The 137,500-nt window shown below is 40.4% G+C and overlaps 5 protein-coding genes across 5 annotated transcripts in view; 1 reads left to right on the top strand and 4 right to left on the bottom strand.

Annotated features, from left to right (window-relative positions):
- Positions 1–6,743, bottom strand: part of LOC120429670 (cilia- and flagella-associated protein 36) — a 12,550-nt gene extending 5,807 nt beyond the window's left edge. Inside the window, exons 1-3 of the mRNA XM_039594698.2 lie at positions 6,411–6,743; positions 5,901–6,318; positions 306–495 (exon numbers count right to left, since the gene is read on the bottom strand). Of these exons, the coding sequence (XP_039450632.1) occupies positions 306–495; positions 5,901–6,318; positions 6,411–6,513 (711 nt within the window). The 5' untranslated portion in view covers positions 6,514–6,743. The remainder of the gene's footprint in view (positions 1–305; positions 496–5,900; positions 6,319–6,410) is intronic.
- Positions 6,744–16,364: 9,621 nt separating this feature from the next.
- LOC120429672 (uncharacterized) lies at positions 16,365–18,450 on the top strand. Its single transcript, XM_039594701.2, has 2 exons — positions 16,365–17,253; positions 17,317–18,450. Exons 1-2 carry the CDS (start codon positions 16,504–16,506, stop codon positions 18,394–18,396), a joined length of 1,830 nt encoding a protein of 609 aa, XP_039450635.2. The 5' UTR covers positions 16,365–16,503; the 3' UTR covers positions 18,397–18,450.
- Positions 18,451–18,934: 484 nt separating this feature from the next.
- Positions 18,935–41,474, bottom strand: LOC120429673 (serine/threonine-protein phosphatase 4 regulatory subunit 3). The gene is made up of 8 exons (XM_039594702.2): positions 41,341–41,474; positions 36,217–37,346; positions 35,962–36,154; positions 35,636–35,891; positions 35,287–35,562; positions 35,076–35,227; positions 29,021–29,994; positions 18,935–20,296 (listed from the first exon to the last, which is right to left on the bottom strand). Exons 1-8 carry the CDS (start codon positions 41,450–41,452, stop codon positions 20,204–20,206), a joined length of 3,186 nt encoding a protein of 1,061 aa, XP_039450636.1. The 5' UTR covers positions 41,453–41,474; the 3' UTR covers positions 18,935–20,203.
- A 29,597-nt stretch (positions 41,475–71,071) lies between these two features.
- LOC120429669 (mucin-12) lies at positions 71,072–122,514 on the bottom strand. The gene is made up of 9 exons (XM_039594697.2): positions 122,509–122,514; positions 118,037–118,185; positions 117,303–117,655; positions 109,372–109,832; positions 109,113–109,157; positions 82,917–83,384; positions 80,080–82,824; positions 79,839–80,023; positions 71,072–78,214 (listed from the first exon to the last, which is right to left on the bottom strand). Exons 1-9 carry the CDS (start codon positions 122,512–122,514, stop codon positions 78,046–78,048), a joined length of 4,581 nt encoding a protein of 1,526 aa, XP_039450631.2. The 3' UTR covers positions 71,072–78,045.
- Positions 104,881–105,521, bottom strand: LOC128092604 (uncharacterized). The gene has a single exon (XM_052706808.1). It carries the CDS (start codon positions 105,507–105,509, stop codon positions 104,886–104,888), a length of 624 nt encoding a protein of 207 aa, XP_052562768.1. The 5' UTR covers positions 105,510–105,521; the 3' UTR covers positions 104,881–104,885.
- Positions 122,515–137,500: the final 14,986 nt, after the last annotated feature.

The raw sequence follows: 137,500 nt of genomic DNA, 5'->3' as shown, positions 1-137,500 counted from the left end.
GAGACTGAGACTGAGACTGAGACTGAGACTGAGACTGAGACTGAGACTGAGACTGAGACTGAGACTGAGACTGAGACTGAGACTGAGACTGAGACTGAGACTGAGACTGAGACTGAGACTGAGACTGAGACTGAGACTGAGACTGAGACTGAGACTGAGACTGAGACTGAGACTGAGACTGAGACTGAGACTGAGACTAAGACTGAGACTGAGACTGAGACTGAGACTGAGACTGAGACTGAGACTGAGACTGAGACTGAGACTCCCCTACTGAGGCTGAAACTACGACCGAAACAAAAACTCACCTTATCCTGATCAAAGAACAAGTTAAGCCGCTGAAACTTGTCGCTCGTTTCCGCCACCTCGCCCAGCGTTGTTCCGTCCTCCCCGACGGGTCCATTGGGCACCAGTGACCCGGCGGCCATCGGGTTTTCTTTCACCTCGTCGTCCACCGACTTGATGATGTGCTGCTCAATTTCCACCTCGGTGTCTGCGCTACTTGAATTAAATTTTGAGCAGCTAAGTTGGTTAATTGCTCAACAAGCCAACAGATTGCGCTAGTATTCTTTAGAGAAATTTGTTCTAAGCTTGAAGCACAGACAAACAGATGTAAAACATTGAACAACTTTTTCAAATGTGCATCACAACTGTCAAACGCGAGTGGTGAATTCAGGATTGTCATGATGAGTTTTCAATCATTCAAATTGACCGTTAAATTGCTGATCGGATCTTTTAAAAAGGGTTTTACGACTGTTTGTCTGAGCTTCATGTACACTCAAAGTAAAAAGTATCCTTTTTTCAAGTTCACCCGTCGTTACCCTTCAAAAGGGTATCGAAAATGTACTGAATTTGACATCAAAAGTAAAATCAGTTTGTTTGTTTATTTCTCAACAGGCACTTATTGCCCAAATGAACTTAAAAACTAAGACTAAAACTAAAACTAGAACATTCGTCTTAACACTGATAAAAACTTGGACTTTAACACATCGCGGGACAAACTGACGTCAAAAACAGAGGACACTTTATTGAAGGCTCGCTTCAGTCCGACGATGGCTCCGTTGGCGCTGTAATTGGTACGGCGGAAAGGGATCTGCATGATTGGCGTGTGGCGTAGCTGGCGGGCAGGTGCAGTCAGGGTGATCTTATCTCGAAGAGAGGGGCAATCGATCCTGTCGGTCAGAACGTCCGAAACTGTCAACGCACGGGCCAGGTCACGACGCAGCTGGAGAGTGTCGAGATGCATGAGCTGGCAGCGGTCTTCGTATGGCGGCAGCTGCTGGGGATTTCTCCAGGGCAGCAGTCTCAGGGCGTATCGGACAAACCTGCGTTGAATTCTCTCTAGCTGATAAACGGCGTTGTTGTAGTGCGGAGTCCAAACCGACGAGCAATATTCGAGCGAGGACCGGACCAACGAGCAGAACAGCGTTTTCAAGCAGTGGATGTCGGTGAAGTGGCGTGTCATACGGATCACCAGACCGAGCTGACGGGATGCTTTGGCAGTTATGAAGGACACGTGTTGCTTGAAGGTCAGTTTAACGTCCAGTATGACACCGAGATCCTTAACGTGATCAACTCTTTCCACTAGTGTGTCGCCAAGATGGTAGTTGAAGAGTATCGGACAGTGCTTCCGACTAAACGTTATCACCTGGCATTTACCGGGATTTAGGACCGCGTTGCAGGGCTTCGGCATCTTCGAGACAGTCGATCTTGGCGAACAGTTTGAGGTCGTCTGCGTAGGAAAGATGAGGTCCTCTCAGGGTGAAGTTGGCGTCGTTGAAATAGAACAAGAACACCAACGGACCGAGGTGGCTGCCTTGACCGATTCCAGAGGTAGCGTCGAAACTTTCGGAGAGTGCGTCCTCGATTTTCACCCGCAGCGTGCGTCCCGACAGATACGACCTGAACCATGTCAACAGGCTGCCACAGAATCCGAGCTTCTCGAGTTTGGCGATAGCGATACTGTGGTTAATCTTGTCGAAAGCTGCCGACAAATCTGTATAAACGGCGTCAGTTTGAGAGCGATTGTCGAAGCTATCGAAAACGAACTCGATGAAGCACAGCAGATTCGTGGCAGTGGACCGTTTTGGAAAGAATCCATGCTGATCGCTGGATAATTCCTGGCGGCAATGGGCAAATATTGGACCAATCACCACCAACTCGAACAGTTTCGAGGCAGCGCAGAGGGCCGAGATACCTCTGTAGTTCTCGATGTTCCTTCGATCGCCTTTTTTATGCACGGGGAACATGAAGGCCTGCTTCCATGCACACGGGAACTTTCCGGAGGCGAGGGATAGCCGGAACAGGTGCAAGAGGGGCGATACCAGCGCGGACGAACATCGCTTCAGCAGTGTCGAGGGAATTCCGTCCGGTCCAGGGGAGCTGGAATGTTTCAGTTTAGTTATCGCAGCTGATATGGCGTCGTCATCTATGTCAATCATGGGGAGAAATCGATCGCGACGGGGAACGCTGTTGGCAGCAATTTGGATCTCGTCGTCGGTGATATGTTCGTTTGTAAAAACACTCGAAAACTTTTTGGCGAACAGCCTGCAGATTTCCGCAGTGCTCTCAGCTTCCTCGTTGGCCAATCGCATGGACCAAGGCAGCCCAGATTCTTTGCGGTTCTCGTCGACGAATTTCCAAAACTTCTTCGGGTTGGCCTTCAGCTCACGCTGCTTCTTGCGCTGGTAGCTTGCCATACAACTGCGACTCAGACGCTGGTATTTGCTGTTCATTCTCAAGTAGTACTCGCGAAGGGAAAGTGTTCCACACCTGGAGAAGATCTTGAAAGCGGCTCGCTTCTGGGTTTTGAGGTTGCAAAGCTCCGGCGTTTGCCACGGTAGGTGAGTGGAATTACGCTTCCTGACCTTAGGCACGAAATGTTCGATGTGATCTCGCAGGATTGATGAGAATGTATCGACCGCGGCATCGACGTCGACAGAGTCCAAGACACTATCCCAGTCGATGTTGCGCAGTGCCAGAGACATTTCATCGTAATCAGCTCCTCGGAAGTTGTAGCATACGGTGTCCGGTCGGTCTCGAGCAACAGAGCTGTGACAGCCGTCGATGGTGACAACGAGCGTGGGATGGCGATGGACGATCTTAGCAAGCGGGGCCGGGGCAACGATTAGCGTTGGGGCGAAATCTTGTGCGCTCACAAAGCAAAGATCGAGACGGCGACCGTCTTCGTTCTCAATATGGTTGATCTGCTGGAGAGTGGCCAGGTTATATCCGGCCAGAAGATCGCGCGCACAGGGATGGAATTGTGAGCGATCAGGATCCGGGTACAAGAAACCGTTACGGGAAGGTGTCCAGGTCAGTTTCGGCAAGTTGAAGTCCCCTACGACAACGATGTCATCGATCGGGCGCGTGCGTTCTGCAATAGATGCTACCGAATCGAGATGGATCTTATACAGGTCCTTATCGTAAATGCGATCCGGGGGGAAGTATACCACGCAAAGGAAAAGGACACGATCAGACAGCTTCAGAGACACCCAGACCTGCTCGACTGCCTTCCAAGCGTCTTGGACAATCCGGCGTGGCTTGAAACAGCGGCGTGCCGCGACGAGGACTCCTCCTCCTTCCGCTTTCCTGCTGTTGTTTGGTCCACGATTGCAGCGAATAACTTCGTAATCCGGTCCGAAGACCTGCGACGAAAGCGTGTTCTCTTTCAGCCAAGTTTCCGTCAGGGCGATGAAGTCGAAGCATTCTCCTGAGCTGGCGTGAAGGTAGTCATCAAGGTTACCGTTCATGCCACCAGCATTTTGGTAATAAAGATGACATTGCTGAATCCTCGAGGAAACCCTAGCTGACGAGCGAGGGTGGGTGAGCGGTGCGTCGGAGGATTGCTGAGAGCTGGAAGGTTGTGAAGCATCAGGGAGCGTCGACTGAACGGAAAAACGTGAATACATGCCTGGGAGCGCATTTTGGAAGACCCGTTCTCTAAAGCCGTACACAGGGCCGGGACGACTTAGATGTCCGGAACTAGATACGTCGCAGCAGAGCGGTGGCGCGACTGTGACGGAAGAGTCGGGGTCTTCCATGATGCGGAGGTTCGTGCGTCCCGGGTCAGCAGTGTCCGTCGGCCACCTACTTGGTGACGGGTTGCGGTAGCTGCAGCTCGGTAGATCGCGATGTACGGGCGTCATCCGATTGTCGCTAGAATGCAGGCGGGCATCAGGGTCGAAGAAGTCACGTTCGTGAAAAGCGGGATTGTACTTGCCTGCGTTTGGCATTTGGAAGACCCTTTCTCTGGAACCGTACACAGGGCCGGGACGACTTTGATGTCCGGAACTAGATACGTCGCAGCAGAGCGGTGGCGCGACTGTGACGGGAGAGTCGGGGTCTTCCATCATGCGGGGGTTCGTGCGTCCCGGGTCAGCAGTGTCCGACGGCCACCTACTTGGTGACGGGTTGCGGTAGCTGCAGCTCGGTAGATCGCGAAGTACGGGCGTCGTCCGATCGTCGCTAGAAAGCAAACGGGCATCAGGGTCGAAGACGTCACGTTTGTGAAAAGCGGGATTGTACTTGCCTGCGTTTGGCGTTTGGAAGACCCTTTCTCTGGAACCGTACACAGGGCCGGGACGACTTTGATGTCCGGAACGAGATACGTCGCAGCAGAGCGGTGGCGCGACTGTGACGGGAGAGTCAGGGTCTTCTATGATGCGTATGTTCGGGCGTCCCGGGTCAGCAAATATGGCGTATTGATCGTCAAGAAGAGGGCAGCAGTCGAAAAACCTTGTCAAGATGCGGGGCGATACGTCGATCGAAAAGACGGACGTTAATCCGTTCGACGTTTCGCGAACCCCGAGGTGGTAACGCTTGGTCGCCTGGTGAAGTCAATAAACTCGCGGAAGGCCAATCCTGCAGGCCAGTTGTCCGCGTCCAGAGATGAATCTCGGTAGTCCCGGCTTACCCCAACCTTGAACGTGATAGAAGAGAGTTCGGCGACGTCGACTCCTTTTTTCACAAGCATCTTAACCACGACGGGATCATCTTCGTCGACGGAGAGGCACTCTTTCACCATCGTGCAGATGTCGTCTTCCGTTACAGTTGGTGGGAAACTGGACAGCCAAATGTACCACAAATCGTCGGGCTCAGCGTCCGCGATGATGGGAACAGACGTCATAGCCTTTTTTCCACGGGATGCGGCCGGAATGTTTGCCTTTCCAGGTGGGTCCGCGCTCGAGTCCCGCTGTCGCTTTTGGCCAAGGGTAGGCCAGTCAGACGAAGAAGTTGATTGCGCTTCGACTTTTTCGTTGAGCGCGGCAACCGTCGATGCAAGTTTAGCGATATCGCTCTGCACCGTTTTCATTGACTCGACTAACGCTTTGGGACGCTTTTGACGAGGTGACGAAAATGACTGCTCAAGAACAGCTTACTGCACTCGTCGCACATCCAGAAGAAATTATTGGGGTGCGTCCCCATAACGTCGAGTGCCGGGACGTCCACTTTGACGCAAATCATGTGGAAGGTCGACTCGCAAAAACCGCGACACACGATGCGGTCCGAATCAGAAACCTTCTTGTTACACTGTTTGCAGCCCATATTGCGGATATGTCGTTCCCCTCGGAAGCCCTCTCGAAATGGGTAAAGCGCGTAAGCAGAATTGGGTACACCGTCTGTGTTCTTACAATGGGTGATACTACCGAAGCGTGGATTGTTATTGTTATTCCAGCCGGTAAGTATGGAGGTACCGAAAGTGACGCTAGGTTTCACCAGCAGCGGCAGCAAATTTGCTGATTTATTGCACGAGACTCGCGAAAAAACGGGTTGTTTTCGCGAAACGAACCCTTTTAAAAGGGTGACGCCGGGTGAACTTTAAAAAAGGATAGAAAGTACCCTTTTGAGGGATACTTCTGACTTTGAGTGTAAGAATTTCTGTAAAAATACCCGAAACTCACCCCCTTTCCTCCCTCCCCTCTCCCTCCTCCGGTCCTCCCTCCCCACCGTCCTGCGAAACCTGCGAGGCCTGTCTCCTCTCGATCAGGTCCAGCGCCTGCAGCTGAATCTCCACGTTCCGCTGCGTCATCATTCGGATGAAAATCCGAATGTCATTCGCGGCCCAAATCTGCTGAAACAGCCCCTGGTGAAAGGAGAACGTGTTGGCATCCCCTCCACCTCCTTCAGCCCGACTCGGAGACGCCCCGGACATGGCCGCCGAGTTCCGACCCTCCAGGCAGGCAAACTCAAACTGTTCCGGCGTAATGTGCATCTCGTCCATGAACGTGCCGAGCATGTAGTCCACCAGGTTCTTGTACTCGTCGTGAACCCGCCGGAACTCCGGATTTTGCTCGTCCGGTTTGAGGTTAGGGTCGAAAACTGCAAGCACCGTCGGAGCAGGGCAAGAAAAAATAGGGGAAATCAATTATTCAACTGCAAGATATGTTATCAGACGGAAAACCGCCGCCTACTTATCGATTTGTCCTCGATGAAGGTCTGCAGCGGAGCGTTCCAGACCGGGCCGTGCAGGAAGCAAACCAGCGAGTCGAACACCCACGAGTTGTCGTCGGCCATTGTGGACACTTCCAAAACTTTATCACCGAAAAAAAGAAGAAAGGAAAAACTCGTTTCGAGTTCGAGTTTTTTTCTTGCTGCTCAAACAGAATCAAATTGCTGACTAAGCCTGCGGAACTGACCATGGGATGTGCCGTAGCAGGCTGGGAGCTTCATGTGTTTGTTACACGTGGTCGCCATGGCAATCAACTCAACGAAGGGGTTTCATTCATCGTTGGTCAAGGGTGGAAAGGATCAAATGAATGGGCACTTAAAATGCCACTTTGAGGAGTTTTTGTTTGTTGTTTGGGAGTAAAAGTGCAGTAAACGACGTTTTGTATTTTTTTGTTATACTTTGTTTAATTTTACTTTGCTCAAGTTGTAGTATGCAATGTTTGACGACGACCCGTTTCTTAGACATGTAAAACTTTTATTTCTATTTTTTTTTAAATAAGATTCTTCATAATTTTTGATAATTTTACTTTCCTACAAAAGAAAGGTTTACAAATTGCCTTTCAAAAAATATTGTCTTACTTCTAACATCTAACTCATACCGCAACGTCAGCCAATGACCGCTACCCTAAATGGTAACGTGTCATCCTGAAGTCTGCGATAATAAAATGGGTATACCGCAATAGATCAAAGTCATGGTCGCAGTGTTCTCAACCCAACAAAAAAAAAACATCTAACTCGAATTCAGCGACCTAAGACTTTATGGTTGATTACCTATAACCTTACCAAAAGCATTTTTTATCACCGCAATATTGGCCGACATCTTGGATTACAAATTCCTACACACAAAAAAAAATATTACGGTAATGACAAAAGTATCTTACTTTTGAATTAAAAAGTGGTCTAAATTTGCTGCAAACGTCAATCAAAACAGAACACGTCCGCAGCCAGGACTTGGACGCGGATACCTTCGAAGGAGGATGGTGCGGAACAAGGTTAGGGGATTAGGGGAAAGTCGGTTTTCAAAAGGATGAGGCCAGCTTCCTGCCGGATCTGCAGCTGTTTCACGACAGAAATGGGTAAGAAGGAAGCTTGGGTGTTTGGTGGCGTTTGTGTTTGATTTTGTTTGTTTTTGTAGGACGCCGTTTATGCGGATGTGAATTTGCACCGGTTGTATTCGATAAAGTTAATTTTAACGGTGAGGAGAAGGATCCGACGGAAGAGCGAAACGACGAGAAGCGATCGGAGGTTGTCAGCGCGGATGTTGCACTCGGTGCCGGCGGTTTACGACCATCAGCAGCATTATGTGCCAGAAGTGTGGGATGTCCTGAGGGTCCGCAGTCCATTTCTCGGTGCGGGACATGTATTGCCTGTTTGTTTGTTTATTTCTCATGTTTGACGAGTATTGCATAAACATCCGGAAGAACAGTTTGCACCAGTTCTGGAAGAACCGTCTGTACGAAAGCCGCAGGTCCTGAAGCTGTCGTACTCGGATTACTTCCAGAGGTTGGAGCGATATCCGATGAACCTGATAAAGAAAATCTACCTGGAATACCGAAGAAGTCACCGGTGAGTATTGAGAATGTGTTTCCCAGTCGGAAAACGTCGACTTACCTTCCCGAATTAACACCCAATGGCCAACTCCTCCAAGCCTGTCCTGATGATGGCCGGCAACGAGACCACCCTGTTCTCTACATCGCTGTCGCGCTCCAAAATGTAGGCCGCGATGTTAAGCAGCATAAGCAGCAGTTTTAATATTGAAATAAAAATAAAAATAGAAATAAAATCCATCACATTTTTCGAAAATCATCCCTGTAATGTTAAATGTTATTTATTGTTGCCATAAAAAGTTTCTTCTTATAATAAAAGTAAAAAACTTTTACCGATACAACGATTTTGTTCCAGAAGTGCATGGTAGTATCAAAAACTTTCCAACTTTTAAATTAAAAAGTTTGAACTTTCTACGAATATTCACCAACGCGAACTTTTAATCCAACGAACGATCTTTTTAAATTTAGAGTATTTTTTCTTTGTGTGTATGTTGTGCTTTATAGTGTTTTATGTGGAATGAAAAAGATGTTGTGTTAAAGTGATACATTAAAACTGGTAAATAAAAAAATGTCAAAAGAGCAACCACTTTTATTTTTTGATAAGTAATCACAAAACGCAAAGAAAAATACGAGTAACAAATCCTAGAACAAATCACAAGACACTCGAATTAAAAACGCATGAAAATCCAGTGAATACATTCTGCTGCGCACGTTAAAATCCAATGAAAAGCACAGGACAATGTTGTGAAAGCTACATGAAAGTCCGGTGAAATTCATCTGAGGCGCATGCAAACTTGCTTTCAATGTGTGTGTCAGCTGGTTTTCGGTATGCATGAATTTCATGACACAACCGCATGGGAATAGGTTTGGAAAAAAATTTACATACCTTTTCATGCAGCATTGTGGTGAACAGTTTTTTGAGTGTAGACATGTGTACCAAATCAATGTCACTGGAATATCTCGTCACAGGCTTAACCGATTTTGGCCGGAATGGTTTTAATCGATCCGTCTTAACGTCCCCTAAGTTGCTATTTAAATTCGTGCAGTTTTATCATGTATTTAAAAAGTTATGTTAAAAAAAACTGTTTCATATTAAATCAAAATTATGGTAAAAAGGGTGGTTTTTTCATGAAACCCTCACATGTAATATATTTTTAGAAAGCATATGAGAAGACCTTTTAGGTGGAGTAAGAATTTTCAAGATCTGACTTACCTATCTTAAATTACAAGCAGTTAAAAAAAATGGTCTGAATTCACATAACCTCAACTGGTCGGGTCTGATCGCCACGAAAAAGCCGTGTAGAGGGATGCCATTTTCCTCAAAGGCCGTATCTGTATAAACTTGACAAAAAGTCTGTAGGTAGTCTGTTTTTTTACTCATCACTTTTTTTTATAAGAACCTCTTAGGTGCTGCGAACGTTAGGGGAGATCCATAAACATGTGGACACTTTAGGGGGGTTGGAATCACTATAAACGAGAGGAAGGCACCAACCACCTAAAGGTGGATTAAGTAACGTTTTTTAATAAGCTCATGTCAATGTTATGGTCAATGGTCATTCGAAAACAAATTTCATCAATATAAATTGGCAACAGTTTTTCGATTTGATCATCGAAAGAAAATTCAACCTAAAGTTAGGTGCTTTGAGGTAATCTCAGAAATAAATTTAATATTTACTGCACTTTACCCTTGTCCAGCAATGTGTGTCGGCCAGTTAAACGGTTGTAATCATAAATATAGGCTGTTTGTCTGCATTATTGGAATGGGTTTTGTGATGCAACTCAACCAAAACAAAAGACGCAAGTCGCAATCGTGTGACATAGGTCAAAGGTCCATGTCTGACGCTGTCCAAACCGCATTCAATCACGGTCATGGGTATATCTTTTAATATGTTTGGTTTGGGGAACGACAAAACACTTTATTTTGATGTAATTCTTCAAAAATTTGGCCAAATGAAATTTTCACACCATTTTGACATTAAAGACGTTAACTTATTGGTTCAGTTGACTAACTAACATTTAAACTAAGGTATTTTTACATAATAAATAAAAATAAATTATATGAAGATGAGATAATAAATAACAGATATTAAACATAATTGCAAAAACACTTCAATAATTTACATGCACATATATGCAACAACACATAATTTTATTAACTGAAATGTCTTAAATTTTAAAATTTTAAGATTTGTTATTTTTTTGTATTTTTAGACTTTGGAGGGTTTAAGAATTGGAAAAATAATGAGAATCGGGGCCGCAATTACAAAGCGGATTCAGTGACTATTTCTTAACTTAATGTTAACATTCCATAGGTGATTATAAGCTCCAGCTAGTGTCGATGTGTTGGTCCGAGCCGGGATTTGAACACATAAGAAGAACACATATTTCCGAATTTTGGGATTTCACAACGTTTGGATTTTGAACTTTTTTATATTCTTTTTATTTTTTTGAATGTGAGCAATTCTCTACCAAAACCGGAAATGGATTTTACTTGCATTTTTTTATTTGGCTCAAACTTTGTGGTGGCCTTCCCTATGACCAAAGAAGCTATTTTGTGTCATTGGTTCACCCATACAAGTCTCCATACAATTTTGGCTGCTGTCCATACAAAAAATGGTACACGCAGAAAAATGTTTTGTAGAATCAGCCTGTACGAGGTTTGAATCAACATTTTTTTTTTTGTTAAATATAATCAACGCCGATTTTGCGTTGAAACAAACCTTGATTTTCTCAATTCCACAAAAGTTTTTTGTTGTTTTGAAAAATCTGCTTTGACGTTTAGCGTTGATTCAACAAAAATCATGATTTTCAAATCAACACGTTTTGTTGATTCAAATATGCCTTATTTTCCTGCGTGTATGTAAATATTCAAACAGCTGTATCTTTTGAGTAAATTTTGAGTGGCTAAGTGGTAGGTATTGTCATAGAATAGAGATAGGTAGAATTGCCACTTGCCGATTCCCCCTTGTAAACGTCAAGCGACACTGCCGACAGCGCCACCACTGCTCGAAACGGGGAACTTCAGTCGAAATGCGCACTGTGCACTTTGATGGAACTGCCCTGTGCATTCTGGAGGGTGCGTTTTGTTTGACAGTGACAGATGGAAAAAGGCTTGTTGACGTTCAGTTGGCAATCAAAAATGTGAAATGGTGCTTGGAAGCCGGATGAAAAGACGAGACTAGTGAAGGCGGTAGAACGTTAGGATTAGGCGCATATTGCGGTTTAAGTTGGAGTGCGGAGTCTTTGCTGGAACACCACGACCACTTTTCTTCACTCCGAACGGCAAAATAGTCATTTCCTCTTCCGATTCTTCACTTGGTTTGACAGCGACAGCGAAATGTCAACATGACAAAACAGATGTCTTGGAGAAGTGAAAACGGGTGTCAACTTATTTGGCATAATCTTGAAATTTAGAAAAAAAAAAAAGATGCTGATGCGAAATAAAAATCATTTAATCTTATTTAAAACAAAATATCCTAGTTAAGGGATGCACTTATCTTGAATTTTCATAATTGTTTTGATTTGTTTTCCATGTTTTTTAAAAATCATTTTACATTTTTAATAAATAATATATATGTGCCAACCAGTTCTCCACATTCTTGACAGTATTATGCGCAGGGTGTTGTAGTTCCCCGTTTCGCCGCTGGCATCAGTTAGGCAGCACAGTTTTGTCCCCCGTTCGGTAAATGAGTGGCAATTCTATCTTTCTCTATTCTATGGTATTGTTGAGGACTATTGAGAAAAAAATAGGTACACGGAAAAAAAAAATTGCAGATTTTTTAATCAACTTTTTTTTTACAAAAACTCAATTTCCCAAAATATGAGCGAGTTGTGGCGCTATAACCACGGCAAATAGTGTCCAGGGCATTCGTGGAAATACAATGTCCCATCCCAGAGGGTCCAGGAGTACCAAACCTTCTTAGCATGGTGCTCCCAACGAAGACAACCAAAATTTCGGAGCGTATGGTGATGTTTACCCACGCTTCTCCTCCCCTGTCGCTTCAGAATTGTGTTGTTGTTCAAACACTCAGTGCTCAAACTCAACCCAATAACGAGTCATCTCTGCGATACGGCTTTACGCATTAGGCCTGGCCGCTTTAACGCTTGTGATGTTTCAATGCATTTCAATGCAATGGCGCACTACAAATGTTAATAAATGACAAGAAGAGTGCTAGGCGTCATCTAACCTAAGGCACTCTCCAGGATCCCTTCGAAAGATTGGCTGCGCTAGGGTCTGATTAGATTAGATTAGACAAAAACTCAATTTCCCAAAATTCGTATTTTTTGATTTTCGAGATTTTTTGATATGTTTTAGGGGACAAAAATCCGCAACTTTTGAGCCAAAGAGAAACATGGTCAAAAAATCTGCCGCCGAGTTATGAATTTTTGAAAAAATAGTGATTTTTGGAAAAAAAACGAAATTTCAGGCTAAAACAAAGTTGACGTTATTTTTTTATGCAAAATTGAATTTGCAATCGAAAAGTACTTTACAGATTTTTTGCTAAAGAGCTCCATTTTCAAGATATAGCCACCGAAAGCTTGATTTTAGCAAAATATTTGCAGTTTTTCGATTTTTAAAAATAGTGACCATGAGTGACCATTTCTGAAAATATTTGTTTGAACAGTTCAGAAAATTTGCTATAAAATTGTCAATTTTCAATGTTAAAATATGAAACATTCGTGAAATTTTCCGATCTTTTCGAAAAAAATATTTTGGGCGTAATATTCAATGTTTGGCCATTTTGAATTGTTAGTCTTTATTTAAAAAAATTTAAAATATTTTTTTTAAAAAGGTCGGAAAATTTCACAAATGTTTCAAATTTCAACATTGAAAATCGGACCATTAGTTGCTGAGATATCGTCATTAGAAAATGGTGAGTTGTTTGGGTGAAACTTAGAAAACTTCAATTTTCGTGTTTCTTTTTCTTAAAGCGGCTGTATCTTAGCAACTCGAGGTCCAATCTTCAATGTCTCTAAGACAATTTTATAGCAAATTTTCTGAACTGTTCAAAAAAATATTTTCGGAAATGGTCACTCATGGTCACTATTTTTAAAAATCGAAAAACTGCAAATATTTTTCTAAAATCAAGCTTTCGGTGGCTATATCTTGAAAATGGAGCTCTTTATCAAAAAATCTGTAAAGTACTTTTCGATTGCAAATTCAATTTTGTATTAAAAAATAATGTCAAATTTGTTTTTGCATGAAACTTCGATTTTTTCCTAAAATCACTATTTTTTCAAAAATTCATAACAACTAAAAACCATTTCTGATCACTTTTATTCATTTTCATGCAAAAAATATATTGACAAGACAACATTGTTTCGATGGATCAACTATGGTCCCCTTGGAACGAGCTGTCAAGTACCCAGTCACGACGTTCTAGCAGGATTCTAGCAGAGTTCATACAGAGCTGGATATTCTTACAGCATTCTAGCAGAAAGGTTCCACCTTTCTAGCAGGATTCTGACAGAACCAGCTCTGCTAGACTATTTCGTGACTGGGTAGAACCTTTTCTGTCAAGAAGGGCAGCGTTGTTATTTTTTTTATTGATTTAAAAATCCATTTTAAGTGCTCTGCGGTCGTACAAAGGGTCATTATACTCAAAAAAATGAGCTTTATCGTTGTGAACAATAATATCACAAATAATAATTTAAGGACTCAATAATAACAAAATAAAACGTGTTTGTTATGGTTTACATTGCGTGCTCTTATTTTTGTGTATCAAAGCCAAACATTAAAACGCGTTTTTCTCGGAACATTGAAATGGCGGGTGCGACAAGATAGCACGACAGCGTCGACATGCTCATGAGTTCTCTAGCAAATTGTTAGTACTCGTGAATTGAACTTTTAATTTTGTCCTAGTAATGTAGGGGAAATATACCCATTTTAAGCCTAATAAGCGGACGTGTTTGATTGATGCTGGATAATCTGGAGTGTTCCTTGAAATTTACTAAAACCAAGTACACCAACGAGTAGAGCAACTTGTTGCGAACATTTCTGTTTATTTTTACTTTTACTTAAAGTCTTCTATTCCTTTCACAAGCATTTAAAAAAAATCCCAAATGTATTCTAATCAGACGAGAATGCATTGGGCCACGCCCATTTTTCTATTTTCAGCAAAGTTCTTTTTTCTTCCAGCGCTCTTTTGGGTCTGCTAAGTTCTGCCAATTGTGATGAAATTTTAAGCGAAAACTCACGAAAAGTAGCATTCCTGACGCATTTATTTTCCTTATCGGCGCCAACCTAGCTATTGCGAGCTGTATGCTCGGCTAGAGTACGGTCAACTAAGCTAAGCTAACTCACGAAAAGTAGCATTTATAGAGAAAGTTTCCTGGCATCACTGGATCACTCCAACAGGCGTTGCTAGTGGTGCCACCTTTTGTTCTTTTTTTGCCTTCGCTTCTCGCTCGGTTTTCTTCAGCCTTCGATTGGAATTGGTCGTCAAAAGCCAAACTTAAAAAGACTTGGCGCGCTTGCTAATTATTTACATGTTTCGGGATTATTTTTCAAGTGAGTGACTAACTAATGTTCAAAAGAACATGTTGCCGGTAGTTGGAAGCAATTTCATATCTTAAGCGCTTTGAAAACGTTAGCGCAAGTGAAAAGATATTGATGGTGACTTTCGTTAAGGGACCATCCATAAACCACGTGGACACTTTAGGGGGGGGGGGGGGGTATGGCGATTGTCCACGATCCATACAAAAAAGTTTTTTTTTGTATGGACAATTGTCCACGAGGGGGGGGGGGGGGGTAACAGATTCCCAAAAAAGTGTCCACGTGGTTTATGGATGGTCCCTAAGCAGTTAAGCTCTCATCTTGCGTGTGGATGTGTGTGCCAACAAAATGATGAGAAATGGTCTCGCAACATATAAATTATGTTCAAAAGTTCATTAAATTTGATCTTTTTGGCCAGTAAATGGCATACATTTGCGTGCTTACTCGAGACGGTGCTGTTGCTGGTAATTTTATAGTCTAAATAGTATTTTTGGAGCTTTAATCGAGCATCAATTCTCCATATGACGAAGATAGGTGTTTGATTAGAAAGGTTATATTTCCCCTATGTAGAGGAAATCTACCAATTCCGACGCACTAAGCTTTTCGAGGAATTCTGATTACTTTTGCAGTTTTCCGTATTCAAATACCATTTTCAGATATATCAAAAGAGAGTTCCATTGAAAAATGACCCTGATTTTTATCATCATTTTTGGACTGATTGATAACAATACTTGCATTGTCTGGCGAATAGAAAAATGGTTCCGCATTGACATTTGAAAACGATGCCGCTTTTCGACCCACTTTTCACCACCGAACTACCGAAACGACAATGTTATCGAAAATTAAGAAAATTCCAGGCCAAACGTGCCCTTCCCTATCACGGACGTGAACTTCAAGTACTTAGAACCTCCAGTTGAGTAAATATCAATACTCTTTCAGTACTCTGTAAATGTCGTCGTTTACTAAACTAAAACCTTAATAGTGTTTACAACTCCACTTTTTCGAACAACTTTATTATTGTCTCATATATCTCCAGAATAAACACTATGAATAAGGCAAGTTTTCCCGTTTCCTTGCTGTCCGATACCTTCCGTTACGAGGGATATCTCTCGTTCACGCCGTCGACTGGGAAATTCGCAGCCGGTATACCACTTCTCGATACCCACGCCATGCTTTCGTTGTCAACAGCGGTCATCTGTGTCCTTCTAATCGGTCAAGGTGGCGATTTTCAGATTTCAGAAAGAGCGATGGTGACGGTGTTTTCGACACCAGTACTTGTCGCTGGTCGACGGGGATCGACCTTGTCTACGAGTTTTTTTGTTGGCCATCTGTCAGGCTATTGAACTCATTTTTCTCCACCGCCGTTCTTATTCACAACAATCTGGATCGTATAATTTGAGTTTTGAAAATAGATAACTTAGGCCTTTGGGAGAAATCGAATCAGGAAAAATTGAGGTTTCCTAGTGGCAACATGATAGCGTCCAATATTCAAATGATGATGATATCTGAAGTCGATTTTCAGTTTCAATACAGTCAAACAACTTAAAGTTCACGTCCGCGTTGGGGAAAATTGATTTTTGTCTACAAATTAGCCAACCTGTAAAGAAAGTTTATTTCACCTACAATGACATGGGATGAATTGTGTTGGAGCCAACTGCAACAGTGGAAGGTCGCACCTTTTCCACACGCCACTGGACTCGCGGTTGACAGCCAAGCCTGTCAAGCCACGACTGTCGTGACAGTGCATTAGGCATGACTTACAGTTGTCACCAAGAGTTAATAAAATCATTACAGTTTAGATAGAGAACAAACAACACGCGTTTTTATTACTTGGACAAGTCTCGTCCTTTTAATTGTTAATTTAATTATCTTTGTGCCCGCGTACCACCTCGGCCACCGTGGATACGTTTGGGGCTACAAAAGTGGCGACTCGGTGATTGTTTTGACCGAGTTTTCTCGGTCGAAATTTCGCCCACGCGGAAAAGTTTTCTCCGGGGAAGATCCGGACGCGAGATGGACGGTGCGTCCTCCATGGACCAGCAGCCGGCGGGTCAGCAGCAGCAGATGCCGGGCGGCGTTGCGCCAGTGGAGCAGCAGCCGGTGCCGGACGGGCAAGTCGCGGCGGGGCAACAGCAGCAGGCGTTCATCCGTTCTCCTCTCCATCCTACACCAGAACTTCAACGCTTGCTGGAACAACAGCGAGGTTATGTGGACGAGATGTTTCGGCAGCAACACGAGGTGGTCAAACTTCAGCTGGCACGGATTAAGCAGCAGCAGCTGGAATTTATGCAGCGCCAAGGCCACATTCTGCGAAACATCGTCGCGGCGGTGAACGAGCAGGTTTCGTCGCACTCGGAGGCTCAGAAGTGCGCAAAAATGAGCCACACGGTGGGCAACTGCAGCAGCGAGGAGGTTAGGTTCGAGCAGCCGGAAAGCAACAGCGCCAGTTCGATCGATGAGGGTGTCAACACGGGTAGTGATGGAGATCGCCGTAAGTTTGTGCCGATTGTAAACAACAAGTCGGCTCGTGTAAATCTTGACACGGGATCTGCCACCAAAGCATCGACCGGAACGTGGCCGAAAGTCGGCTGTCAGCCGATGTCAACATCCGTAGCGGAAGCGGTTGCTGCCCAGATGCTGGAGGTTGACGGGAAGTTTTACTACGAGATGACCGTCGGCGGGTGGACATTCGTTGGTCTGGCCCGGGCGACGCGAAAGCAGTTGTTTGGTTGCGACACGACTGACGGTTTCGGACCGTCGCAGGTGCCGAACGTAAACATCTCGCAACAGGGTGGCAACTCATCTCCAATCGGTGGTATTTTCAAGGCGGTGATGAAGGTGGACTCCGGCTGTTTGAGCAGTTTCGTCGACAGAGAGCTGGCAGCGGACGTGGTACCTGGGTTCCGGAGTGCGGAACGCCGAACAACCGCAAAGTATCGACCCCTGGATGAAGTGCTGAGCCAGCTCAAGCAAGATCTGTTCTTCTCACCCGTGGCCAGTCCGGAGCGTTCTCTGATTGTGCGGGAGGAAGGTGAGCGGCTCCAAGGCAAGTACAAATCTCGTCGCCAGTACAAACATCAACAACCAGGCACGACGGCAGTGTTGGAAGCGTCGCAGCAGCTGACTGAACCGAAGCTGGCTGGACCGTGGAGAATTTCTGGTCTCCTTGATGACCTCGAGGAACCGCTAGCAGTGCACAAGAACGAGGCGGGGAGGAGCATCACCACAATCCAAATGCAAGTGCTGGTAGTCTGTCCGAAGGCGTACGGTAGCATACCGAACCGACAGGGTGTCGGCTGTGCTTCGCCTTCTGAAGCGATTTTGGAGCGCATTCGAACAAAATTGGAATTTGAACCGCCACCATCAACAACGTCATCAGCTCTTGCAAGCGAGCGAACGAAGCGAACTCGAATGTTTGCGCGACATGATTCGGTGTATTCGAAGTACACTGACAGCAAGAGGCAGTGGTCAACAGGTGTGGACTACGATCGAAGCAACATGGTGAGGGACGACCGACGACAGATTGAACCACATGCTGCCCAGCCACGCAGTCCTGCCGATTGGGATCCAGGACCAGGAACTGTGAAGATAGCGGTCGCAGCGGCCGGGGAAACTGGAACGTTTCTTGGGCTCGGGCTCTGGCTGTCTCAACAACCTCTTACCAACATCACGATCACCCCAGCAGTCCGTGTCGTCAAGGAACGGACCTGCGCCATCGGTACCGGTGCCATGCTGTTCTTCAAGGTTGAAGGAATCTGCAGTGGTTCGACCCGTACCAGTTCAATTAAAGCGGGGGGATGTTGGAGCCAACTGCAACAGTGGAAGGTCGCACCTTTTCCACACGCCACTGGACTCGCGGTTGACAGCCAAGCCTGTCAAGCCACGACTGTCGTGACAGTGCATTAGGCATGACTTACAGTTGTCACCAAGAGTTAATAAAATTATAACAAGTTAGATAGAGAACAAACAACACGCGTTTTTATTACTTGGACAAGTCTCGTCCTTTTAATTGTTAATTTAATTATCTTTGTGCCCGCGTACCACCTCGGCCACCGTGGATACGTTTGGGGCTACAAAAAATTGTAAAGGGGGAAAAGGGATTTCGGACACCTTTTGGGGGGAAATAATCAAGAAGAGACAGAAATTTTTTTTTGTTTAAAGATTTTTTTGTATATTATTTTCCATTTCGCGTCCACTTTTTCGTCCATCTTACAGAGTTTTTTTTTTCTTTTGTTTTGTCCATCATGTAAAAAGTTGCCCATTATTTGTGTGTGTTGTTTTTTCTGTTTAATGTTTTATATTCTTCATTTGTTCGCCTCATTTCAGCACTCTTGCTCGTGGTGTCGCGGATTCTGTGACGGAAAGGTCAACCTTTAGAGATTTCCACTCGGAAGAAATGATTGTTTCGACAAAGTACAGGGACGAACGACGCTCGATTTGGGTGTTTTTTCTTTTAATTTGTTGATTTCCTTTTATTTCATACGAGAATTTGGCTTACCCGCTAATTACAGTTACCAGTAACTACTATTTACAGCACACAAAAAAAAGATGATCAAATTATTTGACCGACAAGCCGGTCTGGGAGCGAAAGTTTCGGCTTGCAATGCGGGATTTTTGACTCCGAAAGCGGCTTACCCAACAAGAAAGGTGGAATTTCAGGGGGGGGGGGGAGGGGAAACGACAAATAAAAGGCAGATCACGTTTCGTTTGTCGTTTTCCCGGAGGATTTAAATAGTTGTTTTCCGATTCAAAGCAGCTCGCAAGACCTTTCCGGCAGAGAATCACACCTCTGAAATTTCAAACCGGAACACGAGGACAGTTAAATGTTTTGTTTTTTGTTCAGCACACTTTACATGTTCAATGGTCAACAGTTTTTTTTTGTTTGATTTGTTTTGTCTTGTTTACAATTGTTCAAAAGGTGCAAAATGTTTGCCGTTTGGCGCGAGCCAATTTTGCTTCGCGTCGATTCGTTTTTCTTTTATCCATTAAATAGTATGTAGCTTTTTATTTTACTTAATTCTTTTCCCTAAACAACGTTCAAAACACACTTTTGAAAAGCTTGTTTTGTGTTTTTTTATTATTATTTTTATCTCCATCCTGTTTTTCGGCGTAGATTTTCTTTTTTTCAAACAATAATATTGTTTTACAAATTTTACTTTTTGCTGCAGCTGCTTTTTCAACTAAGCCGCGCGCGCATCTTTCTTCTTCTTCACGTGTTTAAGTGTGTAGTAAAAGTTGGGTGTGTAGTAGCGTGTGGTTGATTTTTTTAATACGATCTTTTGCGTTTTTGTTGTTGTTTGTTTGCTTACCTTCTTTAATAGTTTAATAATTATATTAGACTTATTCGTATTCAGTTTCTCTGCGTGGATGTGTTTTTCTTCCATTTTTCCCCCTCCAACAACATTTTGCTGCGCATCTTCATTTCCCTCTTTAAATTACAGCTTCAATTATTAGCCAATGTAATAATTAAAAATTCGCCCCCGTTCTCACGCATGTGTGTGTGTGTGTTAAATTAGCAATTATTTTAACCTCTAGCGTACACATGTATTTATATGAATTATGTATAATTTGTTGTTGCTGTTGTTTCGGTACTAGAGACGGCGGCGTCAACGGAATTTTCCTCCGACGACGGCTGGGAGTTGTGGTTGTGGTGGTGGTTCGGGTGATGATGGTGATTATGCTGCTGCTGATGGTGATGACGCATTTGCTGCTGCTATGCTATTCTTGGCTTCTTTTGTGCGGGGCAGTCGCTGTCGTCGTCGTCATCCTCATCCTCGTCCGAGTTGTCCTCGTAGTCCACCAGACCCTGGAGAAAGGAAAAAAAGAGAGAAAGGAAAAGTGTTAACAATTTCAACATTTGTTGTGGTTTGTAGTCAACTGCCAACCTGAACAACACTATCAAGTACTTCTATCAACAATAAATAAAAATAATACAGTGTAATCCAACAATACGCCCAGCAGCACAAGTCGAGCGTAAAGTGTGCAAATTACCAAAGGAAACCAGGTCACCAATTTCCGCGGATGCACCACATGACAGAATTATAAATGATGGGTCATCCCACCTCAATCGTGCACAAAAATGTGCGAAATCGAAATCAACATTTTCTGATCAAGCTCAAGTTTGGTGGAGCTGTTGATATCACCAAAACAAGCAAGAAAAAAAACCTCCCTTCTTCTTGACACTAGCCCAAAGTTTCGCTTTTTTTGTGAAAATGATGGAAAACCTAAATTTTTAAACTGCGGTATCTCTGGAACCGCATGCCGTATTAAGTCGAGCCAATAGCCATCAAATTGGACGTAGAATCAATTGTGTTGAGTGCACCTTGCGCAAATGAAAACTTGTTGCTCAATTTTCAATTTTTATACTGAGTACATATTTTCATTTAAGTTTTGATTTCACCATCGTGTTGCTGGGATAATTTCACACAGGTTTTCCAATTTTAATTCTTTTTTAACTCATGGTTCTCGAGATATTTAATTTTGAGTTTAGAGCTCAATTTAAAAATTGACCAAACTCGGCAAACCAAACCAGAATCAAAAACCATGAATTTTGATACCCATTTTGCCCAACATCGTATGGTTCGGGAAATGTCCTCCCGGGACAAGCTCCCTGGGGGCACCGGCCGCTCCAGGTTGTGGCCAATATTGTCAAAATGGCCATTTTCAATACCAGTATCAAAAATCATGAAGTTTGATACCCATATTGCCCAGTCTCGTCTGGCCTTCCATCGGGACACCCCTGAGGGTTCTGGCCACTTCGGATCATGTGGCCGGAATATTCTGGTGGTTCTCATTCATACCGGCTGGCCTGCCTCCACTTTTGCTGCTCCTTGCTCCAGGCCATCAGCTTCCAGGTCCAGGTTGATGTTTACACCTCCAGGGTTGTAACGGAGAAGTCGAAAAAAAATCCGCGCCGTCCCAAAACCCAATCCGCGCGTAATCCGCGCCATTTTAAGAAAATAATTTCGTGACATACATACAAGATAATTTCACTTTTTTATTGAAAAAAAAAAGAAAGTATTTGAGAACAAATATTAAACTCGTTTTATGGTAAAGGACTCCGTCGGCAGGAACACAAAAATCACAAACGTTTAAATAATGTTATATTCAATAAATCCAGAATAGCTTCGTGAGGCTAAGTAAGTAAACCAGAGGGTAAAAAATATAGTTGGCAGAAAAATTAATCCTAAAATAGAAATTAAAACCAAATTAAAACATTTAAAAATTTTAATATAAAAACTAACAAAAATCAAATTCTAAAGTTATAACTATTTTTTAATCATAAATCATAAATTAAAAAAAATAAAATTAATAAATTAAGAATTTTGAAAATTTAAATACAGTTCGTATTCAATGATCCTCGCCATAGTGTCACTAAGAAAAATCGAAACAATAAATTTGTATTATTTTCTTCTCAAAATTTCTCTAACCTAAAATATGACTCTAAAAATGTTCCAAAGTTATCAGATTTTCTGTAATCTAAGATGGTGTTAAAAATGGTAGCATTCAAAAATTAAGGAATAAGCAGTTTTTTTTAATGATAAAGTATTTACAAATTTAAGAATTTAAGAATTTAGGAATTTAAGAATTTAGGAATTTAAGAATTTAAGAATTTCAGAATTTCAGAATTTCAGAATTTCAGAATTTCAGAATTTAAGAATTTAAAAATTTAAGAATTTAAGAATTTAAGAATTTAAGAATTTAAGAATTTAAGAATTTAAGAATTTAAGAATTTAAGAATTTAAGAATTTAAGAATTTAAGAATTTAAGAATTTAAGAATTTAAGAATTTAAGAATTTAAGAATTTAAGAATTTAAGAATTTAAGAATTTAAGAATTTAAGAATTTAAGAATTTAAGAATTTAAGAATTTAAGAATTTAAGAATTTAAGAATTTAAGAATTTAAGAATTTAAGAATTTAAGAATTTAAGAATTTAAGAATTTAAGAATTTAAGAGTTTAAGAATTTAAGAATTTATTCAATTCAATTCGGGTTTATTTGTGAATAATCAAGTTACAATGAGTTCATTTCGGTACATAGCAGGGTTTTGGAGTTTCTTTCAGCTGTGTGTTACATCGTAGTTCGATCGAAGGCATTATTACTTATAACTATTGAATAGACAAGAGTAAGAAAAATTTTAGAATTTAAGAATAGTTTTTAAATATCATTTTTTTTATAGAATAGATTTATTAGAATAAATTCTCGGATTTTGGGAGCTTAGAATTTTAGATTATTCAAATTTCGGATTTTTTAATTTTTTTTCGCATTTAAAAATCTGAATTTTATTTTTTTTTAATTAAACAACTATATAAATCACAAAAGTTTTGAATTTAAGAACTTCTAAAACATTAAGTTTTGTATGTTGGAGCATTCATGTTTAATTTTTTTAATCTTTTTATTTTTTCCCAAAAAAAAATAAATTTAGAAAAAATCTATATAGGGAACTATACCCTTTTTCAGCCTATTTCTATTATAGGCCTATCAGCACTTTGATCATGAATTACAGCTTTCATAAAGTGTTTTTGACTGATCCAAAGTAATAAATAGCTCAAATAAAAGTGAGTAAGCAACTCTCCATTGTTGATACATCTGAAAATGTTGATTTAATAGCGGAAAACAGCAAAAGTGATGAGAATTGGTCGAACGGCTTAGAGTGATTAAAATGGGTATATTTCCCCTAGATGTCTTTCTACGGGTTAAATACCATCTAAAATCATAGGCGGAAAGCCAGCTTCTGTTACGTCCAATCAAGCTCATATCCGGGATTTGACCATAGTTCGCCACCGGAACACCCCCCAATAATCAGTTTTTCATCCGAATGTCGATATCTTCGAAAAAAAGGTTGACATATGGCGCAGGGTTGCGAATAAGCGAGCGCTCACGGAAAGCGTGCTCGCTCCAGCTCCCAGTCAAATCAATCCGAATCCTGACTGGAATCTAATTAGAATCGTATACAAATTCCGTTTCAAACGCAACAACCGGTTCCGTGTTCGAATTCGGATTGATTTGACTGGGCTGGAGCGGGAGTTTTTATCAGGTAGCTCGTGCTCGCTCACGCTCACCGGAGCGTTTTGCGCTCACGTGAGCTGGTGAGCCAAAGTAGGTAGTTGTTTTTCCTGTTGAAGCATCTGCCTGTTTGAAACGAAGTTTCTAGAACTATCTCAGCACAGGCAGCAAAACCAACAACAAAGTGGTCAAACAAACAAAAGTATGCAATAAAATGGATTTAGTCAGCGAACAGAAACATACGTTCTATTTTAAATCTAAACATTTTTCGAACAAGTAACAAAAAACTAAATGTTTAAAAATATCCTGTCGTTGGCGCGAATACCGTAAATGTTTGTTTTGAGTATATTGCTTCTCATGAAGGAAATTTACAGAAAGGATTGAAACAAATACATTTAAAATTTTAAATTTTACTGTTACTGCTCTCGTTGGGAGTAGATATTAATCAAACCCAGGAGCATTCGCTTACAGAGCGAACACGTATCCATTTAGCCTTGAGGCCTTGTCTTGTCCAACAAAACTTGTCAGATATGGACAAATTCATTCTTGAAGAAGCAATTTTGGGGCTTATTAAAAAAAAAGAGAACTGTTACAACAATGTTACCCCATTTTCTAGAATATTTAGCCAAAAAAGACTAACTTGATAGAAATTATCAGTAATTATCGTTTCTAATCAATAAATCACTGGACGTTTTATTAAATGGAATAACTTATTTTTTTAATAGTAACTCATTCAGACCCGCACTCTGGAAAGGTAGTCAAAACAGTTTAATGTTATATTTTAATAAACCAAGTACATAACATTGAATCGAACCTACCAAGGCATATATCTTCTTGAATCAATTCATTGATTTGTAAGTTTTTCTAAGGTTTACAGGCCCTTTTATTTAAGCGCCCATACACATCCAACCCCGCTCCCTCTCCTGTCTCTACTTATACATACCATACCAATCAGCATAGCGCACCAGGTACGCGTGCTGTAGCAAGAAGACGCTTCCATCTTTCTCGGTCTTGGGCTGCTACTCTCCAATTTCCCAGGTTACAGATTTTCCGGATATCACCATTCACTTGATCTCCCCACCGTGCGCGCGGTTTCCCTGCTCTTCTGCCTGTTCCGCCAGCTGGTTCAGCGCGGTCAAAAAGCAGTCTGACGGGCTGGCCCTCGTCCATTCGGGCGACATGGCCGGCCCACCTGAGCCTCCCGATCTTCGCCTGGGTGGCGATGGTCGGTTCTTCAAGAAACGCGTGCAGTTCGTGGTTCATGCGTCTTCGCCACACTCCGTCAGACACCTGCACTCCACCGTAGATCGTTCGTAGCACCTTCCGTTCGAAAACTCCAAGGGCACGTTCGTCCTCCTGCCGCATCGTCCAGGTCTCGTGGCCATAGAGGACTACCGGTCTAATCAGTGTTTTGTACATCGTCAGCTTCGTGCGGCGTTGCACCCGATCCGAAGTGAGGGTCTTCCGTAATCCGAAGTAGGCACGATTCCCAGCAAAAATACGAGTCCGGATCTCTTTGCTGGTGTCGTTGTCGGCGGTTACCAGCGATCCCAAGTACACGAACTCGCTCACCTCTTCCAACTCATCACCATCCACAGTAAGAGGGGTGAGACTTGGGGGGCCGACGTCCTTCGAACCTCTTCCTCTCATGTACTTCGTCTTCGTCGCATTCATGCCAAGTCCTATACGCCTTGCTTGTACCTTCAGTCGGGTGTAGACATCCTTCACCGTCTCCAGGTTTCTTGCTACAATGTCGATGTCATCGGCAAAAGCAAGCAGCTGGTAGGACTTGTTCATAATCGTGCCACTCGTTTCGATGCCCGCCCTTCGAATAATGCCCTCAAGGACGATGTTGAACAGCGCACAGGATAAGCCATCACCTTGCCGCAGCCCTCGGCGTGATCCAAAGGGTTCCGCTAAGTCCCCCGAAACACGCACGTGACACATCACACCGTCCAAAGTAGCCTTGATCAGCCGAGTCAGTTTATCCGGAAACCCGTTCTCGTGCATAATCTGCCATAGCTGCTCGCGGTCGACTGTATCATAGGCCGCCTTGAAGTCGATAAAGATGTGATGTGTGGGCACGTTGTACTCACGACATTTCTCGAGGATTTGTCGGAGACAAAATATTTGGTCCGTGGTGGCGCGCGCGCCAGTGAAGCCCGCTTGGTAGGGCCCCACGAACCTCCTTGCATGGGGTGACAGCTGGCGGCAGAGGATCTGGGAGAGGATTTTGTAGGCCGCGTTGATAAGCGTAATGCCGCGGTAGTTGCTGCAGTCCAGCTTATCGCCCTTTTTGTAGATGGGGCACACGACACCATCCATCCATTCCTCCGGTAGCTTCTCCTCCTCCCAGATCTTGGAGATCACGCAGTGAAGCGCCCTCGCCAGTTTCTCTCCTCCATATTTGAAGAGCTCACCGGGTAACCGATCCTTGCCGGCAGCTCTGTTGTTCTTCAGTTTCCTGATCTCCCTCTTCACCGTCTCTAGATCAGGCACTGGGAACTGTTCATCAGCTGCGGGCGCTCCAAGGTTGACTCCTACGCCGTCTCCGTCCGCTTCATCGCCGTTGAGGTGCTCGTTGAAGTACTGCTTCCACCTGTCCAACACCTCGCTCTTGCTTACGATCAGGTTCCCCTCGTTGTCCCTGCACACGTCGGCTCGCGGCACGAAGCCTTTGCGGGACCGGTTCACCTTCTCGTAAAACTTCCGCGTTTCGTTAGCTCGGAATAGCTGCTCCATTTCCGCGCAATCTCGGTCTTCTTGCTGGCGCTTCTTAAGCTTGAAGACCGCGACCTGCCGATTCCGAGCCTGCCGGTATCGTTCCACGTTCCCTCTCGTCGCCTTGTGCAGCTTCCTGTCGTAAGCTGCTTTCTTCTCAGCGGTAATTCGTTGGCACTCGTCGTCGTACCAATCATTCCGACTGACTCGGATCGCACTACCCAGTGTGGCTTCCGCTGCACTGCCGATGGCTGAGCGAATACGGCTCCAACCATCTTCGAGCGAGGCTGCGCCAAGTTCCTCCTCACCTGGCAGATTCGCTTCCAGCTGCTGCGCGTAACTGTGGGCCACATCTCCGCTCTGCAGACATGCGGTGTTGAACGGAGGGGCCCGCCGGCTTCGGCGTTGGTTGAACACCGTCGACAGCTTTGTGGTCCGAGTCAATATTCGCACCGCGAAAGGTGCGCACGTGCGTTACGTCCGAGAAGAATCGGCCGTCGATCAGGACGTGGTCGATTTGCGTTTTCGTCCGTTGGTCAGGTGATGTCCAGGTGGCTTTGTGGATGTCCTTTCGAGGAAAATTGGTGCTCCTGACCACTATTCCACGGGAGGCTGCAAAGTCGATGCAGCGTTGGCCGTTGTCGTTCGTGACCGCATGTAGACTTTCTGGGCCTATTGTCGGTCGAAACATTTCCTCCCTTCCGAACCGAGCGTTCATGTCCCCAATGATGATCTTTACATCCTGCCGCGGACAGCCGTCGTACACCTCCTCCAGCGTCGCGTAGAATGCTTCCTTCTCATCATCGGTCTTTTCTTCGTGGGGGCAGTGCACGTTGATAATGCTATAGTTAAAGAACCGGCCTCGTATTCTTAACTTGCACATCCGCTCGCTGATCGCCGTGAAGCCGAACACGCGATCCTGCATCTTACCCCGCACGATAAAGCCGGTACCCAGCTTCTTGTCCTTGCCGCCGCTCAGAAAAAAAACGGGAATTGGTCTGCCGACCTGGCCAGTCGAGCACCTGCTCCTCCTCCAAGCACACCTCCTGCAGTGCCACAACATCGAAGTTACGAGGTTGCAACTCATTCGCCAAAGCGAGTTCGAAACCCAGAAAGTTTAGGGACCTGCAGTTCCAAGAACCGAGTCGCCAATCGGTGATCTGCTTTTCAATGGGCTTCTGCCGTTTGTTCCGGATATCCAATCTTCTTGCCATTCGCGATCTTCGTTTTCGGTAGGCAGCCTTATCAGGGCTGCGCTACCTAGTCTCGGGGTGGAGAACCACCTAAGGGCTATCGAGACCTAGCCCCGGTTTTCTCACGCTACCGTAACGGGGCTTTTATCTCGAAGCCTAACGGTCTTCATATCCGGAAGAGGACGTCCTGCGTTTGTGCGTGTATGCGGTTCACTTTACAGCACAGAATTTTTCACAACAGTACAATAAAATAATTTTTATTTTATTTTAGGAAAAAAAAAAGTTAAAAAACTTTTCTCGTTTTCTTTTTTTCAAAACGCACTCTCAGCACACCGCGCGCGGTTTCGTTTAGTGTGTGTATACGCAATGGACACAACAGCACTGCCACAGGCCTTGTTGCTACACCACACTTCTTGCTTTGTTCTGCCTGTTTATCCCGCGACGACGACGATGGATGGCAAAAATAATTTCTCTTTTGTTGCCCGGCCGTCGATTGCAGGTCAATTATAACGCACTGTGCCGGTCCGCGACGCACTCCGGCGCTAATTGATAACACTCACGGTCGCGGCGGAACGGTAATTCGGCGGTTCTAAGGGCACTTTCACGGAGCCGTACCAAGGTGCAAACTTCAACGCGCGACGCACACACACACAAAAGGCCTATTAATTCGAAAATATTTATGCATTCAACTCTGACTGTATGATTTGACCCTTGCGAATCAAACTTATTGCAAAAACATTGTTAATGAAAATAAGCTATTCCAATTCATATATCATATTTTTTTACTACGTGAAGCCCTGCTGCACCTTAAGCAAAAAATCTAACTAGAAAACTGAGAAAAACGCTAAACGATTAGCGATACGTCCAAAATGAGCGCTCCGTGAGCGAAAAATGAGCGCGAGCGCGAGCATGGAGCAAACGTGAGCTGAAAAAATCGGAGCAAACGTGAGCGCGGGCAAACGTGAGCTAGCTCGCGCAGCGCTCCTCCTCACGAATGAGCGAAAAGTGACTGCTCACGAGCGCGTGAGGAACGCAACACTGCATATATGCATATATGGTTCACAAATAAACAATAAATAAGGTTTATAACACAGCCCATAAAACTCAATAGAAATTAAATATTCAGAGCCTGTAGGAGATGTTTATAAATGAGTTGAGTGTGAGAATAAATTTATTAAAATAATCTTCAACAATAATAATCTCTTCTTGAAGATTATTTCGACGTATGTTATTTAGAAATTACAAACAAACATTTTCGGAAGCAAATTAAATTTTGTTTCAGTAACATCTTCTTAGAAATCGAAGTTTTTGCACTAAAAAAGATAAATTATCGTAATTCCTGATAATATTTTTTATTTATCAAAATTGCCATCCGCGCGAAATCCGCGCCTGAGTAAATTTAGCCAGCAAATTCGCGCGAAACGCGCCATCCGCGCGATCCGCGCCGTCCGTAACAACCCTGAATGTGGTTTTTGCGCAAATCGTCGAGAATTACCATTTTTGGAACACCCTAACCCGGCGTGGTCAAACAAACAAAAATACAAATCTTATAATTTCGGCCAAGGACCCTGTTGTGGTCCCTAAATACTGGATACATTTTCTTCCACTTACCTTCTTCAAACTGTTCACCGCCGCTGGTGCCGCCGCCTCATCTACCTTCTCCTCCGTCACACCATCCATCTCCCCAGTCACTTCCGCCGCTGCCGCCGTCGCCGTTGGCTCTGCCACATCCGGCGCGGCATCGAGAGCCACTCCCGCCGCACTCGTTGGAACACTGCTGATATCACCGTTGGAACTGTTGCTGTTGCTGTCGGCAGTACAGTTTTGCCTCACCTCTTCTTCTGCTTCTTCCTCTTCCGGACTGGCCTCCGACGTCGACGTCGACGTGATGGCCGGTTCCGCCGTGCCCGCATCCAGGCCTAACCTTTTAGACGTCTCCAGCACGTCGTCGGCGACGGCCTCCAGAGATTCAACCGCGGGACTACAGCTGCCGCCGTCCTTGGCTGGGGTGACTTCGTAGTCGTCCGTGGCGGGTGTTTCTTCGTCGTGTGAGTTGACCGGCGGCGGTGACTGGGAACGGTCCCTCGTCGTCGCCGTCGTTGACGCCGAAATGAGTGAGGTCGTTTCCGTTGTCGTCAGCTCGTCCGACGGAGTGACGCTCGAGGAGGGGGAGGAGGAGGACGTAAGATTTAGATTGGCCTCGGAAGCTTCGAGCAGTTCTTGCTGCTGCTGGAGGGCCTCGTGGATGGACGTAACGGCCACCTCGCCAACGGACGACGAAGCGGACGACGTGCTGCTGCTGCTGCTGGAGGTCGCGGTGTTGGTGCTAGTACTGTTGTTGCTGTTAAGGTCCGTGCTGATACTGTCCGCCGAGTTGTTGTTGTTGTTCAGCTGGGAGAGATGGTGCGGCGGCGACGACGACGGCGAGGTGGTCGTATTGCTGCTGGCATTGTTGTTGTTGGTACTACTGCTAGTGCTGCTGCTGCTGGTGCTACTACTACTGTACTTGGGGCCGTTCACTGAGGTGGCTGCGGCGGAAGGCGGCGGGGAGGACGAGTCCGACGATTTCTTGTCGAAGATTTTACCTGGGAGGAGAGAAAGTTTAGGTTATTTTGAAGAAAGCAAATGAATTTCAATATTTTTGGTCAGACGAATTTACTTACTTAATTAATTTACTTAATTCTTACAATGTTCTAGAAAAACGTTTATTATTATTAACCTGAATAGCTCTATTAATTTAATCAAATCAGAAAAATGTAATTTTAAATTTGTTCCAAAATATCTCATGTGGTGTATTTGCTATCTTAATTTGTCCAATTTTTTTTCAGAATTCTTCGATCATTATTTCTTTCGCTCATATTAATAAGAACGTCGGTAAAGGTTCAGAAACATGGATGCTGCCATATATTTATGCAAAAGTTATGCGCTGTTTGACATAGGCTATGCCGGAGTTGTGCGAAAAGCGGGTATCAACACGCGAGGCACGATTTGCAACAGGTAGGTTCAATTACTTGCTTATGCCGACGGCATTATGATCATAATAGGTTTATGCCTTTTATGCAGAATTTTGCAACCAGCAAAAGTAACTTTTTCGCAGAGAGCAAAAAAGGAGGCTATTTAAATAAGAAACAAACCAGCAGAAGAGAGATGAGACTACTTGCAGAAAAGTACGGAAGCCGATTTTGTGCAGAATTGCATAAATCTGCAGGTACGGGAATAGTCTTATTATTATCGATAAGCAGTACTGTAGATTGTCGGGATGACAGATCTTGGCAAGAAGCCGAAATTCGACAAGAAAGTGAATTACATATTCGGGAAGGTAGATCGAAGCGCTCATTACTCCCGGCTGAATCGGCGGGAACATCCCGAACTAGCCGCTGGCGTCCAAGTGCATCATCCGGCCCATGTTGAAACAACTGCAAATCGCACCGAAAACGTCTCCAGGGAAGCATAACAATGACACCCGAACCGAAAATATCCTCAACTGACTCGTACTGAAAAGATCATCATTTTGCAACTTGCTACATAACTACCTGCTATTTTGCAATACCAAAATAGTGTTTTGATTAGGATTTTTCAGTTAAACCCCGTCAGTGAAACTTTGGCGTCCGTGTGTTTGGGCAAAAACAAAACAGTGTCGAAAAGTGTTACTTTTTGATAAAAGTGAAGCAAAGTTGATTTTCTCAGCACTCATCTGAGTGCTTTAACAATCTACCATCGACAAACTGCGGCTGACAATCGAGAAAATCTCGAATGTGCTTTAAAAATTCAAAATTGATTTTATATTTTTTTTTAATTTGAAGGCTTTTGAAATTTTATTTTTTTTACTTTTTTTTACTTACAACTTATAAATTTTTTGACTATTTTTATTTTGTCATTTCTTCATTTAAAAAAATGTTTTTTGAACTAAGAAATTTTAACATTTCGTTTAAAAAAATATTCAAAAAATGCTGCTGCATCAAACATTTAGGAGTTCAAGAATTCGAATAAACAAATATTCAATCTAAAAAAATGAAAATATATAAATTTTAAAATTCATAAAATAGAAAAACAGAGTATCAAAAAAAAAATTTAAAAATAAAAAAAATTAAACGAAAAAAAAACTATAATTTGAAATACAATGTCCCATCCCAGAGGGTCCCGGAGTACCAAACCTTCTAAGCATGGTGCTTCCAACGAATACAACCAAATCTCGGAGCGTATGGTGGTGTGTCCCCACGCTTCTTCCTCCCCTGTCGATTCCGAATTGTGTTGTTGTTCGAACACTCAGTGCTCAAACTCAACCCACTTCAAACGAATCATGTCTCTGCGATACGGTTTTACGCACTAGGCCTGGCCGCTTTAACGCTTGTGATGTTTCAATGAATTCTAATGCAATGGTGCACTACAAATGTTAATAAATGACAAGAAGAGTGCTAGGCGTCATCTAACCTAAGGCACTCTCCAGGATCCCTTCGAAAGATTGGCTGCGCTAGGGTCTGATTAGATTAGATAAAACGAAAAAAAAAAAAAAAAAAAAAAACCTCCCTGGGCCTTCTAAAGTCAAGGGGCATGATTTGATCCTAGTGCATTAGTTAAAATTTGGGTATACATTCTTTTTTATAAGCACTATGGACACCACTTCATGCTACGAGAACTCGCTTTGTCGCAGCCCCAGGGCTTAAGCGTTGACCGATAAGCTGTCTTCGTGAACTAGGTAGTTCTCCGATAGTGAAAATATCACAATTGCACAAGACACCGCTGCTTCTGTGACTTTTTCACTATCACAATGTGGGATTTAGGTGGGACTTTAGGATAGTACAATTGATTTGTTGCTTAGCATTAGCATTTAAAATAAATCTGTATGCTTTCCAAATCTATTTGATGATAAATTTAGTTGCAATTGTTAAGTTAGAATACTAGGCATTCGTTTATGTCAAATTGTTCATAGAGTCTCGATCAATCAATAATGTAATGATATCGGACAAAATTCGTTGATCTGTTGAACTAACGGTTTTCGGATTATGGTTGTATCGACCATTGTTGCGAATCGAGGAACTACGGATCTTTTGACGTAAATGGTCATTTCTTTTTCAAATCGCGATTTCTATCCTATTTGTATATCAGTTCACATTTTTTATTGTTTTTTGATAGAAGTAGTATTACAACAGTTAAAGGAACGTTTAGTTTTGAACATTAAGTTTAGAGGATTTTAGATTAAAATTTATATTTTCAATCCAAAGTAGTTAGCAAATGACAATTTGGACTTAAATGAATAATTGAATAAGTTGGACTTATGAATAACAAACAACTGTACATTTATTCTAGAGTCAGATCCATACAGCGTCAGTGTTTATTTGGTCGAAGTGTACTAATTCATTGGCAGATTTGATTCTAGTTGTAATGTACGACAAGACTACTGACGGACGTGACAGGACGAGGGCCCAGTTTAGAGGTTTCAACATCAACGATGTTCGGCTGGACCACCCTCCCAAAAAAAAAAAAAAAAAAAAATTAAACGAAAAAAAAAAAAAATTAAACGAAAAAAAAACCTATAATTCAAAAATTAATAAATTGAAAAAGCAATGAAAAACAGTTAGAATTCGGATATTCAAAGTCCGTGCCGATCGAAATCGAAAACGATTTTTTTTTCTCAAAATTCCAAATTGTTTTGTTTTTATTTTTAGTTTTTATAAAGGAAATTAAGAAAGAAAAAAAAAACAAAAAATAAGTTCAAAATTACTAATATAAAAGCGATAAAATTTGAATTTCAATATAAAAAAAACTCGGATATATGAAGTCCGCGCGGAATTATTTTTTAAGGAAAAAATGAATCACGAATAAGTTGATTTTCTCTAAAAAATGTGACTCCAAAAATGCCCCAAAGTTGATGGCATGATTTAGGAATTCAAGATGTTAAGAATTTCAGAATTATAGAATTTATAAAATTCAAGAATTTCAAAATTTAAGAGTTTTTTTTAAATCAATTTAAAAATAGAAGATCAAAAATTAAAAAAAAAAAGTTAAAATAACCAAAATTACAAAAATAAAAACAGAAAAAATCAAAATTCAGAATTTAAAAAAAAACATTAATGCAGTTTGAAGTTGTATATTTGCTTCAAAACTGTCTAAATTTCTGTAATGTTGGATGGGAGCATTAGGAATCTAAGAATTAAAGGTTTTAAGAATTTCAAAATCATAGAATTTAAAAAAATCAGAATTTTAGAGTTTTTTAAGCTTTTATAAGCTATGCGGTTCCTTTGTTTATGGGACCATTTCAAATAAAGTAAAAATTAGATTTATTTTGTTATGATTTTGAAATGTTTGAATTTCTGACTTTAAAATTTTACAAATATTTGAATATTTAATTTTTTGATTTTGACATCTTAGAATTTTTTAATTATTGAATTTTAAAATGTCAGAATTATTTTTTTTTGCATGTTTGAAGTTTTAAATCTGAAATGTTATTACTTTTAAATGATTTTATCATTTTATTTTTTCTCAACCGCTCTTTTCTTGTGGGGGATCAGGAAAAGAAAAAAAAATGACCGAGTTCCTTGCGAGCTGCGTGCTTAAGCTTATAGAATGACAGGAAAGGTAAATATTTTCAAAATGGAATTAAAAATATGGTGCTCATAAAATAAGTTGCAAAATGATGATTTTTCAGTACGAGTCATAAATTTATTTTTTAAAAATGCAAAAGGGCATTAAAAAAAATATTTTTCTAATTTTAGAGATGAAAAAAATTCGAGCAAATTCTCGACTTTTTTTGATTAGGTCCTATTAACATATAAAAGACAATAGCTTATAGGACCTTTTCAAAAAAAAAAAAAAAAAGCTCTGGAAATATTCTTAAACCAATGAACATCATCGATGTGAAACTGTTTTAAAATGCAAAAAACTATGTACTTCAAAATGTGTTAAAATCTCCATTCTTGAGAGTCATTTGTGGTCAGTTCTAATGGACCAGGAATTTGATCGAAAAATGCATCAGTTTTTGAAGTATTTTATCGAGAAAATGAGCAACACTATCTAGAAGGAAAGTGTTCACACAAATCATAACTAAAAATTTCGTCAGCTTGAACTGCAACACTGGACATAAAACAGTTCTCAACGAAGTAAATCTTAACCAATCCTCTGTGATGACAAAAAAGATCCAATAGGTTCGCAAAACAATTGAGAAAAATCTTAAATTATAACTTACGGGTTTACCAATTCGAAGTCCAACGGCGATGCCTTCAAGTCTTCAACTTCCAACCAGTCTTCTCTTAAGCCTTTCGGGAGTCAAAACGCAACGCGAATCACACAAGTAATCTCAAGAATTCAGTTTATTGAAGTCAGCAGCCTTGATCTCTATGAAAAGTTATCCACCATGAAATACACACGCACATATAAATTATCTGAACTGAATCGCCGTTCGGTCATGGATAGCTCCTCCACCTCGCTCTCCCCCTTAACAAAAGGTTGATTAAAATAGCGCCCTAACCGCGCTAACTTCTACCCCACCACTCCTATTTCTATCACTCCCCACAGTCCATTCCACCCATTCCACCGCCGTCGTCCTTCCCCGACGCAAGCGAGGACGAGGACGCAATCCGGCGCAGCCCGGGCATCGAGTCCCGCTTGCGCTTCTTGCCACCACCGCAAACACCACCAGCAACTAACTTGCTGTGATGATTTCGCTCACCTAGGCTAGTGTCCAGTTCCGGCGAGCCGGCCTTGTTGTTGCTGTTGCTGTCGGCAAAGTCTTCCTCCTCGTTGAACCAGATTTCCTCCTCCTCGTCGAGCTGGCGCTGGTCCCGCCGGTACCGGCTGCTGTTGCGCAGGATCGAGGGAACGCTGCAAAGGGGACGGGGTGAGATTTTGTTTGAAGATTCAAAGGTTCAGAGACTGCTTACCTGTCCAGACCGCCGCCGCCGCCCTTCTCCTTCTCCTTGAGCCGGTCCTGCTGCTGGTCGTACTTGTTCTTGAGCGTCTTGAACGTCTGCACGTACTGGACGTCGTCGAAGAACTTGCCAAAGTTCTCCACAAAGTACGTGTACAGCGACTTGATGTCCTCGATCTTGATGAACTCGAACAGTTCGAGGATGGCGGACTCGAGCAGGTTGTAGCGGCCGTTGTTCCGGATGAACGCATCCACGACCGGCGCGAACAGGTTGCCCTTGACGATGTGCCTGCAGGTGAGAACGAGAATGAGATGTTAGTATGAAGATCTAGCAGCGAGTTGGTGGAGAGAGAGAGACTCGCCTGTTGTAAAAGTCGTCCTTGAGCGCGATGATCTTCCGGAGAAACCGGAGCGCGCCCAGAACCAGGAACGTGTGGGTGCTCTTCATCAGGACCAGTATCCGCCGCAGCAGGTCCTTGTTGATGATGCAGTTCTTGATGTGGTAGGTGTGGTGCTCGACGCAGAACGACAGCAGCTCCAGCACCAGCCCGAGCAGCTGCACCGTGTGGTAGTCCTCGTTGGCGGGCTTGTCCGTGAGGGTGTTCAGCAGCAGGGGGGCTATCGAAAGTACCGAGAAATTGGAGAGTTTAAGGTGCGGCCTCGGTCAAGCCATAGCGACACTACTTACCAGTTAGGGTTTGTATGCTGTGCTTGTAGAAGAAGTTGAGAAAGTCCGATTTCTCCGACTTGTTGACCGAGCTGAGCATGTTCTCCGGGTCGAGCAGTATCCGCAGCACGCCCATCAGCTGCACCGCCCCGCCCAGCTCCGGCTCCGAGTCCGACAGCATCTGCTCGATCGCGATGTTGATCAGCGTTTGATCCTGTTCAAAATCATAAAAAGTTAGTTCAGACAGACCTTCAACCGACCCGCATCCCAGCTTACCTCATCCGTGTCCGAGTTGTTGTACTGCTGCAGCGTGTAGTCGCGCACGATCGACGGCGAGTACTCGACGATCGTCGTCAGGATGTCGATCGAGGCCGCCTTCGTCTTCTTGTCGTTGATGGCGAGCGTAATCTCCAGCGCCGGCAGGATCCCGAGGCTGATAAGCGTCTTGTAGAACGTTTCCTTGCTTTGCGGCTGCAGATACTGGGCAAAGTTGCAAAACTCCTTCAGAAAGAGGATGATGTCGCGCCGCTTGGCGTCCGACGTGGTCGGATCGGTCAGCAGCGTAAACAGGTCGTCCAGGAACTTTTCGTCCTCCTGGATGAGCGTGACTATTTCGACCTTGTTGAAGAAGATAAACGAGGACAGCGTGTTCAGCATGTTATCCTCGAAGACCGACGGCGTCGGCAGCACAATGTCCTGGATGTACTGCACTCGGTACGTCTGGTGGATCTTCGCCAGCAGGTCACCGTTCCGAATCGGAATCGCCTCCCGAAACTTGGCCAGCTGCTTCAAATACTGCCGGTGCTGCTTGGGCGGATTCCCCGTCGGGTCGTACTCCAAACATCCCACCACGTCGAAGATCGTGTCCTCGGCGAACATAATCTCAAACAGCGCGTTCTTGTTCAACAGGAAGATGTTCTTGAAGATCTCGTACAGATAGTGCAGCCCCTCGTGGTTCTCCAGATCCTCACAAATGTGAAACAAGCTCAGCAGCTTCTTGATGTAGTTCTCACTCTCGATCGCCTGCGCCAGCTTGTCCTTGCGGATCTGCGACGTCAGCCCGTTCGCGATCGCCTCCGAGATGTCCTCTAGCCGAGACAGTTCGCACGGTGGCAGCTCGATGGGCGGCGCCGAGTCCGACATGTCCTCGAACCGCTCGTCCTCGGACTCCTCCACCACGTCCTGCGTAATCTCCACCGACGGATCCTTGCCCTGGACCTGGCAAATCTTCTCCCATATTTCGTCGCAGCCGGCCTTCTCCTGGAAGCTGAGCGCCAGGTCGAAGTTGTCGCCCTCGCTCCACACGATCAGCGTGTCCTGTTGTTTGTGGTAGATCGTGTCCGGATGGATCTTGCTCTCCAGCAGCATCGAGCCGTCGTTCTCGGCGTGCACCAGCAGGGAGACACCTGGAGGAGACACGAAAAGAAATCAGTTGAAGTAATTTGTGACGAACACGCTTAAAAAAAGTTTAAAATTCAATCAAAATTTCAAGAAATACGACGCGACCAATAATTCCTGTCCGAATCTTTTTACTGGTGTCGTAATGAACGGGTATCAGCGATCCTAAATACATTATCAGCCACAATTAAGCTTGAAAATTTCCAACCGAATTTTTCACTATCAACTAGAGACGGATGAAAAAGATCCTAAACAATTATTTGTACTGTGCACATGTCGCGTTGAGAATGAACCAGTTGCAACTCCCAGATCATGACTAACAATCGGGGTAAACGATCGCCTACTTGTCCGTGTCCAGCCTGATGAGTTCCACTTCGTTGCCATCCTTCCTAGCTGTATTGTTGTTCTTGAGGTTTTAGAAGGCGTCCTTGAATTTTCTCATAATTAGCGAAAATGTCTTATTCAATTCCTCATCTTGAACGCAATGCGCCATCTCCGTTATCTCTTCTTGCTTTTTACTGCTGGACACTCATCATCCTGGCCTTTAGATAGCAGCCACAACTTTTTCAACGAATGCAGCAGACTCTTCGGGACTATTCCAGTCGTTGAATTGACAACAGAAACAATCCGAGGACCAAATCCGTAATAACTTTTCAATAGATGTAAACAAACAGTCTATATACCACTTGCTCTAGTGACAGTTCACGTTGAAAAAGAAAGTGATAGGCTGCTTGTTTACATCTACGGATTTGCCCTATTGAAAAGTTAATACGGAAATAATCGGGCAATCTTAGCTTAGTTTCCAGATTACGTCAATGATGGTGGATACATTGATCAGAACAGTACAGCTTGAAGCGGTCATTTTCAAAAACAGGCGCCTGCAGATAACGGTAGTTTGTCACAATCTCCTTCAGTTTAGAACGTATACTTTCCGTTCGAAATCTCCAAAATTACGTTCGTCGTTTTCTATCTTCATTGTCCGATTCTCGTAGCCATCGCGGACATAATTGTCTTGTAGATGTAGTCAGCTTCTTACAGCGTTGCACTCGATTAGATGATTGGAATTTCCGTAATCCAAAGAAGGTCTCCTTCCATCCTCGCGAAGGTCAGTTCTCTAAGCAAAGCGTGCCGTTCATGGCACTCATTCTGAGCTGTAGGTAATGCTCCGTCGATTTTTCGTAGCACCTTCCGTTCGAATACTCCAAGGGCTCGTTGGTCCTCTTGCCGCAGAGTCTAGGTTTCGTGAACATAGAGGACAACCGGTCTAATCAGTGTCTTGTATAATGTCAGCTTCGAGACTCTGTGCTCTTGGTTACATGTGCTTTTGGGTGATGGTGAGTCTTGAAGGACCGACGTTTTTGCAGCCCCGGCAATCCGTCTTGCTTGCGTCTCCAAGTCTGTTTGTAAGCCCTTTTCACCGCCTTTAGATCTCTCGCAACTATGTCAGTGTCATCTGCTTATGTAGTTGAACTGAACAGCGCGTTAGCGACTAACAGGGATCCGCTAAGTCTCCTGCCACTCGCACCAACATCACCGGATTGATTTTCTGATTCTGTTGGCGCGCATCCAGCCCGTTCCGCATTATTGCGACGTTTCCGGCAAACCGGATTCGGCCAGCCTTGGCAGCCATCGCCCGGTTCGGTGGTGTAGTGGTTAGCGTGGTAGCCTCTCGCCCAGTAAGGCCTGGGTTCAATCCCAGACGGACCCGGTGGCATTTTTCGAGACGAGATTTCCTGATCACGCATTCTATCGGATGGGGAAGTAAAACGTCAGTCCATTTGCGTAAAAGAGGTTTTGGGTGACTCACCACATAACCTTCGGACGCCTATAAATGAGCAGAGACTTGCAACAGGGACCACAAAAAGACCCGGGAGTCGTTAAAGCGGATTGCTTTGCTTTTTTGGCAACTCAACTCGTGATTCATACTTCTACGCCACACATTGCTCTTACGTATGCCGCCAAAGATCGTCCTAAGCACTCGCCGTTCGAAAACTTCAAGCGCTTGTAGGTCCTCCTCGAGCATCGTCCACGTCTCGTGCCCGTAGAGAACGACCGACCTTATCAGCGATTCGTACATGGTGCAACTTGTACGCCGGGAAACCGATTACCGGTGATAATAAGCCTCCGAATTTCTCTGCTACAGTTGTTGTCCGACGTCACCAACGACCCGAAGTACACAAAATCTTCCACAACTTCGAAGTCGTATCAGTCGAGCCTCACGCTTGGTCCTATGCGAGCCCTAAGGGACTTGGTGCCTCCTGACTTCAATCTAACCTTCTCCGCTTCCCGCTTCAATTCGGTGTACTTCATAGCCACCTCCTCGAACGTTCCGCCGACAGTATTGAAGCCTTCGAAGCCAATGTTAATACAGAGGCCAGAGATACCGTCGCCCTGTCGCAGTCCCTTGCGCGATTCGATCGGTCCGGACATCGCACTCGCGATCTTTACGCTGCACCGTTCCCCGTCCATCGTTGATTTCACCATTCTAATCAGCTTCCCGGGAAAGTCGTTCCCGTACATGAACTTCCATAGCTCTTCGCGATCGATCGAGTCGTACGCGTCGTAGTGACGCGTTGAGAATAGTGATGGCACGGTAGTTCCACATTCCTCCTTCTTGTAGATCGGGCATATAACTTCCCCTTTCCACTCTTCCGGTAGCTGTTCTGTGTCCCAGAACTTGACAATCAGCTTGGGCAGACAGGTCCGGGCCCATCTTGATGAGTTTTGCACTGATACCATCCTTACCAGCTGCTTTGTTGTTCTTCAGCTTCTTGATGGCATCCTTAACTTCCCTCATCGTGGGTGCTGGCTCGGCCCGCCGTCCACCATTCTGCTGACTTCGTTTCTTGCGACCGTCAAGATTCCTCCGTCCTTATCCCGGCACATGTCGGCTGGCGGCATGAAACCGCTCCGGGATTGACTAAGTGTCTTGTAGAACTTGCGAGTTTTGTTGGAGCGATAGGGTAGCTCCATGTCGTGGCACTCCAACTCTTCCAGGCGGCGCCTCTTATCCCGGTAGAGATGGGTTTGCTGTCTTTGCAGCTTTCCCGCGATGCTGTATTCTCGTCCCAAATTGTCTGACATTCCTCGTCGAACCTGCCGTTCCGTCAAACTCGGTCCACGTACCCGATGGCGCTGCGTTGATGGCTTCTCTCATATAACATCAGCAGGCCTTCAGAGGACGAGCTAACCCACGTCTGGCAACGCAGCTTAGAGTTCCTGCGCGTTCTGGGTAGCGACCTCATGGTACTTGAGGCGCTACAGATTATACCGTTGCGGGTGATGGTACTGGATCTTGTTGACTTCGGATAGACGTTGGCGCAGCTTTGCCACCACCAGGTAGTGGTCCGAGTCGATGTCCGCGCCACGGTAGGTTCTGACGTCGATTATGTCCGAGAAGTGCCGACCATCGATCGGAACATGGTCGATTTGCATCTCCGTGTCGTTTCGGGATCTCCAGGTGTACTTGTAGAGGAGGCTGTGCTGGAAGATGGCCATGTTGCGGGAGGTAGCAAAATCGATTGATCGTAGGCCGTTCTCGTTAGTACGCTGGTGAGCGCTGAACCTCCCAATAACCGGTCTGAACTCCTCCTCCTGACCAACTTGAGCGTTGAAGTCGCCGATGACAATAATTTTGGACACTTGCTGTACTCGCGGTCATGGAGGTCGTAAAAGCTCGAGACCGAGAACTTCGTTGAGTCGAGGTTGAGAGACTTGGATCCCCGAAAGTCGGGTCGGCGATTGGATCGGCTCACATCTGGAGCATTCTGCACTTGAGTTTTACGGCGGGTTCGTGTAGCCATCACCAACTCCGGGAAGACGGGAGGACCGTCCTGCCAGAACTGTTAACGAGTCTCAAGCTGTCTGCCGGATTCTCGGATGATTCCTCATGTGGACAATGTACGTAGTGTGTGTGATAGTTGGAGAAACATTCTGGAATCCTGGTACCTAGCAAAATAAAACCAAATCAAAGTTATCAACCTAACCCACCCCCACACTCACCTTTAACCCGATCGACGTAGCTGGACGTGACGTGGCCGGTGCCCCGGTCGTCCCACTGCCGGTCTGCGTTCAGTGCGTATAGCTTGACGCGTCGCCTCGTGTCGGTTGTCATTGTGGCGGGACTGTGGTTGACGTTGCTGCTGCCGGTACTGTCTTGCTGAACCTGGTCCTGCTGCTGAGGTCGGCCGTTTCCGGCGCCGCAGCCACTGGTCGACGGTTGCTGCTGTTGCAGCTCGCTGTCACTTCCAGCACTGTCGGAACCGCTGCCGCTCGAGCTGCTGCCAGAGGAAGTGGTGTCCGCCGCCGTCGACGTCGTCGCTGCCGGATGGTAACGGTGGTGATGGTGCCGGTGGTGGTGCTGATGCTGGTGGTTGTGGTGATGATGATGGTGGCCAGAGGAACTCTTCTTCTTTCTCTTTTTTAGAATTTTGTAGCGCACCGGGTCTACGTGCTGCTCAATTTTTACACAATTACGGAATCACTGCACCAGGAAACGGGAGTCGGAGTTTTTCTTTTCTCTTTTCTTAACGGGGGGATGACACTCGCGACGAGATCGGAAGGGCTACTCGGTGAGGATGAGGGGGGAACTACGGTGTGTAGATACACTATTATTTACACTTGAGATCGGTTCGCCAAACGGAGTTGATCGAGAATCTGCAAAGAGAGAAGAAAATAAAAGAATTAGTTTTGACGACATTTCATTATGTCCTGATTACCTAAACCAAAACAATTCCTCAGTTCGAGGCAAACCACCTAATCTATCAACGCTGACCGCATCCATCTTGCTTGCGAATCTGATACAGACACAGCAAGACGGATAATCAACTACCCCACCACCCTATCCCTACTTGACTTAATCCAACTTGAAGAAAAGAAAAGAAAAATAAACAAAAAAAAAAAGAAAGTTGAATTCGCGAAATTTACGACGAAGAGTAGACTCCGTACTACTCCGCGCGACCTTCTTCCGTAGTCGTCGTGTGAGTCTCTTGCGCGAAAATCTGGAACCCACACACCAGCAGGGCCTGTGAACCTCTGTAGTAGTAGTGGTAGTGTGCAAAACGGGTAAGACAGGTTCTCCCCGCGGTGCTACTTGCCTGTCAAGTCAAGCGCCATAAAGCATTCTGCACCGAGCGGTGGAATCCGAAGACGTTGTCAGACGGATAGGCGTGGAAGTGGCGCTTTGGAAGCATAGTCTTTCTCTTCCAAGTGAAGATTTTTGGCAAGAAGGAGGCTATCGAAGATGACAGGGGGTCGAGCAAGTAAAATTTGTCGCTCTACAGCCTACAGCATTGCCTTGGCGTTCTCGATCGCGAAACTCCTACTCAAACTAGGTGTCCAAACAAACCACTTTTTACACCTAAGCTTCCGGCCACCCCGGGATTCGAACTGACGACCTTTGAATTCTAAGTCCAACTGCCTACAAGCGACTCTACTGAGACAGGAACCAGGGAGACAACCTGCACAGTAAAAAAAACATGGTAAAATTACATCTAAAAAGGGGTACATCTTTTATGTCAGAAAAAAGCTTTAATTTTACCTCTTATAATGTGTAAATTTACATCTGGCAGACGCTAGGAAAAAATATCTGTAATCCTAAAAAAATATCAAACCGGCGATAGTTATATCTGGCTTACTAAGTCCGCGCCCCAACCCGCACGGCCAACTCGCCGCTGTGAAAACTTGATGATCAAAGCCGATGTACCTTTATGTACCGTATATGCAGTAAATACAGTATACACAGAAAAAAAAATCATGGTAATATTACATCTGGGAAGGGGTACATCTTTTATGTCAGAAAAAAGGTGTAATTTTACCTCTGGAAATGAGTAATTTTACCACTTTTCTGGTGTAATGTCACTTTTTCAGTCTAAATTGAGGTAAAATTACATCATAAAAGAGGTAATATTCAACCTTCCAAAATTACAGCTTCCAAATTTACATTATTTTTTTCTGTATACAATGTACGGAACACATAGAGGTACATTGGCTTTAATCGTCTAGTTTTCACAGCGGCGAGTTGGCCGTGCGGGTTGGGGCGCGGACTTAGTAAGCTAGATATAACTATCGCCGGTTTGATATTTTTTCAGGATTACAGATATTTTTTCCTAGCGTCTGCCAGATGTAAATTTACATTATTAGAGGTAAAATTAAAGCTTTTTCTGACATAAAAGATGTACTCCTTTTAAGATGTAATATTACCATGTTTTTTTACTGTGTGGACTGAGCTAAGTTAGACCAGGGCCAACATTAACTTCCCCGTCCGACGTAAGGCGTGATCAGACAAATTTCGTCTCGAAAAATGCCACCGGGACAGTCTGAGATCGAACTCAGTCCAACTGGGGTGAGAGGCAACCACGCTTACCACTACACCACCGGCTCCGGCCTAATAGCTTGTACCTAAATTAAGTTTGAACAAATAAGTTGTTTACAGAAATTTTTATTACCCAATTTCACCTCCCAGACCAATTTTCACACGAAAAACCACGTGGACATTTATTCAAAATTTAACATAATATAGATTATAGACATGATTTTATCTGGGTCATATGGGTTATATCATAACAGAGTTGCCAGATCATTACAAAAAAAATACTGCACGGGAATGTAAAAGTTCTGAAGAAAAGCGGATTCATGATGCCTGAAACGTCCAACCGGTCTTGGCGATCTCTATTGCAAGATTTCTACTCAGATCTAGCATATGCTTAAGCAGTTGCTACTCCGTTATTGAACAGGACCTCTAAAAGATACATCCACGAGCCGCGGAAGATGATCGGGAGCTATCTTTCCTCGTTTCGCAACTTCTTAGAGTCTCCTATCATGCTGATCAATACCGGCGCCGGCTACGTTCAGAGGTAGAGTCACTGGGAAGTGGATGGGAAAGTTATTCCGATGCTTGAGTGATAGAGACCGCCCAATCGACTGCATCTACGACAAAGTATTACATGAGTTTTAAGGGGGTCAGTAGACGGGTAAGAGGTCAGTATTCACGAGTGGCAGTGATGGGACCATGAGCAATTTGTTTATCGGTTGAAATGTTTTAATATTAGGCAGCTAGGGGAAATATACCCATTTTAAGCCTAATAAGCGGTCGTGTTTGATTGATGCTGGATAATCTGGAGTGTTCCTTGAAATTCGCAATTCGCAATTCGCAATTTTCAGTGTAAGAACGGGCCTTGACCGATCTTATGCACCAGGTTCCCGACGAACACGCACTGCCCTTACACCTACATCTCACCCTTGCTCTGAGTCAGTACGAGCAGCACGCTAGAACACGCTTTGAGTGTTCGTGCCAGGCATGCACACCTTCTTTTCCGGTTACGCATTTTAACTCGGCCGGGGGTGGTACATTACGTAGGGTTTGATGTAAGTATAAGCGCCTAACCATTTATAGTGTGCCTATCAACTTTCATTTAAGCAAAAACTGTTTTATTTTTAGTTTGAATTCAAAAACTAATTGTTATTTACTGTGTATTGTTTTCTCCTGAAATCTGCCCTAATGTTGAATCGTGTTTATCTGTTGCTATTTCTTTTGTCGCGGTGTTTTGTTACAATATTTTGGTCCTAAGCATGTTATAAAAGTTCACCAAAAATACAATAGTAATATTTGTGTTAATCCTTTAACCATTCCATAAATTGAGTAAGGGCTCAAACCTCACTTGTTTGAAAAAAAAGGGTGAAGATTGAAAACAATAGACAATAAAAGAGAATTTATTTTATAAAAATCAAGAATCAATAGTAAGAGAATGATGAGCGTATTTTAAAGAATAAAAATGAGAAGCTAGATGTATTAGATGTAAAATCAGACAATAGTTAATAAAAAGAGATACAAAACAAGCTAGGATTATAGTAATGATAATTTATAGGACAGATAAAGAATTATTCAAATAAAAAAGTTCGCAATAAAATCAAAAAAAGATTAGGCGAATGATAAATAGACTTCATATTACTAGTACATTAAGGAAAAGTATATTTTTAAGGAAAAACCAAAGTTTGTTACAGCAGTATCAATTGGTAAAAAAGAGTGGAAAAGCTTTGAGAGATAAGAGAATCAAAAGTTAGTAAAATCAAAATCAAATGATTAATATAGAAGAATGAATGAAGAAGTGAGAATCAGTAGAGCAAAATAAAAATAGGAGATAGGTGGTAGCTGAGAATGAAAAGAAGAGAAACCCCGTTGTGCGATGCTTCAGGTACATCCACAGCAGTTGACTCAACATACTGCGAATCGAAACAATACCGTCTACAATCACAAATTACTTCCCTTTCCCACATTGTCGCGCCCCTTTCTTTTAGCCGTCTCGACTCTGACCCGCGGTGGTCAAAGGTTTACGATCCGTTTCCACAGGCCACCAGCTAGGTCATCATGAAAACCAAGCCAACGTGGAGGTAAGAAAATAGGACACTCGCAAGGAACCAGAGCTATACTGTTCTGATCAAGATAATTCGGATGATCTAACAGAACTACGGATGTAGTTAGTTACGCTCCTTCCAGGATGTTCCTTACGTGGACGTCAACCGAAGAGCACGCAACAAGGTCAGTGCCATTGCATGTTCCTTGAAATTTACTAAAACCAAGTACACCAACGAGTAGAGCAACTTTTTGTGAACATTTCTGTTTATTTTCACATTTATTAAAAGTTATGCTATTCTTTTTACAGGCATTTAAAAAAAATATTTCCCAAATGCATTCTAATCAGTCGAGTGCATTGGGCCACCCCCATTTTTCTATTTTCAGCTTAGTTCTTTTTTTCTTCCAGCACAAATGTGATGAAATTTTAAGCGAACACTCACGAAAAGTAGCATTTATAGAGAAAATTTCCTGGCAGCACTGGCTCACTCCAACAGGCGCTGCTGGTGGTGTTGGTGGCCACCCTTTGTTCTTTATTTGCCTTCGCTTCTCGCTCGGTTTTCTTCAGCATTCGATTGGAATGGGTCGTCAAAATTCAAACGTCAAAAGACTTGGCGCGTTTGTTTTTTTTTTTGATGGCGCTTGCTAATTACTTACATGTTTCGGGATTATTTTTCAAGTGAGTGCAACTAACTAATGTGCAAAAGAACATGTTGCCGGTAGTTGGAAGCAATTTTATATCATAAGCGCTTTGAAATCGTTAGCGCAAGTGAAAAGATATTGATGGCTACTTTCGTTAACCAGTTAACCTCTGATCTTGCGTGTGGATGTGTGTGCCACAAAAATGATGAGAAATGGTCTCGAAAAATAAAAAATATGATCAAAAGTGTAAATTTGATCTTTTTGGCCAGTAAATGGCATAAATTTGCGTGCTTACTTGAGGCGTTGCTGTAGCTGGTAAGTTTATAGTCTAAATAGTACTTTTGGAGCTTTAATCGAGCATCAAACTCTCCATATGACGAAGATAGGTGTTTGATTAGAAAGGGTATATTTCCCCTAGCTGCGGAAAGATAGCTTTATAAAGATTTAATTATATAATTAATTCGATCGCGATTTTCCTGAAATTTTTCGTCGGCGTGCCTTCCGATCAGCAATGATGCAGGATGGACTTCATTTATTGAACGCAATATCGTTAATCTTTAAATATAGTCACGCTGATCGCAGATCTAGGCGAAATTCTTGTATATTTGGAAGGTTAAGGACTCGGTCCTACCTCCGTATATATATATATATTTTTTTTTTACTATTAAAACAATTGCCGCCTAGTGAATCTACCGAAGTAGGCTTGGTCCGGCACTTTTTTTAGTCTGAACCAACTTCAGAGAGGGGACTTCTCCACCTGGAATGACATAATGACCCAGACTACCCGGCCTTAAAATTTGATATTTTTTTTTTGTCCTGCAATTCGTCACAGGGTGCAAAGCGATCGATCATGTGTCCCGCCAATTCTTCCGCTGATCAAAACAAATCGCCATTGTTTAGAAAATAACTTCACCTAACAGCGACCAATCCACACGTCACAAAACCCAAAAATAAGTCCCCATTCAAAAATACTTTTGCCACACGCCAAAACTCACGCCGACCATTCATCACCTCGTACAGCACCTGAGTAAGAGTGAGACAGAGCGAGATAAATCACTGAACTGTGCACACACACACACACACACCCACACACAATCCCGCGTAACACACGTTACTCTCGTAGTACGTACGAGGTAACCCCCCGAACCCCCCCAAAAAAAGTCAAGTGTAAAGTTGCAATTCTTGAATGAATCACAAAAATAAACACTCGATATCAAACGCAAACAACGCGTATTAAACAAGCTCGCACTCTCTCTCTCTCTCTTCCTCTCTCGCTCCCACTCACTCTAGTAACACGATCGAAACGTGACGTAATGCAGGCGCGTAAAAGAAACAAAACGAAGAAGAGCAGTTCTGTTTGGCAAAGCGAAAAAAAGAAAAGAAAAACAACACAAACAAACAGCGCAAAACAAATGTTTGCCAAGTGTTTTCCTACGCTATCTCCAAGGGCGACCTTCTCAAAGTGTGACAGCAGTATGATTGATTCGTCACACGAGAAGTTGTCCAACTTTCACCCCTGTTCTGTTAGCGATATGTAAGTGTTTTTTTTTTCTTGTCCAAACTGTCAAAATCCATGACGTCGAAGGTAACCTCTCACGAGGGGGGGACAATCAGTGACAGTTTTATCATCATTATTTTCCAATTCCTCGAAAAATACTAACACACACCCACACACCGGTGTACAACAATAGAGTTGAACACACTTTTGGGTAGTAGTAACGCGCGTGAATCATTCAGCGAGACAAGAAAACGAGTTCAAACCTGTTCAGAATAGGGTTTTGTTGTTGTTTTTGTTGGAGGCATAGCAGTGGTGTTCACCAATACCATCGAGCAACTTAAACACACAGATACACGAAAAGCCGACAACCATGAGTTGAGGGTGGAGCTGTGTTGGTGCGCTTTCGATCTGTGTTGAAAACTCTGGGCACGAAAATAAGTTCGAATTCGACTCGTCAAACTTAATTGAAACCGAACATTTCATTAGGGCACAATCATAATAACCAATTAAAAAGGCGAAAACGAACAGATTTATCTGTTGCAAAGAAGAATCTTTAGTCTACAATTCTCAAAGCAGCGCAGTACGCTCACGGTTTCGTCAAAAAACCCCTCAATCGAGACCCATTTACTCTTAACATATCTTAGAACAGAGCCCTGAGTGTACCAAACTTCAAGTCAGTCAACCGATGAAGGTGCGTCGCGACCATCATCAGCTACTCGACGGAAACTCACGCCACCTGGTCTCGGGGCATCCTTGGGAAAGATCTTCGCCGTCGATGGTGGCGTTGTTGTTGTGCGGATTGCTTTTGCACGCCAACACAGAGCCACACAGCCGAGAGAAAAAGCAAAACTATTTTCAATTTCACGGCCAAGTTCTCGACGAAGGTTGTGATTTGGGGTACAACAAAACGAGCGCCGCGCGCGTAGCGTAGCGTCAATGCGAGCAGCGTTTGTTATGGGGCGTGGGGTTATGCAACAGAAAGTGTTTTGAGATGTTTCAACACTGCATCAATTCATAGAACTCGAATGACTGTTGAGTTAGGTAAGTGGTTCTTAACGAAAATAAAAAAAAATAATAAAAAATGTATTCACTGGGAGAGAAATTCCAAAGAAACTTTGCTTTGAACTTCAAGGTTTTCGGTATACCTATAAGAAGTTAAGAGCGAGTCCACGAACAGGGCATACCCCTTTGTATGGGACGTCGTTTGGACTTCACCAATCCGCCTGAAATTTTCAGGAGTTGTTTGTACATATTAAACTAGCATCTGACCAAAATATCTCGGGTTAGTTTTCAAAACGTCGTAAGAGCCAAACCCCTCAAGTGGGGAAAACCGATGAACAAGTTTTCGACCATTATTTTAATTCTTATTTATATGTAAGTGGGTTTCAAGGGCATCTTTTTAGTCAAAATCATTGGTTTGACTATAAGCTATGGTTGTCATATCAAGTGAAATAAAATTTTTAACAATTAGTGTGTGTTTTAGCCTTGTTTTACCACACCAGGTTGATTCGACCTTTTACATGAGCAAATTGTTTCATACGTCCCTGTACTTGGGACTTTTTTTGAAGAAGAATGACAATACGACCATTGGCAAAATTTATTCATTTTATGACTAAACCACATTTAAATCAAACATTATTATTTTGAACATCGTTTCAACACCCCCCGCAAAGAGGGCAGTCGATGTTTTGTGTTTTTGGAGGAGATTGGGAGAAAACATCGCAGGGGAGAAAGGTCCAACTGACAGATTTTATTCTCCCTCTCTCGCGTTGGCTCATACGCTAGCTGAGAGCACGAACAAAATGACGAATTACCACTGATTTGTTTATCTTTTCATCAGTGGTCTATACACACAAAAAAATATTACCGTAATGACAAAAGTAATTTATTTTTGATTTAAGAAGTTGCTAAAATTTGCTTGAGGGAAAGTTTTTTTCTTGTTTAAAATATGAAAACTTTTACTGGTAAAGTTTTTGAAAATCTCCTTACTAACTGATTTAAAAGTCTTAACTTTTAATACGACTGTAGAATTTCTTTCATTTTGACGTTCTCGTGTAACCGTGTACGACTGAGTTCCAAATGTAAACAACCACTTTGGTGGGTCCGGTGGTGCTGGTGATTCTAGGCAGCAGCCAGGAATCGGACGCGGAAACCTTCGTGAGCTAAACAGCAGCAGCGGAACGCCTTCGAAGGAGGGTGGTGCGGGTGCGGGACGAGGTGAAGTGCTCAAAAAGGACAAGGCGAGCTTCCTTCAGGAACTGCAGATGTTCCACGACCGGAATGGGTAAGAAGATAGCTTGGGTGTTTTGTGGGGCTTGTGATTGATTTTGTTTGTTTTTTTTAGGATGGGAGGTAGGAATGTGGATTCGCACCGGTTGTATTCGGTGGTGGTGGCCCGGGATTGGTGATTGAAGGTCAATTCCCGCGAGGACTGTAACGAGATCATCGAGGAGATGACGCTGCCGAAGAGTTGCGTGAACAACGAGATTGTGTTGAACAAGATAAACATCCGGTTTTTGGACAAGTACGAGACAGGTGATTTTCACGGTGAGGAGAAGGAGCCGACCAAGAGGAGGACGTCGGAAGCGGGATAATCGGAGGTAGCCAGAGCGGATGTTGCACTCGGTGCCGGCGGTTTACAACACCTGTGAGTAATGAAAATGTGTACAGTGGCTTGCCAACTTCACTTTCTTTCATCTCTTTTAGCAAATAACCGTCCACAAATGCTCATCCCGCGACGGCGCAGCTCCAGCCGAATGAACCCTGGACAGCGTGCCGAAAAAATCACTTCACTTTCCAGACAGGAAACGTCGATCACCCTTGCCGAATCTACAGCCAACTTCTCCAAACCTGTCCTGATGAAGGCCGGCAACGTGACCATCCTGTTCTCTACTTCGCGCGTCGAAACGTCCGTCTGGAACCGTCCAGCTTGGGGTCTTCGGAAGTGACCGGTGGCGTACCCTAAGAATCGGTACAGCTTGGACTCAGATTTAGGCCATAAGCGTTAAATACAATAACAAAATGTATTATTTAACATACTGTTTAAAACTTTTAAAAATAAATATAAAATCAAGCCTAGAATCAAGCATATTTTTCTGAAATTAACACTGTAGTATTAAATGTTGTTTCTTCTTGCTATAAAAGGTTTCTTTTCCAATTAAAAGTAAAACACTTTTACCGATACAACGATTTTGTTCCAGAAATGCATGGTAGTATCAACAACTTTCCAACTTTTAAATTGAATAGTTTGAACTTTCTACGAATATTCACCAACGCGAACTTTTAATCCAACGAGCGATCTTTTTAAATTCAGAGTACTTTTTCTTTGTGTGTAGGACCTTGAAGAACTCGGGGTTCCTGGAGTTTTGAGAGGACGTTTATGCGTGATAAGATGGATGCGGTCATTATCGCTTGTTCCTGAACAGATTATGCAACTTGATTTTGTGTTGGTTTAGGCTGCCACACTAAATGATGATTTTGGGGGAAACTAGCCTCTTCCGGATTTAATGACTGAAACTGGATTTTGCTGGCTGGCAAATTGGAAAATATTCTTCACGCATCCTTTAAGTCATATAATCAGCGCAATGTTTTTAACAGGATAACAAATATTCATCTTTTTTCGTAAAAACCCATGTGCGCATAATCATAAAGCAATTAAAACTGAACTTACGTCCTTTTTCTATGAGCGTAAGAACATTTTTGAAATTATCAGTACTTACGACCTTGCGTCACCAAGGACGTATGTGACTTCTCCGTATGAAAAGCTCATTCGACCTTTTATATGCAGGCGATATTTTTGTTTAAATTTATTTTTTTGGAAATTCTGCTCAAGTAGATCATTAGTAGTGCGTTAGAAGAGTGCAACCGTGCCAAAAACTCAATTTTGGACAACTAGCGCTTACGACCTTTTGAAAACTAACCCGAGATATGAGCACTCTAGGTCAACGGGAAGTGGGGCAAATCGGGACACAAAGTTTGAAGATTCAAAAACGTCAAAAATCTTAAAAAGGCTATAACTTAGGCAAAATTTAATTTCAGAATTCAAAATGCATCTTAAAGGGCTTGAAAAAAGCAACAAAATGCAGGATAGAGCATCCCAATTGGTTGAATCTAAAGGGAGTTATTGGCATTTTGATGAAAAAAATAGCCCAATTTTCAAACTCAAATAAAAAAGTGTTCCATTCAGATATCAACTCGGTTCGACCTGCAGCTTGTAGGGGAAATCTGGGACTGCCATCTGAGACTGAGAACGCTTTGGTAGTTTAACATATTAAATAGACACTTTTACTTTAAGTGAATTTTTTGGTTGTAAATTTTTGCTCAGGGGACCCCTTAGATCAAATTTTCCGGTGATAATTTCATCATCATTCGTGTTCCTGAGACAATTTCACAATAGAAACATGCATAAAAATGTTTATTTTCATCCATTTTAACCATTTAAAAAATAAAGTCAAAAAAAAATAAGAAGTTATTTTTTTCTGGTGACATCTTGTATCCTTGGAAACGAACTTGATTTTCAATAAATTTGATTCGAAGATTTTCTTTATCTTTCATTATTTTCAAAAAGTTTTTCTTTAAATTTTATTTGATACTTATTTTTCTTCCGATGGACAAAATTATGCTCAACATAAAAAAATACTAATTCATAAACATTTTTTTGCGGGATTTAATAATTTTGAAAACAAACTTGCTGTGACTCAATCAATTAATTATATTAACTACAAGCCTTACCCGACAAACTTCGTACTGCCTTTTTTCGTTTGTTGACGTTTTTAACTTTTTAGCTTATTCAGCCTCCTGTGACCCAAATTTGATTTTATGTAACTTTTCCCATACAATCTGCAGATTTTCGGAATAGGTATAAAAACTTTGCTAATCTCAATTTTGAATCATTTTTCAAAAAATTAAGTAGTAATCAAAAGGTACAGAATAATAACTTTACACTGGTCATACCCGTTGAAATAGCTCTTTTTTCAATTTGAGATTTTTTAAATAGTTTTGTTGTTGTTTGAAGTTTAATAAACCAAGATAAAAGCATTTTTTTTTCATTTATTCAAAATGACATGAAAATCTGCGTCAAATAATACATTCCATCATAATCATCCAATATATACAGTACTTGTTCGGTAACTGGGCTGAACGAAAAATAACGAGGGGACCACCGATGCATAATATTTTCCTCATGAAATATAAAAATAAGAGTTAATCAAATTTATTTTCAATGTTTACTTTTCATATTTCTTTAACTGTGACTTGAAATCAAATAAAAGTTTGAAAAAACTTATTTTTATTTATTGAACATGATTATTGCAATTACAAACAACCTCCCAAAATTTGGGAGCGATAGGTTAAGCCCACGATTGGCGCAAAGCGAAAGAAATTTGTATGGAAATTGATATGGGGAAACTTGCATTTTCACATTTTTAAATTTACAAAATTCATGTTTTATTATTTTATGAAACTAACAACGTACAAGTATAGCCCTGGATGTCCTGAACAGCTCTTCCGAAGACAGTATGGTGCTAAATTGCTTCTAACAAAAGTTACGGAGCGTTCAAGAGAGACATTTCGAAAGACTCGGTAAAATCATACTTTTTGCCAACACTGCCAAGTCAAGCGGAAACTTTCGGAAACTATAATATATTTGAGGATTTGGGGTGCAACTTAACTAAATAATGTCTTCTGAACATTTTTTCACATCAATTTTAAGGTTCATCACAATATAAGAACAATCATGTCTGTTTTGTATTTCATGGTTCCTTTGGCAATGTTGGCAGAGTATTTGAGTTTCACTGATTATTTCAATACACTACTTTTGAAAACTCTGTATCTTTTTTATGACGCATTTTAGCACCATACTTTCTTTTGGAGAGTTGTTCAGGACATCCAGGGCTACACTTCTACGGTGTTGGTTTCACAAAATAATAAAACATGAATTTTGTAAATTCAAAAATGTGAAAATGCTAGTTTCCCCATAGTAAATTCCATACAAATTTCATTCGCTTTGCGCCAATCGTGGGCTTAACCAATCGCTTCCAATTTTTTGGAGGTTGTTTGGGACCCTTAAAGGAAGATTGTATTTTTATCATTTTTAATTTTCCCATATAACTAGATTCCACCCTATTATTGCATCCATTAACCCCATCGGTTCAGGATTTTGGCAGCAGGTGGCGTAGGTCTCGGCCAAATTTGTTCAAGTGTGTGATTCTTCTAGGTAATTTAATTTCCTACAACTTTGTCCAAGGGTGCAAGAAGATCCAAATTGATCCTGAAGAGTTATTAGCGATGCGATGAAAATAAATCAGCTGTTTTTTTCAGGTGTTTTATTGGCACCCTAATGTACAGCTGCCAAAATTGTATGAAGCCGTGTATGGTCGAAATCGGCCATATAGAAAATTGCTCTCTTGTGAAAAAAAAGTTAATAAAAAAATAGTTTTTTAAATTCTTGAGTTTATTTCTGGAGTTTTTTTAAAGGGAATTTTTTTGGCAAAAACACCCGAAAAGCAAAATTTATTTTTTTGTATTCTGGACCTTAAAAAAAACTCTAGATTTGGACGCCTTAAAAAGATATTTTAAAAACATAAATAATGTGAACGCATACACTAAACCACCGAGGTACCTACACTTACAAATTTACGGCGATTTACATGTATGTAGTTGCTGAACTATTGTAACAGGGCAAAGTTTTATAATTGTTTACAACTTCCAAGCAAAATGTGCACTTCCCAAACGCCGACGTGAATTCAAGTACCTAGAACGCATAAAAAAAACTATCTTTTTTGATAAGACATACTCTCGATGAAAGCTAGGCCGTCATGAATTACGTTTTTCAGCGCCATTCCGATTATGTCTACTGCAATGATTTTTCCCGAGTTGGGTACATACGACGAGTGTTGGAAAAATCGAGTTTCGCACAACATTTTTAGCAAGTAGTAGTACTTTTCAGCGTATTTTCGAAATGTGGTACTTTTCGAATCTGTTAATTTTGGTGAAGAAAGTAGTTAAGTTTATGTAGTTTCTGCAACAAGTAGACAACAATTATGATTTTTAAGCACGTGTCGTGAATAAAGGCTCTGCGTAGTTGAATTAATATAATTTATTTTAAAACGAGATGCATACTTTTTGTAGCCATTCCGGAAAAGATCCTTTTAAATTTAAAAATAAAACGTTTGTTTCTCCGCTTCTCCGTATTACTTTTTGATACAGCTATAAAGAACTTTTCAGTACAACCGTTTTTGATGTTTATAATTGCAAAAATCTAATCCGCATTATTGCGATTATCTTCATTGTTTGAGATTAGATTACAAGCTTTGTTTATTCTTTCAAACAAACTGGTTTGACCTTTCAACATCCTCGTAATTTTATAGTATCGATTTTGCAGGCTCGTAGTGTAAAATTGTTTTCATGATAATGGTAACTTCACTGAATCAAACTTCTTATTTTTTTTCCTCACATAGGCTCTTCAAACTCTTCTTCACCAAGATACAACCCGCCATCCCTCGATTTCCATCGTTCGTCATTTGCGTTCCATCACTTGGTCACTCCGCGAGCTCCGCCATCGATTGATACAACCTCGATTCATCCTCCTCGTTCACATTTTCGCAATCAATGGCTGTTCCTGCACTGCAAAACTGACCGCGCAACGTGCGTTTTTGTTTACAAGCATCACGAGAACTCCGTGCAAATTTGCTGCTCGCCTAACCCCTTGTCACGACAGGTCCGAATCCGGCCCTTTCCGGCGTCTGTCAGCGACGTCGTCCCCCTAACAGCCGTGACACGCCGCTTCGCAAAACTATTTTCAATTTTTCGCAATTATTTACGGGCGAATGCCAGCTTCTTTTTTTTATTCTTCTTCGTGACGTCGTCCCCACTCATACACACAACCGCACAATCCCGCGAATCAACACGCAACCAGTGAAGTTATTTGCAACGCCACACAAACACCCCGGCACCGCCGGAAGCTTTCGGTATTGGTGAGACGTCGATCGGTCTCTCTCTCTCTCTCTCTTCTGCTTCTTCTGGTCGTCGTCGTTTTTTCGCGTCGATAACGCGATTTTTTCACCACCCTTTAATCGCCACTAAATGACCCCAAAACTCGAAAACTGCACTGTAAACGACCGAAACTCACCGTCACCAGTCCGGTGCGCACCGGTTCCGGCCCCAACGGTGGCCAAATGCTGCCAAAAGTGACCCCAAACGCGGAGCTCTTGTTTTGAGTCGCTGTCACACACTCTCTGTCACACGAACACAATCTCCATCGGACTGAAAATATACTGACGGCTGCAGGCAGGACGGTCTTCTTTCTTGCAGCGAAACGTCAAAAGAAAGAGTGTGGTGACACCAATACTAGTGGGGTGTAGAGTTGGGTGCGACACCAACACAACCGTTGTAATTCACTGTTGGATTGAGGCCAACGCATCGGTGTGTTTGTGTGTGGGCAATACCCCGTTCGTTGATCGATCCTGGTGTTGATGCTAGCCGGAGTTGGCAAACTTGGTGAACTTTTTGAAATATTTTTTTTTGTTTTTGTTGTTTGTGAGCATTACGTGCGGTGTTGTCGCGGAATCATTGGCACAAAGCTGGAGCAAAGTTTGATGTGCGTCTTTTTCAAAGTTTGATGTGCGGGCATCCGTTCCAATCGATTACACTGGTGAATCTGGGTTTTCAACGATCATACCATACTGAAAACACTTGTATACAACTCATCCTGTGGGGTTTCGACTGCTCCGTTGACGCTTTTCTGCCATCAGATATTTGAAATAGCACTCGATGTTTCCCGAACACCGACTTCATATTCAAGTAATCCCTTCAAGTCTTTGGTGATTTGGTGAAACGAAACTGTTGCTAGAGAGCTAAGGCCGAATTGCCAATCGTACAATCTGTTAAAGCAGTCGTCTCTCATTGCTTTCAAGAACTTCAAGGGAATAAAGCAGATGATGTATAACAGCTGGTTCACGTACTCTGATTCATACACAGGTTATTTCGGTTCTAGTTCTGTTGGTTGGCTGCATTCCGGTTTCCTCCAATAACTGATACGGCTCATTGTAAATAAGTTGCCTTCATTGATTCCCAGCACTGAATCACAAGCAGCTTTTCAGACAAAAAATGACCCCGCTAAGTTAACCACAAAGATGATTCGTTGAATTGGATTGATCAATCTAGAGATTGCTTCTAGTCGTTAAACATATTGAAGTAGTATCCTCAAGATCGACGCCGGCCTCTGCCGTCTTGTTTGTTATCCGATACAAAAAAAATAATCATTTTCTAACTGCTAACAGAAAAACTACAAAAAAGTAAGTACTTTGTTCTAGAAAACTTGAGCAAACGCCAGCTTTTGACGTTGAATAACGTCTAACCCGAAGCTACTGGGTGCCATTCCTAAAAACACAGGTCGCAGGCCCGAGAGTACAGCATGTATGGTTTCAAACTGTTATAAAACTTTACATTCAAAATCTAAGCAGTAACCTTCGGGAAGTCGCATGTTTTCGCCTTTCTTACAAGTGCCCTTACAAAGTGTGTACAAAGTACACGAATGCGACTGCCGTTGGGGTAAACTTTTATTCAAAGTGTCAACAGTGACAGTTTTGTACAACTTTCGAAGCAATGCAATGTTTTAAAACGGTTTCAAAATGCATTGCATTTGGATTTCCCTAACACCGACGTAAACTTCGAGTACCGTCATCAAGGGGGTGACATTGGGTCTGGGGCGTGAGATAGGGTCATACAAAAAAGCTGAAATTTGTATGACCCAATCTCACCCCTGAAGCGCTTCCCTAACACGGATGTGAACTTCAAGTACCCAACTTGTAACTTGCGTTCATTCAATTTCCCGTTCTTCTGGATATAAAGGTGTAGTAATGTATTGAGATAGAATTATTTCATAGGTAAGTGCGGAGGAGAAAAAAAATATAATAGAACACCTTGGTTTACAACCGCCTTCAGATCACCATCGCGCCATTTGATGCCGAAACTAGGAAAGTCCAGTCGACGGATAACTCTTTCACCTCGTCGAGTCAGCTAGAAGCCGCTCAAGGTAAGTATTTTATTTTAGTGAGTGAAGTAAAGTGAAAATGAACAAAAAGCCTTTCTTGTTAGTTAGTTACCGATTCAAGACTCTTGCTAGAATTGTCGTATCGCAATCGGTACGTCTGTCCGAGCTCTAATTTCCCAATTTCAACGGGAACCCGGAACATTGTCATCTATCTCTTGTTTAACTAAGAAAAAAGTGCTTAGAAGCTTGTAACGAATTCTAGAGTTTGTTTTGAAAAGGTCCTATAAGCTATTGTCTTTCATATGTTTATAGGACCTTTTCAAAAAAAAAACTCTGGAATTGTGAGTTTCTCGAACGCCGACGTGAACTTCAAGTATCTAAAGTATCTAGGATGCATAAAATTGACCACCGAAAAAGCGCTTCCCTAACACGGATGTAAACCTCAAGTACTTAAAATGTACAACACTTTGAGGAAATCTAGCATTTACAAGTACAATTCTAGCAGCTCTCAATAACTAAACTGACATGAACTACGTTATTCAACTTCATTCCGACTATGTCGATCATGATTATGTTATTCGAGGGCAATTTGATAACCTACATTTAAATAAAACAACATTTGAGTTTTAAACGTAAAACTACATTTAACCCCTTCCCGCCCAGAGCAAAATCGAGATTATTTACGTTTTTCACCATTACTCGTAATTGAATCGACCAAATTGGATGACATTTTAATGATTTTTATAAGTTAACATTCTATATAAACTATTGCAGGTTGAACCAGGTTGAAAAAATGCATGGTTGCAGAGAAATTTAATTTTGAAGAACACAAAAATTAGTGATGCTCTGGAGTAACCATGGGCGTTAGAGGGTTAAGTTTAAAACGAGGGCGGCTTGTCCAATTTGGGTCGTGTCTTTTTCTAGTTGTCAAAATATTCAATTATGATTATTTTAAATTTTCACATCTGGAAAAAAAAGATTATGAAAGCGATCTCAAACGATATCAATAGGTAGTAATTTGAAATTTAAGTGTTAGAAGGGACTCGAACTCACTACCCTGAAAATTGATAGCTAAGTCACTGAAAACGATGGTCAAAAATCGACCACGGATGCCGATTCTGTAAAATCTGGCAAACGGTTCCAGATCTTCCATCGGAATCGATTCCAAAATCCCAAGATTTCCAAAACCTTACACACCTTCGTCATGTTCATCGTTCGATTGAACAGTCAATGTGTGTGCGTGTGTCCTCCCTTGCGTCGGTATTGGTACCATCGACGGAACGGCCAAACAAGACAACCACACCAAGAGGAGAAGGAACAACCCGCCACAACGACGACTGCGACGACCGATGGTCATCGCGTGCCAGAACGGGATGGGGGACGCTTTGCTGAATGGAAAAACAACAACAACAACGACGACGACTTTGACGGCGGCGACCGAGATTGAAGAAGAAGCCCTCGGGGAAGCGCCTGCTACTCCGCGGACAGGAAGAAAAGGAAGACGAAGACGGTTGCGGGGAAGAAGACACAATTGCGAATCTTTCTGACGGAATAAAGTCAGCGGAATTTAGATGTGGAACTCACCTGAAAAGTAAACGGACCGGTTCTCCGAAGATCCGGAACGTCCTAGGAGGGAGAGAAGCGTAATCGATTCTGGAGAAAATTCCGAGATTTTAGAGGTTAATTCTTCTTCACACAAACACGCACGCACACAGCCACACTCACACTCCGTGACGACCTCTGTCGAGTGGCCGCGGAACAACCCCGGTGAAAAAGAAAAAGCGGTCTAACAATTCCAAAACGGGGTCTTCTCGATCTTCGCGCTACTTTCCGGCCACAGTCGGCCTTCGTCTGGCCAGTGGCCTCTTTTCCTGCTTCTTTTTCTTCCGTTTAACCGCGGCGGATTTTCCTCCGGAGGTTTTCACCGCAAAAAAAGCGCTCCCTCTCACACACACGCACTCGCCACTGCAAAGGTGAAACTGCTTCTTCTTCTTCCCTCTCTCTCTCTCTTCTTACACTTTTTCGTCAGAAGAAAAAAAAAACCTTCGCGTTTCGGACAAAACTTCCGGCACTTAAGAGTGGCCACTTCCCGGGGGGGGATCGTTACCTGCTGCTGTAAATCCAACCAAGTTTTCCACCGTTTTTCGGTTGGCTTTCCGCACACTCACACGCGCGCGCACACACACGGTATCGGGGAAGAAAAGTCGATTCTCCGGTTGGACGTGCTCGCGAAACTGACAAACGGGATCACAACATTACCGCCATCTTGGATTGTGGCTGTGGAGACTCGGAAAAGTTGCGAGCGTGTGTAGAGAAGCGATTTTGGGCTGCTCTTCTTGTTCTTTCGCTTCTTTCGCGCGCATGGTTGGAGGAGCGAGCGAGAGGGAAACTTCAGCTGCGGCAAAAAGAAAGAAAGAGAGGATGACAGATGGGCAGGGTTGCCAACACGGGGATGCTTCGGCTGTCATCTGCATACAATGTCACTGAAGCCTAAAAAGTACCAAAGTTTTGGTGTCTAGTGTCAAAATTATGGGGAGTAACATGACGAAAAGGGCGCAAAATCGAAAGGACGAAAATATTTTTTTTCTTTATTTTTGTTTCGTTAGTTAAAATGAAATTAAATGTGTACCATTATCCGGGGCAAATAGAGACACATGGGGTGAATTGAGAAGTGATTTTAGCAATGTTTTTGCACAATATTTGAATATTTTTTAATTTGTTTCAGTAGGAATAGACACAAAACAACAAAATTAGTTTCTAAATTTGAACTTTTATGTCTAAAAACAGCTGTTCTGGCTTTCTTGTCGAAAATTTACCAACACATTCAAACCACGGGGTACCATAGAAGTTGGTTTGTTTGACTCAAAAACATGCTTTTTTGTAAAGCCCCACAACGTCCCTAACAATGGGCTTCCCTGTTCGTGGACTCGCTCTTAAGGTTTTCCAACAACATGGTTGAGCTCAACTGCCTCAAATTGTAGATTTAAATTAACATTATGATGATCTGTAAGTTCATTGCATTGTTGGAATTCGAGCGAGAAGAAGGAAAGCATTTCTCGCTCGCGAACGAGGGAGAGAACTTGTAGTACTTTTCTCTTCTCGCTCGCGCTCGTATTTTCGTTCGCGTTCTCGCTCTCGCCGCGAGCGCTCGCGAGCGCCTCGTGCTAGCCGTTCGCCCCAAGCTAGCAATTTTTTTATCAGGCTTATGAATACGAACCAGGCGATGGTATAGAGGTGTAACTTAAATCGCTGTGTTGTTTTTTGTTCGTTTCTAACACGTTCAACTTCTCGCGAACGGGCAATTCTGGCTCGCGAGAAAGCCCGTTCGCGAGCGGAGGAGAGCACGGGCAATCGGTGAGTTTCTCTCGGCAGCTCGAGACTCGCGGCGAGAACTCGAGAGAGAGAAAATTTTCTCGAGAGAGCGCGATAATACCAACACTGGTTCATTGGCCAAATAAGAATTTGCGGAAGACATTTCAGAGGATTTGAAATAAACACCTGCTGGGAAGCTTTGCCTGAGACCTGATGCTAAACATATATTGTTGTTTTCGGCATTTATGGTTTATTTTAATGAAAAGAATCAATATGAGCAGCTACAGGATTATTTTCCAAAAAATTAAATAAGACTTATTATATTTTGATTTGTGCCCCTCTGAAATGTTATTCCCGAAACAGCGCCACCAAACATTTGGTGGCGGCTTCAGCAAGCTACGTCAGTATCACGGGCCTGGTTGCCAACGAAGCGGGGGGTGATTTGTTTAAATGTGTGGAGACTTAACGTACACGCTCATCCTAAATAACTTTAAAGTGTTATTTTTACACATTCGTCGAAACCGTCAAAATACTCAAGGCATTTTCACTTTCAAAAACATTTGGGATGTTGTAACCTGGGTGCTGAATAGAGAGAATGCGTAACGTGATTTTCGAATGATCCCACTTAGTTTACATTTACAAAGAAGGAGTCTGTTCAAGCACAAGCATAACTTTTTTCTTGCTGGTAAATGAGCTGTTTTATAATAATTTTGTATAGTTTTGGGCATTTTTTGCTGGAAAATTGTCGCGTTTCGATCGGTTAGAAGAGATCTTTTTTACGGATGACAAAGAACTGCGGCGAGAGTTTCATTCTGCGAAGTCGCAGATAGATTCCCTAGCTGATTTTGGAATCCTGCAGCTTTTCCTGGTCCAGCGAAAAAACATCGCTGATTCTATTGAAGCTGATTTAACTGACAGAGAAGATTTTCACTTCACCAGGTTTTCAAACGGAATCAAACAATAAAGACACCTTCTGGATGGATACAACCGCATCGACTCCATTAACAACTTCAATTCATAATTATAAAAAATGACGATCTCGCCTTCATCTTTCTTAACATTTCTTGACTTCAACTCTAGGTCCTCAAATGCTACATTATTTTCATTCTTGCAAAAAAAAACTATTTTTAATGATCGATAACAATACTCTCTTCTTTTGACCAACAGTAAATTGGTTCCACTTAGACAGTTCAAAATTGAGGCCGTTTTGCGAACCACTATTCAGCACCCAGATTATTACACTGCGGTAGTTAGGCGGCAATAATCTCCTGTCAATCACAGCGATGGAGAAACGTGATTTTATCTCGCAATAAGCAATAATTTTAATGTTTTTATTTTCCCCCCCAAAGAACCTCAAGCGCGCACACCGTCAAACGCGCTCATACCGAACTGTCAACTTTTCTTGGGGGGGGTCACGAAAAGAACACGCAACATTTCTTGACCGCGTTCCTTCCGATCTGCATACTTAGCTTTACCTGTACGATCATTCGCTGCCGTTTGGGATGGTGTTCGCATAATGTGATTTTGCATATCGTTTGGCAGGTTTTGCATATCGATTGATTTTGCATATCGTTTGGCAGGTCTTGCAAAAAAAAAAAATATAGCTGGAGCAACACGAGAAAAGGGCGGATAAGCATTTTGACAGCTAGAACTATTTTGCAAATTCCGAGCCAACAGGTACCTTTTTCACAAAACTACAAAACTCGATGTGTTAAACAATAGCTGGCCTTCCCATCAACCTTCTAACGGTGCGGGGTTTGTTAAATAGTTACTGTTAACTCGGAATTTGCAAAATAGTTCTAGCTGTCAAAATGCTGCTGAATAGCTGTCTTTTCAAATGTTGTTCCAGATAGTTGAAAATTTCCACAGCTGTTCAAAAAAATGTTTTGCTGGGATGTGCATTCTAGCCGAATGAATTGACCAGAAAAACGGGCATGCATGCTCACATTGTTGGTACGTTCGTTTGAAAAGCCGGTGCGGCACTGAGTGCCGCACTAGTCGGTGCCAGTTTTGGTTCAATCGAACGTCACTTGTCAGTGTACGTGGAACTCGCATGAAACTGAAAAAATATCGAGTGCGGCACTAGAGTTTCAGTTCCAAGATGGCGGCGAAACTCGTGCGGAACTAGCGCGAGTTTCTTCAAAGAAACACTTTGACAGCTCTGAGTGCGGCACTCAGTGTGGAACTAGCCATCAAACGAACGTACCATGTCTTTTGCAAGCAGAACATAACCAAACTTTTTGGCACCCTCAGCAAACGTCAAATCAATACAAATTGCTGCCGGATCTTTTTTCCGGATCCCTCCCGGAAAAGATCCGGCAGCAATTTTGTATGGTTTGACGTTTGCGGAGTGTACAAAAAAAATGTAAACAAATCACTTCGTACATCGGCCAATGTTTGTGGCACGTGCTGTTTTGAAAACAAACAGCTGTCACTTCCTTGCTCACTTCTAAAAAACACCAAGCTTATTTTTTTAATTTCTGTTGACTCAATGTCAGACCTAGTTTAAGCATAGGTCGATCAGATATCTTGTCGCGAGTAGAGTAATTCTCTACGAAATCGTCCTTATTTTTAGTATTTTTTTTAAATTGGGTACAAAAGCCCTATGTCAATTTTTATGTACAACGGTAAAAAACACGATCAAAAACCATTTCTGATCACTTTTTTTCATTTTAATGCCAAAAAAATAAATAATGACAAGACAACATCTTTTGATAGATCAACTATGGTCCCCTTGGAACGAGCTGTCAAGTAGGAACTTTTCTATCAAGAAAGACCGCGAGGTAAATTTTCAAATTTATTTAAAAATCCATTTTAAACTCTTTGTGGTCGTACAAAGGGTCATTGTACTCAGAAAAATAAGCTTAATAAGGAATTTTCTTATCAATTTGGTGTCTTCAGAGAAGTTGTAGTACTGATGAGAACTATTTAGAAAAAAAGGTACGCGGAATTTCTGAAAAACTAAAATTAAATTTGAAATATAGTTTTCGAAAAGATCAGAAAATTTCACGAATGTTTCATCGCTTAACATCGAAAATTGGACCGTTAGTTGTTGAGAAATGGAAGGTTGTTTGGATGAGAATTAGAAAACTTAAATTTTCCTGTATCTTTTTCTTTAAGCCGCTGTATCTTTGCAACCAAAAATCCATTCTTCAATGTATCTTAGACGAAATTGTAGGAATTTTCTGAACTTTTCAAGAAATTCAAAATTTACAAAATGGAAAATTATGGACAGTATTTTAAAATGTGAAAAAAGCGGACAAAATTAAACTTTGAATGGCTATGCGGTGCAGTTTCTCAAAACATTTCTTAAGTATTTTTCGATTACAAATTCGATTTAAAATTTTAAAAAATGAGGTCAAAAAATTTTAAATACAAGATTTCTAGATTAAATTTTCAAAACAACCTATCCCTCATGGGTTTCCTATGCAGATAGGGCCTTTTGAAAATTTAATCGAGATTTATTTTTTTACAAAAATCACTATCTAAAAAATATATAACTCGTCGGCATAATTTGGGCAATTTTTCTGTATGGCTCATAAGATGCGGGGTTTTGTCTCCTAAAACATATCCAGAGAGTTTTTTGAAAAGGTCCTATGAACCAAATTTTGAAATTTCGCTTTTAGTACCTTTTCAAAAAAAAAAAAACTGTAGATATATATTTTTTTAAATCGGATCTTTGGAAAATGTTTTTTTTTTTGTGAAAAAAAGTTCAGGCCGTTGCAAATATTTATTGAAGTTTATGTCCATCGACTCTGATCAATGTCGAGGGGGGGGGGGGGGGGGTGGCAAAAAAATTAAATTACAGGCCACGGTGTCAACATTTGAATGAAAAAAGTGTTTTAAAATGCATTATACACTTGTCCATTTATTTTGCAATCATTAATTTCCAAGATTTCTAAGTAAATATTGACGAAAATTTTATTTTTGCAAGAAAAAAAAGTTTTTGCGGTGCTGTACATTGTAATTTTTAAAAAAAATCAAAATATTTTTAAGCGAGCCCAAACATGCTAAATATGATTATCAATGCAGAAAAAGGCATTTTAAATTGTTATCAGTTGATAAGACTTCTATTTCCATTGAAATTTTGATGTTATTTGAAATTTTTTTTGCCCCCTGATTTTTCGGACCAAGTGGGTCCTAAAATGAAGCTTAGATTGCTGATATTATTATTTACAGCGATAAAGCTGATTTTTCTGAGTATAATGACCCTTTGTACGACCACAAAGAGTTTAAAATGGGGTTTTAAATCAAATTTGAATTATTTATGTCGCGGTCCTTCTTGACAGAAAAGTTCCTACTTGACAGCTCGTTCCAAGGGGACCATAGTTTATCCATCGAAAAAATGTTGTCTTGTCATTATTTTTTTTTTTTGCATTAAAATGAAAAAAAGTGATCAGAAATGGTTTTTGATCGTGTTTTTTACCAAAAAATCAAATTATTCGCTCTACAGCATTGCCTTGGCGTTCTCGATTGCGAGATTCCTACTCGAAACTAGGTGTCCGAAGGCTTGATTGTTGAGGCAATTGCAAACCTCTTTTTACACTTAGCTTCCATCCACCCCGGGATTCGAACTGACGACCTTTGGATTATTAGTCCAACTGCCTACCAGCGACTCCACCGAGGCAGGACCCAGGGAGACGACTCCTACACCTGGACTGAGCTAACGACCTAACCTTTATTTTTAGGTTAGTCCGGGGCCAACATTTACTTCCCGTCCGACGGAAGGCGTGATCAGACAATTCTCGTCTCGAAAAATGCCACCGGGACCGTCTGGGATCGAACCCAGGCCGACTGGGTGAGAGGCAATCACGCTTACCCCTACACCACGGTCCCGTGTTTTTTACCGTTGTACATAAAAATTGACATAGTGCTTCATAGTGCTTTAGTACCCAATTTTGTAGGGGAGGGCAACATAAACTTTGAAAAATGATGGCAACGGCCTAAAAGATCTCCAATATTTTTTCGTGTAGGGGAGAGTGGGGAGACTTGATCCCCTTTTTTTGTATCGCACATAACTCAGTCAATTTCTCACAAAACTATGATCTTTTTGCATTAATTGAAAGCTTAAACATTCAACTATGTTTGGCTGATAAGGGTATTTCATCAGATAAACTCTTCGAATAATGCCAAGCCTTTTAAAAAAATATTTTAAACCGGCATTTTCAAAATGTTGGGGGTAATTTGATCCCCCTTTCAACATTTTGAAGAAATCTTAAGCAAAATGTTTCTTATTCATCCAAACTTTTAATTTTCTATAAGATACAGCAATTTCACATTAAACCTGTACGTTTGTGTTCAAAATATAACAAGTTTAGCTTGTAAAATATTCAAAAACTTAAAATTTTCTTTTTTAGACCAAAATTGAGCATGTTTACAAAAAATGGTAATTTTTGTTTACAAAACTTTTGAAAAATGGTTCAAACTGCAGTTAGTTATGTACAACTATACTAAAGGAAACTATGTACGAAAACCCAGCCAAATTATTTAATCTTGAGGCTGATTCCAGTGACTGTAAAAATGCAGGGATCAAGTCTCCCTTATCGCACTTTTTTAAACAATTGATTGTAAAAATAGTATGACGATAAATTTAACGTCAAATGCGTAAGGGTTTTGGAGTTGATATGTTTATCAAACAATTCATGTATAAAAAATATTTTTTTGAATAATTTTTGAGTGTTTTCTATACTTATCAAAACAAAGAAAAAAGATCTCTTGGAAATTTTTTGCAGCACTTCTTAGAAAAATGTGTGTAACTCAATCCAAACATTTTTTAATTTTTTTCTTTGTTTTCTACAATGAGTTTTAGTCAATTTCGCACAACTTTCTAGAACAAAGCTAATTGTTTTACTCACATGCTGACGAGATACAGGCTTGGGATCAAGTGTCCCCGGGGATCAAGTCTCCCCACTCTCCCCTACCTATTTTTTCTGAATAGTCCTCATCAATACCTATAATCATGCCCAAGACACCAAATCAATCAAAAAATTCCTTGAAAAGTTACAGATTTTCGAATATTTACGTACCATTTTTGTATGAACAGCTGCCAAAATTGTATGGAGATTTGTATGGGTGAGCCAATGATACAAAATGGCTTCTTTGGTGATAGGGAAGGCCCCACAAAGGTTTGAGCCAAATAAAAAATACAAAAAAATAAAACTGGTCGAAATCAGCCGATTTCATAGCGAATTGCTCTACTTTTGGTAAAAACTATGATATTTGCAAATAATATTCTGGGAAACGCGTTGCAAAAATTCAAAAGTACAAATATCGAAAAACGTAATTTTTGCCTTTCTTACTAAAGAAAGGTATATGTTTTACTTTATGGCTGGACGTCATTTTCATCTTCGTAAATAATACGATTCAGCATGAATTTGCATCGGAAAAACCGTCAAAAATTCACACTGCATCGATTTTTGACGCTTCGTCGCCAAGTCGACAAGTTGTCAAGTTGAGCTTCGAATACTGACGCGAGAATGCTGGCGCATATATTTTGTGGCTCGAGATATATACTCGTTTTGTAGTAGCTTGTCTACCGATGTTTCCTACAACTTTTAAGATATCGTAGCTTTTCGGTTTCTTTTGCCCTGCCCGTTTTTGCAAAAACTTTTGTGACATAGGACATTCATCCGGCTACAATCAATTTGTTTCCCGTGTGCTCCTAAAATCGCCTAAAAGTAGGCTTAATTTTTTTCGTGATTTCGTAAGTTTATTTAACCGAGTTTATTGGATTCCAAAAGGAGCTTTCGAAGCTTTCCATCGTTTATATCGTTTTCAAAGTTTTCAATGCTCGCGACGCCTTCTACCTAAGGTTCTCGCGATTGAGTGTGCAGTGGTGCGGTTGTAAACATAGCTATCTCTGACTCTCCCACTTTCGTAGAAGCTGAATGGCAAGATTCCCAGCACCGTGCGGCACACGCGGTTCACTTGTACCTCGGTTTTGCGTTGCGCCTGCTTTGTTCGGTTTACACCATCTCGCTCGAAGAGATTTTTTGTTTCGTGTTTGGCACTTTTACGTGGCATACGTCAGATATAAACTCAAATCACTCAAAGTTCATTTTGTGAGTTACTTTAACAGTTTGGCCTTGTTTGACAGCTACTTTGTCCCCAGTTTTCTGTGGGATAGAAAAGGAGGTGAATACTTTATGAAAATCATACCTGTCAACATTCCTAGCTCCAATTTTTTGTCGCGAGTTGCTTTTCTCCTCTTAGCAACTTTGCTTTCATCATAAGATTTTTAAAAACAAAGTCGATGTTATGAATTGAAAGAAGTTCTACCATTGTTATATGCTTTAGTAAGAAAGGCTCTATCTCACCCCAGGTGGGATTAAATCGGTTTTTTTTTTGTAATTTACTAAAACCCCGATGGTTTGACACCAATTGTTGTCAAACGAACGGGGAGTTACTTTTTAGTTTGACATCCTTTTTACACAGAGCTCACACATTCTACTATAGTTTGGTTTTAGTTTGACTTTGTCAAACCTAAGAAAGTGTCAAACGAAAAAGTGACCAACCACCGGGGGCGAGTGTTTGATGTTTGGTATAAAAAAATCTAAAAAATAGTTGTCAAGATAGGGTAACAACATTTAATTCCAGCATATCTCTTTGACATACATATCAGCACTTTGACGTTCAATTACAGCTCATAAAAAAATAGTTAAGTAGGAAGTAGGAGCATGCGAGTTTCTATAAACAGTTTTCCAAAATAAGTTGTTTAAATAGTGATAATCAGCAAATTAGATGGAGTTAGGAGCGAGTGCTTAACCTGCCAAACATACGAGAAGTTTTGAATTTAGTTTTTTGAACAGATGCTCATTTTTTGGTGCAAAATCAATATCCCAAATTACACATAGGTAGGGGAGAGTGGGGAGACTTGATCCCCGGGGAGACTTGATCCCAAGCCTGTATCTCGTCAGCATGTGGGTAAAACAATTAGCTTTGTTCTAGAAAGTTGTGCGAAATTTACTAAAACTCAGTGTAGAAAACAGAGAAAAAAATTAAAAAATGTTTAGATTGAGTTACACACATTTTTCTAAGAAGTGCTGCAAAAAACTTCCAAGAGATCTTTTTTCTTTGTTTTGGTAAGTATAGAAAACACTCAAAAATTATTCAAAAAAATATTTTTTGTACGTGAATTGTTTGATAAACATATCAACTCCAAAACCCTTACGCATTTGACTTTAAATTTATCGTCATACTATTTTTACAATCAATTGTTTAAAAAAGTGCGTTTAGGGAGACTTGATCCCTGCATTTTTACAGTCACTGGAATCAGCCTCAAGATTAAATAATTGGGCTGGGTTTTCGTACATAGTTTTCTTTAGTATAGTTGTATATAACTTACTGCAGTTTGAACCATTTTTCAAAAGTTTTGTAAACAAAAATTACCAGCTTTTGTAAACATGCTCAATTTTGGTCTAAAAAAGAAAATTTTATGTTTTTAAATATTTTGCATGCTAAACTTGTTATATTTTGAACACAAACGTACAGGTTTAATGTGAAATTGCTGTAACTTATAGAAAATTAAAAGTTTGGATGAATAAGAAACATTTTGCTTAAGATTTCTTCAAAATGTTGAAAGGAGGATCAAATTACCCCCAACATTTTGAAAATGCCGGTTTTAAATATTTTTTTAAAACGCTTGGCATGATTCGAAGAGTTTATCTGATGAAATACCCTTATCAGCCAAACATAGTTGAATGTTTAAGCTTTCAATTCATGCAAAAAGATCATAGTTTTGTGAGAAATTGACAGAGTTATGTGCGATACAAAAAAAGGGGATCAAGTCTCCCCACTCTCCCCTACCTATTCATCGCTTTCTGAAGTCACAGAGATTTGCTGTGCTATAAAACATGCCGAAACTCAACCGGTGCACCGGTCAATGAACAGATGGCAGTAATTCGTGTTTGTCTAAAATTATGGCAAACTGGTAAATCGTTCACAGCAAACCATAAATCATTAAATTTTTTTGTTGAGATGGTGCTATCTTGTATCACGTGAACATTGAGATTACCTTGGAGATAACAATGCTATTTTGTGTCATTTTCAATACGTCCACAGATCTCCAAAATTTGATTTCAATCCTGAGATATTCAACAAAACCCGTTAAAACCCCGTGTAATGTTGTTGCCTACTCTTTAAATATGTATGTAATTCCGATCGAGCGTGCGATCTGATACACCCTGCAAAAGCGGCAACTTGTCAGAGGCAAGGCAGTTTTGTCACACGTACATGCCAGACTACTGTTTACACTTTTGATTATACCTCGGGTCTCCGGCAACCAAATTCAACTAAACTTCGGCACAAAGCGCAGAACGGTCAGCCAAACAAAACGTGTTTGTTATTGTTTACATTGCTTGCTCCAGTTCAAACATTTAAACGCGTTATTCTGAGAAATAATAAGATTTTTGTTATGTTTTGGAAAATTCTTCTGAAATAAAAACAACCGATATTTTAATAGAATTTACATTACATATATTTCTTGTTTTCAGCTTTTCTGCCTTTTATACACATAATGAGTTAAAATATACATCATTTTATCAGCTTTTCCTACGGTTTCCTTCATGGATCGTGTACTTATCCCTCCCTCTCCTCAAAACTGTTCTCACTCAATCACCGCCCGGTTCGCTTTCAATCACCTGCTACTATTGGTTTGGCATGTTCATTCACCAACATAGTACATTTCCACTATCTACACGTGAGTGATTGCAGAAACTGGCTTGGTTTTTGTTTTGTTCTCTTCATTCATCTTCGCCATCGGCTTTCTGTTCGATGTCCTTCATATATTTTCCATGCGACAATAATTAGTTTTGCTGGTAATTTTGCCTTCTCGTTCCGTGTTTATTTTTACTTCTTTTGAAATATTTTAAATGTCTTTTTGTTTTAAAAATAGCTGGCACTGGAATACAATCTCGTTTACTTCTTATTTTGTTCTTAACTCTTTTGGTTTTAAGTTTAAGTTTTAGATTTCGCATCCACACTTAGCAACACTTCAACTTGTGATGATTCAAGTACCAAACTGATATTCTTTTGTTTCATTAGCTAGAGTGTGTGTGTGTGTTTTGCGTCAATAGTTGTTTTTCTTAGTTTTTTTTGTCATTCGGAAATCACAGAATTTTTTGTTTTATAATTTTCAATTGATTTTTTCTTTTTCCTTTTTTTTCTCTAGTGAAGGTTCGCCATATTTTGTGGCTGACTGCTCGATAACAGGGAAGGTCTCTCTGAATGGTTGTGCTGGGGATGTATTTGTGCGAATTAACGCAAACTTTTTGTTTTCACAGGAAGCAGCAAATGTGTTAAATTATGTAATTTAGCTGATTTGCAAATAAAATTTGAAAAGTATGCTTTAGTATGATGGCGCGATGAGTCGACTTTGTTGGTTGTTGCGATGATTTGCGAAGCACAAGTGAGAAGTAAGCGCTGATTTGATCTTCCTTGTTTTGCATTTGTTCTATTGTTTCTCGCTAAGTAACAATCAAAAAGCCACGTTGCGTGTTTCGATGTGTGAGTGTGTGTGATATCGGTTTTGTTGGCGAGTTTGGTTAAACTCTTTGTGAGTTGTTTTTGTATTTTGAAAATATATCGAGAAATTAAAAGTGAGAGTGTGTGCGTGCAACATGGAGTTAAACTTTTCAAAGTGCCATGGTAACCTTCACAGCAACTTCATAGAAAGTTTAACTCCATGTTGCACACACTCTCACTTTTAATTTCTCGATAAAATAAAGAAGCTAAAGAAAAAAGCACAATTTTGTGATGTTTATAAACAAGCAGTTGTCAAACTGATGTTTTCATTTAAGCTCAAACAAAATTGCGTTGAAACAAACCTTGATTTTCTCAATTCCACTAAAGTCTTTTTTTGTTTTGAAAAAGCTGCATTGACGTTTAGCGTTGATTCAACAAAAATCATGATTATCAAATCAACAAAAACGTTTTCTTGATTCAAGTATGCCATATTTTTCTGCCTGCAGCTGTGCTGGACGTTGGCTTTGATAGTGAGCGTTTGCGCTGTGTAAAAAGTGACAGTTCATCAACTGAAAACTGTCAATCCACCGGAGTTTCAGTGTGGTAGGGTTACTGTTCTTCCACAAATTTTTAACAATTTTTTATTTGTTGTAAACAAGCCTTCGTTTCAACGTATTGCACAAAATAAATTATCCAACTAAATTCGTTTTAAAATTAAGAAAATTGAAAACAGTATTTAAGAGAAAACACAAATTATTCTTATCGTTTATATTTTTTATTTCTTTTTGGTCAACAAAAAAAAACTTCACTTAAAGCGAAATTCTAACAATTATTTGCATGTCCTAAAACTCGTGTCTTGTGTTCTGATCTGATTGTTTATTTTATATTTAAAATTAAATCAGTTGGGTGCGATTTCCCCTTTCGCATTTGCGCAACTTCCCTTCCCTTCCACACTCTCAAAGTCACATTTAAAAACTAACAATTAAAACATTTAATCATCAAGCCTTTTCTGCCCCCATGGCCCTTTTCTATATACTTTTAAATTCCATCGCTCGGCTTTTGGTTTTGTGGGTATGTTTTGTTTAAATGTACTTTTCTTTCTGTTAAATATAGTAATTTCTTTGCTTTGTTCGTCACATAATATTTTAATGGTAATTATAATAATGATAAGCACAAGTTTTCATACTATGCAATAATTAATGTGTATGGCAATTTTACTTTTGCTCACGATTACTTAAGATTAACAATCAAGAAATTACGACTTTGTTTATGTTTGTGTATTGGGTAAGCTCAAAGTAGATTTTTTTTATTTCCTCTGAAAAATATTTCTGCGTAGTGTTTTGTATCTGCTGATGCTTAAAACTTATCTCACTAGAAAGAACTCAGTATTTTATTGTTCTAAAACAGAGTCGTAAAGGTCAGTTTTGAGGAGAAAATCTAGTTGAATTCAATAAGCTTTTTGAGTTGAAAAAGGACAGCACATTCTTTGTTTGTAAGTTAATTTTCATTTTCTAAAATTAAAGTAGTTTTGTGAAAGTGTCTTTGATTTTCATGCTTCATTCGTACACACTTTGGAGTGGGTAAAACCAAATCTTATTCTAACAAAAACAAGTCTTTACCGAACTTGCATAAACATTAACTAGATGTTGAAAACCAGTTTCATTCAGTGTAAAAAACGTAACTAAAAACAAAAACTAAACATAAGCGGTAAGGTGGTTTTAACACATTCGCTGATCCGTCTCAAACGTCAACGTGGCCGTAATTGTTCATAAATAATGTAAAATCACAATAATAAAAAGATAAAAACACTCAACAAGGTAAAACGATTCAACTAACTTTGCACTAAAAACGTCTTAAAAGTAGAGATTACAAACTAGAAAAAAAAAGTTTTGTAAAACTTTTGTAAAGTATTTGTAGCATTCTTTGTATGGATGTGCGCGCGTCCGTCAAGTTAATGAAAGTAGGCGTTAGACGCCATTTTTTTGTTGCTTCTTGCTTTTCTTCACAAAACAAGAAAGCAAAGTCAGCTGTCAAAATGAACCAGCGCTGCGGAAAATGACAGTATTGTTCGGATAAATCGAAAGCGGTGTGCTTGTACAAGTTTGTGTGTGTGTGTTTTTACTGAGCGGGTCTTTTGACAGAATTGAGCGCGAAGACACATTGATTTCTTTTTAAGCTTGACAGCTGCTGTCAAGTCAATTTTTCTTCATTTTTTTTCTTCCGCCTTCGATAGGTTATTTACAAACATTAGAAAACAGGCTGCTTTTGTGTTTCTTGTTTTTTTTTTAGTTTCAGTTAATTTGCCTTAGAGTCAGGATTGTCATTTAATATTACTTTTCAATTTGCTCGTCTCCCAAACTGTTTGCCAGCTGTGAGTTTGTCTTTTTGTGTTTATTTTTTAACTTTACAATTGTCTCCACTTGAATTTGCATGCTCGGTTTTCTTTTTATTATAAAATTCACAAACAATCGTTTTCACGCAGTGTTCTCAGTTACTTCCCGGCCCTCTTTTCGCGCGTAGTAGTGAGAATTTGGCATATGTTTGTTTTGTTATTGTTTTGTTTTCACGTTCCGCTCACACTTCTGGGTGTAATGCAGTGGCACCTCAACCTGAAGGGTCCACCGCATTAGTCTTAACTCAAGTAACGATTTGCTCTCTCTCTCTGTCTCTACACTCTGTTTTTTTTTTTTAAGTTAAGGTACAACACTTTTCGTAGTTTCTTTTAGTTTGAATTATTTAATTACGCTTTTTATGCTCTGCTTCGACGTATGTGTTTTGGCTTCGTTAAAAAATTTACGTTTATTCAATCTTTCATTAATTTTACTTTTTTCTTGTTTTAAATACACTTTTGCTTCTAGAAAACTGATATGTTTCAACTATTATCTCATTTTCCACATTGTAATTTCTGCTTCATTTTTGTTTGTTTTAATAACTATTCCTTTTAGGTTCCGTTTTGATTTAGCGATTCGTGGTAATACTTTCGTGTCAGCTTGCATGTGTTTGTTTTGTTATTCTTCTTCTCTCTTTTGGGTTCTGTGGTTTAACCAAGTCGAACTAATTCGTAACCCAAGTGGTAACTAATCCCGATTGAAAATATACTGTGTTATGCTTGTAAATATTTCGTGAGACGCAACGATAGAAGCGAGAAATTAGTCTAATTTTTTCACAATCTTAGGCCACAGTTTGCTAGTGCACGGACTCGGTTTTCGTTTCTGCTACTGTTTTTCGATAAATTAAATAATGTTTTTTTTTTTGTGTATTCTCATTATGATTGTTATTTGTCGTAGAGGGAAATAAAGCAATCAATTCTCTACGAGTATTAATTAAAGGTGGTTTGAGTTATTTTGTTATGTTTTACGCATTTCTGGTTTGTTTGAAAGTTTGAATAAGAGTTTGAGTGGTTATTGTTTTTTTGGCTAATTATTTAAGATAAATCACAACACAGAGTTTGGCGATACACTTCCGGCTAGGCTTGATTTAAGTGCTTAAAAACTGTAAAGTTAGGTGTGAGTACCGTAATTACCGACCGGTGCTATAAGTTGTCAAAAACTGAGCATCTGGCATCACTGCTGATTGCTGAACATCACAAGCGTCGCATGTTTGAGGAACTGTCATATTTTGAGTTTTGCATTCAAAGTTTATCGCGACGAGTATTTTGACAGGACAAGATGTTGTTGAACGAATCCTGGCGTAGCAGAAAAGTGCGCAAACTGGAAAAAAGAAAAAGCTGAAGTGTTTTCATCACCCTGAAAACGAAAAATACAGTCCACCTGGTGAAGAAGTTAGGAAATTTGGCCCTAACATTTGGTCCTATCGATCCGGATACACAAAACCCCGAAGGTTGTTAGTTTGTTAACAAAGATCGTATCCTGCTTACTAATACTTATGTGAACATCCATTCACCGAAGAAGTAATTAATAATTAATTATTCAATTAGTGATAAACTGTCAATATTTACACCGTGCTTACGCTATCAAAACAAACGTAGCGCTTGGGCTCCGCGTAATAATGACAGTTCCACTGTCACCACTGTCCACTGTCAAACCAATTCGTCTAGAATTCTGATGATAATATTTACCTTTTCTGACAGGTAGCGGTGGCCGTGAGCAAACGGATTACTACAGCACCATTACTGTCAAAAAAGGTAAATATTATGATCGGATTTCTAGTCGAATTGGTTCGCAACTGTCAATTTTTAATCGTCAAATCTATGGATTTAAATTGCGGATCTTTCAAGAGAACACGACTCACAACATTGACATTCCCACTTGAGTCTGTAATCACACCTGACTTATATCGTTCAACACACTCAAGCTGCACCGTTCACGTATACATGCAACCGTAATTTCACTCGTCGTAATAGCAGATTAAGGGTAAGATACTCGTACAATTGTGTCGCTTCGTATAGATATAGAGATAAATTAACACTAAAGAAGAAACAAAGTTTGAGCATTGTTTAAGATTGTGGGCTCTGATCCAGCTTTTCATTCTCCGATTAGAAAAAGAAACTAATATCACAATGAATGTAGAAAAGCTAGACTTTGTTGTAAGGTTAAACCATGCTTTCCTTGCGTTTATTTTTAACTAGCCTCAAAATATATATAAAAATTTCGTTTAAAATTTCCGCCTTTCCCTTTTCAATAGAAAGATGCATTCGATTTTAGTGAGCGTGTGTTATTGCCATTTGATTCTCGAGTTAATTTGAGCTGCTTGGTTAAATCAAAAGCAAAACCATTCGCCGGATTATAAGGTCGGTCCGGTGAGTTTACCCATTTCTTTTAGTTTGGTTCGATCAATTCTTAAAAGAACACAAAACGAGTTATACCTTACTTGCTTGACTTCTTCTTCGAACTGTCGCTTTCTTCGTTCGTCTTTAATTTAGTGTAAAACTTTCTCGCACTTACATGGTTTGTGAACTTTAACGTTCCAGTAGGTTTCTGTTTGGTTTAGGTTTTCACATAATATAACTTTCTAATAATAAATATATAATATATACTTTTTTCTGACACACTTCCTTCTGCTCTCTTGCTCTCTGGGTGCGTGAGTTTTGCTGCTTTCATTCAGTGTAATATTTTTTTTTTGTTGTTGAAATGTTTATAATATGGTATAGAATTAGGGACATCGATCAACACTTAAGTTCTAGGTACAACCATGTTTTTTCGTCATTTACTTATTTTCTTGTTTTTAAGAAAGGATTAAACATTACCCTTAGTTGTGTGAGTGTGTGTGTGTGTGTGTGTGTTACTTTATCTTGCTTTCAGTTAAAAAAGAATGTTATTCTTAGCCAGCATGAAATTGTTCTACATTTAAAGAGTACTTTTCTGTGTTAAATGTTTTCATTTTTCCCTTTTACAATGCTCTCGAATGCTCTCTCTCTCTCTCTTTTGTTGTTGTTAGTTTGTTTGTCTATAATACTGGAAAGATAAAAAGTCATCTATAGAGTTTGGAGAGATTTGTAAGAGAAGAACAGTTGTAGGTGATTTACTCTGTTAAGGACGATTATTAGAGAAAAACTTACATCGTTTTGCAATGTTTATGGTTTTATGTGTTGGGTTTTCCATCTCCATCTCCTGCAATGAGAAGGGCGGGGCGTGTCTACTTTTGGCTTCGAATGGTGCTTGATGTTTGGGTTTGTTATTTTTTTTCTTCTCTTTTGTTTGCTAAAACGACTCTCTGCACCTGCTCTTTTGTTTAGTTGTCTTTGTTTAAAATCTCAGATTTCACAAAAAGGCCACGCCCAGTGTTTTTGTTTTTTTGATTTGCTATCGACTGTTTGATTTTTTTTGTCTTGCTTAAATAGTTCAAAAGAATACAAGATTTGTCAACAAGTTATGCTTATACTTATGCCTAGTTTTGCTATGTACAATTTACGTTTTCGAAGTGTAGAAAGTTCAACAACAAAAAGTGTACAAAAACAGTTTCTTTATCCTTTTTCTTTCTCTAGCTTACGTTTACAGTAGATATTGTAATATGTATATTTGTTTAAGAGTAAGTGGAAGTTTTACCTCAATGTATGCTTGTGTTTGTGTATATGGATGCTTTGATAATTTGACATTTCTTTTCGTTTTGTTTACCGTCATCTTTGTGAATCTTGTAGTGTAGTGTGTTTTTTGTTTGTTTGTTTTTTTAGCTATTCTGTGGGATCTTTCACGTTTTATTTGCGTTTGTTTTAACAACCTCCGTTACAGTGATTTGCTCAGGTTTTTGTTTTGTGTATCGTTTTTTCTTTGTATGTTGTAAAATTATGCTGTTTGTATCGTGTACCTTCGTTTGCTGAATTCTAGTCGAGGTGGCTTTCGGTTGGTATTTTTTGTTTGTTTTTTTTACAACACTTGTATTAGTTTTTAACATACTTTTGAAGATTGTCTCGAAGTATTCGTCTCCTGCTCTCTATCGTTCTTTTTGTGTCTTTTGTCTCGCTGTGGCAACAACCGCTGTCACCGTGGCTTGTGTTTACGTTGAGCATTGTTGTGACTGTTGCAACTGCTGTTGTTGTTGTTGTTGTTGTTGTTGCTGCAACTGTTGCTGGTGAAGTTGTAGTTGATGTTGCAGCTGATCGCTTGCATCTTGCGGTCTGTGAGATTTCATGTGGGCACTGCGACTTTTTACCTTATTAAATACCCTGAGGAGAAATTAATAATTTTTAGGGAGAAGGAAAAATATGTTAATTCAACTTATTGGCACTACGGCGGCTTGGGACGATGAGAACTTTGTTTGTATCGAACTTTAACGTGCATCAATTATAAAAAAGTGTATTAACTTTGTGTGTAAACCAAGTAAACACTTTCAAGAAACTTATTTCAGTAAGTTTCTTCAAATAAATTGACGATTCCATAAAAACAAAAAGAATGCACATCTGACAGCACTGCCCCAAGTGAACGAACCATGAACGTCACAACCGTCACACTTTTCTGTTTTGAATGTTTGCTTGCAAGACGCGCGTTGATTTGACAGTTCTGTTCTCTCTTTTCATTCTGAAAATGACGCTGGAGTGCAAACCTCGTGTAATCAGATGAAGTTTTGTTTTGCGTGAAGATTTAACCAACAACAACAATTTGTTCTAAAACGACCAGTTTGAAGAAATTTTAAGTGAAATCGCAAGTTGTACATCAGTATGTAGCTGAGCTTCAGGAGGTAAATAATGAAAGAGTGATGCGAAAAAGAAGAGAGCATCTTTTGTGTATCATCCTGGAAAGGAATGACAGTGCAGTGACAGAATCCCGTTGGTTTGACTGACGTACACTATCCAAACAAACGTATGGTAGTGTGTGTGAGCGCCGGGTAAAAGGGACGTCAAGCGGAAAAAGGACCCCAATGGTTTGACAACAATCGATATCAAACCATTTTTTTTAGTGTAATTTCTTCAGGCAATTGTTTTGTTTAAGACACTCGAAACTTCCAAAAAGAAGTTTTAACATGTTTTGAATAGATGAAGTTGATTCGATACAAGCAAACGCGTCCCACCCTCCCAAAGCGTTCGCCACGAGTTCACACGGTTTGTTAGTGTTGGGTTTCGTTTGGGTCGCCGTATTGGTACAATACGCCTACTATGCGCTCTAATATACGTATTGAAGAAATAATGGGACGCATCACACAAATACACTGACATAAGAAGCGGCATTGTTGTTTGGAATTAGAGTTTTTCTTTGTTTTCTGTTGTTGTTTCGAATTTTGTTTGTCGGCTAGGCTAGCAAACACGTGCGCGACTACTGTTTCAACACACAAACATACAACCACACACACACACTGACTGAGAAAGGTAGGATCGGGACAGGAAAGACAGTTTCTGGCGTTCAGCGTTAACCTACAAGGTGTGTGTACGTTCACGCGAGTGTTGGTGAGATCCCTAGCCTGGTGTAGGCGTGTAAGTGTTGTGATTGTTCTATGAAACGGAAAGTACGATTAAAAAGAACTACTTCTTGGCCGGACGAACACACGCGTTACACAAATACATTCTCGCTAGGAAACACAACGATAGCATTGTTTACTGTATTTTTTTTGTTTTGTTTGTTTTGGTAGCAGCTGGCAGCTGCTGTTGTTGTTTGTATTTTAATTTATTTGCAAACTCAAGTGGTAACGAAAAAGAAAAAAAAAAACGTAAACTTAAACAGAAAACGAAACGCGCAACGTCGAAACTATTGTGTATTTGTGTTACTGTGTAACTGCACGACTGCGTGTGTGTGAACTCTTTTTTCATGGCTTTTTTTTCTGCTCTAATAACGGAACATTTACTGGGGTGATCTTACTTGCCGCACACCTTGCAGGGATAATCATCCTTTGTCGGTATGAGGTTAGGGTTAATAGTGGGGTTACCAGCGGTGGTAGTACTCAAGAAATTACCATTTTGCAACGTGCCGCTCACGTGGGCTGCCGAGCGTCCGATACAGTGAATACGGATGTGACCATGCAGCGCGGCCTTGGACGAGAAGCTCTGCGAAACAAAGAGAGTTGTAGGGGGCAGCGTGCTGGCTATTTTTCTCTACTTACCGCCGAACAGTCGGGAACTTCGCAAACGTGGGGCCGCACGTCGCTGCCGGTGTTGATCGTCGGTTGGCCAGGTCCGCTAGCCGTTTTGACCACTGCGTGGGGTGGCGGGGCGGTGTATCCGATGTGGTCCAGCAGCAGGTCGTCCGGGCTGGCGTTCAGGTTGATGAACTTCATCGAGTTGTTGCCGTGCTGCAGCAGATGGGTGGTCTTGTAGTCGACGCAAAGCTTCTTCCAGAAGTAGTACAACTGGACGCAGTCACCGGTTGTTTTGGCGGGAAGCAGCTCGTTGGTTATCCGGTAAAAGTCCTTTCCGTACAGTTCCAGCCCGCGGATAAACTGTTCCATTTCGTCGGGTGACCAATGGCGGTGTATAGCGGTCGGAGGAGTTTGGAGCAGGTTGAGGATGGCGATGTGCACCTCGCCTTGGGCTTCCAGTAGCGATCGGAGCGCGTTCTCCTCCGAGTGGCAGCCGAGAGGAACCGCTGAAGAGCGGGAAAGCTCTACGAAGCGGGCGATCTGTTGATCGTTCTGGGCCACCGTTGGATCCCATAGCTGCTGATCTAGGTGGTGACTCAGGTTATGGTAGCTGGGACTGCTGCCGTAGTAGTCCGGAATGGTGGCCTGATAGTCGTGGCCGACGTTGATACGCGGTCGAATCGGGAGTGGTGGTTCGCTGAAAATGTCCGAGGTGTCGTCTACGGTGGAGTCCGATCCGGACTGGTTTACCAGGCTGGCGGCAACCTGGGTGTAGAGTCCGGGAGCGGTTCGGCCCGGATTCAGCATCGGCTGTGGAGTGTAGTGCGTAACGGGAACCGCGGTTGTAGACTTCCGCAGCTTGGAGTGGTAGATGGGTGACTTGCGGACGACGATCGGTGCCGTGGGTAGCATCGCGGCCGACCTTTTCCGGAGGAGCGCGTGCTGGAGCTTCGGCGAGCTGCTGCTGCTGCAGTTGCTACTGCTGGATGAGATGCTGCTCGGGCTGAGAAATACCGAGTCACCGGGGTTGTCTTTTGGAATTTGCTCTGTTTGTACGGTAAGTGGAATTTTTGCGTTGGTATCACTGACGCCGACCTGGGCGTCCGCTTCAGTTTTGAGTTTTTTGGCACTCGGTGGTGAGAAGGTACTGCTGTTGTTCTGCGACAGAACCTGCTGTTGCTGCTGCTGCAGCAGCTGTTGCTCGAAGAGAAACTTCTGGTGCTGGCGATGGGCAAAGTCCTTGGGCGAGGACGATAGCAGCGGATCGTCCGAGTTTGGCATCATCTGGGACTGTAGCGAGGACAAGCCGTTCAGGTAGTACAGGTCAATGTCCGCTTCGGCGATAACGACGTCCTCGTCGCTGGGAAGCACCTCTTCCAGGGCTTCCTTGACCTCTTCCGCGCTGGACATGGTAGCGGAGAAGAACGCGTTGGACAGCGGCGAGGAAGCACTGCGGGTTTCGTTGATGAACGCCTGCGCTTCGTCCAGGAAGTCCAGGTTGATTTTGGACGCCGGATCTTCCTGAGCACCTCCACTGCCCGATGAAGTGGACCGCGTGTTGGATGACTTGTTGTTGGCCATTACGGGAGATTCTTCGGAGAAAAAGTTGTCTTCGGTTTTGAACAGGTCGTGACAGTGGTCGTCAAGGATGTTTTTGCTGTTCCGGAAGAGGTCGGCATTTTCGTCGAGGAGTTCGTTTTTCAGCGCCAGGATCTTTTCGTCGCTGAGCTTGACTTCCTTGCCGTCGGTTTTGAAGAAGCCATCGTCGAGGAAGTTGGTGGACGAGTTGCGCTTGTCATCGAAGAAGGAGCCGGCATCGGAGAAGTGACGGGAATCGTCTAGGAACGGTGATGCCTGCGCGACCGGTTCGTGGGAAGCCGGCGGAGTTGGATAGGCTAGCGGGGACGGGAGTGGTGAGTTGGAGGATTGGCTGGTTGGGGGATCGGTGGAATTGTTGGTGATTACCGCGTTCGAGGAGGTGGAGTTACTGTAAAGGACAAAGTCCTTGGAATGGAGAGCGCTGAACTCGGCCAAGCTCTCCGGGAGGGGCGAGTCCAGCACGGCTTGGAGTTGCCGTGAGGGGGTAAAGTTCTGCTCGTTGATCGCGGTAGAGTAGTCGGAAAGGGACTCTATTTCGTCGAGCTGCTCCGTCGAAGAGGCGGAGTCCTGCAGCAGCTGGATCGAGTCAACGGCCTGCAAAAGCATGGTCGTATCGCTAACACTGTACACGTCGTTATCGCTAAAGAAGGCCGCAGCACCGGTGGCGTCGGTAGAGTAGGCTAGAGTGAACACGTCCGCACTGCCGGAAGGCGCTTGTGATATAGTGAGTGAGAGGGGCGTGGCGTCGGTACTGATCACCGGAGTCGGAGGATTGCTGCTGGAGGTCGCAGATGAGCCGTTGTTGTTGTTGGTGCCGATGGTCAGCGCTAGGGGCGGCGTGGACGGTGCGCTGGTTAAGGCGTTTGCAGGTAACACCACGGTTCGCGTAGCTGAAGGCGACTGCTGCTGTGTCGTGGTGATGGCCAGCTGGCCAGGATCGGAACAGGTACGCTTGACGGCCACTTTGGTGCCGCGTTTCAACAGCTCAATCAGCGTGGCGTCCTTGACATCGGCCGCCGTGGTGATCGCCTTGCCCGAGTTGATGATCTGGGTGGTTCCGTTCTGCGTTGACACGATGGCGACGGTGCCGGGCTTGGGCGATAGCAACGCTTCGCTGGCTTCCAGCAGTCGCCGCGCAGTTAACGGCGGAGCCGGCACCACGAATGAACCCTTCAACAACAGATTCTACAGTTATCAAACATGGGAGAGTTCAACGAGATTAGAACACCAAACACCGAGAACATCCAGACTACACGACTTACCTTCAGATCCTTGCTGCGCTTGTTGATGATCTTCTCCTCGATGAGCGCCCGCACGCCAACGCTGGCCGTCTGCAGTGGCGGTCCGGTGTGCTCCTTCTTATCACATTTCTTCGTTTCGGAGTCCTTCTTGAAGTAGCCGCCGTGCAGCCGCATGTGACCGTTCAGGGCCGGGATGTTCTTGAACTTGCGGTGGCACAGGTTGCACTCGACCGGTTTCTGGTCGGCTTTTGAGACCGCGGTGGCGGCAGTAGCCGCGGCGTTTGCTGGAGAAGCGGCCGATGACGGCGTTGGAGCTGGGGTGGTGGTTGTTGGCGGTGGTTGGGCGTTGCTGGCAACACTGGCGGGTTCTACCGGAGGGACGCTGGGCGTGGGTGCCGGTGCTGAAGCCTGGGTTGTCGAAGTGTTGGGCGTAGGACTGGGCGTGCTGGATGTGGTTGTCGTGGTCACCTTGTTCTGGCTCAGTTGGAGCTGTTGGAGAGACAGGGGTCGGGGACATAGCTTAGAGTTGTGCACATTTTTGTTCTTTCTATAGAACTTCTGAGGCGCTGAACTAAAATAGTGTATTTTTCCGTTAGCGTGTGCATCAGACCGAAAAAGCCCCTCGTTCTGCGTGTGTGTTGTTTGTTATTGTTTGACAGACGCTCGTGCTGTCGCTAAGCAATAGAGTTATCTACGTGCGCATGTGTTGCGTGTTTGTACACGAAGGGTTTTTGGGTTAAAATTTGTACCCGCCAGCAAAAACAAATGGTAAGCTAGTGTGCGTGAGATCGGGTTTAGATAGCTCTATAGAGTTATCTAAGCCCGCTCTTACGCACACTTGCACGCCATTTGTTTTGCTGGCCGGTACAAAATTTAACCTCAATCTTTTTCGTGTACGTACACGCCATACATGCGCACGTAGATAACTCTATGGAATAAAAAGTTCCAAAACAACTTGAATAGGTAAGCAACAATAGAGAGAAAACAATTGGACCTGCTGCCTGCTGCGAAAAAACCACCGAAGTTGTAAGTAAAATGTAAATTGTACAGAATCGGTCAATCAACATTAACGTAAAACAAATCCAAGATGGCGTCGCCTCATGCAAGATAAGCCTTGGATAAAAATGTCTATTGCTTTCAAGTTTTAGGAAAAGAAACCTAAAACGAAGGAAAGATCCAGATCCGGAACAGATTCGGACTTATTTGTGTATAACGTTGACGTTTGCTAAGGGTAAAATTCCACCAATTTTGTGTCATCCAATCACGATTTGATGAAATACCAAGATCAAATCTAATTTGGTCGAGTCGAGCGTTTGCGGAATCCTGCAAAAAGAATCCAATAAAATTGTAATGAATTCCCGCAATACGTCCACAAACAACCACATCCCTAACCAAACACACCCACACATATAGCCATCAAATCACTCGACGGTTTGCGGCATGGTGAAAAGTTGACGCTGGAAAGAGGCTTTTCAGTCGAATAATTTCGATATTGCCGTCTCCGCAGCAGCCTCCACCCGGACGCCGGCGTCCGAAGAGCCAATCAACCAATTGATGTGGCGGCAGGTATCAGCATTGGAGTAGGGCCATCATCAAGGCTCAGGGATGAAAAATCAATAAATTGTTGAAAAATGCCGACCAAAGGCTTCAACGAAGAGTAGGAGGCTGTGCCAATTACGCATAGTGGGCTGGAAGTCAAAAAGGGAGTCTAGGACTAGAATGACAGAAAATTGTAGAATTTTGTGACAGCCAAGCTGTCAACCGGTGCTAGGACTTAATAAACGCAATATAAGCCAGAGGTTGTTCGTGTGGGTGCAGATTTGGCATTTTCTGACCGATTTCTCAAAAAAAGTGACCCACCGTGTCACGTTAAGAGCTTTTTCGTAGTCGAACCTATGGAAATTGCCGGTGCTACCGGCAACGGTAATTAAAAATTCAATTAATTGGACTCGTTTCCTCAGGTGATCCCCCTCCCTTCAAAAGAATGCCCTTCTGCAGCACTCTTTCGATGGCCAATATTGGGGCTGGCCGGGCTTGCCCTTTTTTTCGTCGATCTCTGGGCCTTAAAAGATAAAAGTGCCGAGCACTCTTATCAATGTCCATTCACTTTCATCTTTATTAATAACCGGTCGTAAATCTTGGCCTCTGCACGTGCAATCCAAGGTGGCGCCGGTGCGATTGGATTTCGGAGGACTTACCTCCACCAGGAGGAGGGGGGAAGGGGGGGTATTCTCCGGTGAAGTGGCATCATTCATTCTCATTTGCGAGCTACCTGGGACGAAGGACAAGGGGGGCATAAATTGCCCTGCGGGTCTTCAATAATTTGATGGAAAATGAAAATTTGTGCTTTCACTTGTTGTTTTTTTTTGCCGGTGAATGAAAGATGGGTGCTTAAGATTATGCGTATCCTCTGGCAGCGTGTATGTGTTAGAATGGGGAAGGAGGGAGGGGTAAAAGTTGTCAGATTTATTTCAATTAACTGAACATTTGTCTCGCGAAACGGTGTACCCCTCGGTGCCACAGTATCTGGCGGCTTTTAATTTGGGAAGATTTTTTATGAGCCTCCCTGTAGGCGATTTGCACGTGCTAACAATATGATAACAAATGCGTGTATTCAAAATATTGCACATTTCGAGAATATATCACTTTTGGTGTTAACATAGTCTCAAAAAAAAAAAAAACAGTATGGGTGCATGAAAGTTTCAAGGTAAAGTTCAATCGAGTTGAAATTTAACTCCAACTGTCCACTTGATATGTTTGGAAAATCTACGAAAACTGTTCTAAGAACAGGATAACCTATTAGGGCAGGGGTGCCCAACCTTTTGGCCCTACGGGCCAGATCAGATTTTTCTGAAGCAGTGGCGGGCCGGAACTAATATTTGATAAAAGTTGATAAAGTAAACCCATTTTTTTATTTTTTATGATTGGCTTCTTTTTAAATAAATAAATAAAAGAAGTAGTGTTGCAAATAAGATTCATATATCTTGATTTTAAGAATGAAAAACAAAAATAACTTTCAAAAATGTGTTTATTTGACTTATTCTAATTTTTGTTTGTTTAAAATTGTATAGTTATTGTTTTTGACGATTGCAATTAAATACCTTGATATAATTTTGTTATGAAAAAAAAAAAAAACATTCAAATTTCAATGCTCGTTGCATTTTTTTTAGTTTGATTTCCTCAACACTACAATAGAAAAAAATCTATGAGACATGATAAAATTTATTCAAACGAAATTTGGATTCGAATATTTACAAAAAAACTGTTTACGTTGTTGTGCACCTTTATTCAAATATTTTAAAATGATTGTAAACACACACAAAATTTAAAAAGTGTAAAAAATATATATTAAATCATTTTCAATTCGTTATTCTTCAAAATTCAAAGTTTATGAAAAAATATATTTTTTGCTCCAAAATTTCTTGACTCATTTTGAGACATTTTTTAATATTTTTAAAATATTTGCAGCGATCTTTTATCAGTATGAATAATTTGCTTTTTTAAGCTTAAAAAAACACTTTATCACTGAAAAGTTGTTCTGGAAAAAAACATTAGTTTTTGCTTACCTATTTATTTAAAAAATAGAAAAAAAAACTTCAGTTTGAAGTAAAGACAGTTAAAAATGAAAGAAATTTAAATTTAGTGTCTTTTTGTACATTTTTAGAAAACAATCCAAGCTTTTTCATACATTTCACAATTTTACGAAATGGATAATTTTGTTTTCTTGCACCATTTTTCAGTTTAAAAATATCAATATAGAAATAGAATTAAACTCAAACATGAAGAATGTTGTTATAATATGTTGAAATTTGGTTTCAAGCTTATTTTTGTAAATTCAGACAATCAATTTATTTATTTAATATTTCATGAACAGCCTTAAGGGCCGGTCATAGAACTATTTCGAAAAGCCGTCGCGGGCCGGATGAAATGGCTTCACGGGCCGGATCCGGCCCGCGGGCCGGACGTTGGGCAGGCCTGTATTAGGGTGTAATATGGTTGTATGGAAAAAAATAAAATTGTCCAAATCTAAAGAGCACAGCAACTTTTCAGTTCCTTTTGGGGTCCTAAACAACTCCCCTAAGTTTGGGAACAATTGGTTTAGTCCTCACTTTGCGCAAAGCGATTCAATTTTCTATGGGACTTTGTATGGGAAAAACCATTTTTTTTGGATTTTGATATTTATCAATTTCACGCATCACGCTGTACTTAAACCGGATTCATATTCGAATACTCTGAAAGATGCTCTACAACTTTCCCGAAGAGAGCATGGTGCTAACTTGCTCCTGAAAAAAGATGCAGCGTGTTCAAAACTCGTCTGAAACGTGTTTTTGCTCGAAAATCACGTTTAGACGAGTTTTGAGGACGCTGCATCTTCTTTCGGGAGCAAGTTAGCACCATACTCTCTTGGGGAAAGTTGTAGAGCACCTTCCAGAGCATTCGAATATGAATCCGGTTTTAGTACTGCGTGAAACTTGATTTTTTTTAAATAATTAAGCTAAAAAAAATATTTTTCCCATACAAATTTATATGGAAAATTGAACCGCTTTGCGCAAAGTGAGGACTGAACCAATAATTCTTAAACTTTGGGGAGTTGTTTAGGACCCCAAAAGGAGCTGAAAAAATCGATTTCGATATTACACCCAATAACCTATACTAAAAAATAAAAAAATTTCTCATAATTTTGTTTCACCTATTCAATTTTGAAATCTTTTAAATTGTGTGATTAATAGGTATTGAAGTTCTTTTTACATAATGTTCCTTCTTTTAATCAACTTGTTTTATTCTTCATTCAATGAATATCGAAACAAAATGATAGGGTTGACTATCTAGTTTGATATTGTAGAATTTTCGCTTCTTTTTAGTTTTTAGTGTTTAAGTTTTTAGTTTTTCTTTAATGCCCTAAAGTTTGATGATCTGGCAACACTGCGCTGATATTGGTTTTACGTTAATTTCAAACGTTCTTCCAGAACTAATTTCGCTCTTCTAACAAAATCTTTTCCGCACCAACTATCCTCGCTCCTGTTTCCATCGTGGGCGTTCAAAAAGACTCCCCACAGGAGGTCGTTAGCCAAGTTATCCCGGAGTGTCATCTTGACACCTACCCTGCCAAAGCCGAGGCGGCCTTTATTTCCAGACCATTATTGTCAGCACTTTCCACGGACCGTTTTTCCTTTCTCAGGGCACGTTTTCCAGCTCGTGGCGCGAAACCTTTAGCAGTTTCATTCAGGTGTCTTCATATCGATTATTGTGAATCTTCTTTTCCGGGGAAGAAAACTTGGACAGTGATTATGGAAGACTCAATATTTCTGTAAATAACTGTGTTATATATATTTGTAAACTAAGTTATTACATGAGCCTAAAAATATATTAAGGAAATGCTTTGATATTTTTTATCAAAGTATTGTAATCGTTGATTCAAAAACCAATTTATTGGCAACACTGTCCCACGCCGTCTCCAAGACCTATTCATCGCTCGCCACGCGTAACGGAGACACAAGATATGAACTGGCACCCATTTAATGAAATGAGGGCAATTTGGTCCTCGAGCCTTGGCCGGATATCTTTCCTGGGCCTCCAGAAGAAGAAGAGAAAAAGTGAAACTTTGCAGAAAAAAAAGAAGAATCTGCTACCATCACGACCCAACTGTTACGATAATGGGTTACAGGCGGCCGCGGCGGTGGCCAATCAGGAGTGATTGAGGGAGGAAAAGGATGGTGGGGGGGGGGGGGAGTGTGCAGGGGAGCTGCCCCCTATTAATGGACCCCGGATAATGATCCAATCAGATCGGTAGTAAATTAATTAACGGAAATAACCAGGTCGTTTCCAGGAACGGGCGAGAGAGGCTTGCGGAAATGGATAGTTTGGTTGGTTGCGGAGCGAAATTGAGGTTCCGTGGTGGGAAAATGATCCCATTAGCAGGAGAATCGGCAGGGGGAGGCGTTTTGACAGCGAAATGGTTAATTGGGTATCGCGTTCTGATGAGGGTTAACTTAGGGAGCGTTCTTTGATTACGTAACGCAAAAAATTTGAGTTTTGGACCCCCTCCCCTCGCCCCTCGTAACAAAATCTCCAAACAAATTTAAAAAAAAAATTGTATGGAGCGTAACACGGCATTCGACCTCCCCCCCCCTTCCCTTCAACTGCGTTACGTGATAAAATAACGCTCCCTTAGTGACAGATTGACTTTGGCAGTGACGGATCCGGCTAGGAAATACACCGGCTAATTCCGGATGGAACATATTTTGAGATAATTTGAAACTTGAATCCAGAGAAATTTGTTGGAGTTTCTTAAAATTCTTGATTTTTTTAAATATATATACATAGTATATATATAATCTCCTAGACTTAGACTATTTCAGATTTTTTCAAAAATCTTCAAATATATGTTGAATTTTTGAGAGTATTTTTGAATATATCCCTCTAAATATACTGATTATTCAATTATTATTAATATTGTCATATAGTCAATATTATTCAATCTTCATTCAGAAAGGCTAATATTTCTGAATTTAATTAAATTTTCTGAAATCTTCTAGAACCTTTTTAAATTTTCTAGAGCATTTAAGAATATTCCAAACTGTTCTTCAACCTTCATAAAGCTTGAATGATCTCTCTGAATTTAATTAAATCTTATATAATCATCCAGAGTATTCTTTGGGAATATACTTTATGGCTCCAGAGTATTAATAAATCCTCTAAAATATTAGCGAACTCACCTGAATATGCATGCATCTATCACGAAAAAAAAATCCGCAAAAAAATCGGAAATGGGAGTATGGCATACTCTTTCTGAAAAATATTTTTTAGCTCTTGAAAAATGTTGTTACATCAAAATCCACAAAATGAAAAGGAAACATGATCAAACATAATTTTACGTGAATTTTCATATATTTAGATTTTTTAAAAGAATTGATATCATGTTTAGCGTATTTTTTCAAAGTAAAGTAATTTTTAATTAAAGTTATTTTAATTAAAGTTATTTTAAACTTTTGTCGCTCCCCTTTTCTTTTTCAGTTAAAAAAGAGGAACAAAAACTTTCAGATTTGGACATTTTAAAAATGAACCTTGAAATTTTATAGCATTTAATTATTGTTTAAAGGATGATTGTTTTCTTACTGAATTAAAGAAAAAAGTTTCAATTTTTCAAGTAATTTGTTTGGACATTTATTTTTAAAATTTTGATAATAATTGACAAAAATTTAAATTTTTATTTTTTCGATACATTTTGTTTGAAGGCAGATATTACATTTTTTATAGCTGTGTTTGAGTTGCAATCATTCTTTGGGTAAAAAATGAATATTATTTAAGATTCGGGAAAAGTCGGATTTTTTTAAATGGAACTTGAATTTCCACCCTGGATTAATTGACAGCTTTCTCAAATCTTCCGGAATAATCTCAAATCACTCAAACTATTCCAGAATATTCATGAATCTCGCAGCATATTCTTCAATCTTCATAAAAATTCTTAAATCTTGTCGCAACTTATTGAATCTTCTAAAATCTTTCTGATAGATTCTTTTTAAATATGCATTATAAAAAATAAAAAAATAAATTCTTTGTTATTCTTCTAGATTTTTTTTTGAAAACTATTGAATCTTTTATTTTTTCAAGAATATTCCAGATTTTCTTGAACATTTCAGAATACTCTTGAAGCTTCTGTAGTATAATGTATCTTTCAAAATATTATTTATTAATCCATAATATTCTTAAATCTACTAGAACATTTTTGAATCACATTCAAAATTCTAGTTTGCATATTTAGATATCTTGAATCATCAAGAATATTTTTAAATCTTTCAGACAGAATATTCTTAAAATGTCATTAAACTTATTAAATATTATTGATTTTTATGAAATATTTTAAATTTACCGTCATAAGAAGTGACATTGGGTCTGTGGGGGTGAGATTAGGTCATACAAATTTCGACATTTTTGTATGACCCAATCTCACCCGCCATACTCAAAGCACCTGAAAATGGTACCCAAACTTGCACAGTTTTCCAAAATAATTATAAATTCTATAAAACTCCTAGAAATATAGGGGTAATTCTCTACCAACTCACACGAAATCGGGAAAAGTTGCCCCGACCCCTCTTCGATTTGCGTGAAACTTTGTCCTAAGGGGTAACTTTTGTCCCTGATCACGAATCCGAGGTCCGTTTTTTGATATCTCGTGACGGAGGGGCGGTACGACCCCTTCCATTTTTGAACATGCGAAAAAAGAGGTGTTTTTCAACAATTTGCAGCCTGAAACGGTGATGAGATAGAAATTTGGTGTCAAAGGGACTTTTAAGTAAAATTAGACGCCCGATTTGATGGCGTACTCAGAATTCCGAATAAACGTATTTTTCATCGAAAAAAACACTAAAAAAGTTTTAAAAATTCTCCCATTTTCCGTTACTCGACTGTAAAAAATTTTGAAACATGTCATTTTATGGGAAATTTAATGTACTTTTCGAATCTACATTGACCCAGAAGGGTCATTTTTTCATTTAGAACAAAATTTTTCATTTTAAAATTTCGTGTTTTTTCTAACTTTGCAGGGTTATTTTTTAGAGTGTAACAATATTCTACAAAGTTGTAGAGCAGACAATTACAAAAATTTTGATATATAGACATAAGGGGTTTGCTTATAAACATCACGAGTTATCGCGATTTTACGAAAAAAAGTTTTGAAAAAGTTACTTTTTGCGTTTCTCTTTGTTTCGTCGTCCGTGTCTGTCGCGGGTGACCATGAATGGCCATGATCGATGACGACCAACTTTTTCAAAACTTTTTTTTCGTAAAATCGCGATAACTCGTGATGTTTATAAGCAAACCCCTTATGTCTATATATCAAAATTTTTGTAATTGTCTGCTCTACAGCTTTGTAGAACATTGTTACACTCTAAAAAATAACCCTGCAAAGTTAGAAAAAACACGAAATTTTAAAATGAAAAATTTTGTTCTAAATGAAAAAATGACCCTTCTGGGACAATGTAGATTCGAAAAGTACATTAAATTTCCCATAAAATGACATGTTCCAAAATTTTTTACAGTCGAGTAACGGAAAATGGGAGAATTTTTAAAAAAAATTTAGTGTTTTTTTCGATGAAAAATACGTTTTTTCGGAATTCTGAGTACGCCATCAAATCGGGCGTCTAATTTTACATAAAAGTCCCTTTGACACCAAATTTCTATCTCATCACCGTTTCAGGCTGCAAATTGTTGAAAAACACCTCTTTTTTCGCATGTTCAAAAATGGAAGGGGTCGTACCGCCCCTCCGTCACGAGATATCAAAAAACGGACCTCGGATTCGTGATCAGGGACAAAAGTTACCCCTTAGGACAAAGTTTCACGCAAATCGAAGAGGGGTCGGGGCAACTGCTGTGTGAGTTGGCGGAGAATTACCCATAGTGAATTTAGAATATTTGTGAACAATTGTTTATTTTTGTGAGTATTTTCTCCAAAATATCATTCAATATTCGAGATTATTTCTGAACTTTTCAAAATGTTCATGAATCTTTCTTTACTAAGGTATGAAATCGTTTGTCAAATATCAGAAAAACTGTCAATTTCGGAAAGAGAGTAAGTGTCGAGTACCCACAAAACCGCTGTCAATCACCAGTCAATACGTCAATCTGCAAATGGCGTGCCTTTTATGGAAACCCCGTTTCTTTGCTTTACAGTGCGAACTGAAATTTTCTCCAAAATCAATCCAATTTGCAAATTTACTTTCAGCAACGTACGTGTAACGTATTTGCCCCCACACAAACACACACACACTCGAGTCAAGTCAACATTAGAATTTATGTTTGTTCCGGTCAAACAATGGCGCGTTTGTATTTTCCAACCATGCTGGATTTGCAGGTCCTTCTCCGGGGGTTGTTAGGAAGAAAGGTTTCAGCCTTTACTTGTGGGTTCGGAGAGGTTACATCCATTCTCCGCAACACTCGAGCACAAACATAATTTTCTAATGGCATTCATTCGAAGAGCTGGAACATGGGGTTACATTGAGCCAAACACCATAATGAATGGCTTTCATTTGGCAACAATGGTCTTGTTTGCGCCCAGCCACACCAGCCCATTGGGCCCATAATTCAATTGTAACTTATCTATTCAATCGAAGACACTGTGTGTCCGTCAATCTCTGGGACTTTGTCGTTTTCGGAGAACGACTTTGGCCACATGAAAAGCTTCTTTCTTCTTTCATCAAGTTTTGGAGAGGGCTTTCTGGCTGTGACGATAACTGACACTTTTTCTTCACCCCAAACAAATGAGAAAACGAGAGTGGGTTGCATACATCCAGGGGGAAAGCCGAGCAGGGCTTAAGGGACGTCCATTTCTTTCATTTCGTCCCATTGACTGACACTCATTGGCAGCGCTCAACCCAGCTCCCTCAACGAGATTAATTACTGCAGCTTTGGGTCGTATACAGCACCAACACCAAGGTACAGAGGATTAATCCTCGGAAAATGACAGAATTTTATCTTCCTTGGAAAGATCCTGCCCCATCATCGAATTTGTTCGTTCTGGTGAGGCACACGCACGTTCAACTCAATTAGATTTGACAGATGTTTATGGGAATTTTATTATTCTCGTTCGGCCCCGGAAATCCCAAACCCAAGGGAGAGGAGGAACTCACATGTCAGGACACAAGTTGATTCGGTTTTCGATGGAGGAGAATGCTTCCGGGGGGAGAAAGCGTCATATCTCCGAAAGAGCCCTCTTAAATGCTTTTAAAACATCGGGATCGTAAATCCAGACTGCCGCAAAAGGAGAGGACCGCAATTCAGGGGGCCCGGATTAATAAATGACATTAGACGGGATTACATCTGTCGAGAGGAGTAGTAATTTGTGTTTATTCGAGTGATTCTGGAGAATTTAATTTGGAGCCCTGTGGTGACAATTTCATAAATTAATAGCGGTAGATTCGGCACATTCTAAGAGATTTAACAAATCTGAAAATAAATAAGTGTTTAAGAACATTCAAGAGAATTCTTACATATCCTAATTATTCAATATTATTCTTCCGATACTAAAAGATTCACGAGAATCTGTTAAACAGCCAGGCAAACTGTGTAAAGTTTACCGCAAAGATGATAAAGTAAAAAAATCGTGGTAAAATTACATCTTTTATGTTAGAAAAAAGCTTTAATTTAACCTCTAATAATGTGTACAACTGGCAGACGCTAGGAAGAAATATTTGTAATCCCAAAAAAATATCAAACCGGCGACAGTTTTATCTAGCTTACTAAGTCCGCACCCCAACCCGCACGGCCAACTCGCCGCTGTGAAAACTGGACGATCAAAGCCAATGTAGCTCTTTGTGTTCCGTACATTGTATACTGTAATTACTGCATATACGGTACATATACGATATACGAGATACGTAGAGCTACATCGGCTTTGATCGCCCAGTTTTCACAACGGTGAATTGGCCGTGCGGGTTTGGGCGTGGACTTAGTAGGCTAGATATAACCTGGGTGCTGAATAGTGGTTTGCAAAACGGCCTCAATTTTGAACTGTAAAAGTGGAACCAATTTACTGTTCGCCAAAAGTTGGGGAGTATTGTTATCGATCATCTCTTTTCATCACCCAGGATATAACTATCGCCGGTTTGATATTTTTTGGGATTACAGATATTTTTTCCAAGTGCCTGCCAGATGTAAATTTACACATTGTTAGAGGAAAAATTAAAGCTTTTTTCTGACATAAAAGATGTACCCCTTTTTAAATGAATTTTACCATCATTTTTTTTTCCTGTGTGGAACTTGCAAAATGGTTGCAGCCTAGGTTGCAGCTGTCAAAATGCTTATGCGCCTTTTTCAAATGTTGCTTCAGGTGATAAAAAATAGCGGGCCTCCACAGCTGCCTTTTAGCACTGCGGACATTGTTAAATAGTTACCGGTTGTCCCAGAATTTGCAAAAAAGTTCCAGCTGTCAAAAAGCTTATGTGCCTTTTTCAAATGTTGCTCCAGAATTTTGCATCATGAGTTCGTTCATACAAGTCTCCATACCATTTTGGCAGCTGTCCATACAAAAAGGCTACACAAATATTAAAAGATCTGAATCTTGAGAATGGATTTTCTGATCAATTGTGTGTCTTCAGCAAAGTTTAGGATATCGCTTAGGACCTTTCAGTAAAATAGTTACACTCAAAAAAAAAAAAAAAAAATGCAATTTTCATACAAAACATTGGTTTGCGCAAAATGTGCTGTGTGTTGCATCATAATCCATTTTGGAACAATTAATTCTATAACTAAGGCACTAACAAGAGCAAGAAAAATTAAAAAAAAAACTTGCTAAAAGTGCAAAGGAAATGGGAAAGAAAGAGAAAAAGCTTATAACTAAATCACAGTATTTTATCCTTTGTAGATGTGCTTAATCATCAGCTCCCCAAGGGCTAGAAATTGCTCCGCCTTGTTACGGCAGGTCCGAAACCGCGACATCATCTCCCCCGCGAGAGCAAAGAACTCCGGCAGGGTGAAGAGATCTTCCCCGGTGACTTCTTGCTGGGTCGTACTGCCGCTACCGGCAGCAACCACGCTGGCAAACGATCGCCCCCAGCCAGGAGGGAATGCTGAGTTGTCCGCGGGAACCGTACGCTGCCCAGCAGCCGGCACGGTTACGCTCGTACATCGAATTATGCTAAGATACATCTTCTAAAGGAAATGCAATCAGAAAAAAATGAAGTTTTTATCAAAATAAAGCATATTTTGAGAGACGATATCTCAGCGATGCGTCCGATTTTCACTGTCAAAAAATTAAACTATCATAACATTTTCCAAATTAACTCTAACATTTGAAAGAGCCCTTAAACACTTATTTTTGACCGTATCAAATGTCAGAGTTGATTTGAAAATGTGTTTTTTTTTTCGGAAGAACGGAAAATTTTACTATCTTTAATGTCTTTTAAGCTACTTTATAGGAAAGTTTCTGATCCTTTCGAAAAACAATATTATGGGGTCCAGTTTGGTCATGACCTTTACAGCCAAATTGGAATGTGTATTTAAAACAATCGACTTTTTCTACGTTTTTAGATTATTTTTTTTGAATAATTGGCAACTTCGCCAAATAAACTTTGAACAACTTGTGCAATACCACAAATGCATTTTTTGTCGCGTAATTCTATTCAAAAATGAGATTTTATTTAAAACAGTTATTATTTATGTGCGAATTAAAAAGAACAGGTTAGACACCAATAAAAAGATCAGAAAATTTGTTCTCAAGATACACATTATTGAATATTTGAAAAGCCTTTTTGAATAGCCAAAATTGTATGGAGACTTGTATGGAAACAATGATTTAAAAATAAAACAAGAAAAAAAAATCAAGTTAATTAAAGAATATTTAAGAATATTCAATAAAATTAAAGAAGATTCATCAAGATTCAACCAGATGCATGAAGATTCAAGAAGATTCAAGAATATTCAAGAAGATTCAAGAAGAATCAAGAATATTCAATAAGATTCAAGAAGATTCAAGAAGATTCAAGAAGATTCAAGAACATTTAAGAAGATTCAGGAAGTTTCAAGATAAAAAAAAATATTTCAGAATACATAATAACGTTTTCTAGGCCTGCTTTATTTTTCATATGGGACATTTCTGATAATAATGCTAATACATGAATTTAACAAGATTCAATAACGTCAAAAAATATTAAATCAATTTAAAAAAAATATTTAAGCCCGTAGAACTGAAGCAGATTCAACACAAAAATTCAAATTACTAAAGATTCAAATAGATTTGCAATATCAGATATTATCATCAAAGTTTCAACAAAATGATTCCGGATTCATTCTCGCCACCATGCCGACATTGATAGAGTGCAAATTCGGCCCGGAATCGGTTTCAATCAATTCCGAGAGACCCGTTGCGTATTATCATCGTTGTCGGACGACGAATCCCTAGAATTCTACCTCCATTAATCAACTCTCGATAATGAGCTCCCACTTCTGGCGAACGGTATGTGTCCCGAGGTTCGGATGGTGACAGTTGATGATTCCGAGAACTCATTCTACGTTGGAGGAGGCACGGCGTGTTTTCTGGGCAACCTTAAGGAGAAAAAACAGTCATCGCTACTTTCAAAAGTATGTTATATGAAATTTTCTCAGCTTTCCAATGCTTCTAAGAGCGAAATGTTTCATCGGGATATTTCTGAGATATCTTTATTTTAAGTTTTTTGTTTTAAAATCCTTAATCATTTATTGGGAATTTTTAAATAACAGTCCAGGAAACTTGTCAAATGATGTGTTTTATGTGTCATTTACTCATCAAAATGTGCAAAATAAGACAAGGAACAACTTTGTAGAAGGTTGCAAACCGCTAAACATTTTTAAAATTAAGTTTTAACCGAATTTTTGAATATGTGGAATTTATTCAGAATTTAAAATCATAAAACCGCATTAAAATATTATATTTACAAGAACAAATAGATTATTACATAATTACATAATATAAATAACACCGGTGTGCTCTAATTCAGCTTGGAATTAGCTGATACAACCGAAATTTTTACAGGTTTGAGATTGATAGGGTATTACAAGATTTTTTATAAATAAATAACATATTTTCTTAATCAAACATTAATCAGTTGCATGGATAAAAAACACGTTTATTACTCGAAATTGAACTGCAAACTTCTGTTGCAAGCTTTAGGAGAAATACTTTTCATTAGTATGAAATGATTGTTTTAATTTTTTTTTGTATTAAATGATCAAGGAATTAGAAGTGTATAAGACTCTCATCTTCAATCTCATCTTTTAAAAAAAAAAAATTTCTTGATTTTTGTTCAAATAGTTTGGAAAGACTTTTTTTTGTTTTATTTTTGGTAAAATAATGAATTATTCATTGATCAAATAAAGAAAAAGTTTGTGACGGTGTTTTCAGCATTCTGAATTGGAAGACTCGAGTTTTATTGCTACATTTAAGTGCATTTTCAACAGTAAATATTTTATAAAATTTTATATTAATTTTATACTCATATGACTTTTGAAGCTTGCAACAGTAATATGTAGTACATTTTCGATTTTAAATCATATTTGTATGCATGTTCCTGGTTAATGTTTGCTTAAGAAAATATCAAACTTAGTCATTATAATTCAATAATACCATTAACAAACACAAACCTGCCAAAGTTTTGATTGAACAAGCTAAATCAGAGCAGACACGTGATATTTGTTCACAAAAAATATATGTAATAATCTAATAAAAATATATTTTTACATTGTTTTATGTTTTTAATTTCTGAATAAATTCCCTATATTCAAAAACTAAGACAAAATATAAGTTTCAAAGTGTTTAGTGGTTTGCAACCTTCTACAAAGTTGTTCCTTGTTTTATTTTGCACATTTTGATGAGTAAATGACACAGTAAACACATCATTTGATAAGTTTTCTGAACTGTTAGTATAAAGTTTCCAATAAATGATTAAGGATTTTAAAACAAAAAACTTAAAATAAAGATATCTCAGAAATTTCCCGATGAAACATTTCGCTCTTAGAAGCATTGAAAAGCTGAGAAAATTTCCTATAAGACACATTTGAAAGCAGCGATGACTATTTTTTCCTGAAAATTTTGTTCTAAAAAACACGCCGTGGAGGAACTTTGCCCTAATAGGAGGAGAATATTGCGGCACAAAATATGACACATTTTAAGCCCAATTTGGGGTGCCATTCAGAAACATCATGAATGGTGCAGTAACACTCCGTCGTTTGGACAGTTTATAGTTTGACAGTTTGACAGATAGTTGATTGGACAAATATTGGGTTTTATACATATAGTGCATCAAACCAGATCTAAACATCAACTAACGTCCACTTTTGTCCTTTTATATTGTTTATCTAGAACTGTCAAATTTACACAGCGCACACTAACACCATCAAAATTAATGGTTCTAAGCTGATTTTTCAAGAGGGCGTAACTTTGAATGTTAGAAAAATATTTCATACTGTTTACAAGCTGTAGCTGTCAATTTCCAATAAAGGCGTAGCCTTAGATTTAAACAATCTACTCATCTCACTTAGACTCAATGTCATTTCTGGAGTAGCATTTGAAAATGGCCTTATTCAAATCAAATGGAGTAAATTTGAATTTGTTTGATCAACACAAATCAGTCAAATGAACATGATGGAAATGGTTTTGCAATGAATCATACAGTTGCTTAAATTTTGAGCTACTCGACTCGCCTTAAAACCTCTCCTCAATCTAAATCTGTTCACTTTCAGGTTATGAACGACACGAATCACCACAGTCACATGAAATGATAAAGTTCTGCCATTCAGTCTGCCCGGCTTCAAAAGCTCATTATTCAGAAATGCTAATTTTCCGTGTGTAGTTTCCCACCACTTTCGTGCCACCCCAACCGTGCCTCATCTTTTCACACACAAATGTGACATTTCCCACGTGGTATTTGAGTGCATTCAAAAGTGCTTCCTGGAAAAGTTGCCAACATGCTACGTCACCATTATCAGGGTTGTTTCCCACAAACAGGCACTAATTTTCCCCCGCGCTGCTCAAAACTTTTGCAGCTCACGAAATTTTGAATGAAAAATGATCGGTGCGATTGATTGAATCATTGATGAATATGCGATGCGATAGAGACATTCGAAATTCGCACTGCGCTCACCTGGAATGAGCTAATCAGCACAGTTCGAATCGGCAGAGGTGGTGTTCTGTGTCCTGTGTTCTGAATACGATGTGTTCACACAAATAGATTTCCAAACGAAATCTCTTTGATGTTTTGGAACAAACGTTGTGTCCTCGCATGCCCTCGAGGGATGGCGACGAAATCAATTTTGAATGAGAGGGACAGTTTTGAATAGACCAGAACTGTGACGGTTTTTTTCACCGACAATTTCATCCTATGCTTCATAAAGATGGGAATCATCGGATTTGAACGGGTCTGTGAGAGCTGATTATCATTTGCTGGTTTAATGCTTTTTCGATAAAACATTGTCCAGACTCGATTCTCCGAAGCCTTCGGAAAAAAAAAATTTCGATTAATCGAATCGTTGGATAATCAGACCACCAATTAAAAAAAAATTCCTAAAATCACAATAACTCGTGATGGCTACAAGCAAACTTCTCATATTTATGCATAATCAATTTTCTTATTGATACACTCTAAAAATAACCATTCAAACTTACAAAAAAACACGAAATTTTAATTTTTGTTTTGTTTTTTTACTCCGCTACCTCACACAGCAGTTGCCCCGACCCCTCTTCGATTTGCGTGATACTTTGTCCTTAGGGGTAACTTTTATCCCTGATAGCGAATCCGAGGTCTGTTTTTTATATGTCGTGACGGAGGGGCGGTACGACCCCTTCAATTTTTGAACACGCGAAGAAATTTATGAAAAAGTTGCAGTTTTCATATAATATGCTGTAGAATGACCAGATTAAATCAAAGGTTTTGATTGCTCCAAACGGACTCATTCACTCGCGATCACAAATCGAACGCGACGAAAAACTGCTCTGACCGTTTCCGACCATTTGTCACTTCCATACCAATCGCTACTGAATACTCTCTCTTTGCTCTCCCTCTCACTCCAATCGGGAAGTAGAGCGGATGGCTCAGAGAGGCTGATTGCGTTATTTCGCTCAAAGCTGACTCGAACTAGTTTGCGATCGGCTTTGTTGTGATCATTTATTAAACTGCATAAAATAAATGTTATCAAAAAATTAGAAAATTTTGCCTACTTGCCACCCTACTGTCGTTATTGCAAAAAAAAAAAAAATGTACTGATAAAATCGCTTCTCAGCTAACTTTTCTAAAAGCGAGACAAAGCGATTTTGAAAATGTTAGTAGAGATATGTAAAATTGGTGGATTGTTGCATTCATCATTATTTTAAGCAATTTCTGCACACTTCCGCAAGTGTTGCCAACCTTCCGGAAACGTTCTCGTCCCGAGCAAAAACCACATCCGCCAACAATGTATACACAAGTGTGTGTGTGTGTGTGTGCAGCGCACCCGGGATGAATTATGGTCCCCAGCAAGGGTCCTGATTTTCGGTTCAATGAACAGAAACCACTCACTCATCGCCTATCCAGTCGTCGCCTATTCTAACCCGCTAGCATTCATGAGCGAATGATACTCGCAAGCAGCCAGCGAGTGGCCCGAACTGTTCACTCAGCGAACAAATACATCGTGAAAATATTTGCCTACTCCGTCGCTCGACGACACTCACACACTACCATGCTCAGCGAAGAGCCACTCTCACAAAATGCCAGCGCGGCAGTCTTTTTGTCTTCACGCCCTCAGTTTGCCATCAATTTGATTTTTTCTTGGTGGAAGTTTCTTTGAATGGTGTCTATAATGTTATGAAATCAAAATAAATGCACAATTTAATTGATAACATTGATTTTAGGCAACCCAAATCAATGAGTATAACGCAGCGCATCATAGAAAAAATGTTTTCAGTTCAGAGTGATCGGTGACGTTCGGCCTGCCTGAGCCGTTCGGAGACTGAGCCGATCAGAAAGAGAAGGAGAGTAGAAGCGAGAGTGTTCGGGAGCGAATTGTGAGAAAGTGACAAACAGTAGGAATTCATCAGGGCAGTATCGCGTCGCCTGCTATTTGTGCTCGCGAATGGAGTGGTTAATTTTGAACAATCAGGACCCTTGGTCCCCAGATATGAAACGGTCCATTAATTCCGAGAAAACCCTTTCCCATCTTCCCCCGAAAAACCCCATTACGTCTGCTCCAATTGGAACTCAAGAGGAAAGGAATAACTTACAAGTTCCGGGACAGACACACAGACGCACACACAGTTTTCCGGGTGCTTAAGAATCTTAACGGGAAGAAGGCAGCCAAAGCCACAGAGTGTATTTAGTGATAAGATTAAAGGACGTACGAGAGTCGTCTCGAGTGATGCGCGTCCCCAATTTCTGGAAACAACTCGGCTTCGAAAGCTTCTAGGTGTTGTTACGGGAACGGGCTGACCCAACCGGATTCGTCTCTCGAGATGATGGTCATTCCACCTTATCTTTCGGTGACCATGTTGGGTTGGTTTGGTGAAGACATGACAGACCAAATAATTGTGACCCATCATGAAGGAGGAGTCCCGGTGAAGAAGTAGGAAACTTTGTAATGTCGTCATGGACAAGCTTCCGGTAGATGAAGACAGCGGTTTGGGGTTGGGAATGATCCGGTGATAAATTTATGGGTTTTAACGCGCAATGAAGAATTAATGGAGCATGTTAAAGTGCGGACTCTTCCGGCTTTGAGCTTTCGCTAAAAGTTTGGACCCGGTTGAGGTGTGTAGCGAGAGCAATTGAGCGGTAACGGAAGATAGTTTGCTTGAGGGGGGTGTAAACTTTTGAATGTTTGATGCCTTAAACGGTGCTTGGTCTGTGAGAAACGTGTTCGGATTTCCTAAACTTTATTATTCAACGATTCATGAATTAGAAAATTCTTTGATTATTTTCTGTTAACATAATACCCGTACAATAGGGAGTTGCTTACTCATTTTTATTTGAGCTATTTATAACTTCAAATAAATTTTTTAGTTAGTTTTGTGTCAGAACAAGTCATGATCAAGCTTGAGCAACTTTGAAATAAACGAAGATATATTAAAATTTCCAACTCATTCTAAACTTTCAAATATATTTAACTCGCCAGATATTTTTTTTCAAAACTACTTTTTCAAACATTAAAATCAAAATTCTCGATTCGTTTTCAAAAGTTACAGCCACTTTTAGGTAAAAAAGATGCAAATTTAAAACTTAAATATCGCGAAAAGGCTCAAGCCAAATTATAAGCGCCAGGTAGCATTTGAAAGAGGAGATTTAGCACTATAAACGCTGAAAAAATCCCAGGGGTGTTTTTCTTCAAACTTGAGATATCTTCATTTGAAAAAGTCTAATTTTCAAGGGAAAACCATATGGGACCACCCTAACGGAATTCGAAAATTGTCCAAATATATGTTTTTCCATGTATTTATGCCCGCTGAATCTGAAGCTGGGTTTTCGTGTAAAATTGTCTTTTAAACTTAAAATATGACCAAAAATCGATTTTTCGACACTTTGGCTCAATTCTGCGGGCAGATTCAAATTCAGCGGGCAAAATTCCATAGAAAAACATATATTTCGACATTTTTTTTAATTTCGTTAGGGTGGTCCCATATGGTTTTCCCTTGAAAATGAGACTTTTTCAAATGAAGATATCTCGAGTTTAATGAAAAACACCCTCCTCTTTCGAAATGCAACCTGGCGCTTAAAATGTGGCTTGTGCCTTTTCGCGATATTTAAGTTTTAAATTTGCATCTTTTTAGCTGTAACTTTTGACCCTTAAGTCCAAATTGACTTGTCAAAAAATAAAAATGTTTGTTTTTCAGAGCTCTAAAAGTGCCCCCAATATCACTTTTCTCTAAAACTTAACCCTGAATTGCCACGTTCAAAAAACTGATTTTTGAAGGTTTGCTCAGATGCTTCCTATAAATTTGGTCGTGGAAGGCGTAGATTACGAGATAAAATTTTAATGTCTTTGACAAAGTTGCTTGAATTGACAAGCCCAACAACTTTTTAGAAGATTTTTTTTAATTTTGAAAACAAATTTTAATATTTTGTAATAGTTTAAACAATGAGATGAAAGAGATAACAAAAGATAAAATATCGTGATATAATGTTATGGATGTAAATGAAAAACCCTAAAGCTCAATAACTATACGGTATTTAAAAATCCATTGAAAAACATGAAATATTTTTAATACAGAAAAAAAACAAAAAAAAATCATTTAAGAGAAACATTTCATTTCACAAGTGTTTCACTTGGTAACATTGAAAATTGGACCATTACTTGCTGAGATATCAGCATTAGACAATGTGGGAATGTTTGGATGAGACTTGAAAAACATCATTTTTCTTTTTTAATTTTCTTTCATTCGCTCTACTGCAGCAACCAGAGGTCCAATCTTCAATGTCTCTTAGGCAATTTTATTGGAAATTTAAGATATTAAAGACAGATTCAGACTAGGGGTTGGACAGAATTAATGTTTTTATTATTCGTTAAACTATTGACGAGGGTTTTGATATTTTTATCAATAGACTGACAAATAGTTGAGCTAGCGTTCCCACCGTGTATTATAAATCTCGGTTCAATTTGACAGCTGATAAACAAAAACATGTGCTTGCCTGACCCGCGATTTTTTAGGTTTAAATAAATACTTTAGCGGAAAATAAAGTTAAAAACGGATCTGATCCGGAATCAACGGAATCTGTTTGCCATTTTAGTCTGAGCCGTCGGAGGAAGAACTATCTTTACAAAATACTTTTACGGGGATGGTGAGGTGGCCGCCTGAAGGAGAAGATTTTTCTATCAAAAAACGAGGACGGAACCAGGAAAACTTGTATTTAGTTCGTTCCCCCACAATTTCTTCCCCATTTCCAGCGTCCCCGGCTGGACTTTTGCTGTGGCTCCTGAGGAACTCTCTTCAGAACCCCGGGCGCTCAGAACTACACATCAATATGGCTCACAATCTGAAGAATACTACCAAGAAGAACGCATGAGAACAGGCCGTACGGGCAGACATGGGTAGTTCCTTAATCACGACTTCCGGTGTAGCTTTTGCTAATGAAATCTAGGCTATCATTATGAAAGTTGCAGTTTATTTTTCTCAAAATGTCCCATCATCGCTAGCGTTCTTGCCAAGGTGTACAAGACCTGTTGCACATGAAAACATACCCCTCCTCACCCCTTTTTTATTAGCTCATTAATAAAAAGCGAATACATTTCTTTATTTACGAATAAAACTGAATGAACTCAAAATTTAAAGCTGCTCGTATCAGTGTTTCTTTTTCAATTTTTCGTTCTGGCTTTTTTTTGCCTGCTATTCGGTTCTTGTTGAAAAAGTGCAGTCTGAACGTTCCGATGACGCTCTGCTGCACCATCCGCGGGTCCTCCAGCAGCTCGGTCAACCCCGCGACCGACAGCGTCAGCGAAGAGGACGACGATGAGATGGTCGTCTCCGCGGACAGTTTGAGCTCTTCAATCATGAGACGTTCCTCCTCATCGGTTGACAGTTCCATTATTGTGATGATCATGTCGTTGATGGTTGGATTGATTAGCTTCAGCAGCAGGATAGCCTCTCAATTGGTCCTGGTTGGTCACGTTGTGGTCGCACTGGCGGCACCGGAGGGATCGCTTGATCGAGAGCCGCTTGTGCTGCGGATAGAGCTTGTTCATCGTGAACGGTTGCTTAGTCGGTTGAGCCAGCCTCTGCTGCCGAGTCGTAATGATTTTCTGCTGAATCGGCTTCGTTAGAAAATCCTCCGGAAGTTCATCACTCGCGATGGATCGGTTGATCAGCGACGGCGTAGCCTTAATCTGGTCGGTCCACCCATCTGCCGACGAACCATCGACACCGTCAGCCCGGTTCGATCCGTCAAGCTCAGAAACTTGCTCAAACACAACCAACTGGACTGCAGCAGCAGTCCAAACCGAGTCGCATACGCGTACTCCGGCTCCGGCCACTGCTCTGTCGCCACTGGTTGCCGGCCGTAGGCGGTTCCTCCTTCGCACGTCGACATTCCACAGCACCACGGTGATGGGCCAGTTTCCGCCCAGATTGCTTAGCGTGTTGAGCAGTTCCATGTACGTTCCGTCGACGGCCGGGTGGTGGTCGTAGATCATGGCCGGGGTGAACCAGACGACGGCCGCGGCGAGCAGCGTCAGGGCGATTTGGTAGGGGATGACTTTGACCTAAATTGCAACGCTTCAGCATCGTCAGCGCCCACCCGTCCTACGTGGCGGCGAGTTCAGCGTGAAAAAGATCCCCGTCAGGAAGGGAATGTTAGCCGCGATGTAGGACACCACTTCATCTCCCTCGGAGTTTCCCAGCCAGCGATTCACGTGCAGGCTGAGAATCAGCATAAACAACCCGATCAGGTACTGCGCCGGCTAAAGCGCGACATGTACAGCGAGTCGACGATCGGCGCCCACAGCAGCCCACTGTTGAAGTCGGCCTGAAATGTTTAACAATTGTTATCGCGACGCGTAATGCCCGTGATGAACTCATCTCATATCAACCCCATCGAGATAAGACGCATCACCGGCCCAACCATCAACTCGCACCTGTTGTTTGTAGCTGGCGCCGCGATTCTGCAACATCATCGGGATAGCCGCCGCCAGCCCGATTGGAATGCCCTGCAGCAGGTACAGTAAGAATAGGATGGCAATCTTGGCCCAGTCGCAGCGCAGGTCGCTCCGCTCGTGTTTGCCCTCTTCATGGACAACGCCGGCACTGGTTCGTTTGGCCACCAGAAGCTGCTCCTCCTTTGCGTGCCGCTTCCGAACACCCGTCGGGTTCTGTTTCTTGATGGTGCTGGTCCCGTTACAATCACTTGCAGGTTTGTTGGAATCTTCCAGCCGGCGCTGTCCGTGGCTGGGTTGGGATTGTCGTCCAGGACCCTCCTGAGGTGTCCCTTAACCACTCCTACTTCGGGGCGCATCTTTGCCCAGAACACCGAGCGTAACATAACCTGAAAATGAAAGAAATACATCAAATACAATTCCACCAGATCTTTGAAGACGACATTTTAGTATCAAACTTGAAAAAATTAAGCAATTGCCCTACTTTTTATCGCAGCATTTTGAACGAAATAAAAATTGGATTGCGGTTGGTTCTGTGATGAGAATGGCAGCGATTCGCAGTGTTTTGACTGCATTTTTTTCCGGATAGGCCGTTTCCGATGCCTGCTGCTGTGGATATTTTTTTCCTTGCTGGCACACACATTTACTTACCATTTCAGGGGATTCATCAAACTCAATTTGTTAAGAAAAAAAAGCACCGAACACTTTTTTTCCTTACCGCCCGAGCGCAACAACAGCAATGAAAAAAATGGCGTCCCACACGCATCACACGCTCAAAGAATTAGGGTGGGAAACCAAGGTTTGTCAAAACGGTGAAAATGAAAAGGTGGGTTTGCGTCAATAAATTAACGAAATATCAATACTTTAACTATCTATTTTAATGTGTTAATGATCTATTAACCTATATGTCCACCCCCTAGGATTCAGATTTAAACTTTAGGTGACTATATCTTGAAAACGGTACCCTTTATTTAAAAAAATCTGTAAAGTACTTTTCGATTGCAAATTTGATTTTACATTAAAAACTGAAGTAATTTTTTTTAATAACGTTTCTATTTTTCAACAATACACATTTTTTCAAAAAAAATAAATAAATCATAACTCGGCGGAAAATGTTTTTATCCAAAAAAATGGGGTTTTCCCCTAAAAAAAATCAAAATAAAAAACTGAAAAATAAGAATTTTCCGAAATTGACTGTTTGTGAAGTAAAAGTTAATTTAAAAATCGGCAAAAAATCCATGGACCTATTTTTTATAGTCCTCTTCAATACCTACAACTTTGCCGAAGACACCCAATCGATCAGAAAATGTCTTCAAAAGTTACAAATTGTCGAATATTTATTTACCATTTTTGTATGGACAGATGCCAAAATTGTATGGAAACTTGTATGGGTGAACCAATGACACAAAATGGCTTCTTTGGTCATAGGGAAGGACCCCACATAGTTTGAATCAAATAAAAAATAAATAAAATAAAATCCATTTCCGGATTTGGTTGAGAGTTGATCATGTTTCTTTACGGCTAAATTTTACAAATTTGTTTAAGTCTTATCAGTTCTCAGCAAGTGCTCACAGATGTGACAGTGGGTCCAGATCGTCAATATTCTTTACTCATTAGAATATTATTTCAAATTCTATTCTAGAAATGCACAATATGAATCTTCTAGCTTTTTCCTTGAGTGGTAAGCACATTTTGAAGTGCGAACTCCACTTGCAGTCTTCCAATCTGTTGAACATCAACGACAATGCGCCAACAATAAGATTAACAAACAGCGGAGAAGCAAACAAAAAAAAAAAGCTCAAAATGAGATGTTTGTTCACGATGAAGACATTTTGCAAAGCTACCCACCGGTGTCCGTCGTTTACCGTCGTTACCTACAGAGTGCCGCCGGTCCATTTCTGCTGAACGGTAAACGGACCGGTACCTGGGGGTGCACAGAGTCAGCTTCTCATGTTTTTTTTTCGCGACGTGAAGTAGACGACAAACATGGTAAGTGGCGTCATTTCTGCGGTTTACTGCATCAATATGCAGTTTGAAAACATCTTTGAAAATAGTTGAACAACTAAACAAGTATTTGAAGAAAACATGAAAAACTGAAAAACCTATGAAAAAATGTTGTAAATTAGTGTATTTTCAAGAACAAAGTTTTTTTTTCTAATTCTGTTTTCAAAAAGGAAGCTTATGTTGAACCTGGCCTCGATTTTCCGCATCGATGATGGCCCCCACTCTCTCTCTCTCTTTTCTGTGGGAAAATACCAGAACATTGCCATTTGGGATTCTGCAACCAGTCAGAAGAGCTTTTCAGAGGGAAGGAAGAAGTAGAAACGTAAGGTCTGTCTACGTGTGCGCGTTCATGAATAAAACATCATCCGTGGCCATTTTGGACCGCTGTTGATACTGGCGTCGCCGCCGTTGGTGATGATGATGCTGGTTATTGTTGGGACCACGTGTCCTTGGCCAGGTGCGGGGTGGTGCTTTCGAAAAGGGAAATCGACCAGCGACAGACAAACCAAGTGCAAAAATGCAAACAACAACACAAAAAAAAAGTGGTTGTGAAATTGCATCGCACTAACGACCGTCCCGTGGGGATGAAATTCAGGGATTGGGAGTGGTAATGCAAAGCTTTTTCCCCCCTTTTTAAATTCAGAATTGTGTTTGTGTTTGAACATTCCGTGCTCAAACACTCTGAATCATCTCTGTGATAAACTTTACGCAGTAGGCCTGGCCACTTTGACGTTTGTGATTAAAATTAGCAAAAATCTTCGTTGTTACCAATTTCTTAAACTCCGTTTATGGCACACTTTTTAATTAACTGTCAAAACAGTTGCCATAATGACGGATGCCATAATGTCCCAACCTTTATCACCTCGACAACGTGTCTTTGTTTACAACAACGCACCCTTGTTGTTGCTTGTTTTGGCGCAGTCCCATCAGAATGCAAATGACAACAATGGATCTACACCTGCCGGAAGTGGATCTTTCTGGGTGCAAAATTTAAATTACAGAACAGCTTCCCCGGCGGGGCAGACGCAGAACAAAATTGAGACATTTCTTGCCTTGCTGTCTCAGGAGGGGGAAGGAAAAATGCAAATTTTTATGAAAAAAATCAGTTTTTTTTAGAGGTTAGCAAAAATGAACACATACCCGGCGCCGTAGTGGGAGGTTTGTCAGCTCCGGCCGGGAGTTTATCTATTGGATAAAAGAGTATGAAATAAGAAGGGTTAGAGGAAAAACAAGTCCGAATTTAAAAGTGAAACAAAAACATGCCCTTCCCCCCCACTACGGCGCAGAGGTTTGTGAGTTTGACAAAAATCCGATCCGATTGTTTGCGAAACAAAAAAGCCCATCTGTCAACGTGCTATAAAAAAGTACGCACGCTCTTTTTTATAGTAAACACACTGACCTGCATGTTCCACGTCCGGGGCCGGGGCGGGATCTTCTGGCCGGCGGCTGCGGCGGCGGCCACCGCCGCGTTGGCCTGCTTCGTCTGCTGCATGATCTGCGTGATCAGGTCCAGCTGCTGCCGGGTGAGACCTTCGTTGCCGGTTCCGGTTCCGGCCGGGGACAAACTGGGCGAGGGCGTCTTGGAGCCACCGGAATCGACACCACCGCTGGGGGTGGAGGTTAGGGCTGTCACGTGGTGCTGCTGACTGCCGGAACTTCCGGTGCTACTGCTTGAGCTGTTGTTGTTTTGGTTGTTGTTGCTGGTAGCGGAAGAGGTTAGGTTGCTGTAGGTGGTGGTTGTCGTGTTGTTGGAACTGTGGTTGCTCGCGGTCAGCAGGGTCGTCGTGCCGGACGAAGACGGGGAGGAAGAGGTGCTGAACTGGATGCTGCAGGTAGCGCCGTGAGGGGAGCTTGCGTCACCTGGGGAAAAAAAGATATTAAAATAAAAAAATGCTTGATTTTCTTCTGAGACATTCTGTATAATTTCGCAAGTTGATTTTTCATTGTTGTTTGATTTGTATGTAACATTTTTCGTCGATTCCTTGTGTCCTTCACACAAGTCTCCATACAAAGTTGGGGGCTTTCTTATCGATTTGGTGTCTTCGGCAAACTTGTATGTTAGGACTATTCAGAAAAAAATAGTTACTCTTAAAAAACGTTACTTAATCCACCTTTAGGTGTGTTGCAACGGAGCGCGTCCCTCGTACGGCGCTGAAGCAACCCCCTGTGTTTCGTAGTGTCAGTGATTGTTATTGTTTATGTGGTGCCCGTGCTGTCGCTAAGAAGTCAAAACAGAACAAATAAAATTGAGTTAGCGGGAGCACGGACGCAGCTGGACAGGTCAGCTGGGATAAAACACCGAATTTGTAAGTTGTCTTAGATTATTGTGAACTGTGAATGTGATTAATTAATAGAATAAACATTTACAGTTCTGTAGCGAGTGGAAAATAAGTGTTTTTATTCCGCCACTCCGCTCACGGATCCGGTGCCCGGTTCGGCATCCCCCCGCGACTCAACACTACAGAAAAAATCGACACGGTGTGCCGAAGTCCGGGGTCCTGAGCCCATGGCCGTAGGCTGGAACTAGCGCGGCGAAAGTGGCAGGACGTATCTTCGTCCGGAGCGAGTTCCGGCGACCTACCGTTTGGATTTGGTGCAATAAAGGAGAAAAGCTCGGAGCTTAACCTCAAAGGTAAACAACCGAATGAACTTTTTTGACAGGTGTCAGTTCCGGGACTTAGCATTTAAAATTATAATTTTGTTCCGGTTGTTCCGTTTCGCATGGACACAAACACGGCCAGGAACACGGCAAGGACACGGCCACGGGAATGGCCAGGAACATGCACCTACACGGCCAGGGACACGAAAACGGCCAGAAGCACGGGCACAAACACGGGCAGGAGTCCGGACAAGGACACGACCTAGAGCACGGCCACGGGAACCAGGAACAGGCATTTACGTGGTCAGGTGCACGTACACGAACACGGCCAGAAGCACGGACAAGCACACGGGCACTAATACGAAAAAAAAAACTCTGGTTATGACGTTTCGCGCAATCGGAAGAAAATTCAAACTCAAAAAATGCTAAGTCCCGATTTGACACCTGTCAAACCACTCAGATGGCACTCACAAAATGAATACTGAGTTCTTTGAGTTCATTTGCTACGTCACGGTTTTCTTGCCTATGGCGGCTGAAAGAGTGCGACAAAATGGAGTCGGTGAGGCAGAGAAGTCCGAAGGAGGTTGCGACGATGTGACCACCCGTGGCCCATAAATCGAGCCTAAAGAGGTCGGGCACGGGTGGGAGACGGAGGTCAAAAGACAAACTTTGGACAAAACGCGCTCATCCACTTCACGTTGCAGACGTCTTCAGCAGCAGCAGAACCAGCGGTGCATCATCGGGACGCTCCGCGATGACGGGGCGTAAAACTCCGGCTTCGGCAAAGCAGTAGTTTTACGGGGGGGAGTGTTGCGACGGAGCGCGTCCCTCGTACGGCGCTGAAGCAACCCCCTGTGTTTCGTAGTGTCAGTGATTGTTATTGTTTATGTGGTGCCCGTGCTGTCGCTAAGAAGTCAAAACAGAACAAATAAAATTGAGTTAGCGGGAGCACGGACGCAGCTGGACAGGTCAGCTATGATAAAACACCGAATTTGTAAGTTGTCTTAGATTATTGTGAACTGTGAATGTGATTAATTAATAGAATAAACATTTACAGTTCTGTAGCGAGTGGAAAATAAGTGTTTTTATTCCGCCACTCCGCTCACGAATCCGGTGCCCGGTTCGGCATCCCCCCGCGACTCAACAAGGTGGTTGGTGCCTTCCTCACATTCATAAAGTGAATACACTACACAGCCTCAGAAAAGTGTGTAATAACACTTAGTTTATCAAAATATCTGAGATCCGGCCTCAAAAAAAGTGAATTAAAAACATTTAAAAAATTATAACTTTTGATAGGGTTGTCAGATTTTCAATCTTTCGTTGGAACGGTCTTTTAAATACCTTTCTAAAAATGTATAGCATGACGGCATTTTTGATATGTTTTAGTAGACATAAAATTCGTTTGTTTCTGTTTTTGTTGTTTATGTCGTTTTGTTCTGGCCAACGCATTTTTTTTTTGCAAAATTGTGAGCATTTAAGATTTAAAAATGCAGCACTGCCAAATGAATTAGTACCATCTTGTGGTACTCAAACAACATTTTCAGTAAATAAAAAACGGAATTTTGTTTTCACGTGAAAAATACAAAAATTGAGTTATTTTTTTTAATTTATCAGAAATAATTATTATTAAGGAACCAATTAATGAATATTTTTATTGACTTTTTGTATGAACAGCTGTCAAATTTTTTGAAGATTAGTATGAAAAAAAAAATATTTACCAAAACATTTTTTTTTTGCTTAGAGAGTGTGCCCTGGGGGGTGAAAAGAGCAGCTCAAAAGCGGAACCGTTTTGAACTGTCAAAGCGGAACCATTTTACTGTTCGCCAGAATCAGCAAGTATTGAAATCGATCATTAGGGAAATTATTGTAAAAAGCATATGTGGTTTGTTGATTTTCTTTTCTTTTAATATTTTCTTCATATTTTTCAACTAACGAACCTTTTGTGGTTATTCTCGGAATTACCAGAATCAGTAAAATCGTCAAGCAATTCTTTCTCCAATGAACCCACTTCCTTCTGGCTGATTCCTTTTCAGCGCCCATCCGGAGGTCGTCTTCATCAGTTGATTCTGCCTGAATGGTGGGCACGACTCTCTTTTTCTAGTACAAAACGTTATTTTTCCAGACAGTATACTTTGTCTCAAAATGTGCACTGTACTGCTGGAAGCTCTTGTTCCAAACCGACTTCGCAAAACTTCACCCACTTCTGACGCAGTTATTTGTCTCCCGAAAACTTTAAAAAAATGCGCACAGCAGATTTCAAAACAAATTATTCAAGTGCAAGGAAAAAGTCACGCTTGTGCTTGAACCACCTTCTACTTTTTTGATGTAAACAAAGTGGGTTCATTCGAAAATCACATTAGGCGTCATCCATAAAGTATGTCACGCTAAAATCGGCCAAAATTAACCCCCCTTTCCCCCTATGTCACACTTTGTCACGCTGGCTCTGACCCCCCTTCAAAAGTACGTCACGTTTTGCTAGACCCCCCCCCCACCATTTTGTTTTTTGTGCAGTTTTAGCATGATTTATAAAAAGTATTGTTTTGAAATTCGGAGTTTGATCGGGAAAGTTTTTAATGCTGTAGTGACAGCAATCTCCATATATTTTTTTTAATCTGATGATTTGGGCATATTAAATCTATTATCGAGAACTTGTTAGCTATATTTTAAGAATGAATTTTCAGTATTCAAGAAATAGTCTAGCGTGACGTCACAGTAACACGTACCCACCCCCCTCTCCCCCTTGTCACACTTTGTCGCACTTGCGACAACCCCACCTCTCCCCCCAGAGCGTGACGTACTTTGTGGATAACGCCTTACGCATTCGCTCATCCGCAGAGTGTGCCCACAAAATTTTATTAGATATTTAGAAATTATTAGATCTAAGAAAAATTGTTCTTCTTGAAAAATATACGAAAATTATTTTAAAAAAGGTGCACAAACAGTTAATTAGCATAAAATATAACCTATTAAAATCATCTTTGCAAAAAAACAATATATTTTTAGGTATTTTTAAGGTAAATTAAGGTAAATGAGTAAGCCCATACATTCAATTGAAATGCTGTCAAAGACAAACTTATGAGAAATTGGACGAGCTTTCCGGTAAAAATATTTTCGAGACTGAAAAACCAAGTCTGTCATATAGAACCCATTTTTCAACATTTTTATTTTTAAAACCGCTGTATCTTCCCAAAGATTGGACATAGGACAATGGTCAATATGGAGACTTTTATGTAAAATTGTCTGGGAAATCGATTCCCACTATCGGTTTTTAAAAAATTTTACGTTTAGACCACTTTTCAAAAAAACAGTTTTAGTAAATGATTTTTGTATTTTTTCAGGAGAGACATACCATCCTGCATTTTTCGTGAGTCTTTTTGTAACATCTTAGGCTATTTCCTCAAACATTTTGAACGAAAAAAAATCGTAACATCACCTTGAAATTTAACTTTTAAACTAAAAAATCAAAAAATCTCGTAGAAGTGGCGTGTATTTTTGTTTCAGTGTATTTTTTTTTCAGAAAGCCCGTCCAATTTCCTACAAGTTTGTCTTTGACCACTTTGACCACTTCTCAAATGTTATTCTCGAGTACTATTGGCTCCATATACACAAAAATGGCTTATATAGGCCTAGGATAACATGTCTACAAAGTTTCATTGAAACCGGAAAGGGTCGGGTACAAAAGTACCGGTAAAATTCCTGATTTGAGCTGGAATTGCTCCTTTAAAAACTATTTTTGCCAAAATGAAATCATTCGTCATACTCAATTGACTCAAAAGTTCATTTTTATCAATCTGTTAAATTATATGAAAAAAATAATAAATTTGTCTATAAGTTTTTGTGATAAAATGTTCAATTAAAAATCCTATATTTGGAACATAAAAATAACTAAAATTCTTGATCGTAAAATATTCAGGTTAAAAATATCTAAATTTCTAATTCAATCCTGCTTTTCGAAATTTCGAAACAAAAATCATGACAAAAAGCCATATACATCATAACAGTTTTGCTACTTCAAAAAATATTGCAAAATATTAATCAATTTATAAAAAAAATCCTAAGCTTTTACCAATTTGTGATTCCAAAATTCAAAATTTGTTAAAATATTCACAAATATTTATTTAATTGAAAAGCTCAAAGCGTTGCACAATGTATTCTGAATGGTTTGCAATCGGTTTTACAAGTTTTGTCACCTATTTTTTTGGGGGACAAAAACATGAAATAAAATTTGCATTGTCCTCATTTTCCAGTTGAACGTTTTTATTCAATTAAATATAGAGGCCATCCATAAACCACGTTCTCATGAACACCAATACTCCAAAGCTCGAAAAAAGGGGAACATTCCTTATAAATTTCCCCTTTTCTCGAGCTTAGAAGTTTAGTTTTTAAATTTAGTCATTTCATGATTTTTAAAGGAATATTTAAAGAAACATTTCATGAAATTGTTCAAATTCGCACTTCAATCATAAACCATACTCTGTTATAAAAACAAAAAAAAATCTCATCCCAGCAATTGCATCATTTTCGTGTCAAATGACGCCTTCTCCTCAATTTTTCATCCATCCAACTATTTTTTCTCCTGCTCTCTCTCTCCCTTTTTTCTGATTAGTTTCCCTCCTCAATCTTTCATGTCGCTCAAACTAGCTCAATCACAGCCTGTATGGTGTGCCGGCGTAAAATGTGTCAAATTTGGCCTCCCCTATTCGCCTTCCTCTTCCGGAAAGGGGGTTAGTTTTAACAACCCTTTGGCCCTGCCGTTGTTGCCCCCACCCCAGGATGACAAATGGGATTGACGAGAAAAAATATGAGGTGAAAGTAACAAACTCTACAAGACCAACGATTCCGTCCATGTTCGAAGAGGTTTGACAACAGTGGTACACTGCCCATGTTCGCATAAATGTCCCATATGCAAAAACAGCAAGCTGAGAAAAATGCATTTGAAGTTTGTACCATACATAAGGCTACGTGTTAAGTTTTCGTGAAAAAACGGGATTTCCTCCTGATTTCTAGCACAAAGTACTGGATGTTATAGGCTCTTTTGAAAGAGCACACAATTTTGAACCAAACTGCATCATTAACTCGAAATTGATGAAAATGCATATGGGACATTTATGCGATCAGGGGCAGTACAGTGATGGCACGTTCGTTTGACACCAATCACACAGTTTTGAAGGGATGTCAAACCAGTCGAGTTTTACTGTAGAAAACTAGAAGAAAATTTCTTTTTCTCCTTTTATAACCTTTCTTCGGTAAATGGTTGAGATTCCTGGCGACGATGATGGATGAAGGTTGGCTCCCTTCCTGAACGTGTGGGTTGTTCTTCGATGTGAGTGTGTGAAAACGAGAAAAATGAAAATTGAACCTGAGAATATCGGAGTGGAAATGCTCGAACCACATGAAGGGGAGGAAAGATCGGTGGAACAACTTTTTTCTTTCTTTCTTCAAGATGAGGAAAAATGTGATTGCCGTTGACAGTTTATTGAAGCTGGGGTAGGATTTGCTCAACCTTTCACTGACAGCCTTGGGCTGCGGCCTTCACCGGCGGATTGCTAGAGAACGGCGTACTTTGAGATTACAAACAGGAACTTTTCGTAGAAAGGAACGCGAGATTTGTTCTATTGTTAGGGACGCTTGTTGAGAAAGTTGTAGATTTGCGAAAATTTTGCTGATTTCAACATTGAAATGTTGCGAAAACATAAGAAGATTTGCAACCAAGATTTGTTAAAATCTGGAAGATTAAATTGCATCCAATTGATTTCCAACATTCTGTGAAGCCAAAAATTCATCAGAAATTGGTTTGCCTTTAATTACGAGTTTTTGCCAATTGTTACTTCACAGGAAATTCTCATCAAACTGATCACAGCAATTTTGTGACGTTCTTACGTATTTTTGAGATTCTGCCTGATTGGATTTTTATTGCTGTTGACCCGAGCAAAAAATTCCAAGTTGACCTCATGTCTCTAAATTACATTCCACTCTACCTGTTAGTAGAGAGCCTGGAGCTTATTAGAGAACGGACATCTCAAACCAAAAGTACCAATCGAAGCACGACAACTGTCAAACGGAGGTACCAATCGAGCATAAGACAAAGGATTTTGCTCGATTGGTACCTCCGTTTGACAGTTCTCGTGCTTCGATTGGTACTTTTGGTTTGAGATGTCCGTTCTCTAATAAGCTCCAGGCTCTCTACCTGTTAGAATAGATTCTGTAGAAAGATTGAGGTTATGAAACTATCAAAACCAGAATGAAGGATGTCGATCTGAGAAATTATTGAATATGATCGCAGTTCAAAAGTTTATTATGAAGATACTGAGCAGGAGTAGTTTGTAAACAATAAGATAGAACTCATGCCATAATTATAAAACTGGCATCTCATCATTCACAGTTCCCATAAAACTAGCAACACTGCAAATGTCAAAGCATGTGCATGACTCTCTCACAGATTCTATATTCCTTCACATTTCAAGCAAAGAAATGAAGCGCTGAGCTAGTCGGTGACGATTATGACTTTTTCGAACTTGTTTACAATATTCAAACAAATCAACAACAAATGAATATCAATGAATGAAGTTTCAAATCATTGCTCTTGGCACGCTAAAATAATGAACTATAATTCGCGTTGAACGTACTAGTTTTTGCTGCATGGGCTCAAGACCAAGCTCAACATTCTTCTTCAAGTTCCTTCTACTCAACCCGTTTAAACTCAGACAAAAAACAACAAAATCAAAACTCACCACTGGCGGTGGCCGGTGACAGGCTGAGCCCGCTGAGTGGCCCGGTCGTACCGTGGCTGGCGGCCGTCGATACCGCCGTCGCCAGGGTCGTCACTGTCACCGAGGGAGACGCCAACGACGACGACGACGGATTCACCGGAGAGTTGCTGCCGGATGTGTTGAGTGGCGGGGACTGCGACGGGCCCGGACTGGGGGCGGCCATCGGCGTGGGGGTCGTCGTCCCCGGGGTGGTGCCGCTGTGGTGGTTCTCCGTGTGCCGCCGGAGTGACCGCGCGTCACAGTACGACTTGCCGCAGCCGTCCGCCTTGCACTCGTACGGTTTCTTGTTCCGGTGCGTCAGCATGTGGCCATTGCTGTGGGTGTTGGGAACGGCGGGGAAAAGAAAGTCGGAAAGGCAAAAAATCCAATTAGTTGAAGGTGTGTTTGTGCGTATGTACGCAATTTAGGGGCTGTCGAAGACTTCATAACTTGCTGATTGACCGACCTGGACCATCTGGTCAGAACGGCTGACAGAGGGTTGTTTGGAGACAAACACGGAAATTCTAGGAAATGGTACTTCGAAAAAAATTAAGCCTCATTGCATTATCTGCCAATCTGACAGTTGTCAATGTGACAGTTATTTTTTCAAGACACAATCTTTTCCGTGCAGCCACTCAAGAGGCAGCCCGATGAGCCCGACAAGAACCCCGGTTATTTTGGGGAGGAACTTGGGACTCCGGAACCCGAATACTCACAGATGGTCCTGTCTTTTGAACGCTTTCGAGCACATTCCGCAAACGTACTTCCGCTCGTCGCTGTGCGTCAGCTTGTGCTTAGCCAGGGCGGATGCATTCCCAAACACTTTGCTGCAGACCTGTAAAGAGAGAGGGGTGGAAAGGGGGACCTTATTAGAAGAAATTTCATGGCGGAAATTTGGGGTTGTTACGCAGGTGCTGGAATTCGGTGGAGTCAATCCTGGTTGATTTTTTTCTGATCTTTTGTTTAGCTTTTATCTTTAAAGATTTTACGAAGTAATGTACCGAAGATTTTAAATAAAAATAATAATTCTGTGAAAGAGAGGGACCATGTAACTATTTTTAATATTTCAAAATTATCATTATTTTAAATTTATTTGATGGTCACAACACTTTGTATAAGCTCTTCTGAAATGAACCGTCAACTTTTGAAATGTTGATAAGTAATTTAAAAGTGATGTATAAAGATGTATTTTTGGATATATCCGGATGTGGGCAAAAATCGTGGCAAATAATGCTATAATGTCATGCTATACATCGTTGGACAGGTAATTGTAAAACCTTTCCAAAAGGACTAGAATATTGAAGATTTGGCAACCCTGTCTCATGTTATGGCCACTTAATGCTAAACGTCTCTTATTTCCTGATCTTTTGTGTGATTAAGAATTTGAGGAATTACAAAAACCGGTAAAAATCGAGTGGGAACAGAATCGCGCGATTGAAAAGTTGTTTTTTTTGTCGGCTTCGTGTCGGGCGCCTTTTTTTCACGCATTTAGGATAGATCATCATTAGCGTACGCACGGTGCTCAAAATACCGTTATTATGAAAAAAATATGCAATCCGAGATTTTGGGGTCTATCGATTCCTTACACCATAGGGCACCTCTGTGCAAAAAATAAAAACATTCGCTGATGTAGTTTTCGAGATACAGCCCTTTTAAGATGTTACATCCGATTTTCAATAAGAAATTCAAAACAATCTATACAATTTTAGCATTTCAAAGAATATGCATTTCGAGATAATGATGTTTTTTGCTTCATATGACTGTCAAGTATCTCTGGGAAAAGTTTCAGAAGGTTTGCTGATGTAGTTCTCGAGATACAGCCATTTTAAAATGTTATTTCCGACTTTTCCAAAGAAAATCTATAAAATCAATACAATTTCAGCACTTTAAAGAATATGCATTTCGAGATAATGATGTTTTTTGCTTCATATGACAGTCAAGTAGCTCTGGGCCAAGTTTCAGATAGTTTGCTGATGTAGTCTCGAGATACAGCCATTTTAAAATGTTATTTCCGACTTTTTTAAAGAAAATCTTTAAAATCAATACAATTTCAGCACTTCAAAGAATATGCATTTCAAGATAATGATGTTTTTTGCTTCATATGACTATCAAGTATCTCTGGACAAAGTTTCAGAAGGTTTGCTGATGTAGTTCTCGAGATACAGCCATTTTAAAATGTTATTTCAGACTTTTCCAAAGAAAATCTGAAAAACCAATACAATTTCAGCACTTTAAAGAATATGCATTTCGAGATAATGATGTTTTTTGCTTCATATGACTGTCAAGTATCTCTGGACAAAGTTTCAGAAGGTTTGCTGATGTAGTTCTCGAGATACAGCCATTTTAAAATGTTATCTAAATTGTACAAACAGTAAAAATATACTGATAAGTCCAGCCCATAGCACTACTGCTCGGTTGGCACGCGTTCGATTAAAAAAACATTTTAAATAATCAATTATTTATCTTCCCGCAGCCGGTTGCCTTAGATTTAAAATTTTCAACCTATAAACAAAATGCTCATGGTCACATCACTGCCACTCGTGAATCCTGACCTCATACCCATCTACTAACTCCCTCAAAACCCATGCCCATGTGTAACAATGAGACACTTCGATTTTTCTTCATTAAACTTTTCAAAATCTATGGAAATCTTTCAAAACATGAATTGAAAGTGATTTTTGGCATATTTATAGAGTTTTAACTTCATTTAACCAAAAATATAAAGTTATTTGGTATAAATATAGGGATTTTACAAAATTTAAATACTTTTTAGTGTAACTTTTGTTAATTAAAGTTTCATGTTGGCAAAATTTATTTAAAATGTTCAAGGCAAGTCACCTGCAATGGAACAATACAAAAACATGATGTTTTACTAGAAAAGTATTGATTTTCGTAGAGTGTCTCATTGTTCCCCACCTGTCTCATTGTTCCTGCCAAGTGCGTCTACAATGAGACAGTTGAATAACTCTGGCTATAGAGTTCGGATCGATCTCATATTTTGGTCAATGTTAGAACACATTAAAAGAAAGAAAATGCAACAAAAAGCTCATTAAAACATGCTGATGAAAAAAATAGAAAAATCGTTGAAAGTTGAAAACCAAAAGTGTCTCATTGATGACTACTCTACCCTACTAACATTTTGAAGTTTTGAGAAAATGTTTTTATGCTTCCTGATTTTTGAATATTTTTCGCTTCGCTAGGAGACGGTGATTTTAGCGGATTGCAGACTGAATTTCGCCATGTGATGTGATGATTGTCTAATTTCTAAGCCCAGATTGCCTAGGAATTGATAACTGGGAATAGAACCAACTCCACCTGAACCAGATCTCTCAACACCATGACAGCCGTCCATTGCCGGCCGCTCCCATCTCCACCGCGCACCAGGGACAAGGAAAGGGATGTGGAAGACGGGAAACGTTGATGCTCCACTTGTTTAAGGGGTCAAGGGCAAATCACCACGGTGTCCCCAAGTAAGTTTCGCTTAGAGTTGGACGGTTTTTGGGAAGGTGAATGGTCTAAGGTTCCACCCTAGGCTAGTGGTTACGATCGCTTGCATTGTTGTTCGAATTCTTCGTGTGTTCTCATTTCTAATGGGAATGCTTTCAATTCTTCTCATCTCTTATTGGATGAATTCTAGCAGTCGCCCAGGCTATTTATAGCGAGGTAATGTAGGTTCATTTCAAATGCGCCTGCATGCATGCAACTTGCATTCAACTTTATTCTCGTCCGTTTCTTGGATTCAACAATATCTGTCTCCACGGTCAAGTGGAAAGCATTTTTGCTTGCCAATCCAAAGGGCAGCGGATCGAACCCCTCCGTGAAATTTCATGTTTTTCATTAATTCCAATTCAATTTGTCCAGAACTTTCTCGTTGGAAGCAGATGGGAATCGAACCCAGGACCATTCGCTTACAAAGCGAACCTCGTAACTATTCAGCCACGGCTGCTCCTCTGCTTCCTGATTTTTGAATATTTTTTACTACAAAGACTTATTTATGTCAGTTTTCAAATTTCGTTAATTTATATTTTCCACTCCATAATCAGAATCCTGTTGAACCTACCTACTTTAAATCCCTGCCATAAATTTTTCTTTGTTGTTATGGACTCAAAAGCTTCCCTTGAAAAGAAGAAAAAAAGCACACTTTGCTCGAAAAGGGTCAAGCTCGAAAAGCTTTTACCATCGACGGCCGCCCACCGCCCAACCCGTCACTAGTGGGTTCAGAGATAAAAAAAAAAGTTGGTAATAGTGAGGAGGCAGGGTGGCCATCATCGAATCCTCGGGAAAAGGGGAGGGGGTGGCTGTTCCGACCATTTGTCATTAGCCTGGACTGGGCGGTGGTGGAGCTTCCTAGGTCTACAAACACTTTCGGAAAATGGTCATTCATTATCTTCCTCGCAGTTGGAAAGTGACCAACCCCCTTTTTCGGCCAACTCCATGGCGGGAAGGGTTGGTTCCCGGGGGCTGTAAAAGCAAAACTACGGAACTGCACACCAATTGTTCGGACAGTTAATGATTTATGGTTTTCGGGAAGGAGAAAAGCGGCGAACGCGCAACCCAGTGTGAAAAAAGAAGAGATAAAACGAATGGACCGAGAAAAAAGGGGCCTTTCCGCAGGATAATGAACGGGACCCCTGCCAAAAGGGGGTGGTCAAGGGAGACTGATGTGCGCCTGATAAGAGGTATCGTAGCAAAGTGCCCAGCGTGAGTCCAATTAAAGGGGATCCTTTTTAAAGGCTGCCGGCTGACTTTGGAATAGTTAAAATTAAAGTAATTATTTATAACCTGTTACATCTAACAAACAATTAAGCTTCAAAAAGCATAAAAAAGAAATACTATTTTTCCCAGTAACCTTCAGCAAGCTGCAAAGTTGCCAAAGCTGCATTCGTTGAAGCATCTTATAAGTAGCTTTCGAATTTCCCCGAATGCGAGACTCTCGTTTCAGAGCCAGCAGTGATGGAGTGGTATCAAAACTCGACGCTGGAGGGCACTCCTACTCGCTCTGGCTGCCGAAACTAATTGAAACTTTCACTTTGTACGGAACGTCAGCATTCTGCAATAAGCTGCTTTGCTAAGAGGGGCCTTGTGCATAGTTCGTTTTTCCTCTTCTAGGGCCAAAAAAGGCAGATTTTTTTTTCAATAGTGAAAGCGTGTTCTGTTTCACCATTTTTCGACTCTTTGATGAACTCACCAACATCATCCCAGAACTCGACGAGCAAATTGTACACTTATTCGAGGACCGAGGGGCGAAAAAGTGATGTCGATGTAACGAAAACAACAACTCATCCAGAGTTTTTGCAACTTTGTCCTGTTGGTAAGACTAGTACGTAGTACGTAATTACGATCAAACCGTGCCTGTTGTGAGTTGAGCTCTGGCAGCATCAGTCCGGAATCGTCTTACTCGGCATTGCGTCTGATCTTCTGATGGACATCCAGAGAATCATTGCTTCCCCGTCCGTAAGTCATAAAAATGAATCAAGGGACGCTGACTTTAGAGGACAAATCTTCTGACAAAAAAAAATAATTAAAATAAAATGGGTTCCGACAGAGAGTCAAATCGAGGGCTTTTGATTGCTGGGTTATCCCTTTGCCGATGCGCTACTAGAATTACACGAGAGAAGAATGGCAAAGCTTGCTTACTGTTGTCGTGATCGGGGATAACAATCATACACACAAAAAAATATTACTGTAATGGCAAAAGTAACTTACTGTTGAAATAAAAAGTGGTCAAAATTTGCTCCATTGAAAGTTTTTTTCTTGTTTTGAATATGAAAACTTTTACTGCTACAGTTTTTGAAAATTTCATTGCCAACTGATCTAAAAGTTTTTACTTTGAATTCGACTGCATCATTTCTTTCATTTCGTCGTTCTCGTGTAACCGTGTACGCCTAAGTACAAAATGTAAACAAACATTTTGGTAGTGCCGGTGGTGAGTGAGTTGTCCACGAAGCGAATCAAATCCGGACGCGGCCACAGCCAGGAGTCGGACGCGGACACAGCAGCGGAAGGTGGGTGGTGCCGGTGCGGCACGAGGTCGGGGGGGAAGTTGGTTTTCGAAAAAGGACAAGGCCAGCTTCCTGCAGCTGTTTCACGACCGGAGTTGGTAAGAAGGAAGCTTGGGTGTTTGGTGGCGTTTGTGATTAATTTTGTTTGTTTTTGTAGGACGCAGTTCATGCGGTTGCCGAAGATCGGAGGTCGGGATGTGGATTTGCACCGGTTGTAATCGGTGGTGGTAGCCAGGTGTACGAAATTGAAGTTGAAGCAGATTTACATCCGCTTTTCGAACAAATACGATAAAGTAAATTTTAATGGTGAGGAGAAGGATCCGACGAAAGAGGGAAATGACGAGAAGCGCCATAATCGGAGGTTGTCAGCGCGGATGTTGCACTCGGTGCCGGCGGTTTACGACCATCAGCAGCATTATGTGCCGAAAGTGACGACGGGAAAGTGTGGGATGTCCTGAGGGTCCGCAGTCCATTTCTCGTTGCGGGACATGTTTGACGATTATTACCTAAACATCCAGAAAAACACTTTGCACCAGTTCTGGATGGACCGTCTGTACGAAAGCCGCAAGTCCTGGAGTTGACGTACTCGGATTACTTCCAGAGGTTGGAGCGAGATCCGACGAACCTGATCAAGAACATCTACCTGGAATACCGAAGAAGTCACCGGTGAGTATTGAGAATGTGTTCAGTGTCTCACCAATTTCATTTACTTTAAAACTCTTTCAGCAACTACCGCCCACAAACGCAGCTTCGGCGGGATGAACTTTGACGGCGAGTTGGAACATCTGTGTCATTCTCGAAGGAGGACGAAGTGATCGGGAATTATCCGTTCAGGCGCTTTACTTCCCAGCCGGAAAACGTCGACTTCCCTTCCCGAATCAACAACCAATGGCCAACTTCTCCAAGCCTGTCCTGATGATGGCCGGCAACGAGACCACCCTGTTCTCTACAACGCTGTCGCGCTCCAAAATGAAGGCCGCGATGTTGCTGTCCAACGAAACGTCCATCCGTAACCTACTCAGCATGGGGCCTTCGGACGTGACCGGTGGCGTACCGTTAGAATCGGTTCAGCTTGGACGCGAAAGTTTGCCTACCATGAGCAGATGCGTTGAATACAAAAAACGGAAGCAATTGTTTTAATATTAAAATATTGAAATAAAATCCATCACATTTTTCGAAAATCATCACTGTAATGTTAAATGTTATTTATTCATGCCATAAAAAGCTGCTTCTTAAATTAAAAGCAAAAAACTTTTACCGATACAACGATTTTGTTCCAGAAATACATGGTAGTATCAACAACTTTCCAACTTTTAAATTAAAAAGTTTGAACTTTCTACGAATATTCACCAACGCGAACTTTTAATCCAACGAACGATCTTTTTAAATTTAGAGTATTTTTTCTTTGTGTGTAACAACAACAATCGAATCTAAAGCAAAACTGTGTTTGTACAAAAACAATCAAATTATTTGCCTTCAAATTCCACCATAAACTTAAAATAAACATCTACCAAATCTACCTGTTTCAAAACACAGGCAAAACAACAAAGCGAAACTTTGGACCTGCATCCTGGCAGGTGAACAAAACTGTTGGATTTCACAACACAACAATTCAATAAAAACAAATGATCTTTCATGAATCAAAAGGTTCGACTTACCGGACTGTGCCATTGTCGTGATCGGGGACTTTCTTTTATAATAAAAACACAGATATTTTGCAATTAACAAATAACACGTCTTATTCCACACAAATTAACCACAAAACTGATTTGACAATCTTCATTCTCTCTTTCGCCGGCCGCGCGCATCTCGTTGTTTTCTCGCTCGTTGTTCTCTCTCGCAGCTCGCTAGCGCGCTCTCGCACTCAATCCGCAATCAGCTAACAAGGCAATATTCATGAAGGTGCGCACTTTTTGTTGCGCTCTAAACTCTTATTTATGAATTATATCAATCTTATAATAAATACTCATTTAATAATTTATTACATATTCAATCCTGCAACCCATAATCCCTACAACTATGTCATTGTATGAAAGTCACATTGGTTGTCAGAGGTCTTTCTTCTGGGTGTAGTAACACGTTTTGGCAGGTTGATTATGGATGTGAAATAAAAACGTTTAGCAAAGTGTTATAGTGCAATTATAATATTTTTTTCTAATATCTCAAACATATATGGAAAACTCGTTCCAAGCCATTTCCCCAAATTAGGTATTCCGGATGGCCAGTTTCTGTCCCGTCTCTTGAAACAGACAGACAGTCCTTTTCCGGTTGACTGGCTGGTTGCCAAGTAGCCCACGAACATTGCCAGGGAGTTCTTCTCATGTGGTTAATGAAGCGCCGTGTATTATCTTCAAGAGGGTTCCGGGTAAATTGCACCCTGGCCTGAAGAGGGTCCTCCGCCCAATTTACTGACACTCGGAGTCGTACAGAGTGGGGTTCTCTACCGTGAATGCTGAGCTGGAACGAACGCTCGAAATGATGCACAAAAATGCAAAAATCGAATTCCACGGAAGAGATGTTTCCGGACGAGGAAGTTGTTGGCCAAATTAAAATTCACGGGAAGTCAATGGCCGGCTTCCATCAGAAATAAATACCAATTTTGAACCATTATGGATGAGTGAATCACTTCTCTCAATCATCTGCTCGTTGTTGCTGGATGCTGTGATCCTGCTGAGTCTGGTCATTTCGCCACATTGTCGTGATTGTGCTATCATGTCGCATGTCGATATTGAGTCAAACTGTGTTGGAAACGCCATTGTGTGAAGCTTTCAATTAGGTTTTACACCGACTCGGTGTAGAGGTTAGGACTTTGACAGGTCGTGTGCACTGTTTACGTTTTTGCCAACAGAGAAAAAGGTGGGTGTGGGTGCACATGAGCTGTCAAATGACGTCACGATGTATGTCTCACCGTTTGACCTTTACAGATCCTCAAAATCGATTCCAGAAATAACCAACAAAACCCGTTAAAACCGCGTGCAATGTTGTCACTCTTCATAAAAAAGAAGTTGCAATTTGAACGTGCTATCTTAACACACCTACAAATTGCTTTAAGTGCGAAACTGGGCAAAGGGAATTTAGTCAGATTGCATATTGATTTAAATGATTTTTATTCCAAATTTGATTGTTCTTAAGAAAAATGCAAATTTTATTTCAAGTTTTTGTCCCCCCCCCCTTTTCAATATTCGACAAAAAATTAGAGAGGAGAAACAAAATTGTATAAAAATTTACAATTTCTTTGAACAACTTTAACAAACGATTGTAATCTACGTTGTATAGCCTTTGTTTTTGGAATTTCGGTCAAAAAAGGCACTTTTGGGCATTTGTTTTTTAAAGGGTTAGTAACTTTTTACGATTTTACGGAACACGTGAAATCTGTGAATTTTATTGAATTTTGTGAAACATGAGTTCTGCATTTTTTTAAACCCATCTTTCAAGTTGTAAACTTACTTTGCAAAATAAATTAGCAAAGATTGTCTATAGTTGCTTGAAATAAAGAAGGCCGTTGCAAATATTATTAAATGTTATGTCGGCCCCTCCACCTTTTTTTTAAATATGCTCGAAAAAAATCAGGTGGATTTTTTTTCAGAAAAATTTAACATTTTTATGAACAAAAAAGGTATTATAGTAACTGAAAAGAGTTCTAAATACACATTTCTGCGATGATAATAATTGTTACCATATTTGGGCTCATTTATTTAAAGCATTTAAATTTTTGGTGAAATTTCGATGCACAGTACCGCAAAAAAAAATCGCAAAAATAACTTCGTCAAAACTAAGATTTGTTGAAAAAACCAATGGTTGCACAAGTATTGGTGTGTAGTTCACTTTAGCAGCTTTTTTCATTGAAATAACAAAACTATGGCTTGAAATCTCAATTTATAAATTTTTTGACCCCATCCAATACTTGCAGCGGCCTAACTGTTAATTTTCTGCAAATTTTTGCATATCTTCTTCTTCTTCTATATAAAAATATTCGATGATTTTGTTCGAACGCGAATCAGTTCACGGAGCGTCGGATCGAGGTGCTCTTTGTTGCGTTGAGTTCGTTTAAGTCCAAGGAAGGTTCTTACGCCAAATGTGACAACTTAGTACTAAACAGAAAAAAAAATCATGGTAATATTACATCTGGGAAGGGGTACATCTTTTATGTCAGAAAAAATGTGTAATTTTACCTCTGAAAATGTGTAATTTTACCACTATTCGGGTGTAATGTCGCATTTTCAGTCTAAATTGAGGTAAAATTACATCATAAAAGAGGTAATATTCATCCTTCTAAAATTACACCTTCCAAATTTACACTTTTTTTTTGCTGTGCAGGTTTCTGTCAACGTTTTTGAAAAACGTACCATGGGATTGGAACACTTTGTTCGTGGTTCCGATTTTCGTGAACGCTTGTTCACGATTTTGTGAACTCTTCTTTCTCCGTGCAGATAATAAACACTAAAATACCTTTCGAAGGTTGTCAAAGAATGGTCCCTCGAGAGATCGAATGCATTGGAAAAAAATCACTTCGGATAATTGGATCAAGAAAAAAAAATGTTTTTTTTTTCACAGTCCTATTATTGATTTTCGAGCCCCTAACTATTCTAAAGTAATTGAAAAAAATTAAATCTAAACTGTCTAAAATCCAAAATGGGTTGCAGAACTCGAATTTGATGTTAAAAGTAAGAAAATTAAATAAATGCATTTTTTGTTGTTGTCCATGCTTTGATTACCTGAAGTCCCATACTAACCTTTGGATAATCGAAGCTTCGGATAATCGAGTATGGACTGTATTGCGAAAAACTAAATCTTGAAAATTAGTTTGTGCAAATAAATGTTTTAACCAACCTCAACCGACCATGCTAAATTTCTTAAACCGGATAACATCAAGAACTTCTGCCTCTTCTCCGACTCAGGCCTTGACCAGCGGCCTCGGTGCTAAATTTCCCGTTTAATTCGCTCTAAAGACCGATGAAATTTACGACGACAACAAATTGAAGCCCCCCTCCCCCGAAACGGCCTCAACGTAGAAAGGCTCCCGGTCATCCGTTGCCCGGTCATCGTCAAGGACCTCCGGACACCGGACACCGACGCAAATAAACCCGAATATTAGTACCCATTAAATTTTAATTCTAGTACAAGATTACACTCATTAGTTTTCATGTTCTGTCCGAGCCTGGGCCGGGTGTGGTCATTTGATGGTGTGACCGGTGGTGGTCACCGTTGCTGGTCACGTGTCGTCCAGCAGTCCAGCAGCGGTTTAATCCGCCATTAAAAGCTTGGAAAATAGGAGGATTTAATCCAGGGGTGACCAAAGTATGGCCCGCGGGCCAAACGTGGCCCGCGAGGTGATTTGTTGTGGCCCGCGGAGCCATTTTGATCGATCATGTAAAATGGCCCGTTGACCATTTGTAAAGTGATTTTATACTTTTTCAAAATGATTCATATTTTAAATCTCATTTTGTAACTTTGTTCAAAAATCTTTCTAATTGAAAAAAAAATCATCATGGTAAAAAATTAAAGCAAACATATAAGTATTCCATATGAATTTAAAAGTTATTAAAAGACTAGAACTCATGACAGTTGGAAAACGAACCTATTTTTCAAAAAATTTGTCACCCCAACTCTCCCTCTTACCCTTTTAAATCGGCTCGAAATATCAGGGACAATCAGATGAAATCATTTTAAAATGAAGGATACATTTTAGATTGATTTTAGCCGATTGTCCCTGTTGCGTTCGGCTTTGTTGAAAAATTAATTTAAGTAAATTTTTGATGAACTGTACCGCAGGAAGTGTTTTTAACTGGAATGCTTGTTTTTTAGTCGAACCATAAATTTTTAGAAAATAAAAATTGCAAATCCACTGTACGGGTGAACAATAATATTTCTTAAAAAAAAAACAAATTCTATAAAAAGTCGATGGGAATTTTTTATATATTTACATTGGCATAGCTATTGGAAAATAATTTTGCACAATTTTTCATTAGTTACACTTTAATAACTTAATGATAAAGTTACGCCGATACATAAACTAATCTGATTTCATGTCACCATTTTCAAAACATCAAAAAAAAATTAAAATTTAAATGAAAACAAATGTACATTCAACTAAATACATTTTTTTTTAAATCGAGGTCAATAACTTCAACTGTTGGAAAATGTTCAAAAAATAACAGAAACTAAAAAAAACTTCAACTGATAGATGAATTTTTATAAATCTTTCAATCCAAAAAAAACATAGTTTCATTTTTATCAACCTATTTTATACTTTTGGCCCGCAAGCTCATTTGAGCATCAAATTTGGCCCGGAATCCAAAAACTTTGAGCACCCCTGATTTAATCCCTTGGTCCAGGGAAGGTTCCGGAAGCTGGGAGGATGGTCTTAATCAGGCGTAAAATCATTAGAAGGAAATGTGGTTTGCTGCTCGTTTTGACAGCATCTTTTACGTTATTTCTAATTCAAAAGAAAGAAAAAAGCTTCGGAGATGAGAATTTTATCAGAATTGTGCACTGCAGATAGCCAGGCTTTCTAATTGGTTGTGAAATCATCAGATGTGACGACTACTTGACAACAGCATGTTAATGCTTGCAACTTCTGAGACTATTCTGGATTCAGGGATCAAATTCCGGTCGGTCTCATTGAATTTTGACTTTGTGAGACTTTATTAAAAGTTTTTGAAGATGTGCATGTATGTAACCCCTTAAGATTTAAACCTTGACATAAATCTTTTAAAATTGGGGTTTCTTCAAAATCAAGCAAATAAAAATCTCCTCAAGAATTTCGGTAAACTTCACGTGAATACAATACACTGCCCACTCCAAGAAACAACCCCCACCGGACACATTCCGGGCCATCCTTCCGATAATTCCGAAATGATCCAACCAGGGGTCGTCGTCGGAAAGGTCAATATTGACCCCTGGCTTTATTTAGTTGTAGCTTAGCAGCGACCTTATTTCTTGTCGGATGTTTTCTCTGATGTCCGAATGTACGGACACTAAATAGAATCAAAGGATCTTGTCTGTCAGATAGGGCTCACCCGTGAGGCACGGTCTTGTAGAATCTTCTTCAACGGAAGGATCTTGGAGGGTTGAGAGAGGACACACGGAGAGACTGTGCCCAGAAATTTTAACAATTAAAATTGTTGATTTTACTTTCGTAAATTTTAACAAAAACGCACTTGTCACTGCCAATATTCCGTTACAATAACTAAAATTCAGTAATAATTGAATAACCTGTTTGTTGAAAATGCTAGAGGCAAAAAGCTAACAGATTTCCCGAACTCGAATGAACGTGCTCGACAGTTAGCTATGGTTTTAGGAAAATCAACAATTTTGTTGGTTGAATATAATTAACAATTGGTTGAATATTTAAAAGATGAACTTGGGTTTGTTTACGTCTGTCATTTGAAGTCAGGATTCGAACGAGAGCGGTCGATTTGTTGAGTTTGTGTTGTTAATTGTGAAGTGAGAGGATGTGAAAGGTGAAAATCACACTATTTGGCTAAGTTGAAGTGGTAAATCGAAGTGCACACTGCTGCAACTGAGGAGGTGCAATTGGTGAGTAAGTTTGTTGATGATTACTTTGCAGGTGATAAACTATGAAGAGCAAGACGAAGACATTCGCAATGGGGACCTCTGATGCGAGGGGACTTTATGATAATGTTTGGAGGATAGAGAGGGGCAGTGGAAGGAAGATTTGGGCCAGCTCTTGCACGACAACACTTGCACGGGCAAATTTAACAAAATGTTGGTTAACCTAAGTAAGTTCGGGTTTAATTTTACACAACCATTTATTTTTTCCTTCGTGCTTACGATGGATACAATTTTAATGAACCATTATTTTTTCAGAATCATCAACCATAAAATACATAGAATTGCGTACACATAATATCAAAATAAAAATTCGATTATGGGAAATGTCTAAGAACTAAAATTTATAAAAGATATACAAAAGAAGATATTAATATTTTAAAAATGCTGTTTAAAAAAGACTGCTCAATAAACTGGTAAGTTAAACTCATAATATTTTTTTCAGGAATCGGAGTACGTTGAATAAATTGAATCAAATGCAGCGAAAGTTTGTTGCCAAAAGTAATTGTTTAATTAATGCAAGCTTGGTAAGTAGCATTATTGGTATTTATTCTTTCCTCATTATAATTACATCTATTTTGGTTCCTTTTTCAGTTTATAGCCGAAATTAAGAATTTTGTATAAAATTACTAATAAATTTCATATGTCTATTTGCAGCAAAAGGTTCGCTTTGGTGTGAATTCTGTGTCCAACCACAAGAAAAATAACTAAACATGAGACCGTTGTAGATGATGATGACTTATCGGATAATTTAACAGTGATGGTAAGTGAATACAACACTTAAAACTTAAAACTTTAACTTGGTGAAATTTTGCTCGGTTTCTATTTTCAAGGAATTCACGAGAAATTAAACATCTTTTTTAAATATGTTTAACAAAATTTGTAAAATCCTTTCATCATTATAATTTTTAAAACATTAATTAAACTTTACATGTTTTATAATAACAGTTAAAACAAATTAGTTTTTATGCTTTTTAACAATAATTTAATAACTTCATGCAAAAAAAGCAAATTAGTACAAAAAGTTAAAATTTTAGGCAGAATAAATGCGAATATAAAAACACCCAGCATTAATTTGTGAGGCATTATTATAAAATTTACTGCAAATTCAATAAAAATATTGCTAACAACAGCTAATTCCTGACTACATGTACGAATATTTTTCTGTATTTAAGTAAGACATTAGTTAAAAATATAGCTAGAAATTCGGCCCAGCCTGTATCGTTAAATAATCAAAGAAAATATATATAGAAACTAACATAAATTATGTTTAATTAAGAAATGTTTTGTTATAAACCACTGATAATTTGCTGCATGCAAAAATATTTCGGTTGTTACAACGAAAAAAAATTGTTAAAAAATAGTTGAAAAGTATGGTCCAGCCTGTTTTTTACGGAATATTCCACAATATTTCAGCTGAAAACAAAAAAAAATAGTTGATTTTCTGAAAAAAAATATTCTAGCAGTTGACTGCTAGAATTTTTTTTCGGCCATTTAACCAACAAAAATGGCAATTCCAACTATTTTTTTAGCTACTTTTAGTTACAGGTGGTCAGCAATTTCGGGTTAACAAAATCAACAATCGATTGTTGAAAAAAAGCTGTGTAAAAAATTAACCCATACTTTTAGTTAAATTAACCAAGATTTTCTTAGATTTGCCCTGGCCGGTCTCTCCGTGCAGGAAAAGGTTTTCGACCCAGAATAACTCACTTTTGGGAAGATGGAAAAATTCAACAATAAAACAAACATTAAACCTTTGTTCAACAAGCAGGGTGAACTTGAAGTTAATTTTGAGACCATTTTGTCTTTTTTCTCTTGGATCCTCGATTTTTATACACATATGTCTTTCCTGTTGTAAATATTCCAATTTATTTCAAACTTTAAAAAGCTTACATTTTATTTTGTTCCCTCCTTGTAAAATTTTTTATAGCAAGCTAATTATTCAATTTTTAAAGCCCAACTGACGCATTAAAACTCCCACGCCGTTCCAGCCAATTAGAGGTTGCACCAGCCGGTGAACTTATGTGTTTGTGTGTCCCAGGCGATAACTCAATTTCCTGGCACCTCATTTCACCCTAATTGTGTACTTCCGTCATCATCATTATCATCACCGTCATCGTTGCCGTTGCGCCCCGACCTCCCAACCTGGCGCAACCAACACACAAACCCTGAATGCTATAATTTATTCAAATCCATTCAAATTAGAGAGCCTGGAGCTTATTAGAGAACGGACATCTCAAACCAAAAGTACCAATCGAAGCACGACAACTGTCAAACGGAGGTACCAATCGAGCATAAGACAAAGGATTTTGCTCGATTGGTACCTCCGTTTGACAGTTCTCGTGCTTCGATTGGTACTTTTGGTTTGAGATGTCCGTTCTCTAATAAGCTCCAGGCTCTCTAATTCAAATTACACAATTTTCCGAGGGTTGGCATTTTTTTTTATTCGTCGACTAAGCGTCACCAACCCCTCCACCAGTTGAACGAGGTTGTAGGACTACACTGTAATTTTCCCCCAGGGAACTCCGGAAACTACAGAGTCAGAGTCACCGGGCCTCCTAGTCACGAGCCACAATCTGACTGACTGATAGTAATCAGTCGGCGCTTCCGTCGGAATGTTTCCGGGGTGTTGCGCGACACGCCACTATAGTGGCATCGTAAAATGCCTCACTTGCGGCACTGTGGGATAAATTGCGTCAAAAAAATAGTCTATTTTTGAATCTTTACAAGACATTTTAATTTTAATTTTACCAAAACAACATCGCAAGAAAAAATCTTTCTGTTACAAAACTTTTTATTCATAAACAGGGTTGCCAGATCTTCATATTTACCTTAAAATATTAAATTTTTTTATTGTATCGAGATTTCTTTTTTTGTAGACACACCCAAACGGCGGTCGCATGATTGTGATGCATGGCTGCATGAAAGTATATCAGAATCTGCATGAAAACTGTCCTCATAAAGGCGATATAGGGGAGTTACTGACAATTATCAACATAACCGACGGCTTTTTGGTTGTATTTCACAAAAAAACTCTTTACAAAACGAGGATTGAACCACCAACTTTTGGTTATTGATCCGACACGCTACCACCGCGCCATGAACGATTGACGAATTGAGAGAGACAGAGCACCAACATATCCTTCTTTCTGGAGTGTTTCTCGGGGACGCACCAGCATAGGGACGTGGCGTTACATCGTGCTGCCATCTGGTTTTTTTAAGTGCAAGAGTGGAAAAGTGCTGAGTCATCGTCTAAAAATAGACGGCGTCCTATCTCGCCCAGCAAAATGAAGTCGATAAAGTAGTCGGTTTCGATGAGAAAAAGTGGAAAACGTGGTCTAACAATAGCGACGCCATCCCCCTATTATATGTGTTGGTGAGAACTGCAGATCGCTTAAATGTTTACACGCGGGCAAAAATGATCTACGGTCTTGCCGCAAAAAAATGTTATAAAATGTGACATTTTCTGTAGCAAATCCACTGTTGCAGATTTTGAGATATATTTTTCCTTTGGGTGCACCAAGTCTTCGACAGAGTTGTATTATGATTAGGAATATTCTGAAAACAACGGCTAGAATCTTTTAAAAAACCTTTCAATTGGCTTTTTATAGCAAAATCTAGATTTTGACAAACAACACCTTATTTGATTTTTTTTCTTTTTTGAATTTTTAAGTGTACAAAAATGACAATTTTTGATCAAAGTGTATAAAGGACTATTTTTTTGTAAACAAGTTAGGCCAATGCCAATTTTATTCAAAGTTTTTGTCTCTCCTGCTCTTTCGAACGTTTTTCAAAAAAAGAGAGACAAAAATATCTCTTTCAGAAAAAATAGGTGCACGAAAAAAATGGTCAACCTATTTTAAATTCACTTTTTACAATAACTCAATTTCTCAAAATCCGGGTTTGTAAATCAGAGCAAAATAAAAAAAAAACTTGAAAAGATCATAAATTTTCATTTTTAATTTCTTGTAAACCTGTTTCTTGTGGCCCTATATAAAAAAAATTTGCAAAGTAATTTTCGATTGCAAATTCAATTTTACATAACAAAAATCCGGCCAAAAAAAATTTTCCATGAAATTTAGATTTTTTTCCAAAAATCGCAATTTTTCAAAAAATCATAACTCGGCGGCAGATTTTTTGACCATACTTTTCTGGTTCAAAAGTTGCGGGTTTTTGTCCCCTTAAACATATTAAAAAAAATTAAAAGTAAAAAATACGTATTTTGGGAAATTTAGTTTATATGAAAAAAAGTTAATTAAAAAATCGGAATTTTTTTTTCGTGTGCCTATTTTTTCTGAATATTCCTAAACAATACCTACAACCTTGCCGAGTACACCAAATTGATCAGAAAATTCATTCAAAAGTTACAGATTTTCGAATAACGTCATGCTTCGAACTCTCGGACGATTCAAAACCCGGACACCTCATCTTGTTTTATCAATTATTTGGATATAAGTTCGCATAATAATTGACAAAACTGTGTTATTTGATGAATTCTTACATCAACTTTCATTTCAAGTTGGTTTGGACGCTGTAGTCAATGCCAAAACAGTTAAATTAAACAAAAACATGAGTTTACCAAAAATGTGAAACATTTCACTGACATATTTCACAGGCGTCCGAAGCACCGGGAAGGCAAAGCAAAAAATTATGGTTCTGATTTCCATAAATTCTAGCAAATTTTTATACAAAATATCGATTGTTTTGCTGTTAACAGCTTATTTGAGACCTACAGAATTCCATTCACTAAAATATCAGTCCAAATTTGCGCGATTTATAAGCAAAAACGAGTGTCCGGATTTCGAATCAGCTTCCATCAGTGTCCGGGATTCGAAGCACAAAAAGCCATTTTAATTTTAAAATTCTGATGAAAAATTGTTGGAAAAGACATAATTAGCATGTTTTTTCTTAAAATTGACTTTTAATATTACATCTTGATGTTATTTATACATTTCCAACTTATTACAAGATTTTTCGCCAGCTATAACAAAAATGATATGCTACTATGTGTCCGGATTTCGAATCATGACGTTATTTACCTACCATTTTGCTATGGACAGCTGCCGAAATTGTATGGAAACATGTATGGGTGAACTAATTACACAAACTAGCTACTTTAATCATAGGAAAGGTCCCCACAAAGTTTGAGCCAAAAAAAAAAATACAAAAAATAAATGGTCGAAATTGGCCGATTTCGTAGAGAATTGCTCAGTATTGTCCCAATGTGCCATTTAAATGTTGAACATTTCTTTGGCCTTAACAAAGATAACAGGACTTCAATGTATATTTTGTAAAAGTTTATTACTCATAACAAGTTGCGATAGTATGATACGATAACGAGTTTGCAACGATTTGCATACGAAGTTTGTCAAAATTAAAAAAAAAACACTTTTGAAATGGATTTTTCATACGTTTGTTTCCCCGCTATAGTTTGGCGTCCGTGTTTTGGTTAACTAAAACAGTGCCGAAAAGTATTATTTTTCAACACAAGTGGTTTCAGCACTTTGGGCCAAATTGAGTTAGGAACGCCATTTTGTGCAACTCACAATGCCACATCTTTTGTCCTTCACAGATCCCCAAAATTCGTTTCCAATCCTGAGATATTCAATGAAAACTAAAAAAGCTCCGAAAATTTTTGTCACTTTTCATATGAAAGTAGTTTTAATCTTGTCGTGCTATCTTGTCACTCCTTGAAAATTGATGTAAGTGCGACAAATGGCCAAAGGGATTTCAGGTCAGGATGCGTTTGACGCACGTGCAAGCTAGACTACCGTAAACATTTGTAATTATAACCCGGGACTCCAGCAACCAACTTCAACCAAACTTCGGGACAATGCACAGAATGGTCAGCCAAACAAAACATGTTTGTTATTGTTTACATTGCGTGCTCTCGTTTTTGTATATTCAAGGTCAAACATTGAAACGCGTTTTTCTCGGAACGTCAAAATGGCGGGTGCGACTAGATAGCACGACGACGTCGACTTGTTGAACTATAATGAACATTTTAGCACTGTTATTTTTGGTGAAGATGAGTAGGCCATTTCATCACTATGATAGCTAAAGTAAGTTTTTTTTAAACGAAATTGCAAAAAAAAAGAGTTTTTCGAAATCTCACAAGTATGATTGAATTATGCAATTATTATGTTATTTTGCAATCATATTTTAATTAAATAATAAATATATTTCTATCAGATTATGGATATCTTTTTGTTATATTTTGAATGAAATACAGAAACTTTTAAAACTTCGGTTTTTGACATCCGCTTATCTGTGACATTCGTAACTACGCAGACTAGGGCAAAAAAGTGGTCGCCACCAAATTAATGCTAGCGACATCAATAATGCAGGGGCAACAAGTGCTTGCTTGTTGTGTTCGGTGCCAGTGTGGGTGGGGCACCCCACTAGAAGGAATGAGGGTGTAATTTCGGTAAGGTGTCGAAGGAAAGTGCCCATTAGGAATGCCCTGCAGGAAGTCATCAGCAGTAGGTATAGGACTGTCAACAAAACAACAACAACTGGTGATTCCATTGCGTGACGGATTCGTGGTGGGTGACCAAGCTGGGTGCTTCCACTTTGTATGATTGATCGGAACTGGGCCGACTAAAG

The sequence above is a fragment of the Culex pipiens genome, chromosome 1 (assembly GCF_016801865.2).
Source record: "Culex pipiens pallens isolate TS chromosome 1, TS_CPP_V2, whole genome shotgun sequence".
NCBI classification, from domain to species: domain Eukaryota; kingdom Metazoa; phylum Arthropoda; class Insecta; order Diptera; family Culicidae; genus Culex; species Culex pipiens.
This window is presented reverse-complemented; position numbering and strand designations above follow the sequence as displayed.

Excerpts from the sequence above, each read along its gene's own strand:
- LOC128092604 (XM_052706808.1), bottom strand. The coding sequence starts at position 105,509 with ATGATCTACGACCACCACCCGGCCGTCGACGGAACGTACATGGAACTG.
- LOC120429669 (XM_039594697.2), bottom strand. Across the intron at positions 109,833-117,302 it reads GTCACCGGCCACCGCCAGTG|GTGACGCAAGCTCCCCTCAC; the intron begins GTGAGTTTTGAT and ends TTTTTTCCCCAG. Across the intron at positions 80,024-80,079 it reads AAGTTCCCGACTGTTCGGCG|AGCTTCTCGTCCAAGGCCGC; the intron begins GTAAGTAGAGAA and ends TTTGTTTCGCAG.
- LOC120429673 (XM_039594702.2), bottom strand. The coding sequence starts at position 41,452 with ATGACAACCGACACGAGGCGACGCGTCAAGCTATACGCACTGAACGCA. Across the intron at positions 35,892-35,961 it reads CAGCATACAAACCCTAACTG|CCCCCCTGCTGCTGAACACC; the intron begins GTAAGTAGTGTC and ends TACTTTCGATAG. Across the intron at positions 20,297-29,020 it reads CGGTGAACAGTTTGAAGAAG|GGTCTGGTGGACTACGAGGA; the intron begins GTAAGTGGAAGA and ends TCCTTTCTCCAG.
- LOC120429672 (XM_039594701.2), top strand. The coding sequence starts at position 16,504 with ATGGACGGTGCGTCCTCCATGGACCAGCAGCCGGCGGGTCAGCAGCAG. Across the intron at positions 17,254-17,316 it reads ACGGTTTCGGACCGTCGCAG|GCGGTGATGAAGGTGGACTC; the intron begins GTGCCGAACGTA and ends GGTATTTTCAAG.